The following is a 127,060-nucleotide window of genomic DNA, read 5'->3' on the forward strand; positions in this document are numbered from 1 at the left end:
GGAAAGGAGAGAGAGAGAGAGAGAGAGAGAGAGAGAGAGAGAGAGAGAGAGAGAGAGAGTAGGCACTAAAGGTAGCTTTAATTGAGAGCTGGAAACTCCATTATTTGAAGTTAAGATATTAATTGGAAGTGAGTGAAGAAAAAGGAAAATAAAATCAAAGGTCATTGAAGATTTGATATCTGTGGAAGTGCCTAGAAAATAATATTTTAATTATAGAATCATGGAATGTCAGGGCAAGGAGGAACCTTAGTGATTATCTAGTCCAGGTAAAGCCAAGGGAGAAAGTCTAATTGAGAAAGGAGGTTAAAACTATTGAGAAAATGAAGAGGTTGCTACTTGCTAAACTTAGCCTCACAACAAATCTGTGTCACTGTCAAAAGGTATGCTGATGCCTAGTTGAACACCTTTTCCATACTACATTCTGACTCACCTTACTTATTTAGCTTCCAAATGAGTTCTTGTCTTCTCATCTCTTCGGGTCCATGGCTATGGTCTAACCAAATCAGTCACAAAGCCACCAAGCTTTTATTAATGCCAACTCTGTGCTAGGCACAGGGATATAAAGAAAGACAGAAACAGTCCCTGCACTGAAGGAGCTCACAATCTAGTGGGAAGAAATGACACTCAAACAACTATGTATAAACAAGATATAGGCATGATAAACTGGAGATAATCTCTGAGGGCACAGATGCATTTTCTAAGGCAGGAGTAAGCTAAGCATCTGATGGCAGTGGTGTTACTCTGACCAAATTCAATCATTCCATTCATTCATTCATTCATTCAGCATTTCTTGAGTGCATACTTTGTTTTCATTTTTAAACCCTTCTGCCTTAGGATCAATAATGTGTAAAGCAAAAGAGCACTAAGGGCTAGGCAATGGAGGTTAAGTAACTTGCCCAAGGTCTCACAGCTAGGAATTGTCTCAGGTCAGATTTGAACCCAGTACCCCTCTCCCCCCCAATTCCTGGCCTGGTTTTCTATCCATTGAGCCACTGAGCTTATAACACACACTGGCCATGGGACTCTGAGCATTTCATTTAACTTCTCACTACTCTGGGCAATGTTCTTAGTAGATACCAAGAAGCTCACCTGCCCTGGTAGAGGGAGTTTCTACATCTGGGAGTTACCTATATCCTTGAAATCAGATATATTCCCTATCCCTAGATAATGACCATAGGCATTACTATAAAAATGTGGCTTTGTTAGATTATCATTCTATTATTCTGCAGATCTATTATGCTTCATAAGAAGGAGGACATCATGAATTCAGTACTGATGGGAAATCCAAAGGACCTGGTCTCATATTCCCACTCTGGTACTTACTAGGTGATCACAGACTAGTCACACAACTTCTCTCAATCTCATGCATCTCTTTAAAGCTACATCCTATTTGGAGATTTTTACAAGATCTCTTGGATGCATTGATTTTAATGTATGTGCAAATATATACTGCAAATTTGCAAATGCAATATTTTGCAGAATGATAAGTTGAAGATAGATCGCAAAGAACTTTAAAAGCCTAACACAGGAATTAAATCCCTAATCAGCAGCCAAAGAAGTTTCTTGGACCAACATGTAAGAGAGGTATTGTTCAGCACATCCCTAAGTAAAGATACTTGAAGGGAATGGAAAGCTTGTCATATGAGGAGGAGTTGAAGACTCTGAGAGTACTTATCCTGAAGAAGAGAAGGCTTGGAGACCAGAGATGGAGCTTTTTAAGACTATTTAAAAGATGGTTAATGGGGAAAGAGATTTAACTCGGCTTGTGTAGCTTCAGAGGAGAAATCTGGACCCCTGTAAGAAAGGAAGATTTTGGCTAGGGATGAGAAAGAATTGACCAACAATTAAAACTATTTGAAAATGGCAGGGATTGCCTCATGAACTAATGAGGTCCGTATCCCTAGAAGTTTCTGAGCAAAGTTCTGAATGACCATAGCCTAGAGCTGTGATGGCAAACCTTCTAGGGACTGAATGCCCAAACTACACCCTCACACCTCATGTGAGCCACCCTCTTACCCCAGACAGGGGAGAGAAGAAGCACTCTCATTGGACTGCTGGGCAGAGAGGTGGAGGATATGAACATTTTCCTCAGGCATGGTGGAAAGGGGAAAGAGAGCAGCCTCCTCTAGCATGCATAGGTTTGCCAAGCCATTCCTGCATCTATTCCTGCATTGGGTGGAAGGTAGGACTAGATGACTTTTAAGGTGCCTTCCAAAGATAAGATTTTAAGCCAGCTTATTTCTGTATGTTGATTAGTTAATTGATTTCTTGTTTCCCATATAGAAATCATTGCTTCAACAAACCTTATAGTACTGCTTGAAGATGAAGTATTTGCTGATTTTTTCAACACGTTTCTCTCTCTCCCAGTAAGTATCTGCTGAGTCCAATATCTGAATCCAAATTCCTGAAGGCTTATAGTATTCAATCTCATTGTGTTGTGTGGTGGTGGTGCTGTTTATACAGCAGAAAGAGCTCTGGTCCTGAAATCTGGAAGACCAGATTTCAAATCTAGCCTCAGATACTTACTAACTAAGTGTCCTTGGGCAAGTCATTTGCTTTATGTCTGTTGCAGCTTCTTTATCTCTAATAAAGGATAATAACAAACCTACCTTGCAGGGTTTTTAAGAGAATCAAATAAGTTACAAATTATAAAAAGAGGGGTTAGGATAGTAGCTGGAACATAATAAGCATTACGTATTTGCTAACCATTATTATTGTGTTGTATTGTATTATATCATGTTGCATCATTTGATATGATGTTGTATTAGTTCATGTATCATATTTCTAATATTTGGGAATAATGGAAAACAAACCAACGTATTTTCATCAGTTTGGTTTAATAGCTCAGGGAAAAATTGAACTTAGTTCTTTTTTACATAGTGATATATAGAGCACTAAACCTGGAGTCAGGAAAACAAGTTCCAATATAGCCTCAGACACTGAAGACATTAGCTGATGCTAGCCTGGAATGTTACTCAGCCTTATTTAGCCTCAATTCTCCAATTCTCCCATCATAAAAATGGGGATAATAAACAGTCTCTGTATCCTAAAGCTGATGTGAGAATCAAATAATAATATGTGAAAAGCATTATACAACCTTAAAAGACTATGTAGAAACCAGCTATTATTAAAATCACTCACCTCCAACATTAAAACATGATCTGAATTAAACCAGGACCAAACCATTGCATTATATTTCAAATGTCTGGTCATATTTTAACTCTGGTTCCATTTAAACTGTAGTGGAAGGGGAAGGCAAAGAGAGGAAAAGTTTGTGTCTGGTGATACAGACATGGAAGGATGAGTGTTGTGTAATAAATGTCAGTAGGGAAAAGGCACAGATTTAGGATTTCACTGATTACCAAAACTCTCAGATGAGGAAAATCCCTTGGTTGCAAGTTAGCATAATTTTGGCAACTGATAGTTGCCTAGCTCACTGCAAGGTTCAGTACTTTTTCAGGATCACACAACCCATAAGCATCAAAGGTGAGTTGTGTCCAGGTAATAAATGGTGTATTTAAAATCACTTAGAAATTTATATTTGCATGGCACTCAATCAACTTTTAAAGATGAAAATAAAAGTATCTTGAGTTTCTAAAAGAGGAATATCATAAAAGACTTTACTATTACCAGTAATATTACTATTACTATTAGCAATAGTAATAATTAACATTATTACTAATAATAACAAAGATGTCTATAGGGCATCTAGATGGCACAGTGCTCTATCCATTGTGGGAAAGCCCATAAGGATAGTAGGAAATGGAGCTCCAATTACACTCTAAGGCACAAGAGGCTGGCAGTGTGGCTCAGGGGCAGAGAGTACAAGATGTCAAAGGAAGGTAATATAAGGAAAAGGATAGGGAAGGGGAGCGGGCAAACAGCATCATATGTGTAGCCACTGATTAAAGACCAGAGCACTAGGCAGCCCAGACCCAATGGAGAACAGACAAGAGAAACAGGAATTTGAGGTCTTGTTTTTATAGGAGTTTTTTTTTTGTGGGGGGAGGTGGAGAATAGACTAATTCTTAATTGTATCACCGCAGGGTTAGCTCATTAAAATATCCAAATGATCTTATGCTCTGTAAAAGTTTAAATTTAGTGAAGTTATTGGTAAGACTTCAAAGTTAACACTTCTGTGTCATCTCAAAGTTTTCACCACCTTTTTGATATTCAGCTGGTCTGGGACGGTGGAGGTCTGGAATTTGTCTGGGATTTATATCTCTTGGGACCAGAAGCCCTTGACAGCAACATGCCTAGATGTCTTCTGCTATTGCAGCACATAGTCCCAGGATGTGGCTTTTGGTTAATATATGATACAATTTGTAAATTATGCTCCTTTGATCTTTGGGACAGTTTGTGTGTGACTTACAGGTTCTTCTTTGCTCTCTAATTTCCTGCTCTTGTCCCTGTGTACTGGCTATTTCTAAATTTTCCATCCTGACTTGAAAATGAAGGAGGCGGTCAGGGGGACAAGAACAAGACACAATTTTAACACGTTTCCTTTCTTCTCTTTTATGTTTCCTTCTTTCCCAGATCCTTCATTCTCTCTTCTCATTCTTTACACTCTACTCCATCCCTTTTCTATTTTCTGCCTCTACTGTCTTTCACAACCCTACAAAACAGATGGTTGGGCCCATTTACTATGATGAATCACTCAACTGTTTGAAAGGCTGGGGAAATAGCTGAAAAAATATTTAATGTTCATTAAAGACTTATTACACACAGGAACTATTTTAGGAACTGAGAATACAATTGGTGAAAAACAACCCAAGTCTTTGACCTCTAGGAGGATATCCTATCTGTTTCTTTTTTAAATGCTCATCTTCTTCCTTGAGACCAAGGCTATATATTGCCTATAGCTAAGAGCTTGGCAATGGGGGTTAAGTGACTTGCTCAGGATCACACAGCCAGGAAGTTTCTGAGACCAGATTTAAACCCAGGACCTCCCATTTCTAGGCCCGGCTCTCTATCCACTGAAACACCTAGCTGTCCCCTACCTTATCTGTTTTAAGTGTACAAGTCTTATCTCCATTTCACCAGAGGAAGAGAATTAAGAAAAATTCAAAGCAATTGGACATTGACATGGTCAATTCTAAGGGTAGGTTCAAACATGCCCAAGGCTTCCCATTACCCCAAAGATCAAATATATACTCATCTTTGGGGCATATAAAGCTTTTCATAGCTGGACCCCTTCCTACCTTTCCAGCCTTACACTTTACTTCCCTTGGTGCATCATGAGATCCAGCTTCCTCCTGAATGAGACTGTCTCCACCCCTTGGCACTAGCTCTCTCCCATATCTAGAATGTCCTACTGCCTCCCATCTACCTCTTCGTTCCCCTAGTTTCCTTTAAGACTCAGACCCAAATCCCACCTTTTTCAGGAATCCTTTCTTGGTCTCACCTGCTGCTACTGGCTTTCCCTCTCAAATTACCTTCCATTTGCTCTGTACACATTTTGTACACATCTAATCCTTTACACGTTGCCTCCCCCCATCAAAACTGCATCTCTTTATGTCCCCAGTGCTTAGCACAGTGGTGCCTAGCAAATAAAAACGTTTAATAAGTGCTTGATTGACTGACTGAGTGACTGGTTGACTTGACATAGACACAGGCTGGATAAGCCTGCAAGGAAAAAGGATTATTAGTTAAAAACATATGCTTGCATGCACACACACACACACACACACACACACACACACACACACACACACGGGACTGGTCAATTTGGGACATGTATCTACAAGGTTACATTGCATCAGTGCTCAATATTATTAAGTTGGGAGAGTCCTCTGAAACAGTTGAGCACGGCCCCAAGGAACACTGATCTACAGAGAGTACATCTTATCCACATGGGTGAGAAACTCCATTCCACTGGCTGGATTCTTCTCTTTCTTTTGCAGGTCTTTGGTCAAATGCCCATTTACATAGTTCACGATTTAGAGTGGACCCTCTGGCCAGAGTTGCCATGTACTTTGGTAAGTCAAGCTCTAGCCTTCGTTATATACAATAGACATATGGCGGGTAGAGTGAAGGGGCAAAATGAAGTGTGACTGGAGAAAGGGGGAAAGGCTTAGGATCAAAACCTGAGGCTAGTTGAAGGCAAATGAGGAGCAGGACAACCAGTATTGAGTCAGGCAAATAATTCTCCTAATATGTGTAGAGAGGCTGCTCACCATTAGGCTGCCTTCCCCTTGTTGAATGAATTTTAAAAAGTCTTTACTAAGAGCATACTTACTACTTGAAGGCATCGGGCTAACATTTGTTCATAAAATACAAAAATCAAGAGCCCGTTTTCTCAGAAGGCTCTTACATTCAAATAGGGAAAGACAATCCTTTGGGGGAGCTCAGGGGGTGGGCTATGGAGAGGAATTGGACAGGAAGATCATAGAATCAGTGAGCGGAATCAGAGAAATTAGTTAGAGAAATTAGAAATGTCCTTTCCAGGAATGGCAGAGTCGATGTGATAACTGCACCTAGGTCAAGAGGAGGAAGGAAGGGGGCTGGGCTAGGGCTCTAAGGAGTTCTTTGGCCATAGCAATCTGTGGCATGAATAAAGATGAAAAATGACTCTTGGTTCCATACAGTCCCTTTCTTCTTATGCAGCAATAGTGGGAGGGGGAAAGGGAAGAAAAGTAGACAGATGTGACCTTGTTTGAGAAGAAAGAGATTGGAGGGGGGTACAGGGCAGGGGTTGTGTTCTGCCTAGTTGGAGAGGTCATAGATCTGTGGAAATACCAAGGTATGCATTTTTGCTTTATAGGAATGAAATCACAATGGATGTGGAGTCCAAAGACTAGGTATAAATCAAGCTCTATTGCTTACTACATGAGAGGAGATAGTAAGGGAAAGAACAGTGGCTTTGGAATCCAAGAACCTGGTTTCAAATCCCCACTCTACCACTTCTTACCTGTTGGACTTTTGGCAAATCACTTAAACTCTCCAGGCCTTGGGTCTTTATCCATAAAATGAAGATGTATTTGATCACCTCTAAAGTTCCACCCAATTATAAATCTATGATCCTATTATGTCTCTGGAACTTACCTCATTTGTAAAATGAAGACATTAGACAACCAATCCCTAGGATTCTTTCAAGAGCTGAATCCTATAATTCTGTGATTAAAGAAAAAACCCACATACATTACTTTCCCTTCTATGTTCTAGTCTACAGAACCAGGGTAGGCTATCTATGAATGAGTGCCACTGAAACTAATATGTGGTCATTCCATCATGGGTTACCAGAGCCCCCTCTTTCTCTCTCACTCACCCTTTCTCTCTCCCCTCCCTTCTTTCTCTCTCTCTGTCTCTCCTTCCCTCTTTCTCGATTTCATCCTATCCTTCTTTCTTTCCCCTCTCTCCTTCTTCTCTGTCTCTGTTTCTGTCTCTTTGTTTCTCCCTTCCTCCCCTTTCTATTTCATCCCTCTTTCTTTCCCCTTCCATCCCTCTTCTTTTTCTCTCCTCCTCTTTCCTCCCTCTCATTCTTCTGCCCTGGTAAAATCCTCCCCATGGCACCCAGGAGGTGGCATGTAGGCCCTCAAAGACTGTCCTAACTCTTGTTCTCAAAATTATTTCTTTCCAGTGTCCTAAGCCTTCAGAGTCTATGTGCAAGATTACAAAGGTGTCTTATTGGTTTCTATTCTATGAAGTTTTGTAGTTTGGGATGAGAACTATGAAAGAATTACTACTATGCAATAGAAAGAGAACTTGAGGTTTGAAGTCATAAAACTTGAATGCTGTTTTGTTTTGTTTTTTGGTTTTTCTTAAAACCTTACCTTCTGACTTAGTATCAATTCTAAGACACAAGTGGCAAAGGGGTAGGCAATCAGGGTTAAGTGACTTGTCCAGGGTCATACAGCTAGGTCTCCAGGCCTGACTCTCAATCCACTGAACCATCTAGCTGCCCCCGCTCCCCCACAAGAACTTAATAAATTTTCATTCATTTTGTTAGACAGCCTACTCATGATAAGTGTACCTGTACTAAACTAGGAGGAGAATTATCATCCTGTCACTTTGATGGTTGCCCTATAATTTGCCTCCAATTTTGTTCCCAGTTCCAGCACATAGTGGGCAGTTAGTAAGTCAGTCAACAATCATTTATTAAACACCAACTCTGTACCAGACACTTTGAAAAGCCAAGCCCTGTGCTAAGTATGGGCACATAAATATTTGATTCATTGGTTGTTCAGTCACAATCTCTCTGAGCCTCTGTCATTACATTTGTTAAGTAACTATAATGAAAGTTCTGCCAACAAACCCAAAAGGTTATATTTCAGAAATTGCTGTGTAAGCCTAAACATATTCTATGAACACTTCAGTACTTTTGTGTCTAGCTAAATGCCAGCATTTGTATAGTACTTTAAGGTATGCAAAGTGCTTTGTCTATTTAATTTCATTTGAATCTATGATATCATTAATATAGATACTCCTTCCACAAAAGCAGCTTACAAATCCACCATCCAATATCATCCTTTTCCATGTCCTATGCCTTTGTTCATATCCTCCATGGAGGATACTCAACCTGTTGGATTTAGGAGAAGTCTTTAAACATTCAAAGAGTTTTGAAAAAGAACAGCTCTTAGGTGCCTATTTGTCCCTTTGCCCTTGCTAGTGACCCACCTGCTGCCTTTTTCAATTATACATTTCCTGCATGTCTTTGCCAATTTTTGCATGAAATTTATCTTGGTAAATGCTTGTTAATGCAGCAGAATGGCATAATGGACTGGCTTCTGATTCCAGAAGACTATGAAAGAGAATTCTTTACTCTATTGTCTATCTTGAGTTAACACTAACTTAAGTACCCCTACTTAGTACCTCACTAGACTGAAGACAGGATTAACTGTCCTTTGTCTACTTTTAAATTGAATCAACAAAAGATTGAACACCCTACTTAGTACTAGGTGAGAAGCTAGCAAGGTACTTAGAAAATTCACACCCTTAGCTGTGAATGTTTTTTGATGAGAACTTGACCTTCAGAAGGTGAGAAGTCAATCCCACAGACACTGCCCCCTGGGTAGTGCTAGACAGTGATTGACCCCTGTGAAGAGGGGCAGTGACAAGAAGTCACCATAAAAGCAAGCCCCAAACTCCCTCAGAGCAGATCATCTTTGAGAAGATAGTCTGAAGAGATTGTCTTCTGGAGATAGTCTTCTGACTGGAGAAAGTCTTCGAAGGAGCTTCACTAGAGACTGTGGCTTGGATCGTGGGCTTGGAGCTTGGCTTCAACTTGGACTCTGACTCCTAGACTACACTTTACTGGGTTAGTGAAAGGCTGACTCCTTTCCTATTTCCTAAGAGACTAGCTTCCATCTTGGAGGAGGCTGTGTGGTTACTCACTACCAGCCTTCCTGGTTGAGAGCTAATTAATCTCTGCCTGGATTAAGCAGACCCAGAGTAAACATTTAAGTTGACAGGATAGATAACCTCTCTAACCTCTTCACATTTCTCTACTTTATTGTTTCCCTTCCATTTTGTAAATAAACTTCTGACTCGAGACATAATAAATATTGGCAACCACATAATTTCATAAAATTATTTGTCCTACCATTAAATTTAACCCTTACAAGACCCAGGTTCAAGCGATATACTCTGACATATAGACAAATCACCTAACCTTATAATGGTCCAAGTAACTCTTTCTTAAGACTATAAATTACAGAACAGTTGCTAATCTACACTGGTAGAGGGTATTTCCTCATTGGGAATTCCCTATTCCAGTGAAATCATAGGTCTCGTCTCAAATATGCTATAGCCAATTTCTGCCCACTTCATGTTTCTCTACTGTCTTTTTTTTCAACTCTTACTTCCTCTAAAAGAGCAGTGAGGGCCAGGAAATGGAGGTTAAGTGATTTGCCCAGGGTCACACAGCTAGAAATGTTTGAGACCATCTATTGTCTTTTGAATCACTTCAATTTTGATTCTTCAAAGGTCTGAGCATCCCAGGAGTCACAGCCAAATAGGAAAATAATGGTGTTAAGATTATGGGTTGGTTTTTTTCTGTTGACTCAGTTTGGGATCATAGAATATCTATTGTTTCCCCAAATGCAATCCAGCCCAATTGTCTTCATTTTTATTTTAATTAGGAGAGGTAGGAGGTGTCCACATCGGTATGAAACGGATTCTAAGCATGCATATAAGTAATTCTGTTAAAACAATTATTTAGAATTGTCTATGGGGCACTGAGAGATTGTGTTGCACAGCTAGAATGGGTCAATCAATAGATTGGTCAATCAGCAAGCACTTATTAGGCACCCACTATACTAGGCACTAGGCACTACAAACACAAAGAATAAAACAATCTCTACTCCAAAAGAGCTTTCATTATAAAGAAAAATTTCTTTAAATTCCTGCCTATAATCTACAACAGAAAAACTGTAAGAGTTAGGCAACTGGAATAAAGTGATTTGCCCAAGGTCACACAACTAGGACATGTCTGATCCCAGATTTGAACCTGAGTTCTCCCAACTCCTGGCCTGACTCTTTATCCATTGTGTTACCTAATCGCCCCTAAGAGCTTTCATTCCAATGGAGGAAGTCACAATCTTGAACCCAGAACTTCTTTGTTCCCTGCCATCTACTCCACTGATGCATCTGCCCAGATCTATGCATATCTATCATAATATAATTGAATCATTCTTATTATTTGCTGAGTAAATGAGAAAACTAGAGGATACTAAAATAGGGCTTCCCAGGGTCCATTCTTCATTCTTAATATAATCCAGCTTTCTTTTTGTCAGCCTCCACCCTAGTCCATATATAGTTTCCCTTCTTTGAACCCTGCATTCAATACCCACTGTGCCTCTGTCCTCAGATGTTAGTGGGATCAAGTTTGGTCAGGAGGAGGGAGAGGGGGTGCTTGTCATTCGCATTCTGTGATGGGTGGGAAAGATTCCCCAATGATTATAATTTAATCCTCTATTCCTGTCCTTGAATTCAAGGTTGCCAAATACAAAGGCTTGTTGACGTGGTTGGAGAAATACAGGTTACCTTATTTCTGCAAGACCAACTTATGCCACCATTACATGCTCTGTAAGGAACTCCTCAATTTCATCAAATCCTCAGAGGGCGGTGAGCACAATTCAATTTCAGTTCGACTGAACAACTTCTAAAAAATTATTCTGTGCAGAAAGCACCATGCAAGGTGGAGGGAGAAATACATAGTCTGCCCAACACAACATTTCTTCCCTCATGGTACTTACAGTCTCATAGGTGTGTAAGATACAAACACAAATAATTTAATAACCAATATCTGGCTTAGGGAATGAGAAGGATACAAAAAGTATTTAATGGGGGCAAAAGGGTGCAGGTTACTAGAAACCAGAAAGAAAGAAAGATTAAGAAACCATAAAGATTTATGGGGAAGATGGCATTTAAGAGAAACTGTTAAAGAATGGGCAGGAATTCAGCAGGCAAAAGAGTTGGAGGGAAGACATTCTAGTCCTTGACAACCACATGAACAAAGATGGAAAAGCAAAGGGGCATGTTTAGGGAGTGGCACATTTTGGTTTGGCTCCGTAGGGTAGGGCCAAACAATGGAGGGCACTGAATGCCAGAAAAAGAGAACTGAACTTTAATTGGCAGGCCTTTAAGAGGTTTTTGGAAGCCCTTAGAGATCAGCTTCCAAGAAATGAGTAGAAGGATGGGAGTAAGATACCCAAGAGGAAAAGAGTCTAGTCTGTTTTATGACAGATACCAAAGGAGATAATGGCCAACACTAAGAATACAATGAGAGGCCACAAAGACTCTCAACAAGAATATCATGATTAAGAGTCTTTGTTAAGGCTCCACACATTCACTTTGCTATAAAGGTGCCTTTGGAGAAGTTGGCCCATGAAAGTACCCCCTGGTCTTCATGAGAGCAGATCAGGATTAAGGTCTTCTTGGGGCAATGGACTTAAGAGACCCCAGAAATGGCTTCCTGAATCAGCCAAACTAGGGTTTAAAGTGTCTTTGGAGAAGCTGTTCCATAGACAGGGGGCCAAACAGTCTGATTTTCATACCATTGAGCTAATGGATCACAGGAATGGGGATTCAGATCAACACTAGGGCATGCAAAACCAGTCTAAATCACAATGTGTTAACCCCTTTGATACATGTACATCCAGGTGGAATCGAATGAAAATCGGCATCAAAGGTGACCTTGAACGGGAAAAATGGTCAGTCAGCAAAGGACAGCATATGGAGGAGGAAAGGGATAATTCCAGCCATTTATTTCAAGGATTTCATGGGATGATTATATTTAAGTACATGAGCCTCTCCCAAGGCAGTTGCCCCCAATGCCTGGGTATTCCAGAAATGACTGTTTCCAGCATCTGAACGTATGGCTTTGGTTTTCTAGGCACAGTGGTCTAATGGACTGAGATGACTGGCCATAGCTAGGAGGAGATTGACTATTTGCAAACCTGCAAGAGAGTAAGGGACAGCTAGATGGTGCAGTGGGTTAGAGTGCCAGTCCTGAAGTCAGGAAGATTCATCTTCCAGAGTTCAAATCCGGCCTCAGATACTATGATACTATCTGTATGATCCTGGGCAAGTCACTGATCCCTGTTTGCCTCAGTTTCCTCATCTGTAGAATGGAGAGGAAATGGCAAAACACTCTAGTATCTCTGTCAAGAAAACTCTAAATGAGGTCACGAAGAGTCAAACATGACAAACAAATGAACAAAAGGGAGTAGGGGAAAACCCTCTCATTGTCAGCTTTTTCTGGCAGCCAAAATGATGAGATGGAAGTCAGCAGATCAGTGGCTGCTCTACAAATGTGTTGGAGGTGTCCGGGGAATGTGGCGCTTCTGTGCCTACCTCAGTGGTACAGCAGGTAGGTTTCCGCAATTATTCCTATGACCAGCTTCCTTCTTTCTCCCTTCCCTCCCCTCTCTTCTTTTCTACTGAGTCACAGTGGAGATTTTTCTAGGATACAAAATGAGGGTATTGGGCCTCTTTCAATCCAGATTTGAGAAAATGAAGACACAGTAAGTCCACTTCGTATACTGATGGGTGGGAGTTTGGATTCATGTAAGCCTATGAGGAAAACTTCCTGAAAAGGGATACTATATAGGATGAGGACAAAAAACAGGTCTCTGCTTATTCTATGCCTGAAACTCCATGAAGTGGTTACTAGACAGCTACACCCACCCTGGGCCCTTTCCAGGATAGGATGGCAGTGCTTAAGACCTCCGATTGCCCACTCATCTGTTGGTGGCACAGAGTCTTGCATCCCAGACTGCTGGTTTGGATTTAGTCCACTCTTGGCCATGACCATGGTTTGAACACAAAATCAGAGAAGAGAGGCTTTTTCTCTCCCCACTCCCACATCTCTTGTGATTGGGTCCTGAGGAGTACGAAAGGGAAGAGTGGACAAACTCGGTCCTGAATTTCCTCCATAGAGTAATCGCTGTCTCCTGTCCTCTCCTTCTCTGCAAATGGGCTCTTCTGCTGGCTGCTCTGGTATGCCATTCAGGACTGCCTTTCCCATCAGCACTCTGAGGAGAGGCAGAAAGACAGTGGGTGGATAGAGGTCCGAACTCAGAGACAGGAAGAACTTGGTTCAAGTCCTGTCTCTGACACAGAGCTGTGACTTGGGTAAGTCGCAGAACCACTTTGAGCCTCAGTTTCCTCATCCCCTTCTCCTAGCATGATTGTCCCCCGTGGGGGCTGCATCTCACTGCCACCATGACTGGAGACCCACATCACACCTCTTAGAGAAGATGTTTAGGAGCAGCAAGGATGTGGGATCCTGAATCCCAAGTGAGCTCCTCCCCTCACCAACTGAATTTGCCTCAGGAACCATAATTCCTTTTTGTGGCTGCATACCCTAGTTTTCCTTCCAGTTGGTAGGACTTTTGTGGAGAACATAACTTCAAGACATTTTTCCCGATAGAATTCCAGGTGGTGTGGCAGGGGGTTCAGGAAGACATTTCAGTCCTTCACAACATACTAGGATGGGGGCTGCCACCTCTTCCTAAGCATAGGGTCTGCTCTGCTCTCACTTGGCCCTCTATTCTGCAGGGGAGGAGCTTGTGGAATTCTGGATAATTGCGGAGAGAATCCTCGAAATTGATGAGACCAATGATAAGCTGAAGGACACTTACCTGTCCCTCCTCCTGGTGTTGAAGGCCACTTATTTGCAGGAAGGATCTACTGTGCTAATTCTTTGCAACATGAACCTCAGTAAGAATCTAGGTGTCACCATAAGTGGGGAAACCACAGAGGAATCGGTGGAATCTGTTTTTTCAATTGTCCACCCCATCACTTCTTGTTATTGATAGTTACTCTAAGCTGTCCAGTTAAGAACTTTGTTGATTGTTCGCTTTTTAAAGTCTTCTTCCTCTGCGTGATGGAAATCCCGTGGAACCCAAACAGGGAGGAGGGTCTGAGAGAAGGCACCTCCACTTAGGCTGGTACTTTGCCTTAGCCTGAGAGATGAGCTACTTTTGTCCAGAGTGGAGTAGCTAGCTAGGAGGATCCAACCCCCACTCAACTCCTCCCCTGGAAGTTCCTCCCCGGAGGTCTCCCCTGGAACCAGAGTGGTATCAGTGTTTTGCTTGAAAGGAATTCCCAGACTCAGACATATTCAATTGTAAATACATTAAAGGAGCATTCCAAAACCTAATAGCAGCTTCTGCAGTTGGGACTTCCTATTCCTCTGACAATCCCATTGACGTAGATGAATGAAAACTCATTAGAGACTGGAAAGTCCTCCCTGTGGTCATCTAGTCTTTTCAATAGCTAAGGATACCCCTCATTCAAAAAGACCTCAAGACCCAGAATCTTCATAATCTTCAATATTTCCTTAGATTTCCCCCCCCCTTATTTATATAAATCCATTTAATAGTTCTGGGTGAGAGTCTACACCAGCATTACTACATCAGGCAAGGGTAACATGTTTTCCTCTCCACTCTATATCTGAGTCAGAACACTGGGCATGGCCACCACCATTACTCTCCAGAGACCAGAACTCTAGTCACAGTCTCCACTACTGGTTCACTGGTTCAGTTTCCCCATCAGTTAAATGAGGATAATGGGGTTAAAGTTTGGATCCCCCTTTTCCTCCCAGGGTGGTTGTAAGGAACAAATAAGATAACATGTTGTAAAGCACTTGGAGTAGCAAAATGATCAAATGTTTACATTTTTTATTCTATTTTCAATTATTCATTCATTTTGCCCCTCTCCTGTTCCTCCCTCACCCCCATTGAAAAATAAAGTCTCATTCTACCTTCACCCTCTGTTTCTCTATGTCCAGAGACACTGCTAAAACTCTCTGTGTGGCATCCCAAACAGTCCACTACCAGAAGGGAGATCCTGAGTCACATGCAGAAAGTAGCTCTGTTCAAAATCCAGAGCTACTGGCTCCCAAATTTCTACCTGCATTGTAAGATCAATATGGCCAAGCAGGAAATGTGCCAGGCTCTGCTACAAGAATATGAGGATCGCCTCGGTAAGGAAGAAGTGGAAAAAATCCCCACCTTCCCAAAAGTCCTCCCCCTTGATATGAATGTCAGGAGACTCTATATGACTTCAAAGCCATACTGTAGCAAAAAAACCAAGAAGAAGATGTGGCAATTCATTGAACAGGGCACATGGACTATTGAGCCTGAACTGCCCATAATACATACTCTGAATCCCCAAAAGAAGATATTGCACGACAAAAGCTTTCAAGACTTATCTGATGGCTTCCCTCCTCCACAAAAACTCATTGTGCGGATGGGCTCCCTGAAACCGTTGCATTTTCAAGACAAACTATCAGAGCTAAGGTCAAAGGACAGCCTCAGTTCCCTATCCTTTCACTCCAAGGTAGAGGGCACCAAAACTTATGTGCCCTTCACCCTAGAAGGAGTCTATGAGAAGAAATACACAGCCAAACTGCGTACAACCACCCCTGTCATCAACCAGCCCTCCTTGATATCCCTGAAGAAGGTGATTCGAAAAAGTTTTTCCTTTGAATATCTCCACTGGGCTTTGACTGCTGATGCCTGTGCAGGGAACCCTTTTGCAGATTTTCTTAAGAGCAAACATTACAAGGTGGAAAACCGCCTCCTAAATCTCTGGAAGGACCTGGACAACTTCCTGACCATTTCCATCAGTGCTAAGAGAGGTGGTAATCTGCTATTTCGGCACACGCTTGGAAATCGTATCTGTGAACTTTACCTGAATGAAGAAAATGGTCCCATCCTGCCACTCAAACCTCAAACCATCCAGAATCTGAGAGAGCTGTTGCCTTCTGGGGAGGTGATCCCCTGGATCCCCAAAGCACAGAAGGAAATATGCAAGGTAGGCTAGGCTAGGATGCCCAGAGCTGGGGGAGTGTTTGACCCCTCGGGAGGACAAGAGCCTCATTCGCTGTGTAGATTCTGACCACACTGACTTAATAGTAATTCCTTGTAACTGTGGAGGAGGGTGGTATGAGGCTGAATGTACTTTCTAAAGCAAACCAGGTGGATTGAATCTTCCAGGTCATTGGACAGCAAATCACTCTTATTCTCTTCCCTCTGAAAGCACATAAATGAAAGTTCACCAAGAGTCTACCTAACAGTTGTTATTTGCTGTCTACACCTAGTATAGTCACATTCTCATCAACTGGGTCTGTCGTGGGGTCTTCATCAGGCATTCCTCTCATCTGAGAAAGTCTAAGAAAGACATTCCACCACCTCTGACAGAAAGCTGTGGCATTTTGAATAAGGGGTTTACTATCATACTACACCATACTTAAGCTCTCCAATTCTAAGATCTCTAACAGGGCTCTTAGGATCAGAGAGCAGGTAGGAAGACAAAGGAAGAGGGTAATAACAGGATGAGCCTGACAGGAAATTGATTGATCCACTATAAACTGATCTCAGGCTCCATACTAACTTTTTTTTTCACAAGAAAGGTAAGCTGTGGTGTGATGAAATCCACAATTTTGGACTTTATTAGAGGATATGGCGTCAAATCTGAGCTAGTAGCCTCAGACTAATATTGAAGAAGCCTGGGGGCCAAATCAAAGGCTAAGTTAAAATTCCCAACTCCCTGTTTAATTCAATAAGCCACATTAAAGGCATTGTGCTAGGTGCTGTGTGAGACACATCATGAATAATGATGTGATCTCTAAAAGGACATCTAACAAAAAAAACATGAGACACACAAACGTTCACAATACATGATAGAACATAAGAGAAATACAAAAATAGCAGGGAGGGATCTGAGTGTTCAAAGATAATGTATGTCAAGTGCTTTGTAAGTTGTCACACACAATACAAATATCTTTATTATTGTTATTATCCTGGAGGAACTTAAACCCTAGAGGGACAGAGAGTGCAACCCTTGTTTTACTACATCATATTTTGTGCTTGGATTGTAGATTCTTGCTTCCCTGTTTGATGACTTTCTTGATTTGGATGACCACTGGTTTCTCATCTTTGTGGTAGGAGGGACTAAGGGGGTTAGCATTGGGTGGAGGGACTAAGGGATTCGTGTGAGTGGGTGCAAGGGAGAATAGCTGCTGTCACAGACTGTTTATCTGACAACATAGAATTCTATATGTGATTTTCAGCAAAAGGGATTGAGATACTCACTTATGCTTCAGGGATGAATAACAGGTCATGGTGTCCAGCATAAAAGGAATTAAAGTACTCTTTCTTTAAAATAATTCCCATCCATATGCCCAGCCCCGGCTTTTTTCCTCCACAGACTTGCAGACCAGGAAGATTTCACTTCTTATAGGAATTGGGTCCAATGGCAAGGTGGAGGTAGAGAGAACTTATATATAAAGGGGGATTCTTCTTCTCAATTTTGACACAAATTGTAATGGAGGGATGAACCAGAAAGAAACTGCCTCTGGTTTGATCTCTTGTGCTTGTGGCAAACTCACCCTTTTTCTGTTAGTCTCAAATCAGTTCCTGTGAAACCAAGAGGAAGAAATCAAAAGAAACTTTGGACAACCTGGAATATGTTCTATTGTGTAAGAGGATACAGGAATCCCTGGGGATGTGCCAGGCCTTGTCCACCTTGGAAGACATGGAAACACTCCAGGACACGCACTGGCAAATGATAGCTAAACAAGATCTGAAAAAAGGAGGATCCCTCCATTTGGAACTCAAGCCTTCAGTATACAGGGAAGGTAAAATTGTTAGTCTCTGTGATTGGGAGCCATAGTCAGGTGAGAAAGATGGAGTCATGCCACAATATTGGAATCATCTGAGACCCTTTGTGAACCAAAACATTAATGTGATTTCTAGATCAGATCAGACATAAATGGGCCTTATGGCAAAATTCTCAAACTCTCTTTTCTATGGCCCTTAGCCTTGTATTGATAATTATCTCTAGGTTCCTGAGAAGCAAAGCCTTGATTTCCAGAAGGGCTCTGGACTCTATCCCTTAATTCTAAGTTGCATGTGTGGTCCCTATGGGCAGACATCCCATTCCAATTTGAAATCATGTTTAAATGAAATACCTGTATATATGCAGATATGTATGTATTATATATATTTTAATGGAAAATTTTCACCAGGCCAATATCAGTTAGCCTTTGAACTCATTATTGGTAAGCAATCTGTCCCCCAAATCCTCTCCTCCTCTAACAGACTCAAGGAGAATGAATTTTGAACAGCTCCGTAAGAAGTACCCAAAGCTGGCCATAGAGATCATGAGTGAAGATTTTAAGAAATATTGTGAGAGTAAACCTATAACTATAGGTGAGTACCTAAACTCCAGGAAACAAGGCTTAAATAGGAGGAAGAGAGTACCAAGCTCAAAGAACATCAGCTTGATGATGGTACAGCTATGTTTTATTTATTTCAAAGGGACATTCGTTGAAGGCAGGGCCTTTGAGGGAAGATACCATCTCTTCTCTATTTTGACCTAGAGTAGATATCACAGACATGAGATTTTCTATGTATCTCAATATTCTTGATTAATTGAGAATTATGATTATAATAAATTAGCAATCAAAGCTATTGACCAAGAAGCCCTTTATCCATCTTCATCTTGAAGTTAGGGTTGCTAGGCTTCCTTTTCCCTATGCAAATTGGAATAAAGAACATGATAGAAGTGGTCCAAAATAGAATTGTTTCCTGTATTACTTGTTTCCATGTTCCTCTGTGACTACAGGTAGCTCTCCTTTCCATTGGAGATTTCTTGTTCTTTGGTGATGGTTCCATGGCTCTCCCCTAGTCTCTCACTCCTCTCATCATCACTTCTCCTTATTCTCCTTTGGACAAAACCTAATTTAGGCAAATTCATCAACCATTCTTGCATGAATATAGGTATTCTCAAGTTCTAAAATCTTATAACATTTGTCATTTCCCATTAGCTGTGCCTGTGGAACCAGAAAAGAAGGTCCAACCTGAAATACAAGTTGCACAATCCTTATCCTTCCTCAGGAAGGGAAGCACTATTTTAAGGAAACCTTCACTAAGACCCAGGTAAGACATGGAGTTTGCTACATACACTGAATCTCACCAGGCCTGACTTCTCTTGACTCCAGTTCTGAATGATCCTTCTGTGATCTGATAGCAACAGTGTGTTTGATACCAATCCTTGCACTGAGAGTTGACGCTTCCTTTTATTTTTCTCAGCTAGTTACCTTTGCATGTGTTAATGGTGTCATCATTCTTCTAATCCACTCAAAGTCTCAGAATCATTCCTGATTCTTCCCCCCTTTCACTTGCCTCTGCTTCTTGCTTTCACAGTGTCTGTCATGTCCCTTCCAATATTTTCACACTAATTCAGGCCCTTGTTATTCCTCATCTGGAGAATTGCAATAGTCTTCCAACTAGTCTCCTTTCCTGAAGTTTCTTTTCCCTTGAATCCATCAGGGAAGCATAGAATCAGGAGTAGATGTTGAAGAACACAAAGTAGAAGCAATGTGATCTAAGAGATCCCCGTAATCCTTTGTTTAAAGATGGCCTCCTCCAGTAATGGGGAACTGACAACTTTTATGGCAATCAATTCCATTTTTGAAACATATCAATTCTTAAGAAGGTCCAGGAGACAAATCATCAGATCATCATGACCAGGGCAGAGAAAAGAAGAATTCTAATATCATCCATGTTTGTCTTTGTGTCCTCAGAGCCCATCATGGTGCTTGACATGTGGAGAATGTTGAATAAGGGCTTGCCAAATGGATTAATTCATTCATTCTAGGCACTATATAGTTGTAGCATGACATATAGAGCTCTAAGGTTTGTGAAATAGGTTATTTATACTATCTTATTTGACCCTCACAATATCTCTGTGAGGCAAGTACTGCAGAGGTTTATCTCCATTTTGTGTTGAGAAAACAGACTCAAGTTAAATGTCATGGTCATGCTATTTGTAAATGGTAGAAGGAGAAATTTGTATCCAAGGATCAAATGAGATAGTAATTGCAAATCATTTAACATAGTGTCTAGTACTTATTAAGTGCTATATAAATGTTAACTATTATTATCAGTAGAAGTAGAAGTAGCCAGGAGTAGTGGTGGTATTGGAAGTAGTAGTCATGGTTAAAATCTGACATATTAAGATTTCAGAGAAACTTGGGAAGACTTGTATGAACTGATGCAGACCAAAGAACATAAATGTAGTAAAAACAATGACCACAATGACCACAAAGATGTAAAGGAAAAACAATAATGAATGGCTTCAAAACTCTGATCAATGTAATGATTGGTCATGATTTCAGAGAAGTAACAGTGAGATACATTTCCCATCTCTCTCTAGGGAAGTTTTAGACTAGGTATGTTACGAGTTACATTTCATCAGACATGTTTATTTTCCATTACTGTCATTCTTTGTAACAATTTGGAAGTGACAATGTTATAAAAAAGGTTCACTAAACCTTTCAAAAAAACATTGTTCCACTTAACACTGATTAACTGATCAAATGCTTAGCATTTTATCATTTCACCAGTCTGAATGCTCTTTAGCAGCACTTTCAACCAGCTGACAATTTTCCCTCTCTTTTATCCATGAAGCTATAATGAAAGACTTTGTCAAAATGCCATGTTTGAAATCCAGGTAGATTATACTATATCAATGTTATTTCACTCACCCAGTGATTTAATAAGTTCATTTAAAAAGAAGAAATTGGGCAGTGATATACTGGTAAATATTTAACAACTAGCTCTCTATGGCTAATACATTATTTGAGCTTAATCTACATTTATTATCATTTTCCCCATCACTTAAGACAATAAGTCAACCTCTGGTTGATTATTGTTGTTTAGTCATTCAGTCCTGACTCTTCAGGACTCCATGGACCATAACTGTCTATGGAGTTTTCCTGGTAATGATACTGGGATGGTTTGTCATTTCCTTCTCCATTGGATCTAGTGGATCTTTTAGTCAGGCGATCAGAGGTTAAGTGACTTGCCCAAGGTAACACAGTTTAGGAAGTGTCTGAGGATGGATTTGAACTCAGTTCTTCCTGAGTTCCAATTGGTAGGACTTGCTGATTTCTGAAGTGTAAATGCTCATGCTGAAATTTTAACAATTAGCTTCCATATGGGGCTGGTTCAAGCACAACCTTAAAGTTGGGTTAATCTGGTATGCCTTTTTTTCTGGTATACCTTCTTGGCAAAAGTATTTTGTTTATAGTTACTCCTTTCCTTTCTGATTGTTCACAAACTCTATTAATCTATTGTTTTTTGTTGTTGAGAGAGATTAATACAAAGGCTTACGGTTTTAAAATCTGCTTTCTATTTGTAAAAAAAAATTAAACCTTTTCTCACCTCTGGTCCCATAGGACCTCTCTCCTCCTCCATGTTTTCCAAAAGATTTCAGATAGCACATCATTTCAGAGGTGGTGTGGTAAAATGGGAAGTCTTGGACTTGGCATCAGCTCAAGAACTAGGTCTTGAATCCTGTCTCTGACCATCTACGAGCTGTTGACCATGTAGCCAAACATTTAACCCTTCTGAGCATCAGTTTCTTTCTCTATAAAAAAGAAAGGGAAATAATACCTATAGTAATTAGATTCCATTCAATAAATATTAAGTACCTACTATATGCCAGGCACTGACCTAAGGGCTAAGGATACACAGTACACCTTTCTAGTGGAATTGTTGTGAAAATCAAGTGAGATGATATAGGTGATGAAGTCGTTTTCGAAACCTAAGGCACTTTATAAATGCAACCTATTATTTAGGTGCTCTAGAATTGAATTCATCTGGTCCAGGTGAACTAGCTTAGGGAAGTTAAGCATTCCTATATTATCTCCTCACTCATCTTCAGTTTCAATTTTCTCATTCACTTGTTTTATCTTTTCCGAATTAAAGATCATTCTTCTTTACAGAAGATAACAATAATTTCCACTATAGCACCTGAAGGATTTCAAACTACTTACCTCACCACAAGTCTATGAAATAGGCACTCTTATTCTTGTCCCCATTCGACAGGGAAGAAAACTGGCACTCTATAAAGTTGAATGACTTTTCTGGTACCCCCAAACCAACAAGCATTTGTTAAACTCTTACTGTGTGCCAGGCACTGTGCTAAGCTCTGGGGATACAAAGGAAGGTAGAGCTAGGATCCCTGCTCTAAAGGAGCTCACATTCTAAAAAGGGAATCATATAAATGACTATGTTTACCCAAGATCTATACGGGGTAAATGATAGGTCATCTTAGAGGAAAGGCACATCACAGCTGAGAATAAAAGACAGGTCTCATGATGCTAGGTCCAGTGCTCTTTCAAGGAGTTCCTAAATCTAACTGAAACAGAAGATGGGCAAGTCTGCTTTTTCAAGGTCATCCATCATCATTGTGTCTTTTGCTTTATCTGTGGCCTGAAATGATCAGTCCCAAGACATACTGGCAACCTTGCTCCTTTATTGACTCATCAGTGGAGGGAGGAACATCCACACATGAGGTCAGCAAAGCTTTGCCCCATTGTTGACAGAACAATCTGAGAACTGCCACCATAGAGACCCCAGAATGGTGGTTGGAACAATCACCTGTCTCCAGCTGTTACCAATCATTTCATGGTGGTAATGATAGGGGAAAGCAGGGCAGTGAGCATCAGGAATTTGTTCCAGAAGCACACTCAAGGGACATAGCAAATTAGGACAAAATCCCAGAAGCCTCTACTCCTTGTGTTTGGGGATTTCTTATCCTTCTCCATTGTGAGTTTGTGGAATTCTCTGGTGTTTCTTCCCGAAAGATTTGCAGCCTAGGGAAATAGTGCTTTCTGTGTGTGAACTAAGAAAGTGGGAATTACTGGTAGGAGCCCTGTTTGTCTTTGGTAGGGATAGGGGGGTGGGTGGGGATAGTGTAACTCAGAGGCATAGGTCCATAAAGTCTTAGTCTGTTGATTCAGCTTGTGCCCAACTCAGTTCACAGAAAGAGGAGGAGACAAGCACTTATTATCTACTGCAGCCAGGCAGTGGGCTATGTAGCTGCTTTACAAACATTAACTCATTTGATGTTCACAACAACCCTGGGAAATAGGAGCTATTGTTATCCCAATTTCACAGGTTAGAAAACTGTTGTAGCCAGAGACCAAGTGACTAGCCCAGGGTCACATAGCTAGTAACTATTTGAATTGAAATGTGACCTACCTAAAGGTCTTCCTAACTCCAGGCTCAGAACTCTCCATTGTACCACCTTGCTGCCATTGGGAAACTACTTCTTTAAAAAAAGGAGGAAATGGTCTTTCACAGGCTCTGAACACTGAGGCTGTTCCTCCTTTGTTCTCCATTACAACATAGCTTCCCCCACCCCCATAAGTCCTTTCTGTTGTCCTTAGGACTTTTCAAACACCTTAGCCCATTAGGTGCTTTAGCTCTCCCTAACACTATTCTTTTTTTGTTTGTTCTGAACCTAGTCCTGAGTTATATGTCTTCACTTCTGTGTTTCATCTTGTGTCTTTAGAATCTATATTAGCTGCCAACCCCTACTAGCAAACTTAATAAATAATATAAAGTCTAAGTTCTGGTGATATCTCATTTACACCTGAGCATTTAAACTATTAAGTTCATTGGTTTATCAGTCACTCTCTGTGTGTTTTATATTGAAGTTTGAAGCAAAGAATTTAATCTCTATTCTCTTCTTTTTTTTTGTTTTGTTTTGTTGTTGTTTTTTTTTTAACCCTTGTACTTCGGTGTATTGTCTCATAGGTGGAAGATTGGTAAGGGTGGGCAATGGGGGTCAAGTGACTTGCCCAGGGTCACACAGCTGGGAAGTGGCTGAGGCCGGGTTTGAACCTAGGACCTCCTGTCTCTAGGCCTGACTCTCACTCCACTGAGCTACCCAGCTGCCCCCTCTATTCTCTTCTTGAGAGAGAGAAAGTATGTAAGGGAGAATGTATGTGTGTGTGGTGTGTGTGTGTGTGTGTGTGTGTGTGTGTGTGTGTGTGTGTGTGTGACAGAGAGAGAGAGAGAGAGAGAGAGAGAACTGTCCTTTTTCATGGTATCTAATCAGGTTTAGAAGTTGTATATGAGCCATTTCTCCTTGTCCATGACATTACCATTTTAAAACATATATTGATCTAATCAAGTCTCCAAGGAAATACTTTCATTTTTCTGGACTTCATCAGATTTAGTTATGCAATTATAAATGAGGATCATAGATTGATATTTGGGAGAATTTTAGAGATCATCTAGGCCAATTTGATTATTTCTGAGATGAGGAAGTTGAGGGCCAGAGAGCATAAGGGACTTCCTAAGGTCAAAAAGTAGAGAAGCCAAGATTCAAACTCAGGTCCTTTGACTTCTAAATCTTGTGTTCTTTCCACCCTATGATTTCATTGTCAAACATTCTTCATTTTAATGCCTTAAATCATAGTCCAGAAAAACCAAATCCCATTCAAGGACATCATCTTAGTTCACTTTAAATATCTTCCTTTCTCTTCCAAAGTCCTCACTTTCATTTCTGTGGATAATCTTCCCAAAATGTTTCTATTGTACAAGAAATCTTTCTAAACCTTCAGTGGTTTCCTATCTGTCTACAAAATAAAGTCCAAACTTCCTAGTCTGGAGCACAGTTCCCAATAATCTGGATTTAGTCATATCTCTCCAACCCAATCTAATACTTCTCTTCCCTAGTCTCATTGATTTATTCACTGTTCTCCAAATGAGCATTGCATTTCTGCTTCTATATTTGTTTTTCTCCTTGCCTGCAAGGCCTTTCTTTCTATTCAGCTTATCTAAATTACACCTATACTGCCTTGGCCAGACCACACTTAGAGTCCTGGATTCAATTATTTTTGCCAAGTTCTAGGAAGCAAACTGACAAATTTGTATACCTCCAGAAAATGGTGATCCATGATATTCAAAGATTAATTGAAGGAAGTAGGGATGTGTATCCTGTAGAAAAGTTAACAAGGTAAACTGTCACATGAAAAATTGTTCTGCAGAAATAGTAGTAATCAGTGAAAATTGCAAGAGGTCTATTTTAAGAGAAAACTTCCTAACAATTAGCACAGTTTGAAAGCGGTGTGAACATTAGGATGTAGTGCATTTTTCCATCATTGGAGTTCTTTTAGTGGAATCCAGATGATCATACATTGAAGCTACTATGAGTGGATTCTTTTTCTAAAGTGGATTGGGCTAGATGGCTTGTGAGGGCCTTCTACAGTTGTAATATTCCATGTTATCAATTCTTCAAGACCCAGTTCAAGTCTTAATTCCTCCATGAAACTTTCTTTGATTGCCCTAATGTTCTGTGATTTCTTCCTCCTCCAAACTCTTCTGGAACTATCTGTACTCATTCATTTGGTGCTTTGTAGATACTACATTATATTTTTAATTAGAAATCATTTTATGCTTATTTCCTGGTCTCCCCTTCAGATAAGAACATGCATACACACACACACACACACACACACACACACACACACACAAAGTGGCCCAAAGCTTTATATGTGTATATATACTTTCCTTGGAGACTGGAAAAACTAGACTGTAGTCCTGCATCTGGCAAATGCTAGCTATGTGACTCTGGGCAAAACTCAACTTCTCTGTGTCATAGACAACTCTTGAAGACAACATGTTACCAATGAAGTTGCTATGGTATATTGGTAAAGGAAGTTTCTACATCAGGAGTCCCCTAAATTGATTAAGCCAGAGATCTAGCCCAAAAAAGAAAATCACACACAACAGCATAGTGTACTATGCTTTCCTGCAGAAGCTGCTCAATAAATGTCTGTTATTGATGGTAGTGATGACAGACATCATACTCTACATCTGTATTCTAGGTTCCCTTTCTCTTGTGATGTCAAGTCTCACAAAAACTAGTCCCAGTCCATCTGAATTGGTTTATTCACCAAATATTTTCTTCTTCTCTTGTAATGCAATTGATTCCTGAGATTCATTCATGTCTACTTCCTTTTCCCCCATTTTAGACACTACTTTTCTTACTCCCAACCCTAATTCTAGCTTCACTTCCCTTCATATTTTTTCTTATTTTTTTCTTATTTTCTTATGAGACATTCAGAGAATCAGAGAATAGTGGAGCTGGAAGGACCTTTTTAAAAAAAGGCCATCTAGCTCTATCCTTTGCCATTTGAACTTCTTATAATCCTTGTTGGTCCACTTTCACCCTTTCCTGCATTCATCAGATAACAAATATAGACTCTTCTCCTTCAAGATTGCCAATTGTTGGGACAGCTGGGTAGCTCAGTGGATTGAGAGCCAGGACTAGAGATGGAAGGAAGGTCCTAGATTCAAATCTAGCCTGAGACACTGCCTAGCCATGTTACCCTGGGCAAGTCTCTTAACCTCCATTGCCTAGTCCTTACCACTCTTCTGCCTTGGAACTTGGAACCAATACATAGTATTGATTCTAAGAAAGAAAGTAAGGGTTTTAAAAAAAGTTTGTCAATTGTTTTAGGAGGGGGAGGTTGTAGTTACAGAATAAAAGGGAAATTTTTCTTGAAAACTTACCACCAGTACTCTTCTCCCTCCCTGAGGTTCCTAATTGATTAAACAATCTTGAGAAAGATGCACAAACTCTATTTTTTCCATGTAGAAAACTATAATTTGTGTTTGCTCTTCCTTGATAATCTTAATTTGTTGCCTAAAGATCCCTCAAGCCTTCCATTACTGTCCCTACCTCACTCTCCCACTAATAAAAGGATCATATAATTTAGAACTAAAAGGGACCTTAGACATTAACTCTTTATTTGCATGGGGAGGGAAAAAGAAACTTTAGAAATTTATGTAACTTGTCAAAAGTTACACTGATGGTAAATGACCCAGGCAGGAGCTGAATTTTGGTTCTCTGACTCCAAATCCAGTGTTCTATCTGTTATGCCATGAAAACCTATGCCCCCATTGAAAAAATTATTATATCTTCCATAACTGCTTTCTTCTTGTCTTACAGGAATATAATGGAAGTCATCCATCACCCTGTCCACTTAGAGTTCTTCAAGGAGTTCCTTAGAATAAACAGAGCTGAGAATCTGCTGAATTTCATAGTGGCTATGCAGAGGGTCTGCAGTGAAACCAATGAAAAAGTACAGAGAACTCTTGCTGACACCATATTCAAGAATTTCTTCCGTAACAAATCTATTGTTGGTATGAAATCCCAAACCAGCTCCCAACTCATAAGCCTCTCTCCAAATTTCCTAGAGTATAGGGATCTGCCAATATATTTTATTTTTGAATTCTGCAAGAGGGGCTTATGATCCAAGTTATATATCTCTTAAAGTCTATAAGGAAGTCCAGGAAAGGAAAATGCCTGTTGATCACAGATATAAACTATCACCATGTATCACTGGGTTTATGGGAAGGGGTTAGGGTATTGAGAGATGCAATTTGAGAGGGGCATCAGATAGGGAGAAGAAGCAAGTGGTAAAAAGTCATCAAATGTCAAGCAAAGGAACTTTAGCTTAATATGGTGGCTCTCTTAAACATAATCCAAGGGTTTTAGGGACAGGCTCAGAGAGCTTTTTGGCCAGTTGCAACTTCAGCTACCTCTGAATTTCTTTATCCTAAAAGACTCAACCATATAAGAAAACTGATCCCTTTTACTGAGAAGTGCTGAGAATACGAGACACTATACAAGTAGAGGGAATGCAGACTCAATACACAGCTGTTCTAGCCATCTTCCCACCAGTTAACATATTAAAATACTCAGAGATATGCTGACATCAGGGAAGTTTCCTAGATAGCCCAGATAATCCAACCATATCCTTCCTGAACCCACTTCACAAAAAAATGAAATTTTCCAAAAAGAGAATAATCCACAAAAAGCAGCCACTGCTCTTCTTTCTCTTTAACTATGCCAATGGTAGCATAATATTGTAGATCAGCTACAACAATCATGCCTTCCCTAACTATGGTACTGCTGCTGCTGCTGGTTCTGCTACTCTTCTTAATCATGGTATTCTTTCCTATGATCTCCTTCCCTCACATATATCAAAATTTTGTGAAGTACAACCAGGAAAAATGGCATGGACTTCATCAACTACTTCCCATGTGAGATCCTCCAGGCTGTAACAGTGATAATTTTAAAAACTCTACCTCAAACCCCACCTCCACTTTACTAGTCACTCTCCAGTTTTCCTTGAATAGGAATTGGCCCTTTGCAGCAGTTCATTCACTCCTTGGCTTTTAGTTTCTTAACTATAAAATGGAGGGGTTGGACAAGATGGCCTCTGAGTCCCCTCAAGCTCAGAATCCTTTATCCTATGACATCCTCTGCTTCTGACAGCAGTTCAGAATCTTCCCAAACTTTCTCTAAATCTCTCAATTCCATCAGTATACAAAATAGTTGTTTATCTTGCCTTGGAATTTCAGAAAAACATGCCTGTTTGAGGCATAAAATGTGCAACATTTTCAGGATTAAATGTAGTTCTGGCTGATCACAAGGTTCAGTGACCAAGAAATAGTAAATATCCCTGACTCCCCTGATCCAGGTGAATAGAACCCAAGGGAACCTAGATATCAGAATATGATCCAGTAGGATCTATTCTTTGAAATCTTTCAATGGAATGTTTGTACTTTGTCAGACTTCCTTATTGACACTTCTGTTGTCATGCTGGACCTAATGTTTGCTGAGACTTAGATACTCTATAGAGGGTTGCTTTTCTGATTCACAGGGACTGGTATTTGTTGAGCTTGCTAAGTACATTGTGAGGTGGAGTGGTGAATAATTGGGGAATAATCTTGATTTGTAATGTCATCTCTGCAATATTGCATTTCTGCTATCGAAGCACCTTTTCCTAATACAAATGAACAACTCATCTATAACATATCATCTTAGAAAGATGCTTGGAATTCTGAGAGGCTGAGAGATTTGCCCATGGTCCAGAGCATGATAGAGGAAGTTTCCAGGTCCCTACTGTGAAGATAGGATTAACTCTCCCCTTGTCTATTTTTAGCTAAACAAATCAAGCACTTAAAGTACCCCTACTTGACAGTAAGTAAGAGAGTTCACAAGTTACTTACTGGGGTAAGCTCATACTTCCAAAGGTCACTGCCTGCCCCACCCCCCTTGGGCAGTGCTAGTCAAATTGAAAGATTATGATTGGTTCCTGTAAAGTGGGGGAGTGACAGGAAGTGATGTCAAAAAACTGCTTTAAAAAGGCCAGCTTGAGGATTCAGTCATTTACTCTGCCTTCGTGAGCCAGACTGGAGGAGGAGACTTTTTCCCTGGATCCTGCATTGGCTTGCTGGGTGAGTAGCTGGCTTTCCTTTCCTGCCTTCTGGAGATATTGGTTCCAGAGATTCATTCCTGTCCTGGCTTGGAGAAGATCTTTCCCCTGGATCCTGCATCTGCTTGAGGTAGTAGGTGGTGAGTGGAGTGATTCCTTCCTTGGTTCTTCAATGAGAAGACCCTCTCTGCTTATTGGTACTTTGGTGGGACACTCCCTTCAGTGTGAGTTCTGATGAGATTCTTGGTGGTCTTAGCCTCATGTGCATTGAAGGTTCTCAGCAGATTCTTCAGCATCTTCTGGCTCTTCTGATTTTGGCTTCCTAATTAGGATTTTGGAGTCCGATGAGATTCATTTTCCAATTTACATTTGCAGTCTGGAGTCATTAGGATTAAACTTAGGGTATTTGTAACCAGGCACTTATTTCTGTCACTTTATCTACATTTTTCCACTTTCACTCTTTCCACCTTTTGGTAAATAAAGCTGCTAAGTCATTTTGACTTAAAGCTATAATATTTTAAAATCAGCAACCATAATATTACTTTAGAACTTTCATATTCACATAAAAACCTAAATTGAAACTCTTACACCACAATGATGAAGTCAGAGATCTAGTCCAAAAAGGAAATCCTCTAGTATGTGTCAGAGATGGGACTTAAATTGAAATATTTCTGAATCTTCACTCACTACACATACATGAATCAAATCCAAAATCAGAGGCATCATGTGAACCTCTTTCTCTTCAGGTTCTAGACTTCAAAATAAAGCTTTTAGGGTGTTTCTTTTTTTTAAATTTATTTTAAACCCTTACTTTCTCTTTAGAATCAGTACTGTGTATTGGTTCCAGGACAGAAGAGAGGTAAAGATTAGACCAATGATGGCAAATCTTTTAGACGGGCATCCTCAGGCTCGTGTGGAGAGGGGGAGGGGAGCAGCCCAGCCCAGTGTCCCTCTGGCTTTCTACTAATGACTCTGGTTAACTCTGTACTGGGGGCAACATAATGTGTGCCCACAGAAAGGGCTCCGAGTATTCCCTCTGGCACACATGCTACCACAAGGCGAGGCAATAGGGTTTAGTGACTTGCCCAGAGTCATACAGCTAAAAAGTATATGAAGCCAGATTTGAACCTAAGGACCTTCAATCTTTAGGCCTGGTTCTTAATCCTCTGAGCCACCTAGTTGTCCCTCTTTTAGTATGTTTCTGGTTCTAGGCACATGAATTTCCCAGAGGGAAAAAGTCCTTGGAATAAATTCCATCTAAATGATATCTCCAAGTCTCCAAAATTACCCTGGAGAACTAGCCTTTCTTAGTCCATAATAATATAATTTCTTTCTGAAAAAGTCAACTAAGGAATAATATTTGACTGAGAAGCATATGTTCTTAGTCTCTGACCCATACTACTTTCCCAACAAATGTTGAATCTAAGGTTGCTCTAGTAGGTGTCCTCTGAGTCGCCTGCTTTCATTTGTTCTCAAAAGAAAGAGAAAGTAGGAAAGTTGGTTTTGGATATCAAGGAAAGAGCATAATCATGAAGTCTGTCTTCAGCGGAAGAAATGGCTTCTATGGCTTCTCCTTTTCCACAACTCTCTTTGGCATTCATATTAGTCTTTGGTATTCTGGAAGAAATGTCTATGAAAAGTTTTACATTCCTAGGAAACATTCTAGCACCTTTACTCCTGTTGGCCAATCTTGTGTTTCTTCGGCTTGTTAATAACTTCATTCCAAATCCCCTAGACAAAGCACAAATCTCAGCAACACTATCTGGCTGGTGGAAAGTACATTATGGTTCAACTAAGTGAGCATGTCTTGAATCTGTGTAATGTTTTTGATCATAACAAAGAAATATCAAAATTTTGTCACTCATCATATTTACCAAGATCTGCCACGTGCTCATAAATCAAATTTTGCAAGGTTGAAAGGCACATTACCTACCCTGAAAGGCAAAAACAGATAGATCCCTAATATCTGAACCATGTCCAAAATTCTGTCTTCCACCCCTCCCTAATAATAACCCTAATTCTAAGAAGGTTATAATTGCTTCCTGAAAGGTAGCAGAGCAGGAAGGGCAGTGTAATAAAAAGAGCTTTGAATTTAGAGGCAGAGAACTTAAATTCAAATCCTAGTTCTGAATGAATGAAAGAAGCATTTATCAAGTACTTACTATGTGCAAAAGCATTGTACTAAGTGTTGGGAATACAAATGGAAAACTAACACAGACTGCTTGCAAAGAGCTCATGTTTTAATTGGAGAGAAAACACATATGGAAACTTTCAAGCTTCATGTCAGATGGAAACGTCCAATGGGTTTTAAAGGGTGAGACAGCAAAGATAATAGCAATGATTCTTTTTAATGTCATTTCTGTTAATAAAATCATATCAATTCCTAATGTTGAACTATTCAACAATTCTGAGAACTTTCATTATGGAGACTTTTTCCCTAGATTTTCAATAGAAATTAATATAATACTAAAAGGAGCAGTTATCAGAAACAAATTCACAGAGGCTTTTCCCTCTGATGATAGCTGTGGGCACTGAGCTGGAAAAATTTCTTTTCTAAAGGTTCTTGGGTTCAGTTTGGGGCTGTTTTCCTTTGAGGTTAGAGGAGAAATGACGGTGGTTGAACTGATGGCCTCGTGGTGCTTTATTACTTCAGCTAGGTTGGGTGACCTGCACTCTGAGTGGTGGTTGATAATTGGTGGGAATGTTGTTTTGTCATTGAGTCATTTCTAAATCTTCATGACCCGATGGACGAGATCATTCCAATGTTGTCCAGGTGGTTTTCTTAGCAAAGATACTGTAGTACTTTGCCATTTCCTTCTCTTGTAGACGAATGCAAACAAAGGTTAAATGACCTTTCCAGAGTCACACACAGCTAGTAGATGTCTGATGTTGGATTTGAACTCAGTTCTTCCTGACTCCAGGCCCAATGTTCTACCAACTGAGCAATCTCACTGTCTCGGTGGGTAGAAATTGGTAGCCCCTTCTTCATAAAAGCTGATAACCCTGTAATGATGACTGTGAAGGCTGAACCAGAAGTAAAACAGATGGTTTGGGAGTGGGAGTTGATGCCACTTTCAGGGTTCTTATGTTCATTTACCTAGTGGTGGCAAGTTGATCAGCAATTATTAGGTTCAATAGGACTTTCTCTCTATTTAACATTCCCTCTTCATTTCTGGTTAGTTTATTTTTCTCAGAAATTTCCTCAGAAATTCTTTCCTATGAGGAGGTTCTTTTGTACAGTTGAGTGTTCAGGTATATGATAATAGAAGGAAAAAGACCTTAGACCTCTACTCATTCCACAATTGCACAGATTTCAAACTCTCCTACCCCCTCATTGTTTTTTTCTTCGTGCCCCCAATTCCTTTCTGAGCATTCTTCTTCCCACTTGGTCACTTAACTGAATTGATGTGCAATTCTGGCCAGGTTTATAGGTACCAAATACCTCACTAATCATCTTTTAGTTTCTCATTCAACATTTTGTTATTTCTATTAATATTGCCTCTCCTCAGCTCCCAGACACATCAAACTTCATCATTATAGGCTTCTAGTAGTCAACTGCTTTGTTGTATTCCTAACATATTACTCAAATATGGATACTGAACTCCTCCCCACTAAGAACTCTCCATTATAGCATCTATAAACTGCCAACAGTCTCCTCTCTTCCATGAGGGAAATAGATAATGACTCCTTCTAATTTTGATATTCATTAAAGCTGGAAACTATGGCATGACCTCTATAGAACTTAGGTCTCTCTTCCCCCAAGAGGGAGCAAACCCAAGGAGTACTGTGCCAAGCAAAGAGTACCTCTTTCCCAGATCAGAAGGCAAACCTGAGAGATACAATGCCTATAAAATTAAGAATGCTCTTTATTAAGTAAAGACCAACATGCACATGTAGAGCAAATTAGCCTAATGCCAAAAAGCTCAAGTTATGAGTGAGCAAAGAAGTTGCATTTATAATTCTAACAATGAGAAACAGGAAAAAGGGCTGGAAGAGGCTGATCCAGGGAGGGATTGGGACATGATATGGACAGAGAATTCCCAGAATCGGGGTGGTACTGGGGAGTGGTGATGGATTGCCACATACAAGGAGATACCAATAAGAACAAAGATTCTTCAGTACACATTTTGGAGTATAACATTTTCTTTAGCATGATAAGCAAATGGTGAGATAAGTTCTCAGGCTTTGGAATACAATAAAGCACAGAGCCTGCACCAGGAGGTGTCTATCAAAATTATGATGACAGTAAACAGTTCAGAAGACCAGGATAGAGAATATGCTGAACAAAACATTTTTGTGGGACTCATAAATGCAAAGACACTTAGTTATCTCATCCCAGAAACCATGAGAACTTGTACGGAATGAGCTACTAGCTAATGGGACCCAAGTCCAGCCAAGTATCATAAGACTGCAAAAATTGATTTCCATGCTTCAGCCAGGTTGTTCTAGGGCAGGGTTGACAAACCTTTTCCCAATTAGAGTGCCCAGAGGGCAAATTCAAGCTGTCTGTGAGCCCCTGCATCAATGAAGAGAGTTGAGGGAAAAAGCACTTGCTTTGGGCTGCTAGACAGGTGGGGTTGGGGCATGCAAAAATGTCCTCTGGATTCTAGGAAGAGGGGGAACAGCAGCTCCCTGAGTGCCAGCTGTGCACCTGTGCCACAGCTTCGCCAACAAGGTTCTAGGACAATCAATTTTTCCAAGTCACTAGGGATCCTAAGTAATTGGAGTCAGTCTCATACATCATCTACATAGTTGGATAATTTATGAAAATTAAGATAATTAGCATATTCATTTTCAAAAAACTTCCTGTGCCTTACCTGCCATGAATGCCTGAGCTTAATGTTTAGGTGTAGTTCTCACTGATCAAGGAGGTTATCAGGCTCAGACAAGATTGGGGCTGCAGCTGCTTATGTTATTTACTGGAAGAGCCAAGGTGACATAAAAGGGCTAGTTCATGTGACACCAGTACTCTCATCAACATTGCCTGGTGGGCAATCTGTGCCTGGTCCTACAGAACCATAAGAGGAAAAAGAGGCCGTCCATGGTTCAGAAGTACAGAGTCTTAGTCTTAGTCAGAGAGAGGCTCTGGAATGTCTCAGAATTATCTTAGCATCATCAATTTACCTATATAGAGAAAATGCTTCCCTCCTCCTCCCCAACCAGGGGAAATTCCAAGTATAACCACAGCACACAAAATACCTAAGGAGAAGAGGGAATGCAAATGTAACACACTGCTCCTTCAACTGTTCTCTTGCATACTAATAGAAACATACAAAGACATGTTTACGCTATATAATACAACTACGTATTTTATAAGGCTAGGAAATCTAGATTGTTCTGAACCTGAGCTCTTTAAATACTTGACTATGCCAAAGAGAAGCATGGTTTTAATGAGCATAATTTCCCATAGTTAGTGATTACTTCTCAAAATCCTTAAATATCTATACAAACCTCATAGTCATGGTGCTGAGAGTAGCCCCTATTAGGGGAACAACTTCTTGAAAGTGAGTAGGTAGAGATGTTTGTGGTGTGATGCACTAAGAATCTTACTGATTTAAAATATCCCCCATCAATCTGTCATAATGACTGAAATTCTACCACCTTATCACAATTAGTAGCTTTTGTGCTATGAATGCAATCTCCCCTGCAAGTAAAACTAATTCCCAAATTAGCTATGTCCAAAAAAACCTATGCCTCAGTCTACATTCTGAGTTCATTATCTCTCTTTATTATCTGGGGTTGAGTCACATGTTTCATCATGAATCCTTTGGAACTGATCAAAGTTGTATGTCTTTACAATATTGCTCTTTTTGTATAAACCATTGTCTTGGTTCAACTCATTTAATTCTATGTCAGTTCATACAACTTTTCCCAGGTTTCTCTGAAACAACTGATACATGCAAGTCTTCCTAAGTTTCACTGAAGTCCTCTCCATCATTTCTTTTTTTTGAAACCCTTACCTTCCATCTCGGAGTCAATACTGTGTATTGGCTCCAAGGCAGAAGAGTGGTAAGGGTAGGCAATGGGGGGGTCAAGTGACTTGCCCAGGTTCACACAGCTGGGAAATGTCTGAGGCCAGATTTGAATCTAGGACCTGCCATCTCTAGGCTTGGCTCTCAATCCACTGATCTACCCAGCTACCCCTTCCATCATTTCTTAAAGCAAAATGGGATTCCATTGCACTGCATACCATAACTTGTTCAGCCATTCCCCAATCAATAAGCATCATCTCAAATTCTAGTTCTTTGCCACCACGAAAGAGCTGCTATAAATATTGTGTACAGGTGGCTCCTTTCTTTCTTTGATCTATTTGGTGGTATAGACACAGCAGAGATATTGAGGGACCAAAGGTTATGAAGTTTAATAGCTTTAAGAGCATAGCTCCAAATTGCTTTCCAGAGTGGCTGGTTCAATTCATAGTTGCAAGAGTGCATTAATGTACCTGTTTTCTCATAGCTCCCACAGCTTTTGTTGTTTTCTTCCTTTGTTTAACTTTGCCAATCCGATAAGTGTGTCCACTTAACTTTAGAGGGCAACCAGGGCCACACAACTCATTAGGCTTTGAGGGCATTACTAGATTATAGCAAAATATAATGATTAATGTTCACGATGATAATTCTGAGTCCTATACACCTGAGTAGAGCTGAAGCTAAATTCTGTATGGCATAGTCTATTTCAAGTAATTGGAGAAAATTATAATCTATTTCTAGAAAAATTTCTATCTAGAAAGCTTATTAAGATAGCCTCATATTTTTAGTAGCTTCATATTGTCAATATCTAGCATACTGTTGTACATAGTAAGTGCTTATATGTATTGAGTAATTAAACATATGAATATATAGTGCTCAGAGTGGTGAACCATATGGAAAATATGGCTATCTAGAAAAATGTATTCTAGATAATTCAAATTATATTCAATATAAGTGCTAAGTAGTTAGTTGTTTTTGTCCAAACAAGAGATATAGCCTGATATATATCCTTTGCACGATAACATATGTCTCTGAGTTGAAGGAATAATTGGAACAAAGAGGACATATGTTTATCTAGTCAGATGGGTGGGAAGAAGAGAGGAAAAGAGGAAAAGCACATACTTCCAAAAAGATAGATGTCTTGATTATAGAAGAGAGGGAAATTTAGCCTATATTGGAAGATTGGATAAAGATGTGTGAGGAAGTTTGCCAACATGAGATTGTACAAGGCTAAGCACAAAGTAGGAGTTTCTGTATTGACTGATGGAATGAAAGGCAACCAGCTATGGCACTATGTTCTGTATCCTGGGCACTGACTGGCTCAGTGTTTATAAGAGAGTGGGAAAGGTTACTAAGAGTGTGGAAAAGGTCTATAGAAGAGTGGGAAGGGTTGATAAAGCCCTAAAATCAATATAAATAATAAAATAAATATAATGCCACTACTTCATGGATTTTCCCCTATGGAGGGGGTCTTTGGATCATAACTCCTGTGATAGGTAAGGGATCACTGTACCTGGTGTCCATATGTAGTGTGATTTTCTTTTCTATAATAACGTTTCATTCATAAATACAAAGTAAGACATTCTTAACATTAAATAAAATAGCAATAAAGTACATTGTACATTATTATAGAGTACTAAATAGTAGCCCTCTTTACTCATGAGGGATACATTCCAAGACCTCCAGTGGATACTTAAAACCATGGACAGTTCCCACTTTTACTTTTTAACACCTGTGTTAACTGTATATAATACTATGCTCTGTCTCATCCTACTCCTGTCCCTCAGCTCAGCTTAGCTCTGCTCCATGGCTTTCAAACCCACCCCAAAAGACTCCCTTAAAAACCCTCCAACTGAAAGCAGAAGAAATGAAATGGGGACACCCCTTCTATAGTCAGATCAAGGGTGAACATCCAGCAAAGAAAGAGGAGACTGTTGACCCATTCCATCCACCTTGTGTGTCTATCTTCCATCTGTTCTTTCAAGTCCCAGCCTCCATATTTCCTTCATCTATGTGCCCTCCCCCTCCTCATTCAGCATCAGCCTCTTCCTGTTCCCCTCCTTTCCTGGAATGACTGAAGATAACTGAAACCACAGAACACAAAACAGAGAATGGGGGAGGAAGGGACGAGAAGAGTCCAGCTATCAGAAAGACCAAGTTGCTTAGCTTTTCAGTGTCTCCAGCATGTAAGATATCATAAGTTACAGAAAAATTTCTGATCTCCATCTATGAAGTGCTTTTCCTTACATTGTTGAAATCTTGGGCCCTGAATTTCCCATACCTTTCTTCCCCTCAAAAGGAAAAAAAAATCGAGTGAATGTTGAAGGGATTCAGAAAAAAGGATTCGTTGGATCTGGGTGGAAGGTGAAGGTCAAGGAAAGGAAGTCTTGCATGAGAAAGCAAACTACAGCATTTAGCCATGAAGAATGTGCTTTTCTCTCTTTCTCCTTTTGTTCTTTACAGAGGATATGCTACAATGTACTGCCCCTCTCCTCAGAGAAATTTCTCATATGCGTCGTGTTCCTTTGACATTATTAGTCCAGGCCCAGAACCATATCCTAAGATGCCTAGAAGATAGATGGTAAGTAACATGGGCTGAAGGGATGAGTTTATATAATACTTGTTAGCTTCATGAAGTCAAAAGGTCATAGAAACCTATTCCCATTACCGAGTTATTTCCCATTGTCTTTGACTCTTGGAGGACAGGTCAAAAATTTCCCAGATCCTTCTTTGATCATTTATCTTGGTGCCAGTCTCTTTTCTCAGAGGATTAAAGTGGCCACAGAATATGCATCTCAGATATTAGGTTTCTATACACATTTTCACAGGTCACTCATTACAGATCTTGAGATAGTTTAGCAAAGATAATAGAACAATCCAGAGCAAAGAGAGAGGGCATGTCCTGACAAATGAATAGGTGAGTTGATTGATATGCGCACACATATATGTACATGTGTACATATATACCCACATTTGAATATGCTCATGCTCTGAATAAAGCTGTTTCAAGACAAAAAAGAAGTGAGAAGACCCAGACAGAAAAGACACATCTGAATTAATTAATCCACATTTATTAAGCACTTTATCAGGCAACAGTGCTAAGAGCTAGGAATACAAAATTTAAGAGCAAGATAATTCCTGCCTTCAAGAAACTTCCATTCTAAAAAGAAGTTGGTTAGAGAGAGATGTTTTGGTGTCAGGGAAGGAGCAGACAATTGACATGTTCTTTTAGTAGTGCTAAGGAAACCAAATCCTAAGCAGAACACCTAAATAGGAATGTAAAGGGAAAATAGTGATCAAAAGCCACCTTATTTGCACTGTCTCCCCACATTAAGCCTCCTTTGTGAGTCCTCTCCTTGCACTGGTTTGCTTTATGTCAGTAATATTGCAAAGGGGAGACAGCATAGAGCCATGAAGACATGGATAAAATAGATGGAATATGATGGGGTGTGGGGAGGGAAACCACAGAGGAAGAACCAGGGAATCAGAAAAGACTTCATGTAGAAGAAGGTCCATGAGCTGAGACTTGAAGGAAGCTAGAGGCTAAGAGGCAAAGGGGAAGAAGTAGTGCATTCTGTGCATGGGAGTCAGCTCTTACAAAGGCTTTAAAGTGGACATGGAAGTGCTATGCATAAGGAACAGTAAAGAGGCCAGGTTGCCTGGACCATTATGTATGAAGGGCAATAGTGTATAATAAATTTGGAAATATGATCTGGGGTCAAATTGTGAAGGGCTTTTAAAAGCCCCCAAAGGCGGTTTGATTACAAAAAAGCAAGGTCTTCTGGTTAGTCCTCTCTTGGATCCACACAGGCTGTCCAAGAATGACAGGTCTCAAGGCTTCAGGCACTACCTATTGGCTCATGGAAGCTGGCTCTTCTCCTATGCCATTCTCCCAGATATTCTTCAATCAAGAGTAAAACAAGAAAGCAGAGATGAAGAAATGCAAGGCTTAGAGGGACAAGATAGCTATTAAATACACCTGAAGCCAAGGCTGCCTCACCAATCAGGAGTTACTCTAACAACTTTGGAGCCTGGAGCCCCTGGTTTGTGTCTGACAAGTCTATTTTTCCAAATCTGTTTAATATCCTCTGTCCCTTGCTGGTAGGTTCAAAATTTATCAAGAGATGTTCCCACCTCGTTTTCAAATTCCAACTATGGAAACTTTGGATACACGACACAAAATTAAAAAAGGAGCAAAAGCAGTCCTCCACTTACATATCAAGAAGGTCAGTGAGCAAGATATAAAACTGGGCCTTGTCTCAACCTTGGTGTCCAGCTATTGTCTAGAAGCTCATAGATTGTCATCTCTGAAGGACCACAGAGCCAGAGCCCTAAAGAAATCAGTGAGCTCAATGACAGGCTCCTTTCCCTTGTCCTTCTTCTTTCCCCACTGCCTAGCTGTGTAATCTTGGACAAGTCATTTTACTTCTGAAGGACTCAGCTCTTACTATCTGTAAAATGAGGGTGTGAGTTGGGAGGGTGAGAAAAGTGATGATCTCTAACGTCCAGATCAAACATTCTGTTTAGTTTCTCTGTTGCCTTTCCTTCCCACAATCTGCTCCCATTCTCACAGCCTAATAGATCCCATGGCAGACCACCTTTGCTCACAGTACTTCTATCTCTCTCTCCACAGAAAAAGGGATGGGTTCACTTTAGGGCCATTTTTAGGAGCATCTGCAAATTTCTAAGGGAAATGAAGAAACCACTTGGCCGGCACCAATTTGAGGAATTTCTAAGGAAGGAAATGAAAAGTAAAGAAAGTAAGTACCACTGCCCTTCAGAAACCCTTTTCTTTTGCCGTGGTGACCACTAGGCTCCACTTAGAGGACTACAAGACTCTGCAGAGTGTAGGATCAGTCTTCTTTTAAGTGTCACAAAGTTTGAAGATTGGAAGGACCTTAGAGATCATCAGCACTGGCGAAGACTTGGTGCCCATGCAGAGCCAACACTCAGGGAGCTACTCTGTTCCCCCTCTTCTCAGTGCCCAAGAACATTTTTTGCATGCCCTTGCCTCTCTTTCCAGCTGTCCAAAGCAAGCACTTCCTCCCTTAACTCTCTCCAGTAATGGGGTGGGGGGCTCACAGTAAGCTTGAATTTGTCCTCTGGGCACTCAAACTTGGAAAAGTTTGCCAGTGCTGGAGCTCCTTCACTTTATAGGTGAGGAAGCCAAAGTCTAGAGACATTAAGTGCCTTGCCCAGGGTCAAGCAGGTAATAAGAGGCAGAGGATCTCCAGAGTCTGTGAATGATCTTTCCATTATAGCACCAACCCTGTGACTTCTTAGGAAATAAGAGGTACCCTAGTCCTTTCAGGGGAGAAAGCTGAAGGACCATACCAAATCTACCTAAATTTTCACCTGTGCCACTCTATAGGCACAGTTTAGGGTATGTGACAAGAAGGTTCTCTGCATTGTTCTCTAAGTTAAGACATCCCAGTGGAAGGAAGAACAAATTAGGGAATTTTAGGAGCTTTTTCTTTCCTAGGCTTCCAAACAGCAGAATTCCTTTTCTTCCCCAGCATCCTCTGGAAGCCAGTTCTGAGTCTCTCCTGGAGAAGTCAGTATTCTGCAGCAATGTTCAGCTTTTTTGAGCTTCACTAGAGGTTCTGAAAGCCTTCTCCCGTGGCTTCTGGAAAGGAGCAAAATCATAAGCCTCCAAAGCCACAAAACATCTCTTCAGGTGCCTGTAGTAGCCTACCATTGACTGCTCCTTTTAAATCTGTAAAACTATTCATTTCTTCCAGATTCCATTACTTCATTCATCAAGCAATACAATATTTATGTGCCATAATGCAAAAATGGCAAAAATGCTATAGACAAAATGAAACAGCCCCTGCCCTCAAGGGCCTTATGCTCTACTGTGTAGATTTTAAAATTTATATCCAATACTCCAAGTATGATATTTAATAAGATTTATTATTTAACTTGAAGCAAAAGGAAACTAAAAAGGCTAGAGAAACAGGGAGAGGGCTCACCCAAGCAACTCACGTGAAAGAGAGTCCGAGAGAGGAATTACCCAAAACTTATATACGATCATGTAAAAGATGCATGTAAACTGAAAGGAAAGGGGAATTTGGGGGTGAGGGAAGAATTCTGGGAGATGAAGTCTAAAGAATACAAAATTTCCACTTACACAACTGTGGGAGCAAGTACCACATACACAGTTAAGTAAATACAAGTAGTTGTGGTTCAGAAAGGGCTCTAGACTAAGAATATGGAAAGTTACAAATTCAAATCTTGCCTTCTTCTTACTACAGGAAAATCATATAAAATTCTCTGAGCCTCAGTTTTTCTAACTGGAAAATGGAGACAATAATTCTTAAAGTAACTACTCCACAAGGCCCTTGTAGGGAAAGGGAGATGTGTGGAAAGTACTATGTAATCCTTAAAGCACTAGAAAAATGTCAGCTCTTATTGAGGAGAGGATTCAAACTCTGATCTTCCTGACTTGAAGTCCAGTGCTCTATCCACTAGACCACCTAGCTGCCAGAAAGTCAAATGTCTTATGTCCAGGCTGGATGGTTTTCTCTTAACTTTAGTGTAAGTATTAGCACAGCTAATTTTATTTTTTTTTTAAGTTTTATTGATGCTTTGGGTGTGAGTTTTAAAATCAGACATTTTCCAGTGGGTCCCTAGGAATCATCCCTGTCACACAGAAAACAGTTAAACAAAATCAATACAGCGATTTTGTGTAACAACACATACCATCTTCATCATCCTCTATCTTAATCTCTACTGAGAGAGGAGAGGTGTAATGTGTTTTATCATCTATCCTCTTGACCTGTCACATCCCGATCATTGTCTTTAAACTGAATTTAGCTACGACTGTTTTTATTTACATTATTATAGTCATTGTGTCAGAGGCAGTGTGGCCTAGCAAGCAAGAATGCTGGACTTTTAATCAGGAAGATATGAGTTCAAATTCAGACTTTGTTACTCACTGGCTATGTGACCATGGATAAATCACTTAACCTTTCTAAGTTTCAGTTTGCTCATCTATAAAATGGAAATAACTGTCAGGGACTGAGGTCTCATGACCTGAAAAGGCAAAGGTCTGTTGACCCCTGATGTCAGGTGAGGTCCAGGGTCTGACTAAGGCTGAGATCCCTCAGCTTCCACATTTCCCACCAACACAATAACTGATTCCCTCAGTTTCCACATTTCCCAACAAAGTTGTTGATAGAGGTTATAATCTTTTCCCAGGCTTCTTCCCCACACCTTTTCTCCCCAGACAGAAAAATATGTTTTATCAGCACCTGCTTCTCCCCTTTCTCAGTTCCTGTTATATCCCCAGTTACCCCACCATCAGTTCCTTGCTCAAGACTCATCTCTCAAGGCTTACCTTGTTTTGAGAAAGTTGCTTGAATTTTCATGAGAAAAATTCCTTGTGGTTTCTGCCTTTATAAGCTCGTGTATTCACTCAATAAACTGCACTTAGTTGCCACCAGCAATCAAGGCCCTTCTGACCCCTAACTTTAACTTGACTCTTTTTTCCCCATCCCTTATCCTGGAGTACTCTTGGGCCCATTCAACCCCTCCTTTGGGGCTTTTACAAATAACAATATAGGATCCTTGCCTTGAAATTGTTGTGAGGGTCCAATGAGATAATGCATGTAAAACATTTTGCAGACTTTAAATCAATGCCAGTCATTATTATTTTTCTCAAGTACATTCTCATGGCTCCAGCTTCAGCCAAAATATTCAAAATTTGTATACAATCTGAGGAGAGAGAAGCTGTGGGTCAGGGAGTAGGTACATAATTCATCCAAAGCCTTGTCCTGGGCTGACTTTGTGGCTTGCTCTTTGTGTCCAAAAGGTTAATTTCTGAGTCTAAGAGAATGGCTATCTAATAACCCCAAGATCTAGGTCCTCTAGATCAGTGGCGTCAAACTCAGATAGAAACAGGGACCACCAAACTATCTATCAGGATCTTCATGAGCCACATATTGACTTTAAAAAGCATATATTAACCACAGAGGTTTTATGGTATTTTTATTTATTGTTAAATGTTTTCTGATTACATTTTAATCTGGCTCAGCCCTGACCCAGAAGGACTGTGGATCACATCATGTTGAATATTTCTGTTTTGTAGTAGTTTCTCTCTTGATTTTAGATGCTCACTAAGGGCTTCAGGCTCATGAAAGTCAAATAAATGCTCAACTCTATTCTCTGTCTCTGTCTCTGTCTGTGTGTGTGTATGTGTGTCTCTCTCTCAGACGCAGCTGCATCCAAAATCACAAGTGCAAATCCAGTCACACCTGTCAACCCAAACTTAAACCCAAATGCTCCTCCTGTCTCCCCAAAGCCTCCCACCGACCTTGAATATGAAGATTTTACATATACAAAGCGCAGGTTGTTTGGCCATAAAACAATCATCGTCAATTTCCTGGTCAATGACTTAGGTTATTTTATTGAAATACAGAAGTAAGTTGACAACCACTCTGTTCTTCTTGCCCTCCTTTTCTACTGTCCATCTTTCCTCTTGGCCAGGATTTGCCCATGGTGCCCAAGCAAAATGGATTGGCTTTTCTATATGGTAGAATTTGAGGAGGAGGCAAGGGGAAATCAGTTAGCCTCCTGCCTAAAAAAAAAAAACACATCCCCCCAATGCTCATCATGATTTCTGACGTTTTTACCAATAGAGATTTATTCTTTGAAACTTCAAGGCTTTTCACCCTTCAAAAGTTTTCTACTAAAATGAAAAAAACCTTAGAAGTTATTAGTATAACTTAGTATACTAATATTAGTATACTATAAAATTAGTATAAATAACTCCCTTGAGTCGTTATTTAAAAGTTCTTGATTTTTTGTACAATTGATTTAGCTTCTTGTATATTTGAGTGATTAGACCTTTATCTGAGTTTTTTGTTATAAAGATTTTTTTCCCAATTTCTTGTTTCCCTTCTAATTTTGGTAGCATTGGTTTTGTCTATACAAAAACTTTTTAGTTTAATGTAGTCAAAATTATTTATTTTACATTTTGTGATTTTTTTCTAATTCTTGCTTAGTTTTAAAATCTTTCCCTTCCCATAGATCTGACAAGTATTTTAGGAATATTCCTTTTAGGAGTGACAAAATATGCCTATTGCTAGCCACAGGGCACAACGCATAAACTGAATTTGGAGTCAAGAAGACATGGGTTTGAATATTGCTTCAAAAATGTACTAGCAGTGTGATCTTGAGCTTATCTCAGTTTCCTCATTTATAAGATGAGAATGATAGCTGTGTCTATCTCAGGGTACTTGTGAAGATGAAATGAGATAATAGATTAAAGTACTATGTAAACCTTAATGTGAAATGGTTGTTATCATCATATCATTATTATTTTGTTATCAATCATAGATGATTACAGTTGTAATTTGAGACCATCTAGTCCAATCTTCTAGGGCAGTGATGGGCAAACCACGGCCTGCAGGCCAGATGAGGCCCCCTAAAATGTTCTATCAGCCATGAGACATTATTCTTAATCTGACGAATATAATGAGTAGGATACAATACAATAAAACTTCAAAAGAGTTGCCTTAGAAACAGACTGACAGATGAGCATTTCTTTTCCTTTGGGCCCCCTCTTTAAAAAGTTTGCCCATCACTGGTCTAGGGCACAGAGTAAAAGGAAATGGGAAGCTTCTCCAGTATTTTTGCCAATAAAACCCCAAATAGGGTCATGAAGAGTTGGACATGCCTAAAAATTGACTGAGCAATAAGTCCAACCTTCTCCTGTTATCTGAAGAGACAGAAGTCCACAGAGATAAATTTACTTGGTCAAAGTCATACAGCTAATAAATGAGAAAGCTTGAATTTAAGTAGAGATATCTAATTCCAAGTGCACTGTTCTTTCTTCCATACCTTGATGCAAGAGACTACCTGTCCAAACCTTGAAAAATTCAATACACAATTAAGCCACCACTATGTTTACATCATAGGACATGACAGCTTATAATCGACCTTCTGATTCAAATCCTTTATCCAAGGAAGAGGGATGGGAAGTTTCTACCAAACCAAAAAGTACCTCTTCCACCTGTTCATGGTTGTGTGAAATTCATTGAACGGGGGAGTCCTTTCATTCCACTATTATAAAATATAGAATGAAAATACCCCCAGGAGGGGTAAAATTTTTACTTAAAAATTAATTCATCACAAGTTAGAAATAAATACCTGATGAATGGCAGATCTTTTCATGGGAAGGGATTTTTGTATGGAAGGAAACAAGAAAGCAAGAGGATCCAGAGCTTTTAGAAGGAATTGTGGGGATAAAACTTCCCCCCAAAAGGGAAGATTTGGACTCCTGACAATGAACTGTACTGATTTCCCAATTTTGCTGAGAATCAGTCCAAAGGAGAGAGTCCTTTAGGCTAAGGAAAAGTGCTTGTGTCTGGTGTCTTCTGTCTCCAATGATCTGACTTTTTCCTTCTCGGTATCCCACTCAACACTGTCTCAGATACAATAACATGGTCGCTTCAGCCTTGGTACTGCAAGTTAATAAGGTCTTCAATGAAAATGATGTTGCACTCTTGAAAGCCAAAGGATATATTATCTACAAGCTTTTCCTTTCATCTGAGATTCCTCCCAAACTTCGGGTAAGAGGGGGGGATCTAAGCTCAACTCTAGACTTACTTCTAGGAGTTTGTCCTGCTAGTGTGCCCCCTCAGAAACTACCAAGGTCAACTTATATATTAAATAATAAACTCCTTGGATTGATTGGCTTCCTATCTTAGTCTAGCCTGACACCCAAACTTCCACTGATGGCAGAAAAGAAGGGCAGGACTCTTTAGGGGAAAAAATGTCACTTTCTTCCTTAGAGATGGGCGAGGAACTTTGACCTACCCCCATAGTGACAAAAATTTTCTTTTCTTTGGGTAGGTGAATATTACTGAAACCATGAAAGAAGTCATCCACAATGCAATTACGGACGGACGCATGGATCGCACTGTCTTCCATAATTCTGTCATGACTATTTTCCCTATTCTTATGCACTTTTGGAAAAAGTAAGTATCATCTTTAGTACCATAAAGCTAGAATTAAACTTAATTTAACTCCCTTATTTTTAGTGATGGAAAGACTGAGGACCAAAGAGGAAAAGAGACTTGCCTAAGGTCACAAGGCAAGTCAGAGGCGGAGTCAAGATAGAAATTAATCTCCTGAAGCTTATTCCAATAGATTTTTTTTTTCTTTTCTCTGTCTCTTAGGATGGTTACGAAGTCAGGGAATCTCACTTGTCTTTTCCAGATAGCCATTGTATCCCTCTCTAGTTCCCCTTTTCAGATGTTCCTATTTAACATTTAAGAAATTTCTTTACCTTTCATTTCAATCCCTTTATGTCTGTCATTGGCTTATTCTAAACACTGACAAATGAGCGGCCAATAATAATAATAAAAAAATAATAAAGTAGATAACATGGTCTGATGATCATGACCCTAAAATATAAGTAAAGAGATGTGATTTTTTTTTGGCTTCCATTTGAATGAATGAAAAAAAAACACTCATTAAGAACTTAGGATGTGTCAAATGCTATGCTAATTTTTGCTGGGGATACAAAAAGGAAAACTGACTTCTCTCAAGGATTTCGGTCTCTAAATGAGAAAGACAATACACAAAAGAAAGTGCAACTGCAGGGCACAACAAGATTCAAGGATCCTTAAGCTTCAATGGTGACAAGAAATAGAGACAGAGAAGAAGGTCAGATAGTAAGGTCTAAAGGAAAGAAGGAAACAAGCATTAATTAAGTGACTATTGTATGTCACGCAGTGTCCTAAGCATTTTACAAATATTATCTCACTTGATCCTCACAATAACTGTGAGAAGGTAGGCTGTTATTATCACGTCCATTTTGCTGTTGAGGAAACTGAGACAGAAAGAAATTAAGTGATTTGCCCAGAGTCACAAGGCTAGTAAATGGCAAGCCAGATTTCAACGTAAGTCTTCCCAAATCCAGGGCCAGCACTCTGTTTACTATGCTATCTAGCTAAAGGACCTTAAGACACAATGGCTACTCAAAGAATAAGGCTTGATGGTCCTCCATTTCACTGGAAGGAATACAGTTGGTGACTTCCTCTCATCCAACCCCTGTGAACAGTCAACCTAGATTGGGAAGGAAGGAAAACAATATATTTGTTGGAACAAATTAAGATCCCTAAATTACATTTTCTTCTGCTATTTGATGAGGATAGCAATATTTTTTTCAGAATTATCAAGACTTCTAAAAAAAGATTGTTTACCACTTGCCATTCTTCTTTTAAAGAACTCATTCATTGATATCTTGTTTGAGATACTGCACTCTTGCTTTTACATTTTTACCTAAAGCATAATAAATCCTTCTCCAGTCCCTCATTTTAGCCCTCTAAATTTTTGTTGCAAATGTACTCTTTGCGGAAACATATCAGTGGATTCTCCTTTCTAATACATTGTTACCCTCCTCTGTTTTATGGGTGGACTCATACTGTTCCCATTCATTATTATGATTGTTAATTATTTACCTGATTCATCCCTTCTTAGCTTTTCTCCTCTGTTCCACCCCATTCCTTTACAAAGAAGTGGGTAAAGAAAGAAAAAACTGATCACTATTAGTAATCTGTAATTGGTCTATTGCTACTCTTTTGCCTCCTCTCTCTTCAGGCTTAAACCCTGATCTCTGGTTCTAAAACTTCCTTTTTAATCATCTTTTATGGCCAGTCCTTAAAGTTAAATGTATTTTGTTTGTGACTATTTCTTGTCTGAATCTACTCTCCCTCTTAATATTTTCCTTTGCCTCTCTATCCCTTACAGAGTTAAATTGGTACTTCTATGCCAAACTCTGCATGTATTTAACACAGTCTGTTTCAGATAATAATGAACGGATGCCTACTCTCTTCCCCCACCCAATCCTTATTTTGTTTGTATGTTCTTCTTCCTTTGCTCTTCCCACTTATGTGATATAGTAATATTTTTTCTTTATTTCTTCTCTGGTGTATTTTTTTTCCTTTCATTTTCTTTTCTCTCTTAAAACCAGCTATAAAGAAAACACCAAATCCAGGTTCTTTGTTTTGATGCCATTAGGATTCTTACAGGACTTTTCTCTCACATTAGAATGTAAGCATCATTATTTAGTATTCAATCATCACCTTTCCAGATTTCTCTTGACTCCTGTGTTTTTATTTCAAAGTTTCTACAGAATGTTTGAAAATATTACAAAATTGTATTAAAATATTTTCCATTGCAGTATTATACACAGTAAATTATTCTTGGGTATAAGCCATTATCTTCCACCTTTTGGAGTACTATGTTTTGTGTGATTCTGACTTGTAGTTTCTTAATAGTTGAACTTTCTTTTTGGATGCTACCAATATTTTTTTTTCCATAGGCATGGAAGCTCTGGATTTTGACTCTGATATTCCTATATACTTTCAATTTGGGGTTTCTTCTAGGAGATGAGCAAAGGATCCTCTTGATTTTTTTACTTGAAATATGTTCCTCAGTTTCTTGTTTGCTCATGGATCAAATGACATGAAATATGTAAAGTATCTTAGAAAATTAAAGAGCTATTTAAATTCTATCTTTACTATTAGCTATTATTATCATGGTTTATAGGGAATCTAGTGATTACTATTGACTTGTTTAACAGGTCAATTGTTTTTTGTTTTTTGTGTTTTTTTATTTTAAACCCTTAACTTCTGTGTATTGACTTATAGGTGGAAGAGTGGTTAAAGGGTAGGCAATGGAGGTCAAGTGACTTGCCCAGGGTCACACAGCTGGGAAGTGTCTGAGGCCGGATTTGAACCTAGGACCTCCCGTCTCTAAGCCTGGCTCTCAATCCACTGAGCTACCCAGCTGCCCAGAGGTCAATTGTTTTTGATAGTAAATAATTTACATTTTCTTTTTTTTCTGATATTTTTACTTTTTAATAATAATATATCTGTATTATTACATAATAATAGCTATAATTTACATAATGCTTTAAGGTTCACAGGGTGCTTACATATGCTTATTTCAAACATTTTCTCTTGCCTTATGGAATCATTGGAGTTCCTTTTGATTCATTATGTTTTTTGATGTCTCTACTTCAGTACTTTTGATGTTTCTACTGCTTTCAATACTTTTGAATTCTCTACTACTTTAGTACTCCACTTTTTATTCAAAAACTTTTCTTCTACTTTCATTTTTTTTCTTTCTGAGCTTTCATGTCTAATTTCATCTTTCATTTCTTGCTTCATTTTCTGCCTACTTTTGCAGACTTTGTAGCCAAGCCATTTTTTCCCCTCTGAGGTTCAGCTTATAGTTGTGGAATTATTCTCTTTTTCTAGGTTTATCTCTTAAGTTTCTCTTAACTCATAATATTTTTTTTGGTATTTTTTCTTTTTATAGATATTTTCAGCTTCATTTCTTGTTTTGGAATTCTGTACATAGGCCAGTCCACTCCAGATTGGGTAGGCTCTGCTTGGTTCTTCAATTATTGATGCAACTTCAATTTGGGTGGGGTGATTTTAGACTCTGCTCACTGACTTAATTCCTAAATTCTGTCTGAGTCTCCTGGTAGTATCCTGCAGCTTCTGGCTTAAGGAAATTAAATTGGTTATTATTTCATAATCAGTTCTATGCTATAATGGATCCATTTCCATATTGTTGCTCCATTTTAAATTAATTATTTGAGTCACATTTGTTTAAAAGTTTAGACTTCTGCTGAATTTAAAGTTATAATTAAAGAGAAAAACTCTCTAGTTCTTGGGGAAATTCCAGGACATCTCTTTGCTATCTTTAAAGTCCTACACGCTGACCTGGTGTATTTTCCATAAGCTATATTGTCTAGCATTGACTGCTCTTATACAATTAAGGAAGGTCTTAGCTCCCTCTTATGAGCCAGGGAAATCTGCTATCTTTGGTCCACTAACAATGTCCTCAGGATGCTGATGGATTCAATAAATCCATCAAGAATTCTTTAATGACAGAGAGGAGTGGTTGCTAGCTCTATGTGGGTGCTTAGCCCACTTCCATTGATATAACCAATCATATTGTCCCCACCTCCATGATACTGTTAGCCCTGTAACCAATCACATTGTTTTCCTGACCTTCTGCATTCTGTTCTTTGTTTTACGTTTATAAAAGGGGCCAGGGGAGGGGAGGGGAAGCTGGGGCAGCTAGGTGGTACAGTGGATGGGCTATCAGACCTGGAGTTGGGAGGACCTGGGTTCCAAATCTGTCCTCAGACACTCTCTAGCTGAGTGACTCTGGGCAAGTCACTTAAGCTTATTTGCCTAATCCTTGCCCCCCTTCTGTCTTAGACTTGCCACTGAGACAGGTAGTAAGGTTGTTTTTGTTTTTTGTTTTTTAAAAAGGAGCTGTGATTTCTCCTTTGGATCATTGGCCTAACTAAGGTAGTGCCTTGACACCCACTTTGTTAATAGCTTCAAACCCTGCTAATAAACTAATAAAACTTGGAACTTGGAACCTCCGTTTAACTCTTATTCAATCCTACCAAGCTTAAGCTGTACTGTTCCTTCTCAATTCTAAATTGGCTGTTGTTGGTTCCATCATTTGCTGTATCCTTGACAAGCCCCAGTTGGATGTTAGAAATGATGCTGGCATCATGCCTCCTACACAGTTTCCCAGGAACTAGTGAACCAGATAGTGTCTCTGTCTTCTGCCATCGCTCCCAAGACTCCTAGAATTGCCATGACAAGGCCATGCCTCATCTTTCTTCTCAATGAGCTAGGAAGGCTAATTTTTTCTCTGCTTCTGTTCTGACAGGCCAGAGTTGAGACCTGATGCCTCTCCTTTCCCCAGCTCTTCCAGCTTCTGACTGGTACTTGAGTTTGGCTTTCCCAGGTACAACCCTTCTTTCCACCATTGATGGCTCCCCCATGAGGCTTCTCCTTCTGCTGTTTCTAGTGTCTTGCCATCTTTTTGTGTAATTTGAACCTGAATGGAGGAATTTGCTTCTGATTCTTATTAGTTTTATTACTAATCTTTCTTGGGTCTTTTTTGGATCTGTGTTGGGATTTATGTGAAACACCTGAGCTTTTCAGTGACCTTCCCTTTTGCAATCTTTTAACTGGAAGTCTTTCTGTGTTCTTTTGAAAGATAAATGGAATAGTTTCCTTGAAAACTGTATATGCATATTTATAAACTTTTAATGATTATTATGAACATAATTGAGCTTGCCAAGTGTTTATGTCTTCTCAAAAGAAAGGCATTAGAAAATTTCCTCAGTTTGCCATATATGTCTTTGGGGGGAAAGGTTAGCAGCTACATGTGAAAGTAACAGTAATTGTGCATATTTTCTTTTCATTTTCTACCTTGTATAGTTCAAACCTCCCAATAACTTTGTGGCATTTCTGCTACACTGCAAAGTTGACAAATCACTTTCTACATCACAACACACAGAGCTCAAGTACTAGGATAGCAATTTTATAAGTGATGTTACTGACTCAGGTTCACACAGCTTGTAAAAGAAAGAGCTAATATTTAAACTCTTGGTCTCCTGAGTTTAAGACCAGAGCTCTGAGTCTCAAAATTTTCCAAATGGAAGAGATCTCAGTTGCCATATAGCATAATTCATGCACAAAGGAATTCTCAGTCTAATATTCCAAACAAGTAGTCATTGGACCTCTATTTGATGCCCCCTAATGAGGAGAGAACAATTAGATTTCCAGGAAGCCTATTCTACTTTGGGACAATTCTCATTGTTAAAAAAGGGTTTGGGTTTTTGTTTTTTGTTTTTTGTTTTTTTATTTGGTTTTGCAATCATCGAGCCTACATTTAGCTCTTTGCACATTTCAAACAGTATAGTGTTTTAAAAAATACTTACCTTCCATCTTAGAATCAATTCTAAGTTTCAGTTCCAAGGCAAAAGAATGGTAAAGGCTAGAAAATTGGAATTAAGTGACTTCTTCAGGGTCACCCAGCCTAGGAAGTGTCTGAGATAAAATTTGAACCTAGGATTTCTTGTCTCTAGGCCTGGCTCTCTATCCACTGAGCCACCTAACTGTCCCTACTAGTGTTTTGAAGATTCTAAATATAGTTCTAGTTTGGGCTTTTTTATAGGAACAATAGAGAAATTAATGAGATTTCTTTTTTTTTCTGAGAATACTTATTTGAAAAATCTATTTACTATTAATAAGTGAGAAACAGAGCAATAGTGGTATATAGTAGATGTTGGAAACTCAATATAAAGGGAAAAGGGAGAAAATAAAGAAACTTGGGGGATTTAAGAATATCTATAGAATTAGCTGGAAGAAAAGAGCAGCTTTCAAAACTTTCCCTAGTCTGAAGTATGAGACATATTTGGAGATAGAGATCAGTTCTAGATCTATGGGTTCATCAGTGAAGGAATACATATAGGTCAGCAACTCTTACTTAGCAACACCTTTATAAGTGGAATAGAATTAATTGGGGCAATTAGAGATTAAATGACTTGCTCATGATCACATGACCATTATTTATTAGTGGCATGACTGAATTTAGGTCTTTTTTATGCTAGGAAAATATTCCATATTTTCAGGGCAATGCTTATGGAGTCTATCAGTATGGTTTAAGCCCCAAAACAGTTTGTGGAAAATTAGTTTGGAAAATAATTATAATGCTAGCTCCATTGAGAATGCTTACTTACATATTTACAATATGACACATGCCTTAGTTAGGATTTAACTAGGTTTCCATTTAGGTGTGTCTTTTGCTGGTCCCTGAACTGGTTTCTATTTTTATTGAGTATGATTTCATAAAGGATATGCTTTAAAAATATTCTGCCTTTTTATGTTTTTTTCCAATTCATAAACATGGGCCATCTTTAATTTTGGTAACAAGCTATATGTGCTATGTGGGGAAAAATAACATGTATAGTCTTTGACAATTCCATTAAGAAGGTGCTATAAGTCTTTTGGCCTTAAGTTCTCCAATATTTTGTTCAATTCTACAATTTTCCTTTTCTGTTTTTCCTTTCTCTTTGATTTGTCTGACAGAGAGACTCTACAATTTCCTACTATTATTGAATAACTACTTCTATGATCTCTCTACTAAATATAACTCATTAAAAAGAAAACAATAGGGGGCAGCTGGGTAGCTCAGTGGATTGAGAGCCAGACCTAGAGACAGGAGGTCCTAGGTTCAAATTTGACCTCAGACATTCCCAGCTGTGTGACCCTGGGCAAGTCACTTCACCCCCATTGCCTACCCTTACCACTCTTCTGCCTTGGAGCCAATACACAGTACTGACTCCAAGATGGAAGGTAAGGGTTTAAAAAAAAAAAAAAGAAAAAAGAAAACAATAAAAATCTGATAGTTGCTAATTAGTGTCTATCAAAATGACTAACAAAAAAATTAAGACTTACCAGCTTTTAAGAAATTACATATTTTGGTGCAAAAGATAAAAATAAACTTAAACATCCACCCACTAAATTTCAGCTCTTACCTGTCACTGTTTAACTCTAGTTCAATTGATCAAAGCAAAACAGAAACTTACCTGGAACTTTCTTGAGTAACGTACATTGTTCAAACATATATTGGTTCATGGCAGCTCTCAGTTTGCTCTTTTATACATGTCTTTGGAGCTATTCGGTCCTAAACCAAAAATTCCCTTCAGATGAACCCACAACTTTTACTTAGCTACTTACTATTAATTAGAGGTGGATTTCTTGTCCTATTACCACCACCCACTCTCTTTCTCTGTGCTTACTCCTAATGGTTGTTTCCATTCTGTAATCAGAAGCAATTTTTCCCACAGGTACTGTTTATCTAAAGTCAAGCAGCTCTACTTGTCTTCTGTAAGAAAGAAGAAGCGTATATCTCCTGCCATTGCATCTCCTAAACCGCCTCAGTGGAGTGGGGGTAAGCTCGGATTGTGGTTCTTGATTCTTCAGCAGCAATCAGCACAGAATCTGCAAGAGAAAAAATCCTGGGACTAATTAAGATGGTTTGGCAGAAGGGAATGAGTCTCAGTGTAGGAGTTGGTTCACTGTCTCTAAATGATCTGCATATAATGCATTTGAGGTGTCAAGAAAGTATCAGAGAGATTTGATATTTTTTAACCTTGCATGGCCCTCAGAGGCAGGGTATCAGACTTCATTCATCATTACATCTTTGTTGTATAAGATATAAGTAGATGAAGCAGTCAGTCTTCTCCAATTTGAGGAGTGCTTTGTCCAAAAAAAGACCGTCAGATAAAGTACTTATTGAAGGCTCATTTCTTTGGGTCAATGAGCTCTTTAAAAAAAAATAGGGGAGGGGGGCAGCTGGGTAGCTCAGTGGATTGAGAGCCAGGCCTAGAGATGGGAGGTCCTAGGTTCAAATCTGGCCTCAGACACTTCCCAGCTGTGTGACCCTGGGCAAGTCACTTGACCCCCATCGCCTACCCTTACCACTCTTCTGCCTTAGAGCCAATACACAGTATTGACTCTAAGACAGAAGGTAAGGGTTTAAAAAAAAATAGGGGAGTTAGGGGGCAGTTAGGTGGCTCAGTAGTTTGAGAGCTTGGCCTAGAAACAAAAGGTCCTGGGTTCAAAACTGACCTCTCAGATACTTGTTATCTATGTAATCCTGGGTAAATTACTTAATCCCCATTGTCTAGCCTTTACCACTTTTCTCCTTTGAAATTAAAAATAGGAAATGTTGCTCATGGCAGTAGACATTACTAATAACTTATCTAAAATTGTCATTTTTGTCATTTAAAGATACAATTTAAAAGTTTATGGCATTAAAAATGCAGATACCCCTGTAAATGTTAACATTCATTTGGTTATACATCATTCCCACTTCAGAGTAAATTAGCTTAATCAGATACTTTTTCCTTAACAGTTAGCTAAAATCAGTTAGGAAATGGGAAGGTTTCTTTTTAGTTTTCTGGGTTTTTTTTGAGAGTAGAAAGACCTGCATTCAAGTCCCACCTCTGATATACTAGCTCTGTGACAGAGAAATCATTTAATCTCTCAATATATTTAGACAACTTGCATACAAAATGACTGCTCAATAGCATTTATAAAGGGAGCATCCTAAATAGAAAAGTCCTCCACTTCAATGAAATAATAGGTCTAAACCACTTTTTAAAAAGAGTTTAATGTTTATTTGTTTTGTTTGGCTTTCATTTCCCTCCTTCATTTCTCCATTTATAGGGGACTATTCCATCTTGAGATTTTCTCTGTGCAAGGGTATTGAGTGGCTGCTGCCCCAGCCCCGGGAAGAAGTAGTACATCTGAGTCCAGTTCTGTTATGTAAGTCTGTTGATGTCAAGTTGATTTGGCCGAATGAGCTGGCTAATAGCCCTTACACGAGAGCCGATCTCAGGCCTTTGGAGGGAAGAGAGATCAGATTTATTCTCCTTGGCCCCAGAGAGCAGAACTGGAAGAAATGGATGCAAATTGCAGAGGCAGATTTTGACTCTTATAAGGAAAATGTTCTGTCATCCTCCTTTCCCTGGATCAAAGTCCCTTTTCCCTGTATTCCCCCACCTTTCTAATTCCATGTTCTTTTCTCAAGTCTCTTACTATCTGACAATTCTGCCTCTTGAAAGAGCAAAAAAATGTCATAGCAGACAAATGTCTGGAGATGGACTTTCTGACCTTAAAGTCAGTCTTCAATGCCTGATATCAATACCTGAGACCCAGTACTCAGGCCATATTGAATCAATATAAGTTACTTCAAACCCCTCAGAGAGATGAATCAGCATTAAAGCCAGTAGATGGTATTCTTTAGCTGGTTCAATTTTAAGATATCCCAACTCCCTAGCTGTGAGAGCAGGTGAACTGATTCACTGTCCAAGAAAGCTTAGTACAGGAAAGCAGCCAAGAGAAAGCACTGGAAAGTTATACTGAGAATCAAGAACATCTCGAGATATGGCCCCAGGTAGATATAACTATCCCAGCTCCATCAGCATTAAGATTTTTATGTCTAAGGATAGCCAAGAATCCTAGAATAAGTCTTTCTCTTAGCGCTAGAGACTTCCTATATGTTAGATCAATAATGGCAAACCTTTTAGAGATGGAGTGCCAGGCCCCACCCCGACCCCACCCTTAGACTGAGTGCCCTGCCGGTCCCCCACCAGAGACTGAGTGCCACACCATGCCCCTTCCCCAGAGACTAAGCACAATACCCCACCCCCTAACCCCAGACAGAGGAAGAAGGAAGCATTCTCATTAGGCTGCTGGGCAAAGGGATGGGTGATGTGAAAAAAATGTCATCAGGCATGGTGTAGAGGTGGGGAGGAGGGAGCAGCTCCACCCAAGTCCCTCTGCCTTTCTAGTAAGGAACTGGGTGGTGAGAAGGAGTACAGCAATGTGCCCATAGAGATCACTCTGCATTCTATCTTTGGCACCTTTGCCATAGATTCACCATGACTGCATTAAATGTTTGGTCCCTATTTTCTACCTGTCCATGGTCTTTAGGTTGGAACAAGCAGAAGGTAATATACCTATGCCAAGATATGGGACCAGCTGTATACAATCCCCTATGACCCATGGCATCTAGAATTTTTAACTGCAGCATACAGGATGTAAAACTTGTGGCAGCCAATGGCCTTGCCTCCACCCCCAGGAGACAAGGTGTCCCATCTTAGTGTAGTAGACATGATTTTTAAAAATGTCTCTTCTGCTCTGGATCATGTGGAGATAGAATTAACTCTCCCTTTGTCTGTTTTTATCAAGAATTTAAAATACCCCTACTTAACACATGAGTGAGAAAATCTACACGGGAGAAACCTTATAAATGCAAGCAACGTGGAAAGACATTCAATCAGAGTTCCAATCTTGCTATACATCAAAGAATCCACACTAGTGAAAAACCTTATGAATGCAAACAATGTGGAAACCTCACCCAGCCCACACACAAGAAAGGATTGACAAATTGATAGCTCTTTCTTGATTCTATAGGTGGTATACCGTACATGGGCATTCTTAGTTGGTAGAGCAATTTGGTTAATTCTGATAATGAATTTGGCATGCTAACTAGTTACATGACCCCCAAGTAGTTGGTGTCCCAACTTCTTTCATTCAGCCACCCTAGATTAAGCAATAACAGATCTGGGATGCCCTTAGATGTCTGAGGCTGCAAGTCCACTACACTGACTGCCTCAGTGTGTGCCTACCCTATGCTAGTAGGCATGGGTAACCCCATTCATTGAACCCCATTCATGATGGGAATCAGGGATTGCAATTATTCCCCATGAATGAGGAATTCCCAGTAAGTGGGAGTCATAAGCTTGTGCTGATTAAGTCCCTGTCCTTTATGGATTCTCTGGTGTAGAGCAAGAATGAAACTCCATTTGAATGTCTTTCCACATTGCTTGCACTCATAAGGTTTCTCCCCAGTGTGGATTTTCTAATGTACAGCAGGTTTGGAACTCATTTTGAATTCCCTTTCCACATTGCTTACATTTATAAGGTTTCTTTCCTGTGTGAATTCTCTCACTTAAGTGTTAAGTTAGGGGTATTTTAAGTTCTTGATTTGATAACTAAAAATAGACAAAGGGAGAGCTAATTTTGTCTTCACAATCCCCCCTGTGATTCTACTGGGAGATGAGCATGTTGAAATCCCCCATATTTACATGCCTAGTCTCCCCTATGAATCATTTCACATAACTAGCTTACACCTCTAAAGATCTAGCTAAAGGTACATAAAATATTGCATTTTCAAAGAGGAAATTACAGTAGTTGGAGATAAAAGGGAAATAAAAGATAGAGAGCAAAAACAATGATTAGTAGGCGCATTTACAAATGCCAATTAGGGGGCAATCCCCTTTGTGTATATAAGAGTTTACATTCAAAACAAATATGTTCAACCCCCTTCAGTTTGGTTGACTACATCCCAAAGTTCATTCTGGATCTTCTGATGCAATGTAAGCTTCTTTATGGCACCTTCTCCAAACAGTCCGTTTTCTTGATTTTGCAGAGTTAGTGAGCTTCTTTTCCTGAAATTTTTCTCAAAAAATTTTAAATCTTGGATTTTACAAAAATTATACAATCACTTCCACCTACCAAAAGTTGCCAAAACAGCTTACCCATTTCTTCAAAGAATCATCTGTATCTATAGTCTCCTTTCATTCATGGACCAACTACACTTATGAATTAATGAGCTCACATTGCTTCCCACTGCCAAGTTTTGCTATGAAACCACTCACACATCTATAATAATAATAATAATCTCTCCTATAAAAATTAGGAATTCTCCCCTTGAGGTTTCCCCACCTTCATATTCCATTTTGCATCCTCTGTAGGAATGATGACTTGGGGACTTTAGGGAGACCTCCAATGTATTATTCAAACAGTTAGGACCTCTTGCAAATGAACCTCAAAAGGAGGCTACTAGATCATGTAATTTTTTTCCTACTTGGAACTTTCACTCTAACTAGCCATCTGGGAATAAAAGAATTTAACACTGGCTTCTTCCAGGTCCCCCAGATAGAAAACAATCATGGTCTTTTAATTGTGACTACTCATTTGCTCCATATTAGCATATATCCCATGAGTCCTTCCTATGTCAAGCATATTTAGATCTCAGCCTTCATCCATTAACCTCTCAGATACCACTATTTGGGTTAATAGATGGGAAAAGGAGTTCATTATTAGAATCTCAGTGCTGTAGAGTTATCTATGGTACCTTGTGGTTGGGGAGGTTATCAGAGCAAATGAACCTACCTGACACATATATCAACTAGGCACATATATATATATATATCCATGGTGGTGAAAGTTTCTGCCATGAGACACACCAAACTCCAGACCTAGGAATCCTAGGAGAAAAGATTTGCATAATGACAACCAAAAGCTCTGTTCCTTTAATTATTAGGAAAGAGAATGACTGCTAAATGCCAGTTGTAAAAGTGAAATTTGGGAGATGCCATCTAAAAGTATATATATATGTATTTTCTATGGACATGTGGAAATTATCAAACTACATTTCCCATGGTCCAACGGGTTTCCGTTTCCTGTTCTTTGGGCATGGAGACACCTACGTCACCACGCAGAGGTCAGTTTAAATCTCCTGGGTTAGGAGGGAGTCGCCCTCTTTTTAGCTAGCAGGCACGAGAAGAGACGGGAGGTAACAATAATGGCTGGGGCGGCAGTTTTAAATTCTTACGAGCGTGTGGTCTAATGACTTTATCTATCAGCATGGCTTTAATTAAAATACTAATTTATATAAATATAGCAGCCTTCATTATTTTTTATCTTAATACAGTCCACCATAAAATGCAGACATACCAAAAGAAAGGCTGAGCAGTCAATTGTCATTCACATTGACAATCTATAACTACTATAATTGCTTTTCTGACCCTTAAATTACTCTCTATGCATTCTACCTGTTCTGAATTCCTGTTTCTTGTTTTTGCGGTCTTCCTTGGCATGAAAACTCTCCCTTCATTTCTCTGTTTGGACTCAAGATTCACATATTTACAACCATTTTGTTTGCCTCTACTCTGGGTCTTGACATCTTCCTCTGTTTCTCAAGAGATAAAGAGCTATCATTGACTGCTAATAACTTGCTCCAAAACTTTTACCTGGGTCATGATGATTAATTGGATGGAGTGGGCATCATCCAACAAGACAACTGTAACAACATAGAATCCCAGGAGTTGTAAAGGAGACCAGAATTCACTAGCCCAACACATATTAGAAGCAAAAATCTCCACTATAATTTCCTTGGCAAGTGATCATCCTAACCCCTGCTTTGAACATTTTTGATATGCCCTCTTCACTAGCCTCACCACTTTCACCTAGTGCATGGTGGTATTGAATGCCAGCAACAAGAATGTCTTCCACCATTTTGACCATGGTAAATACCTATTAAAAACTTTCCAATTGATGTTCTTGTCTTCCCCACATTATACTTAAGATTTTATCCTTTTTTTCTGCTACTGGGGACCTCCTTTCCAAATTCTTCCTCATTCACCAGTGCACCAACCATCACTCCTAATCCTATAAATTTCATCTGTGTGATTCTCTGCCCTGTCTCATCTGTTCTCTTGGGTGTATATTTTCCTTAATGTATAGAACTCTTCTCCCTCTACCCAAAGGTTATGTCTCTCTACTTTTTAATAATCTATCTAGAATCACATCTTCTTTAATAAGACATAAGGTAGAGTGAATTCTTAATATGTCCACACATCAGCCTTTGTTTTGGGGGTTTGTACAGCTTTTGATCTTTCTGGCTAAACTTATTAATTCTAAAAAGACAATGAATTGGTCTTCCCTACTTCAACAGAGATTATATCTCATGATTGTGAGTGCTCCTTCTAATAGTGCAAGGTCACAAACTTATGTCCACACACTCATCCTGTGTGTGACTCTTGATATCTTATCTTCCCAGACATTCCTCCTGAAAGGTTTTCTTCAGTGTGCTAGGGGCCTTACTCTAGGTCTCTTGACATTGTGTGGAAATTAATAATCTTTTCCCCTTATTCCTTCTACTTAACTAGCTGACTTCTTTTTCTATCTCTTTGATGATATCTTTGACGCAGCTTTTTGGATATCTGTGAAGTCAAAACAATCTGGTAAAATTGTAATTAGGGAAGCCATACAAACTAGGAGCTAGAATATATGAGACAGAAGATTTTTTGACCAAGGAGTGAGATGAAATCTTAGCTCAATGATCAAGGCTACTGTCTTACCCTATGAGTCTATTGTTAGTAGTTTCTAGTGTTGTATGCACTAGAAATTGAAGGATGTATTGGGGCTCTAGTATTTCCCCATATGCCTGCAGATCCAGAGTGGGATAGAAGGTTTCTTGTTTTGCTATTCATAATCTGTGCCTCAGCTTCTCTTGCCTCCCTTCTCTCTGTCTCTCTGTTTCTGTCTCTGTCTGTCTATCTCTGTCTGCCTGTCTGTCTGTCTGTCTCTCTCTCCTCCCTCTCCCCCTTTCTCTTACTTCCCACCCACCCCTCCGAACTCTTTCCTTCAGTGTTCTCTCTCATTTAGCTGTCTGCTTATACATATGCAAGATCATATGAGTTCCCCCTCAGGGATTGCTAAGCCTACATGGCATAGTATATATAACAATTTTCATCATAGGTAGGTAATTGCCATCACTCCAATACCTTTTGGGTGACCTAAAATATTGATTTATTCAGAGATTATTGTGCTCTGTATTTGTCAACTAAATATCAATACTGGAACAATATTTGTGATAAAAGATATGTTTTTGGTTCAGGGAGAAGTTTGGCATCACTGAAAATGCTATAGAATTTCCCAAATGCAGTCCAATTTGCTCTCTTCCTTCTCAATTCTTGGCCTAATTTATTTATCCAATTACAGTTCCTGTCTTAGGTATATTTTACTTCTGAACTAGTTCAATGAGCTTTGTCTTTATTCCATATTATAGTTTGGACCATGAAGGGAGTCTTTATCCACTTCATTTTTCCTGTGTGGAGGGTTAAATCAAATTCGTTGACCATTACATGAATCTCATTTAAGATTCTGCAGTATTCCAGGGTTTAATACAATTAGCACAATGAGATGTCCACAAACTGGAGGTTCTGCAGAACTTCACTATCTAGGAAATCTCTCTTGCATAGCAAGTCAGTAACGAATGGTCTCCATTAACAATGGCAAACATTGGTGAGTCATATCTCTCCCTATTTAATACATTGATATTAAAAATTAGAAGATTATAGAACAGTCATCTCCATAATTACATCTAGCAAAAAACTTCAAATAATTTGAATTTATTCAAGGGAGAGAGGCTTCATTGGAGTAGAGCCTTGTAAGCTCTACTGTGTTAATCAAAAGATTGAAAAATCCACTAAGATTTTTTTAAAATCATCTAATAAGCCAACTGGAATCTAATGTTCTCTGCATCTTTCATTCAGCTGAGTAACTCTAAAGTTATGATCTACTAATAATATAGTTATGGTCTACTAGTAAACACCTGCCTCTTTCTATCTCATGTTTTTTTGTCAAGGGAACCTTTAAAATATGGATAAATCATTCTTGATTATTTTGTATAGATGAGAAAGCAGGAATGAGTTTTGATGGTAGTTGATTTACTCTTTGACATCTTTTTCAATAGGAATTATATTTGAAATCCTCCCCCACATTATTATCTTACAGATATTCCAAAATTTGATCCTCAGTGCCCTCAGAATTGTGTCACTTCCAACAAGTTCCCTCCCCTATATATATATGTGTGTGTGTGTGTGTGTGTGTGTGTGTGTGTGTGTGTGTTTTACTACTGCCATCGATGAAGCAAATGATTTGTCATGGAAAGACTGAAGAGGGTTTTTTGTTCCATTTTCACTCATTTTTATCTTCCTTCAATTTTATCTTTTGTATCCCCAGTATTCTCAAATAGGCAAGTTAATTGATCCATCACTTTAAGAATTCCTTCCACAAGAACAGATTACAACCCATCTATCTATGCCTGCCATCTATTCTTACCCACATCCTCCCATTTCTCAGGTGGTATCCCTTCTTCCAGCATCCTAGAGACTTTACCATTTTCATCTAATATTGCAAGGGCACCAAGTGGAGCATGTTGGCTCTCCATCTGAAATCCTGATATATGGAGCTAATTGCATAATCTTTGATCATTCTTTTATTTGAGTTCTTTGAAGTTCCTCATTGGCTATCTCTTGCCACCTGCTCTTGGGATGATCTAGTTGAATTTGCTGTCATTCCAACATTTCTACAATCTCATTTTTCTCTTCCCAAATTGTCACTGTTTTGTGAGGATTTGTCTTTGTTTTGTAGGTTTAGCTGATGTTTCTATATCTCTTTAAGATCTGAAAACTGCTTAATGCAGATTGTTTTGATTCTCACAACAAAAATTTGAGGTATGGGTACTATTATCTTCATTGGATATATGAGAACCCCGAGGCTGAGAGAGGCTAAATGACTAAACTCTGGTTTTCCTGCCTCTAGTTCCACCACAACAGAAAAGTTGCAATGGCTGAAGAATTCATCACTTAGTGGCTAGCCTACTGGTAATAAGCTTTTCCATGCCCTAATGGGTCATACCTGAATGGGCTGGTCTTTATATATATTTGAATATGATATACAACTTGTATAGGCAGTCTATACTAACAAATATTAGATAAGTGAATAAATGAGCATTTTCTTCTTTAAAATGGGGATGATTTTATAGTATGGGTACTACCTAACATACAGGGTTGCTACAAGAAAAGCACTTTACACATCTCAAAGTGAGTTATTATAAGTAGTATTATTCATTTAGTTAATCAGGCATTGGATGGGAGGAAAGAGGAGAATGAACTAAGATAAGCCTTAGTCAAGCCTAATCTGAGGAAGCAATGCCTGATGGGAAGGAAGAAGCCTGAAAAAGTCTAAGCAACCTTATTTCTGCAGTTCACTTTGGTCAACAAGACAATTGTCTGAATTTTAGAGCAGAAGGGGTTTTAGAGATCAACTAGTCTAACTCTCCCATTTTACAGTGAGGGAGACTCAGCAAGATTAAGTGACTTGTCCAAGGTCACACAGACACTTAGCTGCAAAGCCGGAGCTGGAACTCAAAGTTCCTATCTCCATCTTTAATACTCTTTGCATGATGCCATGTTGTTGCAGGAACAGCTGAGTTTTCAGTAATCCCATCCATCGTCAGGAAACCATTATCACTGGGAAGAGATGCTGCCATCCCTGGAGGAGACAGAACTAGTCCAGTTTCCCCTAATCTGTTCTGGTTTGATGATACACCATCTGGGTATTGAGGAAAGCTCACTTGGATTGAATGGAGCCCATGAGGCAAACTGGGTCCTCTGCCACTACCTTCCAACTCCATATTCCCAGGGCCTAGTCGCTGCTGCTCGATCTCACATGCACACCCTTGCCACTTGCAGGGAGATTCTGACATGTGAGCCGGTCACTTCTCTGGAGTGATTGTGCTGACAAAGACCCTTCCCTTCCCATACCTTGACACCCTCACTAATCACTACCTCCTCTCCCTGTGCTCTGATGGGAACTTCTCTTTATATTTGCCTTTAGCTTCAAGTAGCACCTTATCCCAGAAGAAAAAGGGGACCCTCCAATCAGGGTAGGCAAGACTTAGGGGATCCTCTTTGTCTCTGAACTGAAGATCGTGGCTGGGGATAGGGAAGCCTTCTCTTATCCCAGAAAGGGGCTTCATTTCCCCGGGACCCTGGTTGCACAGCAGAAACTCTACTCTTCATGTATCAAATAGAAGACTAAGCCTGCCTTTATTCATTCCACCCCCACCCTCTTCTACCTTGTAAATGAAATGGGATACCCAGGGAGCTGGGAGTCACCTCCAGAGACAGGGCTGATTATGAAAAGAAAGGGACCCCCTCAGTGGTAGTCCTCAACCTGATTTACCAACACTGAGTAGTTCTCACTGGGACTACTCCATATCAGGCTCTGAAAAACCCAGGCCAAGAGTCAGAGCCCTTCTGTGGGGGGAGAACCCCAAATGTCCTCAGTCTCTATATGAACCTAATACTCCTCATCCTCTCACTCTCAGAGAGTCTGGAAAGGAAGAAGAGCACCATTCAGTCAAGAGTGAAAAAGATGACAAGAACAAGAAGTTTTTGTTGCCTTTGGAAATTCAGGTCAGTCTCTGCTGACCCAGAGGGCAAAACCCAGCTCAGCACTGCCCCAAGAGTCTTGAGCCTAAGAATTGGTTGGGGTTGGGGGAGAAGTCCCATCCTTTAAGAACTGCTGCTGTGTGCTGAGGAGGCTTGGGGCTATTGAGCTCTGGATAGCTATTAGTTGGTCCTGGCACCTGAGAAGTAGAACATCTTTGGGAACTCTGCCTGCTGGAGGGGCAAGGTAGGTAGGGCTTGAGCCTCCTGGAGGGGAGGGGATTTCAAAATTTGAGACCCATTGGTCTCTAGGTGTGATGCTGCTTTGTTTTCTGTCCCTTATGACAACAACCACCAAGCCTAGAATACTTCCAGGCTTGGTGCCTCACCACTGCTGTTAACTATCTATTCTTCTGTCTTCTTTCAGGCAAAAACTCAATGACATCTCTAAAAAGTCAAGACACCAGTCACATCATACATCTGACAGTCAGACCAGCCCTCAGAAGGCACCTAACACTGATGGAAGTTTTACAGGTGAGAACTGAGATGCTTTGGCATTGACCCCTGGCATCAGCAAGAACAGGCATTGGGCACCAGCCTGGAAATGGCATGGATGAGCTGCTCTGAGTGCCAGTGGAGAGATATACCTGCATAGCACTCTGGGCAACAGATCTGCTGCTATATTTGAGCCTAGGCTGACTCCCAGAACTGGTCATTTCCACACTCAGTCATCGTTTCTAAGAGTATTCTACTTGAATCAGGCAGGATGGCTTCTAATCTTGGCTCAGCCACTATATAGCTAGCTATATGATTTGAGGCAAGGTAACTTCATCCTTCACAGCCTGTTTCTGCATCTATGAAATGGAAATAATATCTAGCTCAGAGTACTTGTACCAAATAAGACAGTAACTGGCAAGGTACTTTGAAAAATACAAAGTGTGTCTGCTTCACAGTTTATTCAAGTACAAGGTAGTGTTATTACTATGAATCCATCGATCCCTTCTTCCTCAGATCTAGTTTTTCTTTATTTTGTTTTAGTTAAGATGTGCTTTAGTTAGTCATTTTTCAGACATGCCCTTAAAGCCGAGTCCCACTGTCTGCCTGTAATTTTTCAGCAAAATAACGGGCAGGTGAACTCAGAATAATTTCATTCTTGGCTCTAGAGAAATAAGGAGGAAATGTATCTTTTTCAGTAGTCTTGTGGGGGGGACTACAGGTGTGGAATACTGCATATACTATCAGACAAGGTTACTGTCACTTCAATTTAGTTAAAATTTTTTCTTCGTTACATGAAAAGAATTGCTGCAAGGAGAAGGGGCAGGGGCGGAGAGTGGGGAGTGTCATACTGGGAAAAATTCTTCTGATATAAAAAATATATAGATACAAGGAAAAGAGGGGCAGAGTCTCAAGAGTTGAGTTCACACTTGAAATGCCTAGGATGGCTCATTGTCCCCTTGGAATCTAGGAGGGAAGAAAGTTAGCATGGGAAGGCAAATCACAGAGTTCCATTGATGGGGCACCCATTAGCTACATGTTACAGTAAAAAAAAGAGCTCTGGGTTTAGACTCGGAGAATCTGACTCTGCCAGTTTATATCTGGTACCCTTGGACATGAGTTTATCTGTAAAACAAGAAGGTTGAACTAGAAAAAACCTCCAAAATAGATTCTGATGCTAAATTGATTTTTTTTGTTAGTGTTTTATTTCTACCTAAAGAGTAACCCATAGTCATTTATCTATGCACTTTCATAACATTGAATGACATTATAGAAAGAGGCCATAGTTGATTATGGTGGGATGGACCAGGCAAAGGATGGCCAGAATCTGCTTAATAGATGGGTCTAATGGTATAAGATCAGATGCTTAAGAGATGACCATGCAGTAGGAAAAGGAAGAAATCTAAATGTCAGGGCAGCATGAAAAATAATCAGTAGAGACCCTGACATCAAGACTAGAACTCAGAACTCTCTCATTTAGAGGTTCCTCGTTTAGGGTGCATAAGCTTTTTAAAAAAATATTTTGATAAATGTATTTCAATATATTTTATTTTCTTTGTAATCCTGTGTATTTCAATTTATGCATTTTAAAGTATTTTAAGATAGGCTTTACTAGACTTCCAAAGGGGACCTTGACACACACAAAAAGGTTAAGAATCCCTGGGAGACCTGGAGGACTAGGAGTCAGAGCCAATCCCAGAAAAACTCTGGTATATGCATTTAATTTTTTTTTAATTTTATTTTTGTCACACAAAACACACACTTTCATATTGTTTATCGCTGTTGTAAGAAAGTCATACATAACCAAAACCCCAAAATAAAACCATACATATACTGATGTGAAAAATGACTAATAGTTCTTTCTCTGGAGGTGGACAGTCATCCCAGTCATAAGTCTTTCAGGATAGTCCAGGAGACCACTGCATTACTGAAAGTAAACAAGTTTTTCACAGTTGATCATCATATAATATTACTGTTATTGCATTCTGCTTATTTTGCTCTGCATCAGTTTCTGCAGATCTTTCCAGCTTTTTCTAAAATTATCTTGCTTATCATTTCTTATAGCACAACAGAATTCCATCACCAATATGTGCCACAATTTATTCAACCATTCCCCAATTGATGGACCATCCCCTCAATTTCTAATTCTTTGCCACTACAAAAAGGTGAAATGCAATGCATTTCAGAGAGTAGATAAAACAAGTTACTGGGCCTAGGACATAAAATAGGGGCTTGGTGGCAAGTGAACAAAACAAGAATCCAACTATTACTGCCATGTGAGAATATAAGGTCAGAGAAGGGCCCTCAGCAAGGCTAATTTGAGTTGGCATCTATGAGCATCTCATTCTCCTTGCCTAGGTCTAGTAGGGTAAAACCTACAGCAGAAATTAAGCTTCTCTCTGTTCCTGCCCCACCACACACCCTTATATCTCCTTCCTTCGGGTAAGAGAAGTAGGAAGAATCCCATCCTTACTATTAGAAAAAAATGGTTTTTGCCATCACCCCAAATTTTTAAGATTTTCTTCTTAACAAAACTAATCAAGATCATCAGGTCTTTGATATGAGTGATTCAAATGGGCCTCCCTGCTTTAATCATTGAACAAATGAACCTTTAATAGTGGTTGCACCATTAAGATGTCCTGATCCAAAACTGAGGTCGTTAAGAGTCCTAATCCAGTGTTGGATCATGATACAGAGATGACCTTGGGTTTCCCAAAGCTATGTCAATAGAAGGCAGGCTCTATTCAACTTTAAACAAGGGTCCAAGCATGGACCTAACAACAAATTATCCAAGACTAGCTTTACTAAAACCAAAAAGACTCATCAACAGAAGGCTTGGAAATTATATGATTTATTTTTTCCCAAGGAGACCAATGAAATAGTCAAAAATATACAATCATCTCAATCCTATCAAGTTTTTGCTTGTTCTTACTCCTAGAGCAATCGCATTGCCCATAATTTGGCTTTTTGCTATAAGTGAACCTTAAACACTTAAATATAAAGATAAAATTGCTATAAGTGAACCTTAAACACTTAAATATAAAGATAAACAGTCCACAGCTTTTCCCTGGAGTGGATGGAAATGGGTTCATCTTATGCTAAAAGACGAGAAATATTATTCTATGAGTCACTGGATCATCTTGCCTGGCATATCGCCTATGATGAGCTATGAGTAAAGAGGCTTCTGTGAAGAGCAAATACTCTTTATGCAACAACATTCATTGGAAAAGATGAAATGAAAAAGTCTATATGAAGATTTGACAAGATACTCTTAAGTAAGTTAACAATGCACCTTGATATATCCATTAATTTCAACGAGAACATGAGCCTAGGATTTGGAAAATATAGTTCTTGATCAAGAAGTGAAAGAAGCCCAAACTGGACAGTTTGTGCCCACCAGAGGTATTTGGTAGTATCATGAAGAGTGTGTCATGAAAAATCTGAAAAAAGTAGAATATCTTACTAATAGTGAATGTCAACAAATGCTTCTATTCTCAGATGACACCATTGTTTTATATCAAACTCTTTGTAGAATGCTCAGAAATATGAAATGGATTGTCCTCCTGTCACCAAAAAAAATGGGTGAAAAATTCAAATTTTTTAGGTTATGACATACCATAAATAGTTCAAATTATTAGTCCATCAATAACATCTACATATGTGTCTATATATGTACGTAACTGGGACCAGCACTGCTAACGAATAGTGAACCAATTCCCAAATTGTGTAGGAGGAAATGAGAATCCATCACACTTTGGAAACTCTGCAGAATTTTCAGTGATTCCAAATGGTCTTGACCAAACTTTTGGTCTGCCTTTCAGTAGAGTGACCTAGTGACCCAGATTGGGAGGCAGAGTCCGTCACAGAAATGTGGATTCCTTAGAGGCGAAGGGCACCTCAGAAGTCATCTGCACCAACTCATAGAACCCCATATCTGCAACATACCCAACAAATGTTCAACCAACAAAACTTGCTTGAAGTTCACCAGAGAGGGAGAATCCTCCGTCTATAGAGATAACTCACTCTACACATTTAGTTCTAACTGTTAGAAAAGTTTTTTTTAATTTTCCATTAATATCAAACCTAAATTTGACTCTTCTTTTCACTTCCAAATTATTACTCTCATTTCTCTTCACTGAAGCCAATCAGAACAAACCTGCGCCTTCTTCTATGTGAGAATCCTTCAAATACTTGAAGACAACTTTCATGTCTCTCCTGAGTCTTCCATTCTCCAGGTTCGGCATCCCCATTTCTTTCATTTTGACATGAACTCAAGGCCCTTTATCCTAGTTGTCCTTTTCTGGATAGTTTTATCATTGTTCTCTCTAAAATGTGGATTCCAGTGCTTTACATGGCATTCTGCAGGTGATCTCTGACAAGTCAGAGCACAGTGGGATTATCTCCATATTCCTGGATACTATGTCTCTCAAAGCAGCCTAACACTGCATTACTTTTCTTGGATGACATAACTTATTATTTACTCATATAATTCACTAAAACCCTCTACACTTCTTCCATCTTACACTTTCCACATTGGTTTTTTTTTTAACACAAGGGTAAAATTTTATATCAACATTAAACTTTAACTTCATTCAATTTCTTTTTGAATCCTGACTGATTATATATATATATATATATGTATACATAATATATATATTTATATATGCCATCCCAATTATGTTATCTAGGGAAAAAAATCAATGGTAAAATTGTTAAATATGGCAGACTAAGAAAAAATTCCAAAGGCACACTTCTAAAGACTTCCTTTCAAAGAGGCATCAACCCTCATCCACCATCTTTGTTCTGTCCTTTCTGGTCCACTTTCAGCTGTCTTCAGAATAAAAAACAGAATCAAAATAGGATTCTTGATTGAGAATTGAGATTGAGAAATCTCTCTTTTCTCTGTCATTAGCTATTACATCATCCATGCCAAGATGTCATCCTAGCTCTTCTTCCAGCTTCCTGCTTTCCTAAGAATAGTTTGGGTTTTCTTTTTAAATCCTTTCTGTCCTTGGCTTTTCCCGACCATCTCAGCTTATTCTGGCCTTTAGTGCTGCTGAAACTATTCTTAGAGGATCATTCCATAATTTTGTATTCACACTCTGTTACTTGCCTTTGTTTCCATCTTCTGTACATCTTTAAAAAATTTTAAGTTGATTCCATGCATCCACATCAGTTTAGACAATTCCCATTTTATTCTCCAATCATAATAGTTTCTCTTCATGTCTTTATAATTTCATTCTCAAAGGTTTAAAATTCAGGAGCAGCTAGATGATTTCCCTTCGGTTTCCAGTCTTTGCCACCACAAAAAACTGCTATCAATATTTTAGAACATATACTTTCTTTTCCTTCTTCCTTGATCACCTTAGGAAATAAACCTAATAGTGGTATTTACTGGATCACAAGGTATACACAGTTTTATAACACTTTGAGTATAATTCCAGATTGCTCTCCAAAATGATTGGATCAATTCACATTTCCTCCAACAATGTGTTAGTGTCCCTATTTTTTCCACATCTCCTCCAACATTTGTCATTTTGCCCTTTCCTGATAGATGTGAGATGATATCTGAGTTGTTTTGATTTGCACTTCTCTAATCATTAATGATTTAGAACATTTCCCTCTCCATTTTTAGTCCATAGAATCTTATGCTGCTTACTACTTATTTATGCTGCTTCTGAAATCTGTCCTCTGAAATTCTAGGATGCACACCAACCAATGTTAGACCTTCCTTTACTTTTCTATCATAAATTTTAAGATGAAATGGCCATTTCTAGTCATTTCTACTTTATTAGCCTTTTCCTCCTTATTGGAAGGAACCACATCCAGGACAGCATTTTCATTTATTGGTTCCTCTTCTTTTTGGAAAAATGAAATTATAATTAAGGCAATCCATAAGAAATTAGTAGCAAGTGTTCAGATGTTTCCCATCATTACTTTATCATGCGTCTGCAGCAAGTTTTTTACCTTTTCTCTGAAACTATTTCATCTTTATGTGTCCAGGTGGTCTATAATATATTCTATTAATGATATTACTTCTTTTTCCTCATTTTGTCAACCCAAATGCTCTCTACCAGGTTTCTCTACCAGTTCCTACTTTCCCTACATGGGTCTATTTTTTTTCATATATACTCAGACCACCTCCCATATTTTTTTTTTCCAATCTTGTTTCTTTGAGTAAGGAAAATCCTTCCAAGAGCTATAATCTAGTCATGAGTTTTTCCCACCAAGTCGCAGTGATAATCCATAATGTCAAATTGTCTTCTTTCTTTTATGATCTCTACTTCATCTTGCTTTTTACTCCTTCTTTGTACATTTGTTCATAAATGTTTAATGCCATGAGTTTTATTATTGATCCTTTGATTTTTTTCTCCCATGAACTTTTTAGATGTCTCTGTTGCTATTCTTCCTGGATTGTCATTGCATTCTGTGGCATCTAGCTTCTTAGTTATATGGAGAAAGGCAGCTTTTCCTCTTCCCCTTTCTTTCCATTTTTAAAATCTTTCTGTTTAGATTTGTAAGACTGCAAACAAATATATCCTTACCATCCACATATTCCATTCCTGTCCAGGTACTGGACATTACTATTTTGTAACCTAAATATAAAAATATAAATCTGAAACTGTTAACTGCTACAAAACCTTTTTTCCCTTCTATACTATAATTATCATGAGTTATAAATTACAAGAAACCAAAAAGGTAACATAAAGATGAATGGTGGATATAATTAGGATGCAGCATATTACCAATGATGACTTACATGTAAAAAGTAGAACCAAAAAATCATTAAAGATATGTATGACCAGAAAAAAATAATGAACAAATCATATATCAAGAAGGAAAGATAATAAATAGACATCCTCCTGAGTGCCATATTGGTATTCCCAACATGTTAAAAGAAGCAAAGAAAGGTTTCTAATGCCATTACATGGATCTCCTATGGAAGATTTGTGGAAAAGATTTGCACGAGATGAGAAGATATGTGATGTGAACTTCCTTCATGGAGGGAAGTACTTAGATTGATGAAATCCTGAATCCATCAAGTTACCAAAAAAATTTGAACAGAAAATCCAGAGGCCATACAATCCATATTCTCTCTGCCATCTTCCCACCACCATCTTTCCCTAAGAGGTCCCCAAATCGAGATTTATATGTTCTACTTCAGTTTCAGATTTGACCCCAAGTTTCCAGAAGACATACTACCACTCTAGTCCCTCTTTCCCAGGCCCATTTTCATGAAATGACTATTAAACACTAGGATCTGAATGTTAATGAAATTTTCTTTCAGAGCCCTGACACTGTTCAACTCCACAAACATTACCCTATGTCTGAGGCATATTGTTAGACTTCGGAAGATGAACATAGTATATCCACAAATATCATAAAATTAGAATCTGATAAATTTAGCAAAGAAACAGTGTTAAACGAAGACTAAGGAGGGTCTTTCTGCTTAGAGGAATCATAGATGGCTTCATGAGTAACATAGCATTTGGCATTTGAAGTTTTTTGAAGGGTAAGTGGGATGTTAATAATTAGACATGGGGAGGGGGTAGAGTATAGAGCACAGAAGTGGGAAAAACTCAGGGCCTCTTTAGGGGACAATGAGTCATCCAGGTCAGTTAGTGTGCAGCATGGCTGGTTAAGGATTTGGGCTAAATTAGGTTAGAAAGGTGGACAGGCACCAAATTCTAGAAAGTCTTAGAATCTCAGAGTCTCTGAGTCAGAAGGGATCTCATTATGGAGACAAAGTTTTGAATTTTATGCACTTTACTCATTCTGAGGGTTAAAGAAAGAAAAACAGAAGTGAGAGAAGAGACTTTTATTCTCTAGGGCTATTTTTTATACAGTGACTTGTAGTAACATGAAGAACCTCCTCTCTCCACAGACTTTGATGATGATGATGCTTCTTATTCAATATATGCATCCCTTTCTGGAGATGGGAGGAAGAAGACTAAACTTCCAGCACCAGTGAGAAACTTAGGATGAATAATAGGAAAAATAAAGTTTTATGTAAACAGCTACTGGGCTTTGTATCTTTAAAAGGGAGGAGAAAACAAAATATTGTCAGTGCTCACTTGGAAAGCTCCTAATAGTATTTCTCTTCCAATGGGAAGAGTTTCACATACATACACACACACACAAATAGAAATACATTATACCACACATGGGCTCGTGGACTAGAGAATAAAATACTAGATAGTCCCCAGTGTATAAACCCTGAATCCAGGGACTTTGAAGCATTCCGAACACCCTCTCCCAGAGAGCAATGGTCCATTCCTCAACCTGTTTGGATCCCAAAGAACAGACCTGCTGCCTTTTATGCAGATATATGTAAAAGCTTGGTGTGCTCAGAGCTCTCTCCTTTCCTTCATATCACACTCATAATGATACCAATTATTAGGAAAATTGAAATTGCTGCCACCAATCAACAGGAATACACGGAATAGTTGAGGTGTGTACTTAGAAACCCAAGTGGAAACTTGAATACATTTTTCCTCAACAGAAACAGTGTAAGAAGCAGCATCAAAGTTGAAATGGAACTTTTAGGCATAGTGGTATAGGAAAAATACAAGTGGTATAATAAAAAATATTCGTGATATCATTTTTTAAAAACCTTAGCCTTGGAGCCAGGAAGCCCTGAGTTGAAGTTCTGAATTTGCCACCTACTGCCTGTGTAACCATGAGCAAATCACTTAAACTCTCAGGATCTGCAGTGCCTTCAAAGTCACAGAAAAACTGTCATTATCGGCTAAGAAGATCTGTATTCATGGGAGTTTTCACACAAAGACCTCTGAACCTTGTTGAAATGTGGCACAAGAGAAAACATCCCTCCTTCCTTCTAAATAACCAGCTCACCAGTGGACAGCAAAGTAAACCTTGTGTCAAAAACTCATGCAAGACAGCTTGGGGAATTTTCTCTCTCCCTTGCTCCTTGCCTCTACCCAGGAGATCAGAGATGATGTAATCTTGAAATGGATTCCCAACTTAAAATCATGGAGTCAGTAAGTATTTATTAGGCACCTAATACGTGCCAAGCACCAAACTAAGCGCCGAGGATGCAAAGAAAGTCCCTGTCTTTGGGGAAGTCGCAATCTAATGGGGGAGACAACGTGAAAACAACTCCGTACAGACAAGATGCCTCCGAAAGCAGTTTAACTGAAACAACACTGCCAAAAGAACTCTTAAAAAAATTAACAGAAACCCTCCAATGAGTTGTCATCTCACAAAAATCTACACAAATTCTGGATTTCTGTTGTAGTTCCTCACGGTTCCCAGCAGGCGTCACCAGATATTGCTCTCTAGGACAGCTCCTCACATGGGGATGTCTGAGCTATGAACCTCTCTGGACCAGACCAAGAGGCAAAACGCCTGTTTCTTCAAATACAGACATCCTTACCACCATGGGAAGCCTGAAGACTTTTCCTTGACTGTTGAAAGGCAGTTCAAAAGCACAACACTTGGGATGCTACACCCAATTAGAAATTTCCTCTCACTTCTACCATCCCTCTTTACCAGTCAATCAGTTGATAAATATTTATTCAGTGCCTACTAGGTGGCAGGCACTGTGCTAAGCCCTGGGGATACAAAAAAAAGACAAAGGACAGCCCCATTTTTGCCAATCTCAGGACACACAAAATCTTACCTACCCAGGGAAGCACAATCCCTCTCATTTCTCAATTTCTCCTCCATGACACCCATATTCCAGAGTTGGGACTGGCTTCTCGAGATTCAGATATTTTTGCTCCCTTTGACTCAGGAGGGGTATCTTCCCACCAGGGAAAATGTTCTCCACTTGTTTAAAACCTAACAGAGCACCCTAATTTCTTCCTAATTCTCAAACCATTATCCTGGTTGGTTGGCAGCCCACAGCTATCAGCAGTCTCTGATAGTAATCAGTTCTGCCTAATATAGAGGCTGTGCTTCTGGATAGAGACTCTAAAGGGCCCATGGATTGATTTCAAGGGTCTGTGAACATGGATGGGGAAAGGTTACATCTTTTATTGTCTTTATTTATTATTTATTATCATTTTTTCCTTATTTAAATATTTATTTAAACAAATATTTAAATGAAATTTAGCATTTTCTTCAATTATGAATTTTTAAAAAATATTATTCTGAAAGGGTCCATAGGCTTCATCAGATTACCAAATGAGTCCATGACATAAAGAAGGTTAAGAACCCCTTTAATGCTCTCAAGGAAACACTTCATCATGGAAAGGGACAGGTGAAGAAAAAGAGAAGAGTGCCCCTTTACTGGTATCCCTAAATTCCTCTAAGAACCTGTTGTATGATGTATTAATTTATCTAAACTCTTCTTGAGCATATTGGTATTTTCAGTATATGTGACTTCTTAGAGGTACATATGCTCTCTATATAATTTTCTATAATATGTTCTATAAGCTATTACCCACTAAATGAAATAAGATTACCTTTTGTTGTCCCACTTCTAAGAACTTTCCCCCCCGCCTCAATATTCTAAGATTTCACAAATTACTCAATACTATCCCTTTCACAGTTTTATGTAAGGAATTCACATGACCAGAGAATATATGTGAGAAATGTCATCTATGCAAAGAACATATAGCTAGAGCAACACAATCTCTTAGCCAACTCTCAGCAAGAATTTCTGTCTCAGACTGTTATTTGCTGCCTCCTCTCAGTCAATGATGCTGTTTGTCATTACTTAGTGCCATCATATTGGGAGCTATCCTACAAAATGCTAATGCCTTCTGCTGTACTATACTCCATTGTACTGCCATCTGTTGACTGTCCTTGCATAACCAATAATTAAATTTACATCTGGCTCCAAAACAAATACTCTCACCATTATGCCACCAGTAAGAGGCATTGTTATAGACTAAGCATAGTGGGCTTTCATCATCATTTAACAAGGTCCTTCACGATGTTTTTCTGGACAAAAATGGAGAGATGTATGCTCAATAATAGTATATTTAGGTAGATCTAGAAGTAGTTAGATCAGGGCTTAGCCCATTGGACAAATCTAGATCACCGCTAGTTTTGTGCATGACCAATAAGCTAAGAATAGTTCTTACACTTCAAAATAAAGTCTTATTATATTTTAAAGTGTTAGAAATATTCTTAGCTGATAGGCTATCCAGAAACAGATGAATGGTGGGAAGAATTTGCCCCTTGGACTGCAGTTTGCCAACCTCTGGTTTAGAGGGATAGATTCAAAGGATACTTTCTAATGAACGTGCCAACATGGACAAAGTCTTCTATTACAGTATCCCAGAGACATATCCTTGGCTCTGTTCTGTTCACAATTTTGACTGAATATTTGGATGAAAGGAAAGATAACATGCTTCTCAAATTTGGCAATGACCCAAAGCTGGCATAAGTACCTAACTGAATGAAGGACAAAATTAGGACTCAGAATTATCTAACACTTTAGGGAAATGATTCAATTCAATAAGAAGAAAAACATGAATAAGTGTAAGACCTCAGAGTCGTAGAATCTCAGAGTAAGAATGGAATTTCAGTAGTCATCTAATCCAGATTCTCCCTGTACAGTAATCTCCACTATTCATCCAGCTTCTGCTTAAAAATATATGTCGAGGAGGAACTTATACCAACTCCTTCATTCAATTTAGAAAGTAACTATAAAAATACAATATGGTAAAGTTAAGCAACAATTCAAGTAAAAAAGACATGAAGTTTCTACAGCCCTACAAGTTCAATGGGTAATATCTTAGATAGAGGCAAAGATAATAGATAATAATAACTTGGGAAAAGGCATAGATGTCATGGTCATTCAACTTGCAGATGATACAAAACTTATAGGAAGAGAGAGAGAGGGAGAAAGAGAGGGAGAGAAGGAGAGAGAGAAAGAGAGAAAGAGGGAGAAAGAGAAAGGGAGAGAGAGAGGAAGAAAGAGAGAGAGAGGAAGAGAGGGGGAGAAAGAGAGAGAAAGAAGGAGAGAGAAAGAAGGAGAGAGAAAGAGGGAGAGAGAAAGAGAGGGAGAGAGAAAAATAAAGGGCAAGAGAGAGGGAAAGGGAGAGAGAAAGAGGGAGAGAGAGAAAGAAGATACTAGATGATAAGAGTCAGGATTCAAAAAGATTTTGATACGCTAGAACATTAGACAAAATATAATAGGATGAAATTTGATAGGAGAAAATTTAATATATTCTACAAATTAAAAATAAACTTTAGAAATACATGATTGAGAGACATGGCTAGATACCAGCTAATATTCTTGGACAAGGATTGATACTTCTGAGAAGAAAATTGGAATTCCTAGGGGCTGGAAACTACTGACCATAAGAAACACAAGTTAGGAACAGGCAGAAAAGATAAGCAAACTTTATTGAGAAAAAAATATTAAAAAGTGGTCAGGAAAAATGAAAACGAGGCAGGTCTTCTGGGATCCTTGGTACAATTAGGTACTAAAACTGGGAAAAATCAAATCCATAGGTTTTCATAGAGTTTTTTATTAGAATCAAGCAAAACCAGGTATTGGGGGGTGCAGGAGGGGAGTTCAGACTGGGAATTAGTTGAAGGGAGGAGGTTGAGAAACATCTGAGGACCTGGCAGCTAGTTGATACTCAAATTCTCCTCCGGTAGGAAAAGAGTTTTTGGTAGTTATCAGGACTTACTTTGAGGGAGGATACAGGGGGTGTTAGTCTCTTCATTTGACTACCTTATAGGTAGTTTCATTGAATCACAGAATGGTAGAGCTTTAAGTAACCTTAGAAATAATTTAGTATGAGGATTCTTAACCTTGTTTGTGTCATGGACTCCTTTGACAATCTGATGAAACCTACTGAATTCCTCTGAATAACGTTTTCTAGTATCTAAAGGGAACTGATCATATTGGAATACAGTTAACATTTCTTTATGAGTTCAGAGTCCCATTTAAGAACCCCTGGGTCAGCTACCTTGCTTGTTTTGCAAATGGAATACTGGACTTCATCAAAGGAGGTCACTTAAGAAAGGTCTGATAAGGAGTATTTGCAGGAGTATTTCAGCTTCCTAACAATACTACCTATTTTTCATTCTCATTGCTCATCTGTTATTGTTTTATGTCCCAATCTAGAATAGAGCTCAAAGCAAGTGCTTAATTAATGTTAATTGAATTTAATTAAATTAATGTACCACTCACACACAAACTAAAATCCAGGGTCTGTATACCTTCCAGTAAAAGAAAATGTGGTTCAGTTAGCAATACAAACCTGGCTTGGAGTAAAAGAGATTCATCTTCCTGAGTTCAAATCTAGCCTCAGAAACTAGCTATGTGACCCTGGTCAAGTCACTTAACCCTGTTTGCCTCAGGTTTCTCATCTGAAAAATGAGTAGAGAAGGAAATTGCAAGCCACTCTAGTATCTTTGCCAAGAAAACCCCAAATAGTGTTATAAAGAGTGGGACATGACTGAAAACAACTAACAATGACAAAATAAAGATGGATTTTTCCCCCATCCAATCTCATGGATCCTATGAAATCTATCCACAGATCCTTTGAAGACTCATGGGCCCCAAGTTAAGAACTCCTGATCTATAGAGATGGTTCAGTGCAAAACCTCCACCATCAATAGAAATGTTAAAATCAGTATAAGATCATAGGTGATCAAAGAGTGAATCCCAGGCTGGGATTGCTGGCATCCCTGGGGAAAATGCTTGCATTGGTCCTTCCATTTGCCCCAATGTTCTATGTGTAAGGAAGAGAAAGGCCTCTGGAAATGTTCCATCAGGGTATAACAGCATTCCAAGGTCATACTCCATGTAAGCTTATTCATAAAGCATAAGTCCTAGTTACACTGTTGGGAAGAGCATTTTCAAAGCAAAGTAGATCGTTCCATTCATTTTAACAATTATTCAGAGTGATTTTTATACAATGAATATTTTATGAGGTTCTATAGGCCTACGTTGACCCAAGAGATCTCCATAACTATCCTCTTCATGCTACCCTGATGACTCACACTCACAGATTTGGCCCCTTGGAGGACAGCTTCCCTAGATTCAAAGCATTCTGTAGGTAAGCACCCCAAAAATGTCAGCTTGTGAGTCCCCATCAGTGCATTCATGTTTACTAGTCAGTCATTCAATACTAGTAGATCAAAGCAAAGGCACTCGATGCTGCATCCAAGCTGGCATTTTCACTGTTCCTTATACATACATATTCCCTCTCCCAAACTTTTGCACAAACCAATCCTGTATACCTGGAATACTCTCCTTCACTTTTTGCATTTAAAAAATACAAACCTCTTTTCAAGGCTCAGTCCAAGTGCCACATCCTTCAGAAGCCTGTCCTCATTCCCTCAATTTCTAGTGATTGCTTTCCCCAAAATCATTGTGTGTCCATTTTGCATATGACCTGTATTTAATCTGTGGACATGCTATTCCCACTGCTGCCATCAGAATGTAAGCTCCCTGAGGGCAGAGATTGTCTTGCTTTTGTCTCTGTATCTCCAGCACCAAGGATTGTGCCTGGCACAAAGAAGGTGCCTAATAATTGCTCAGTGATTAATTTAATGGGTCATAAACATTATAATGAAGCAAGAAAGTTGGTCTTCATATCACTGCAGAGAGAGCTGGGATCTAGAGTATTGAGTGCTAAAAAAGGCATGTTGGAGTGATACGGAGAGAGTGTCAAGGGTACTCATATGTAAGATTATAGATTTAAAGCTAAAAAAGACATTGGAGTCTACTGAGTCTGTACTCTTCATTTTACAGAAGGGAAACTGAAGTTTACCCAGAGATTTGCCCAGTGTCACACAAGAAATGTTTGAGACAAAATTTGAACTCCTATTCTAAATCCAGCACTCTACCCATTGTATTACCTACCTGCTTCTAATATTGTAAAACTATGTTTTTGACCATTCCAAGACTTTAATGTTAATTCATCATTAATTCAACATCTCTGAAAGCAGATCAAATGAGACAATATTTATAAAGCACTTTGAAAACCTTTATATGCAATATAAATGTTAGTTATTATTATTGTCAGAAGTTTAGAGCCCTAAGGGTCCTCATAGGCATCTAATCTAGTCTCATTTTACAAATGGGGAAACCAAGCCCCAGTGCTCTAGAGCACACAGTCCCTGGTAGCTGTCTTCTGACTTCAAAGCAAGTGTTCTTTCTCCTGAATTATACTTCAAGAGTCATTGCATGATCCAGGACAATTCAGAGGGACTTACAAGAAAGAACACTATTCACATCCAGAGAAAGAATTGTGGGAGTAGAAACACAGAAGAAAAACAACTGCTTGATCACATGGGTCGAAGGGGATATGATTGGGGATGTAGACTCTAAACAATCATCCTAATGCAAATATTAATAATATGGAAATAGGTCTTGATCGACGACACATGTAAAACCCAGTGGAATTGCTCATTGGCTATAGGAGGGGGGTGGGAGGAGATGAGGGAAAAAACATGAATCATGTAACCATGGGAAAAATCTTCTTAATTAATTAATTAGAATTTTTCAACCTCCCAAAATTTTGAATTTTAAAAATTTAAGAAAAAAGAGTCATTGCATATTCATATTTTAATGTTTTTGTTTCATTTCTTCTAGGAATTCTGGAAGTATTTTGTGACAAAGCTGAGTTTTTGTTGAAAGCTTTGTTTGTATATGCTGTAGGATTATTTTCCTCTTTTCTGCTTGGGTCTTGGATGTCCCTGTCACTATGGTAGCATGTTATAGTTAGGTTCTTTTTGTTGTTGTTATTTGCACATTTTCCCAACTGATTTCTTGGTATAAAACTTTATGTTAGAGTTGACCTTTCTGCTCACCTCTGGGGGAGATATAGAGCAGCAGGCGCTGCTGTCCCAAGCTTTATACTTTTCTACCCTGTTGTTTTCACAGCTAGTTCTGGGAGGCTGTACATTTTTGATGATTCCAAGGTAGTGCGACCCAGGGAGAGATATGGTCCCTGCTCTCTTGTTCTGTGTTCTGGTCCTTACCTAGGAAGAGTTCCTATACCCTTATGACAAACATTCCTCTACAACCTGGAACTGCTATCTTGAACTAGGAAATGAGTAAAAGAGTAGCAAATAGTGTTCAGAATCTGCGCAGAAGTCTCCTATAATCTCTTTCTGACCAGGTGTCCAATACCCTTCCCATATCTGAGTGGTAAGAACTCCCAGTCCCGCTGCTTGCTGCTGCTGTCATAGCTGCTACCCACAACTGGTATTGCTGTGCTTTGCTCCAGACTAGCACCTAACCCAGTGACATAGATCTTTCCTCCCAATCTCACAAGTTGTCCTGAATTGGAAAATTGTCTCACCCTAACCTTTCACTAGTCTAGAATTTGATGTGATGCTTTATTTTAAAGATGCTTGGAGAAGAATGTTAGAAGAGATGGGCTAAAATGCTCCCTCAACTTTATGATCTTGGCTGAGCCTCTAAATCTCTTATTTTACAAATGAGAAAACTGAAACCAAGGAACATTCAATGCCTTAATCAAAGTGATATGTAGACTTATATGTATGTAACAAATATAAAGTCTGAATCTATAGCCTCCTTGAACCCACATTGCACTGGACCACATTGCCCATTACAATTTTACCCAGAGAAAATAAAGAATAAAATAGAAAAATCTTTGTTGAAGAGAAAAACCTGTTCAAAGGAAACTGAAACACACATACACACACACTCACACGCAGTGAGAGAGAGAAAGAGAGAGAGAAAGAGAGAGAGAGCAAATAACCTGACAAAGGTAAAAAAAATGGCAGAATACAATTTGAGCACAATTCTTCCAAATTAATTGTCTTTTCTACATCATTCTAATTTCCCTTTTTAAGGGAACAGCTACCTCTCTGAAGTCTACTCCTTTTCTACCTAGCCTTCAATATCTCCCAGATTTCTCTTGCCTACTCAGGATTCTGGATCTAGCATCCGTTGGCTAGGCTTGCCTTGGTTTTTCTGGTGACTTGACATGACAGAAGAGAGAGAGGAAGTCACAGTTAGGCAATTCAAACTAGTAAATGGAAGTTGGTAAAGTTCTAGTTTGACAATTAAAGCTAGCAAAGGGAAGAGAATGTATTCTTGTTAGAAGACAGGATGTTTCCTAAGGCTTCCTGAATGCTAGAAGGAATAAAGTTTTGATACCAATTCAAAAATTCCTTGTAGTTTGAGTAAGTGCCCAAGATGCTTCTACGATCTGGAGGATTAAGAGGAAGCCAATGAACTTACTTTCTGCAATTAGTTTAACAGGGAAAATTGCAGTAAACTGAGTGCTATTATTTGAAGCTTAGTCAAAGAGGTACTTAAATGTATTTATTATATTTCTTTTAAAATTGCTCCAAATTGTGTTTGGACTTGATTTTATTATGCAAAGGCTACGTAGTACTTATCTAATACTTATTTTTAAAGGATGGAAGTGAAAATTGGGTTAGATTATTACAAATCATCTCACTGCCTATTTTTTATTCATAATTGGAACAAGTCGAAATATACTGTTATGAGGGGAAGCTAGATGGCTCAGTAGATTGAGATCCAGCCCTAGAGACAGGAAATCCTGGGTTCAAATTTTGTCTCAGATACTTCCTAGTTGTGTGACCCTAGAAAAATCACTTGACACCCCCCCACCATTGCCTAGCCCTTTCCACTCTTCTGCCTTAGAACCAATACTCAGTATTGATTCTAAAATGGAAGGTAAGGTTTTTAAAAATATACTCTTATGCCACCTTAAGCAGGCACCATTATCTATACTTAATGGCAGCTGCCCAAATTTCAGACCTGTTCCATATTCTGGTCTTTACCCTGAAGGGTTTCTGCTCCCTTATCATTGCAAGCACTCCTCAATGCCCTGGAATGGTGACTAGAAAGTAAGGTCTCTATTCCTTCTCCACTCTGGAAGTCTCTGAATTGCAGGAAATTCGGTCCTATTACAATAAAAACACCTCAAAAAAAAAGCAAGTGTCTTTTATAAAATAATCACTTCCATGATATCTGCCATTTCTAGAACATATTGAGGGAGAGAAGGGAAGTAGATTTTAAATATTTGGTCATTTCCATTTCAAATTCCAAATCTGATCATTACAAAACTCATGTATGTTTCAGGAAAACATGGTCTCAATATGAAATTCATATCTCTTATCATAGTTAAGGCAAAGTTGGTTTTTAAATTTTATCTTATTTTTTCTAATTGTATGCAAATTATTCCTAAAAATAGTTTTAAACATTTTTTTCTTACTTTTGAGTTCGAAATTCTCTCCCTTCCTCCCTCCTGTTGTCCGTTGCTGAGAAGGCAAGCAATCTGATCTAGGCTATAAATGTCCCATAAGACTCTCCTGGGCCTGAAGTCAGGAAGACCAGAGCCCAAATCTGACCTCAGATATCCACTAGTTGTGTGATCCTGGACAAGTCACTTAACCTCTATTTACCTTAATTTTTTGGAGAAGGAGGAAATAGCAAACCACTCCAGTATCTTTGCCAAGAAAACATCACAGACAGCACAGGTATGCCACAATCCATAGGGTCACAAAGAATTGAACAGAACTTAATGATTCAGCAACAACAAAATAGTGAGATCAAAGTTCAAGACCTAGGAGTGGTTGAAAATTTTATAAGCTTTATAAAACCAGAAATGTCTGAAATCATATTTACAAACATATAAAGTGTGTGAGTCATTGCAAAGATTGCTTTCATCAGTTAACAATACAACATATGCTTTAACGTAGTGCATTACAGGATGACTGTATCTGCAAATGAGTCAATGTTAAAAAATTAAACTCAAATTAAATTTAAGGACAGACTGACTGTCTTTAAAGACAGAAAGGTCATTTTTAGTCCCCAATAACTCAAGTCAGACTTTACAGGTCCCTAACTTCTCCTATGGATATAAATGGATAGAATGTTCTAAAATTGATCTTCTGGTTGTTGTTGTTGTAATTCAGTCATTTCAGTTGGGTTCTACTCTTTGTGACTCCATTTGCAATTTTCTTGTCAAAGATAAGAAGTAGTGTGCCATTTTCTTCTCTCCTCATGACCCCATTTTGGATTTTCTTAGTAAAGATTTTGGAGTGTTTTGCCATTTCCTTCTCCAGTTCATTTTACAAATGAGGAAACTGAGGCCAACAGGATCAAGTGACTTGTCCAGGATCACACAAAGCCAGATTTGGAATCAGGAAGATGAGTCTTCCTGGCTTCAGATTCAGTACTCTATCCTAGCATGGCCGAATAGCAAGTTTGCTTCATTTCTAAACAACTTACAATGGCAATTTCTCTATAAGTACTGACTAACCTATTTCTAAAAACTTTCATTTTTACTCTTTATTAACTATTGCTGCTATATTGTTAATACTTGTACAGAAATAACTACCCATGCCATTTCTATAAATATAACATTATAACATCGATTGTTCTGGCTCCATTATCCCAAAAAGCAAGGAAAAGGGTCAGACCAGTGAATACTATTTCCCATTTCCTTTGAGATCTAGTCTCTTTTTCTATTCTCTTTCATAATGTGAAAACTTACTGTAGTCCAAACTGCTAAATATGGTTAGTGAGTAATTGTTGTTGCAGGCTTATGGGACATGGATTGTTACAAGAACCTGTTGTGATTTGTGAATTTTTTCTTTTTTTTCCTAGAATTTTTTCACAGTTTTTTGATACTCTATATTTCACTCAGAGGTTAATTTTATTTTTATTTTTTTAATTTCTTTGAATTCTTTGATATTTTTGATAATTGATTCATACGCCTTATGACTTGACCATGTATCCCTATGTGATTCTTATATACATCCCTGTATTCTCCTCAGGGAAGAATGTGTTATTATCCTCCTCAGGGGAATCTATGTTATTGTTGTGTATTTTTATTTTGAATTTGAGTTTAATTTAAAACAAGAGACTGCCTCCCAGAATCCAGAAGGTTAATTTTTTGGAGAAGGCACCACGAAGATGCCTGCAGAGACCTCACACTGCTCTAGGAGTTCCTGAATAAATTGAATGTGCAGAATTGAACTTTGGGGGGTTGAATACATTTGCTTAAATGTACTTTATTATACCAAAGGGGACTGCCCCTTAATTGGTTTTGTTATTGATTCCTTTTTGTTTCTGTATCCCCCAGTTGTTGTATTTTCCCTGTGTAAATATTGTACATACCTTAGTTAATTATGTTTTAAATAATCCACTGGGGAGACTGGTCTCCCAAAGGATCACAGGGGGGTATGTACAGGCCACACCTGAGCTACATTCCCAGCATCCTTTTAAGTTTCGTCCTCTTTTGGCATACAGGAGCTTGGGAGATAAATTTGGCTGAGAACCACGCTGCAGGGCTCTTTTTTGGGAGCTTGTGCTTTGCTTTGGTAAAGTGCTGCAGGTGTAAGTTTTTGGCTCTCTTTGCTTTGCTCATTTTAAAAAAAGAATCTTTTTCCGTTTCTTTTCATCCTCTTTTTGTTTATTATTAAATTACATGTATTTTTTAACTCTTTTTTTTTAAACCCTTGTACTTCGGTGTATTGTCTCATAGGTGGAAGATTGGTAAGGGTGGGCAATGGGGGTCAAGTGACTTGCCCAGGGTTACACAGCTGGGAAGTGGCTGAGGCCAGGTTTGAACCTAGGACCTCCTGTCTCTAGGCCTGACTCTCACTCCACTGAGCTACCCAGCTGCCCCTTACATGTATTTTTTAAGACACTAGAAGTATTTATTCATTTTTACTCCTACATACTTAGAGCATGGCAGCAATATCAAGCCCTCATAGCTTGAGAACAATTTCTCATCTGACTCAGATTTGAACTTTGGTCTTTCTGACTCCAGGCCAAGGGCTCTATTCACTGAGTCACCTCACTGTTCTCACCTTTAACATTTGATTTTCTCCAAGATCTGTTGTCTAACTGCCAAGCCCTTTCAGGAAGGGAATCTTCTGACATCTCCATTCTGATTTAATAAGTGAAGTAATGAGGCAGCTTTCCTGTAACTGAACTCAGGCAGAAATGATATAGCTGCTAGACATTATATCTCTAGTTGTCACTATCCATTTATTTCTTTTTTTCACTTTAAAATTTTTTCCAGATTATATCTAGATACAATTTTAATAATTATTTTCTGACATTTCTCAATCCATGTTCTCTCCTGTCCTCTCTCCCATACCTCCCCATCCCCAGGATGGCAGTTATATAATCTAGAATACATATGTGTTATCATATAATACATATTTCTATGTTCTTCATGTTGCAAAAGAAGATAAGTTTCACTTATACTAGAGAAAACACATAGAGGGAATAAAATGAAGGATAGTATGCCTCAAGCTACATTTACATTACATCAGTTCCTTCTATGGCAGTAGAAATTCATTTTAAGCCAACCCATAGAGTTGTCTTAGATCACTGCATTGCTAATAATAGTTTTGTCACTCATAGTTGATCATCATTATTGCTTTTACCACGTACAGCATTCTCCTGGTTCTGCTCACTTCACTTTGTTTTATTTAATATAAGTCCTTACAGGGTTTTGGTGGCAAATCATCCTGTTCATCATTTCTTGGGGTTCAATAGTATTCCATTGCAATCCTATACCACATCTTGTTCAATCATTTTCTATTTGATGGACATCTCTTCAGTTCTCGGTTCTTTGTCACTATCCTCTTTATCAAAAACTTGTCTGAAAATGTGGTCTTTAATGAAAAGGCAACCCCCTCCCATAACAATGATGTATGCATGTAAGAAGTAAACATGATGAATAAGAGGAACCGGTAATAAATATGTCAGTTGCAGATGGATTCCAAGCCTTCTGGTCTGGATACTCATAGAACGTAGGTTGAGTTTAGCCTTCTACACTTCCTAGTGCCATATTTTGACTAAAATCAATGGTGTGTAAAATGACACTCCTTCAGTTTTTCCCTCCACTGGAAACTACCAGCAACTGGGTCAATATTTAGGAAACCCTCAGAGCAATAGTGAGGAAATATTATCTCATAACCCCTCAATCCAGGAAACACTCCTTTTTGTCTAATATAGGAGTATTAATAGTCACTGGGAAGCTTCCACCCTCTCTAGGCTCTACCATACCTAGCTCATGCTCTTTCCAACTGTCTTTGAGAATTCCAATCATCTACGGACGCTTTTCTCCCAAGCTTCTCTCAAGGTCATCCTGGGCTTTTAAAAAAAATATGATGTCAAATAGATTTTCCCAAGTCAAAATGAGTCTCTATAAAGGCATCCAACATTTGCTCTTTAATGTTTTCTCTCTCTTTCATAACGGCCAATGTTTTTTGTAATTTCTTCATAGAAGATTGTGGTTTAAAAGTGGGTTTAATCTTTGGCTGACATAGCCTGAAGTCTAGGAAGGAGAACATAAATACAAGAGGATAGGTGGGGCAGCAGCTCCAGGCTCAGCCTATAACAGTTTTCAAAACAGCATTGATATTTTTCTCTTGTCCTATGATAGGAGTAGAGGAGCCATTTATTATCTCTTACATGCAGATGTCATTTAGCTGTTAGGCTAGTGTACTTTCTAGCACAGGGCATGCTACCTAATATAATAAGAGCACTGAGTTTGAATTCAGGAAAAATCTGAATTGAAAGTTGAAAAAATATGGATTTTAATCCATAGAACTAAAGGAAGTGGAAGGGAATATGCATTTATATAGTACCTACAATGCAGAAGGTACCATAATAAGAACTTTACAAATATCATCTCTTTGATTCTTACAAAAACCCTTAGATGTAGGTAGTAATTATTATTTATTTTTATATATGGGGAAACTGAGGTAGAGGTTAAATGACTTGCCCAGAATCTCACAGCTGATAACATGTTATTAGCCAGATTTTAATTCAAGTCTTCTTGATTCCAGACCTCCCCTTCTATCCACTGCACCATCTAGCTCCCCACTTCTTAGGTTAAAGTAAGGAAAGTATCTATATGGGAAGATAGATGGTTCATTGGATTAAGAGCCAGGGAGGTTCTGGGTTCAATTCTGATCTCAGACACTTCCCAGCTGGGTGACCCCAGGCAAGTCACTTAATCTCAATTGCCTAGCCCTTACCTCTCTTCTACCTTGGAACCAATATGTAATATTGACTCTAAGATGGGAGATAAGGGTTTTTTAAAAAGTATGTGTAACTCTTAGTCATGTGGATAATTGCTGTTGTTAATCATTATTGTTGGGGGGCAGAAAGGGGATTACCAGCAGTCCAGTTCCCCTTAGGGGCAGGACAATTGAGCAAAAACGGAGTGAGAAGAGCCAGAGACCCAGTAGGTTTGCAGTGGCTGATCTGAAGTGCCATCTGCTGATTTTAATTTTTATATCATTTTTCTCAAGATTACATCAATGTTGGCATGAATTCCATTCCCACCATACATTTTATGTTTGGAGACAATGTGTCAGGTGTGTTTGACGTATCTCTTGGGCTACAGTGGTGAGAACATACAGGCCTTTTCATGGGAGACAATTTCTTCATATTTCATTCATTGTTCTTTTATATTAAATTACTGTACCAAATCGGATCTGGAAAGCGGGGGGGAGAACTTGGAGACTGTTCTGGCCTGTTCTTGCAGGTACCTGTGTATGGGAATCTGAGTTAGAGATTTAAAATTTTTAACATTAACTCACTATATGCTGGTTTGTTGTGAAGTGACTTCTAGGGCAAGTTTCTGTATTGTGGGGGTTTATTTTGGGATATTGAGTAGTCTATGACTGTGGTTATTCTTGCCTTCAAGATATAAAGGTGAATGATTTCAGATCACCTAGATTCAGGTTATTTGGAACAGAGAATAAGCGCTTTTCTCTGATGGAATTTAAAAGAGCAAACACACTGCCCATGCCCCTGGAGGGATTTTAAATACTAAGTCCCTAGTGAGGGGAACATAATTATAAACCAAGATCTGATTATTCAGGAAATCTCTGTAAGGGATAGGGGGAGGATATTTCTCTCTTCTCTCCCCATCAGTAATGGTATCTTGGGAGCATCTTGCCCCAAGGGAGCATCTTGCCCAGAGGGAACTCCTTTGATCCAGACTTCAGTGGTACTAGAAAATTTGGGGCATGGAGGGAGAAAACGCACACATTCTTGATAGTTCTAAATAGGGGAGACACTGGCTTCAAGAAGTGTGAATCCTGGCAGCAGAAAACAAAGTTGGGCTGTGGAGAGGAGTAGACCCTAGAAATCCAGCTGAGAATTCCATTCAAAGCGATGATATACCTAATATTGCAAGTATGAAGATTTCAAAAAAAGATAAAGGACTGTCTATACCAAGAGTTGTGAATTGCACATTTGTAGAAGAGTATGCCTCAAGTTTATGGGCAATAGTGTTTTTTGCTTTCCATCTTAATGAATGCCTTTGCCAAAAAGTTAATTGTGTCTACTGACTGATGGCTAAAGGGAAGCATACTGATGGGGGAAGGGAGGGGTTACTGATTTATGGTAATAGAAGTCACAAGCCACTAAGTACCCAAGATGAGATAGTTACCTCTTTGGGGACCCAACCTTGAGTAAGTATAAGCACCATTCCCAAAGAGGATATTACATAAGGGGACCAATAAGAACTAAGTTCTTCCCATTGTGGTTATAAAGTTCTCCAGTCTGCAAATAAACAACTGAGGTGGATCTCTGAGCCAACAACTATTTTTTTTTAAATAAAAAAATTATTTATTAAAGGGACTTGGTCCCCTCCAACAAATAAGATCCCAGAGCTTCCTCATGGCCCGAGATCCCCACCTTCTCCAGAGTACAACTTTATTTCCCTTCAGTTTCCAGTTCCATCCTTGTATGCTTGGTTAGTCCAGGCACCAGCACATTATCTCACTGGTGGACTCCAAACTCATGGTATGCCCCTTGGTCACATTGCTACCAAACAATAAAGTGGACATATAGTAAACTAGCCCATCTACACCCCATCCTCATGACACCCATTTTTAGCAAAGGGTCCTGGGCACCCCTTGTAATGGATCCTAAACTGATATGATTTGGTATTAGGTCAAGCCTCCTGTCCAAAGCTGTCTGGCATGAGTCATGAAAAGGAAGTGATATAGGTGGAGGGGCTCTTACTGTATTCCAGGACTTTTCCCTGAAACTTGTGACATCTGGGTGGAGGTTCCCTTCAAGCTATTCTGACAAATTAAAGTTTAACAGAAAGTTTATCATGAGAGGAATCCTTTCAACTATGACCTACAACCAGTAGCTTTTGATGATTGTCTATTAATAATAAGTAATTACTCTCCCAATGGAATTACATTAAACTAGGTAATATTGATTAGAACTAATCATAGGTATAAATTAATTGATTCAAGATGGGCAGGGGTCTACTAAAATAGGGTAGAGATCAAATTATTTCTCACACTATCACTCCCTTTCCCCAGGGATGCAGACTGTCAACAGACATTGAATAAAATAAAATAAACCTGGAAAAGCCCACATCACAATGGCTATTACTTGGCTATAGATCAATCTCAGTCTGTTTTCCGAAGCCCCAAGGCATGTCAAAATGTTCCCTTGACTACCCAGAGATGGGAATTTGAGCCTTGCTGGACCAGAATGCTCTCTCCAGCTTTTAGCAAGAGGGTATAATAGGAAGGACTTGGACTCCCCAAATCCAAAGATTTGGAATTGGATGAGAATTCTCCATTCATGGTTCTGACACTTAATGGTTATATAACTCTGGGTAAATAACTTAAACTTTTTAAACCTATTACCTCATCTTTAAAATGGGGGACATAGGAATATTTCCTCCCCAGGACTGTTGTGAGGAAACTATCCTGTAAAACTTAAACACTAATACTTAAAAGGATTTTATGATTTCTTCAGTGTAGGTAATACACTCAATCTGCTTACCATCCCTCTTTTTCTCAGTATACAGTCTTCATGAGTATCAACAATAACAAAAATCATCCCATGCTGACCAGGCTTCTGGTGATCACTCTAAAAAGATGAAAAACTTGGCTTGACAGTTCCTTAGTTGACAGATGCTTCTAGCTGGCCTCATGTCCTGTACTTAGAACCTTTCCAACGTGGAAGGATTCATTGGATTTCCCCCCCTCTTTTATTTTTTTACATAGCCTTTGGGAACCCAGTTATCTCCATACCACAATGCCATATTGAAGTGGGACTTTAATGAAGTGTTATTCATTTTCCTCAAAGGAAAAAGCCAGATTCCTTAGCTTGACTTTGATGGTGATAGGACTAGAGCTCCTTTCCCTTTTCCCTAATGCCCCCACTCCATTCTCCTAAATCAGGAATTTGTTGCTGTTGAGTCATTTCAGTCACACCCAACTCTTTATGACCCCATTTGGAGTTTTCTTGACAAAGGTACTAGAGTGGTTTACATTTCGTTCTCCAATTCATTTTACAGATGAGGAAACTGAAGCAAACAGGGTTAAGTGAATTATTCCAGGTCATACAGGTATGTGTCTAAGGCCAAAATTATGCATAGACCAACATCTCACACCATACACAAAAATAAAGTCACTATAAATACTTGACATAGAAATAAAAGGGGAATGTTGAAGGGGATGTTTACCATTAATATGGTCTATTATTTTTGCACTTTTCACAATATTTAACCAACCCTGTATCACTAGGGTAAAAATAATCTGGTCATAATGTATAATCTTTTTGATATACTGTTTTGTTTCATTGCTAATATTTTAATCAGTATTCATTAAATATATTAGCCTATTGTTTTCTTTCTTTTTTCCTGGTTTATATAGCACAGCTATATTTGTTATCATTTTTGTTGGTACAGAATTGGGCAAAATAGTTACTAATAATTCCCTTTGCATCTTATTCATTGGTTGCAAATATTTTTTTTATTTTGGAGTAATTTTGCTTTCCTATATGTTTTTCATAAAATTAGCTAATACTTTATCTATTTTCTTAGCTTTTACTCCAAAAAATCCAGTTTTTACTTATCATAAATTCAATGGGTTGTTGTTGTTGGTCTTTGGCAGGGAAAAAGAAGCAGGTAATGCTGCCTCTTCTATGATTTTCAGAATTTATATTTTTGTGTGTAGTTGGGGTTGTTTATTTAATTAGTTTTAGTTTTAGTTACATGCCCAAATAATTCTTTCATTCTTCCTCCATTTTGTTGGAGGGGGGAAAAGGTTCAAAGATAGAAATTATCTCTTAATGACAGTTTTGGCTGTCACATCACAAAAATCTTCATAGGTTGTTTTATTGTATTGTTTTCTATAATACAATTATCCACATATTCTTTAGGGCCATGTTTAGGCACATTTCCATTTAAGTTTGGATATTCAAATATCCTGTGTTGATTATAATTTTGATTGTGTCATAACCAGTAAAGGAAGTATTTAAGATTTCTGCTAAGGTTATTGTGAAATGACATTTGTAGGGAGTGGCATTTTCAGGTGTGCATAAAGATCAATATTTGTAAGATTGTCTACATTTAAATGAGAAGATCTAACTCCCTAACAAAACCTCTTTCCTTTTAATATTCTTAGGTGATTCATCACTTTTATACATTTTACATATATTATATTTGTATATATTTATGTATATTATATTTATACTTTTATACATTTCACAAATAACTTTGCTTTATTATCTATCTACATGCTTTATCCTCCCTTCTAAGATGTCAACTACTTAAGAGTTTTTTTTTTGTTGTCTTCAAAGTACCTAAAATAAGGCTTTACAAATAGAAGACTCTCATTAAGCATTTGTTTAATTAAATAGGATTCATCCAATGAGCTGCATGAGAAAAATGACTTAAACAAAATATCCTCAAGTCAGAAGTCATGTTGGCTTGGTGTCAACTACCCAGGCAAAGAACTGTCGGCCCTGGGGAAATGTTTCCTGTAATTTATGGCTTGCAATATCTGGTAAACATAGATCACTAGATCAGGAAAAGTCTTCTGAAAATATTTGGAAGGTTCCCCAATTTTTGACTTCATCCTGAAATGAAAAATAATAATATGTTCAATGTGCTTGCTCTAGAGCAGTGGTTCCCAAACTTTTTTGGCCTACCTTCCCCTTTCCAGAAAAAATATTACTTAGTGCCCCTGGAAATTAATTTTTTTTACATTTTAATAGCAATTAATAGGAAAGATAAATGCACCTGTGGCCATCACTGCCCCCCTGGATCGCTACAGCACCCACCAGGGGGCAGTGGCACCCACTTTGGGAATCACTGCTCTAGAGTGTTTTGTCCTCCATTTCCCTTTGACATTTACAAGTCTGACAATTCAATTATTCCTCCTCAAGAAAAACTTTAATTTGTGACACATAAACTTTCTAGTTCTTTTCTTACTTCTCTGATTCTCCCAGCAATGTAGGACTATAGCTAGGACTCTCCTTGTTTTATAAATAAGAAAAGGGAAACAAACAAGTTCAAATAACTTGCTGATGGTCACACACTTAGCAAGTGATGGAGATAGGATTCAAGTTCAGATTTCTCCTAACTGCAAGTCCCAACTCCACTGCAACACTGGAATTGGGGCTTTCTCATTCAGAAAGCCTGATGTGAGGATTGGATTGATAGGAACACAGATTTAGAGCTGGAAGGAACTTGGAGGTCTTATCATCCTACCATGATTTGATGGATGAGGAAACTGATGTCTAAGGAGATGAAGTCACTTTTCTAAGCTTTCTTTGAGGCATCTGGGCACAGGCCACAGGGTACAGAATGCTGACCCTGGAGTCAGGAAGATGAGTTCAAATCTTCCTCAGACATTTACTAGCTGCAGGACCCTGGGCAAATCACTTGAGCTCTGTCTTCCTCCATTTCTTTAACTGTAAAATGGGGGTAATCATAGCACCTCCCTCTCAAGGTTGTTGTGAAGACTGTTTGAGATAATTTGTAAATTGCCTGGCACATAGTTAGTGCTTAATAAATACTTGTTTCCTTCTTTTCAGGAGCACTAAGATAGTAACAGAGTTAAGATTCAAACCCAGGTCGTAGAAATCCAGATTTAGTGCTTTTCCCATGATACTTCTTAGGGAGTGTGCCTTAAGTCATTGAAATGCCTGATGAGGGATATTTTTTTAAAATCATTGAAGGATCACTTAGAGATCAGAGAATAATCTTTGGAAGCAATAAGAAGAGCTTCCTAAAAGCTGGGAGTCCCATGCCCAAAGATAAGAAATTAGCTCATCTTTTGATTCATCTTTAGATATCCTCTTCTTTATCCTTCTCAGCATTTAAAAATATTGTCAAAGGGGCTATAATATTATTAAAACTTTATCAATATAAGCATATGAACAAGATTTCCCAACAGTCTTGAGCTCTGGTAGCTTAAAACTATGCCTAATAGGGAAAGGGTTTATTTCCCCCTCACTGACATTCACAATTCCAATTTGACCTGAATTCTAGTTATACAATTCATAAATGGTCTGGAAGGAAAATGGAGTAAATTTAGCTTTTGTGAAAGGGAAAATTTTCCTAACAATTTGTCATATTGAGAGTCAGAAATGGTTTATCTTGGGAAATAGCAAATTCTTCCTCCCTAGAGAACATTACACAAAGGCAGGCTGACCACTTGTCAGAGAAGTTGTAGAAATTATACTAGTTTGGGACTACATGGACTCCAAGTCTATTTCAACTCTGATGGTCTATGAGATGAGCACTATGACTATATGTATTGAAGCATTTCTTCAAGAAGAAAATTGAAAATTAATGTATAATTTGATGAAACTTATTGCTTCCTCCAAGGATTCAGGTATTAAGAGAACACTCACCATTTATTCTTTCTTTCTTCAATGTGTTCACCTATATTCCGGATAAATTTCAGCAAGTCTCCAACCGTATTTTTGTAGAATAATCTCTCCTCCTTATAAAATGAATTCATTTTTGTCATGACAGATTTATCAATCTGAAAAAAAATGAACCATAGTAAAGTGAGATCTGCCCATCTTCAAGGCAAGGAGCCATTAAGTCAGAATAACCGTATTTGAGTTCTGGGTCTGTATTATTATTGGCCATGTATCACCTTGAGGAAGTCATTTCAGTTCTGTGATCTATGGATTCTTCATTTGTAAAAACCAGAATAGTAATACTTTTGCTCCCTGAGATACTGGGTTCTTGTATAGACAAAATGAAATCTTCTAATATCCAATAAATCCAATACATCCAGAAAGTAAAAGTGCCTTATTGAGGCATTCTAGAAAAGCAACAAATAAAACGATTACATAAAAAGTAGCTATTATGAGGATTCTTTTTCTAACTTTGACCCTTCTCCAAGTTCTCCTGATTGCCTGATGCTAGAAAAAAATGATGCTTACAAAAACTACACCCCCAAAGAGAACTAATAAGGCAAAATAGACCTTTCGAAGTGCATATGATTTTACTATGTGTGTGTTTCCAAATACATGGAGAAAACAAACTACTCTTTTCTGGGACTCCATTTTCTCAAACATAAATTGATAGAGTTTGACAAAATGATCTCTTCCAACTCTTCCAACCTCAGGCCATGAAGATACACACAAGGTCATGGCAGGAAGAAGGTATGAGTAGGTCACTGAGGCCAGCTAGATGTAGTAAATACTCTCCCATTACAGTCAAATGGAAGGCAGATTACGAAGACTATGTCTTGACCTCCAAAAATCTTGGGAAAATCTCTACTTTTGCCTCCTCCTTATCTCATTTCTACCACATATTTAAGATAGAGATTATAGTAAAATATTTCTGATAGTATTTCCAACTTGGAAATGAATCCAGTGCATATATATAGAGTAATACCATACATGAAAGAATAGAAAGAATACCATACATGAAGCCAGAAAACAAGTTCAAGTCTTCTTACTACACATAGAATCACATTATATACCATATATCAAGATAAAATCAAAAGATGAAAACCATAAACAAATCAGGGGAATACAAAATAGCATACCTGTCAGATCTATTGATAAGGGGAGAATTTCTGACCAAACAAGACATAGAGAACATGTAAAATAGATAACTTTGACTATATTAAATTTAAAAAAGGTTTGCACGAACAAAACCAATGCAAGCAATATTAAAAGGAAAATGATAGACTGAGGGAAAATTTTTATAACAAGTGTCTCTGTCAAAGGCTATATTTCTCATGTGTATAGAGAACTGTCAAATTTGTTAGAATATATCATTCCCCGAATGATGTTACAATTTAAAATTATCTTGCCCAGACTGATTTTTGGGTAAGAATATAAGTTTATTGATTGTATCAAGTGTATTGATTAGGCTAACATCATAACCAATAAAGTAATATAGGTCTTCATGCCTCTCTCATGACCAGGTGCAATCCAAGCTGAGACAGAGCTTTATAAATGGATTTTTAGGAGCTCATTATTCAGTCCCTCCCTTGATCATATCAAGAGATCTTTAATTGGTGATAGTTAATTAAGCTGTAGTCCATCAATGTATTCACCCCTCCCCATCTCCACAGTATATGACAACCCCACCCCTCCCCAAGTCATATACTTGGGAAAAGAATCTTTGTCCCTTTCATGATATTAACCAAATATTGTTAAAAAGGAAAATATTCCTTGGGATTCCCAAGGACAAAAAAATGCAAAAGTAGCAGACTGGATGGTGTCTCTGATCGAGATTCCAGGCACAGAAATACACCATAATTGTTCCTAATATATAGGAATTAATACAGTATATGAAAATTTAATTTTCGCAGATAAATGATAAAAGGATATAAACAGGCATTTCTCAAATGAAAAAATTAAAATCATCTTTAGCTATATTAAAAAAAAGCTTCAAATCACTATTAATTAGAGAAATACAAATTAAAACAACTCTGAAGTACCACCTCATACCTATTAGTTTGGCTAACATGTCAAAAAAGGGAAATGATAAATGCTGGAGGGAATGTGGGAAAATTGGGACCCTAACATACTATAAATTCTGGAGAACAGTTGCCCAAAGGGCCATAAAACTACGTATACTATGTATACCAGATCAAGATGCTTATCATCTGCAAGAGGGGGGAGGGAGAGAGACAAGATGAGTCTTATAATTTCAGGAAACATATGTTGAAAATTGTTATTCCATGTATTTGGAAAAATAAAATATCTTTGAATAAAGGGGAAAAAATTACGTATACCCTTTTGAACCAGCAATACCACTCCTAAGTCTTTAACTCAAAGAGATCAAAGATAAAGGTGACCTACTTTGTACAAATATATTCATAGTCCATGTATAGCCTATATCATATGACCTGCCATCTTGGGGAGGAGGGAGAAGAGAAAGGGAAGGAAAGAACATGGATTATGAAATGTCAGGAAATAGTTATTAAAACTGTAACACTGGGAGCAGCTAGGTGTTTTAGTGGATGGAAAGCCAGATGAGAAGTCCTGGGTTCAAATCTGACCTCAGACACTTCCTAGCTATGTGACCTTGGTTAAGTCCCTTAATTCCAATTGTTTAATCTTTACCTATCTTCTGCCTTGAAAGCTATACTTATTATCAATTCTAAGGCAGAAGGTAAGATTTTAAAAAAGGAACTGAAGATTCAAAAAATCACAGAAATAATAGATAATTTCACAAAAGTTAATGATGAGATAATATGTAAAAACTTCTAGAATGCAGTCAAAGGATTCCAGAGAAAAGAATGTTAACACTAAACAGTTTCATCAATTAAAGTGGGTGGGTGAATAGATCAATGAATGGGTATGCAACTAAAAAAGAAAAACAAATAAAAAAGCCAACACAAAACGGGCACTCTGAAATCAAAGTAAAGATAAAAAAAGAAAACATTTTAAAGCATCAAATTGATAGGCATAAGTAAGAGTTGGGGGGGTGTTTCACTAATAAAATTGTTGTTATTCAATTCAACTCTTTGTGACCCTATTTGAGATTTTCTAGGCAGAGATACTACAATGGTTTGCCATTTTCTTCTCCAGTGGCAAATAGAGGTTAAGTGACTTGCCCAGGGTCACATAAAGCTAAAACGTTTCTGAGGCTAGATTTGAACTCAGGTCTGCCTGACTCCAAGCCTAGCTCTCTATCCACTGAGTCATCTAGCTGCCCCACTTGCTGCTTTAGAGACCCTTAACTAAAGACCTAGGTTATCTTGACCCAGTAATATCTGAAGATTGATGCAAGGAGTTTTCCTCACAACTATACAACCCAAGCAACTGTAAATCTTATCTAGAAAACGTCCTAGTAACAGTCAATCAGTTATTGTTTCACTGTTCCTTTGACCCAAAACAGACACTTGAGGGGAGTGGGACATCTCTCTTACTGATTTCAAGGAATTGTGCCTGTTCATTCTCTGCCCCACAACTTGGAAAGTCCCTAATCTTTCCTCCAATAAGAAATCAGATGCCCTAATATTATAACCTGGTTAATTGCTTTCTTTTAATTTAATTTAATCTTATTTGAGGAAAATCTTTACTCTTCACTTCTTCCTCTTAGAATCCTTAAATTTCTCCAAAGTCATCTTTAATCTTGGACTTCTCCTGATCCCTCCCAGTTCCTACTGTCTCTTCCACCCAAACTGCTTCATGTTTGGTATTTATTTATGTGTACACACATTGTTCTCCAGGAGAATGTAAGATTATTGAGGGCAAAGGCAGTTTCATCTTTGTTCTTATAATCCTAGCACCTAGCACAATGGATGACACACAAATGTTTGTCAATCAATTGATCATCCATTTCCCAATTTCCTCTGTGGTCCCAAGTCTCTTTCATGTGGCAGCCCTTTAAATACTTGCAGACCTGTTGGATTACTCAGTGCAGAAGCTGATGTATAAAACAAGCAAGTAAAACACTTAGAAGCTACTTGTCAGGGACCAGTAACAACTTGGTTGGCAGAGTCTCTCGTTCCCAGTTAAGTCTATGGGGCAATATTGATCTTACCGCAGCTGTCCAGTTTTGAAACTTGTTGGTAGAGTTGAGTTCTCTGAGGAGTTTACTGTCCTTTTCTCGTACTTTGATGTCAGATTCATTCCCCACATCTCGAAGAAACCTGAAACGACTGAAAGAGAGCATAATTACAATAGTTCCCTGGCCCTTCCTCCTTTTTTTCCATCAAAGTGTAAATGTTTGTGATTCATTCATTCAGTTCAATTCATTCAATCATTTATGACCTGGACTTTCACTTACGTTTTGCAGCTCCAGAAGAAAGGATGAAAGACTATCTCACTTAGCTGACTCTGGAATTCTTCCCCAGGGCAGAGAAGACTCTTCACAAGATCTTCAATTTCATCATTTGGACAATCATCTATGACTTCGTCATCACTTTGGGTCTGGATTTCTACAAAGGGGACATTCCCCATCCGCACCACATACAGGACCAGCCTCCCAAGAGCCTAGACAGAATCAATAATTTCATCAGCTTATATTTAATGAACTAGGCCTACTCTCTGCAAGGTATTCTAAGAGATGTGAGAGATGCAAAGGTGAGGAAAACCCAGCCTTTACCTTCCTGGCAAACACAATCTAGTTGGAGAAATAAGGCAGGCATTTATGTATAAAAAGACAATTGGTTGGCTGTCCTTTGAACTTGAAGAGGCCCAAAAAGACATCACTATGTCAGGGTCAATGTAGAGTATGTTGGACTGTGGCTGATCAGGCCAACCTCAGAAGACTCTACCTCAGGTCAGGCACAACTAGTCCATAAGGACATCTGGGATGGAAATGTCTCTAAAGTTGTGCATCTCACATTTTTTTTGAGCTACGCCCCCTACTTCCAGGTGAGGGATTGGTCTATATAAAGACCAATCGCACACCTAAAAGGGAACTTTGAGAAGATTCAGAGTAGTAGGAAGTTAGTTGATTTCAGCTGGGGAGAAACCGGTTTTTCTTACTTTAATAAAGTTAATAATACAAAAAGCGTTTTTCCTTATTTTAATCATTTCACCATCAGTACAATAGTTGACTTTGATGTAAGTCCAGCTACAGAGGTATATGGTCGTTGGCTTCAGCACTGATTGATGATATAGACTATTGAGAAAACTATGGAAATGTATAGCCCATCTCTCCAGAATCAGGTCCTTCTCAGTGATCAGTGTCATTGATATTCACTATATTTGGCCCCCTGAGTAGCCTTCAGGGCATCATAGAAGCACATAAAACTGAATTTCATCTACCTTCTTACTGAGTCAAGAACCTAGACCAGAGTTCCATTTCAGAAGCCTAATACTAGTCCTAGAAAGGTGCAGGAAGAGATATCCAGATGAGGCAAAGACAGGAAGGCCATTCTCAATAAGCCATGACAGAGAAATACATGATTTCCCCTTCTTTCATCTCCTTTCAGGTTGTTTCTAATAGTGCTTTCTCTCCAAGAAGGGTATTGTATTAGCCTAAAAGATTGACAAGAAACTCTGAATAGAAGAGGACTCTATTCCAGACACTGGAAAATAGACCAAGCGGGACAAGCCTGGCTCTTTAAAGCCAAACTGTCCAGGAGCTAATCAAAAAGACCTGATTAGCTTCTGGATAAAAGGGACTCAAATGCATCAGTTGGGCGGTAAGATGGTGCAGTGGGAAGAGTACCAGGCCTGAAATTAGGAAGACTCACCTTACTGAGTTCAAATCTGACCTCAGATATTCACTAGTTATATGACCCTGATAAGTCACTTAACCCTGTTTGCCTCAGTTTCCTCATATGTAAAATGAGATGAAGAATGCAAATCACTCCAGTATCTTTGCCAAGAAAATCCCAAATGGGGTCATGAAGGGTTGTACAAGACTGAAACAAACTGAACAAATACATATATCAGTTATACATTTTGCCTGGATTCACCCATGGAAATATCTTCTGCAGAGAGACTTCCACCCAACCCATATGCCAAAGGGCTATCTGTATCTCTGCCTAGACTCTAGTACTCTTCCCTATTCTATTTCTTCTGGGATTTTTTCAGTTGTGATCCCTATCTGTACCAACCATAGCCATATAACCTGGTAACTCAGACCAATCTCACCCTTCCACCCCCAAGCAACATCCAGAAGGTTTCCAAGCCCTTTCTGAACACCAGCTAGCTGACCCAAAATCACGGTCCACCTCAACAAAAATTGGGTCCAAATAATGCGGTCAGTAAAGGGAAGAAATAGTGATACTTCTGCTCCAATGGATGAAAGAGAACTTTAACCACAAGCATCCCAGTGCTATAGCAGAACCCACCATTCTGAAAGCATCTGGAATTTCATAAATATAAGGACTGTGAGAGCTGGAGGAACTGTCTTCAGATACTGAAAGGCTGAAAGAAAGACACTTTGTTTTACTTGGCCCAGGAAGGCAGATGGGGAGATTTGGGGTTTGATAATCAGGTCATTGTCATGCCTCCCAATTGGTCTTCCTGCCTCCCATCTCTCCCCTCTGCACTCCATCTTCCACAGAGCCATCAAAAAGAGTTTCCTAAAACATAGGTCTGTCTCCCCATTCATTAAAATCTGATAGGTCCCTATACAAACTCTCCTGTTGTGCATGTGAAGCCCTTTACCACCTTGCTCCAACCTTCCTGTTTACAGATTTATACATCACTCTCCATCATGCACTCTAAGGTCCAGTCCACTCACTATTTCTCACATTTGATGCTCCAAACCTGCCTAAGGTGTCCCCCAAGCATGGAATGTACTTCCTCCTCATCCTTCTCCCTTTCAGGATCCATATCTGCCTTCGAAACTCAGCTTATATATATATGTACATATGTATATAATGAAATAATATAATTATTCTGATGTAATAATTAATCTATATTAATATAAACTCCTTGAGGGCAGAGAATATTTAATTTTATCTTTGTATCTCATACACCCAACACCTCTTCTAGTATATAGGATACCCCTAAAAACGCTTGTTAATTGTTTGATAGACTTAATTGACTGATATAAAGGAGAATTCCATAACACCTAGAGCTAAACAAAAGTAGAACAGACTGCCTTGAGAATATATTTTCTTTCACTGGAAGACTTTCTGACCATCTCTGTGCCATATTTTCTACAGCTCCAGATTTCTTTTCATTTTCTCCCTCCTTCCTCTCCTCCTTCTCTTTAATCTCCCTCCTCTATCTCTTCTGATCTTTCCCCTTCCTCATCCTCCTCCTTCTCATTCCTCATCCTTCCCCTCTTCTTCCTTCTCCTCTTCTCTATCCTAGAACTCTGGTTCCTGCCTCTGTGTTGGTTTCCTCTCACTTTATTTAGTCCTGATGTCAAGACCTGCAAAAGCTTACTCTCAGTTTTGCATTTAGCTACCTGTTGTCTTTCTTCATTAGAATGTAAACTGCTTGAGGGCAGGGGCTCCTTGATTTGCATCCCCAGTAACTATACATAATAAGTGCTTAATAAATCCTTTCCAAACATTCAAGCAAAGGCTAGATGACCATGCACCAAAGACATTCTTGAGGAGATTCCTGCTTACCAGCAGGTGAGGACAAAATAACTTCTGAGATACCACTCAACTCAGAGGTTTTATGTAACTGTGATCTTAGAGGTCATCTAGTCCAATTTTGTCATATTACAGTTGAGGAAACTGAGGCCCAGGCATTTTCAGCAACTTGTATTGGGGGAGAAGGGAAATAGAAGGGAATAAGCATTTGTTAAGCATGTAGTATTGGCACTATGCTAAGCACTGTACAACTATTATTTCATTTGTGCTAGGGTCTCAGAAATAATAAGCATTAGAGGAAAAACTCAAATCCATTCTTATGACTCCAGATTCTAGGCTTTTTCTACTACACTGAGCTGACAGAAACACAGTTACATAGCCAGTTCTGTTGTGGTTTTTTTCCAGAAAAAAAAAAGAATTTTCTTTGTTCTTTACATTTTTCTTTCTTTACAACTTTCTCAGCTGTTATGGATACACAAAACTCAGGAAAATTGCTCCACTATTTAAAGAGGTTCTTACACACACAAAAATAAATTCTGATGTAAATCAACAGACCAAGTTCACAATATATTCATTTTCACATTATTGCTAATCACAGGTGAACGATGCTCTCAAGGAAGATCAGCTAAAGTTCAAGTTAGCTGTACTGGAGACAAAAACCAATTTCCTACTGCACAACGAGCAAGTGCAAAAATATCATCAAATTGTCTTTGATCTTCACAATTTTTTTCAATTTAGTAAACATGAAAGAATAAAATTTTTCTTTTGCTCCTTTCAATGCATTTAGATCAGGGAAGAAATGCAAAATCAGAATCACAGAATTTTAGAGTTAGGAAAGGCATCAGCAGCCATCTGATCCAACTCACCCATGGAAGGATATAATATACTAAACAAATGGCAGGGATATATGGCACTTAGAAATGAACACCAGACATACTTGAGATGTGATTTGATCAGGACACAGTCCAAAGGGACTGTGAATGGATGGATGGATGGATGGGTGGATGGATAGATGGATGGCAAGATATAGAGATAGATATATTGATTTTTAAGAAGCATTTATTAAGTATATTCTCAAGGCACAGTAGCAAAGACGATAGTAATTCTTTTTAATAAGTTTCCATAATAAAGCCTGATTTATTTCAGATTTAGAACCCTTTGACAGTATGAAAGATTGTGGCACCAAGAACCTTCTTTTCTGGGTCTTCAAGAACAATGATCTTAATTGTTCTTTTATGGCTTCCTTTAAATCCCAATTAAAATCCTGCCTACTACAGGAAGACTTCTCAAACCCCTTTAAGTTCCAATGCTTTCCCTCTGGTAATTATTTTCTACTTATCTTGTATGTAGCTTTATATATTTTTTATTTATTCATATGTCTCCCCCATTGGATTGTAAGTTTCTTGAGAGCAGAGGCTGTCTTTTGCCCTTTTTTGTGTTCTCAGCACTTAGTACAATGCCTGGCACAAAGTAGATACTTAAGAAATGTTTACTGATTGATTCATTGGTGTGATTTCAAGGCCCTTCATTATTGTGGTGGCCCTGTTCTATATGCTCTCCAGCTCATCAATGTCCTTTTTAATGTACTTATCAGTGAGCTAATCCTCCCCGGCTTGATAGGAAACCAAGATATTAAAAGAAAGTTGAAGTGGAGAAGAAGGCAGGAAATACAGAACAAGAGTGTTTAGAAAAAAGAAGAGAAGTAAATGTGATTCAGCAAAAGGGAAATATACCTTTAGGTCATCCTTAATTTTCTGCTGAGCTTCATCCAATTTTTCGCTCTTATCAAAATCTGCCAAACACACTTTACCTGTAGAATCTGACAGAGAAAGAGACAAGAAATTGCTAAGTAGAATGAAAACCCCTCATCCTTGCATGGATTGACAACAAATTCATATGATCGTGCATCCTAATATGCTATTTTTCTTCTCTGAAAAAGATATTAATCATATCTTTCACTTATCAAATATTTTGTCCTTTCCAAAGCACTTTCACATATATAACTGCCTAACCTTCCCACAACAGGGCAGCTCCTTTGTCTTTTTAGTGGTGGGCACAGATTTGCAGTAATGCATCCATATGCTCCTTCATATGACCAGTAACACATATTAAAAAGATACTAGGTGCTCCTGAAAAGCTAAATTCATCTGATTCAGATGAATTACATCCAGGGTTCTGTAAGAGATGAAGAGTATAATTGCTGAGCCCATTGTCAATGATCTTTGAAAGTCCATAGAGAGAGGCTGAAGTTCTGCAACATAGGAAAAGGGCAAATCATGTTCCTGTTTTTAAAAAAGGAAAGAAGATAGGATCTTCAAAATATAGAATAGGAGGCTTAATTGCTATTCTTGGCAAAAAGTCCAAGGTATAAAGAGATTGTCTATAAATCTTTCAAAGGGGAAGAAGTGATCCATAAGAGCTAGCATAATTAGGGGAAAACATTAAGCTGGTGAATATATCTTAGGGCTTTGAAAAAGTTTTAGACATTCCAAAAATTATTAAACAAAAACAGCGTTACTTCGGAATTTGGGTACATTTATTCTAATCCAATAAGCATTTACTTAGGAAAGATTTTTCATGTGCATGGGACCAAAGGTCATGCTTTGGAAAATGAAGAGATGAGGGGATGTCCATCAAATGGGGAATGGCTGAATATATGGTAAATGTATGATATGATATGAGAGTCTTTCTAAGGCAAGATCCTTCCCCCATCATGTTCTTTTCCTCTTTTTCTCCTGTAGTGACATCAGCATAAGCAGCATCATTATTCACATTATCTAGTACTTTAGGATTTAGAGATCAAGTTAGTGAGGTGTGGGTATTTTCTCCATTTTATAGATATATCAAAAAAAAAGCTAAGGCTCAGAAATATAATGTGGCTTGCCCTTGGGTATATAATGAGTCCAATTCCAAAAGCATTTTTCTAAACTCTTACCTTTTGTCTTAGAATCAATACCATGTATTGGTTCCAAGGCAGAAGAGCAGTAAGGGCTAGACAATGGGGGTTAAGTGACTTGCCCAGGGTCACACAGCTAGGAAATGTCTGAGGTCACATTTGAACCCAGGACCTCTCATCTCTAGGCCTGGCTCTCAATCCACTGAGTCACCTAACTTCCCCACTAAAAGCATTTCTAAGTGTAAGATATTGTGCCAGATACTAGAATAGGGGATTCTAACTTGGGGATTTGCAAAAAAGATTTCAGAGTATATATGAACTTAAATGGTGAAAAAAAAATGAACCTTTATTTCCACTAACCTCTAACTAAAATTTAGCATTCCCTTCAATTCTCAAAAAAATATAATTAATATATTAAAATATATATGATATGTAACATAACATATTATAATTGTATATTTAATATAGATATATAATTTTACATTTTAATTAATTGATTAAAGAATTTTAATACAAAATATGATTCTGAGACAGCAACCACAGGATTTATCAGATTGCCAGAGAGGTCTATTATACACACACACACACACACACACACACAAAGAGATTTCCAGATCCAGAAATACAAAGACATTGTGAATAACCAAACATCCCAATGGACCATCTGATTCATACCATTGGGACAAAAAGGTTCATATTTCTATATGTAACCTGTGGACCAACCCCCTCCCAAGTTCTGCGCTCACATAGACCAGGTCAAATCTTGGGAGCTCACTGAAAAGGATCCATTTTTTTTTAGCTCCTTGCCTGAGTAGAGATTTGAGGAAGTAGTCTACTTGGACAAATCTTATTTAATCAATGCAGCAAAGGTCTCTTTGGTGATGCCAGTAAAGACGGTATAAACCTGAAAATCTAGGAAGGAGTTTTCTCTCTTTTCTTGGAATTAGGGCTTTTGGGGGGTGAGTACTTTCCCAACTATGGGACTGAGTCACCAGCTCATGTAATCTGCTCTTTAGGACTAATTCGACAGATCTCTGGTCTATAATTCCCTTCTATTTCATTTTTACACGTATATCTGTGTATGTATGCTTGTTTTAGTCTAAACTTCCCATGCAAAGAAGTTCTCTGAAAAACTATCATACTCAATTTAGCCTAAAATTTCCCCAAAGTAAGCAGTGAATATTTAAAGCATGTCTGTACAATACTTATACAGCTCTGTTTTCAAGGGTAAATCTCCATGTGATGTTTTGAGTGCCATCTACCAAGATCCCCAGGTTTAGAAGACTTGTTCTGAAGGGGAATTTTGGGAGGAACTTGCAATGAATTATTAATTAAATCTACTTTTTTTACAAATTAATTTAAATTATTAATTTGATTATTTATTATTTATTTACTACATATTAATTGTTATTATAATATATGCTTATATATTATATTTATATATTAGTTATATAAATAAATTAACTACATTTAAATTACTAATTAAATCTACTTCTAAGAACACTGTAGAGTTAGCCTACGTTCCCTTGGCAATCACTCAACACTTCTGGGAGAAAGAATCCTAAGATAGGAGAAAGGAAACTGGTCCAGGAAAAAGAATTTGCTACAGCTAATCTTCACAGTGAATAATCCCTATATATATCAAAAACTGACTGAAGGTCTTTGGTAGTGGAATGGTATGTTGTAAAGAAAGCTAAGTGATCTCATTTTTGAAACTCCTTAAACCTCAAAGGCTAGGCTGGGAACTCACCTATCAAGATATTCTCTGGGTGCAGGTCTTGGTGGGCATAGTGGCTTCCATGTAGTTCTTGTACTGCCTTAAACAAAGACATGAGAATGTTTTTGGTGAAGTCTTCATCCATCAAGGCTGCTTCTCTTTGGCCAGCCAGATGTTCCTTCAGAGTATTCTCACAAAGAGAAAAGCACAAATATAAGCAGCCCTTGTCACTCTCTCTCCCATGAAACATCACCAAGTTGCTATTCTTCTGACACTGCTGGATGCAAGCAATTTCCTGCTCAGCCCGTTTACTGTATTCTCGGAATCGCTTCACAGCTACTTCTTTCCCATCATAAAACCCCAGATATACCCCACCTTCAGAAGTTTCTGCAATCTTGTACTCTTTATCAATGAAAATTTTGAGTCTGCCAATCATGGGACGGTACATTTCATGAAGCTTCTTCAGGGGGACTTTCCATCGTTGACTGTTGGGTTCCCAGGACTCATCAGGGCAACAGAAATTCTCATGGGCTCCATAGTCTTGAAGAAGCCTTTTCATTTTCGGGTTGTACTTCCTCTCAGCTATATTAATGAGTTCTTCACAGTCTGCTTTGGCTCCACTTTCACACAGCAATTTGGCAATGTCAAAGTGATTCTTTTCAACAGCAAGCAGCAGAGCTGTGTTGCCATCACTGTCTGTCTCATTGATATCAATGCCATCTTGTTTTAGCAGCATCTTTACTAACTCATCATCTTCCTTCTCTACTGCCAGGATTAAAGGTGTTTTCCCTTTCTCTCCCCTCACATTGACATCAGCTCCATGAGCTAGCAGGATGGATACGATACACTTCACATTTTCAATCTTAGGATTCAGTAAACTGTGGAACAAAGCATTCCTGCCCATGTTGTCGCAAACATTCACATCTGCCCCCATCTTTTCAAGAAGGATTTTCAATGCATCGACATGACCATTTTGGGCTGCATCCATGAGGGCTGTGGTCCCCCCTTTGCCCAATTTCTTTTGTTCCTCACTAGTTTGTCGTCCTAAATTCACATTCGCCCCATTTTTATATAGGAATTCTAAAGCCTCCACCTTACCATAACAGGCAGCTTCCATAAATGCTGTGAACCCATGGATATCATGTTCGTTGACATCTGCTCCCTTAGAAAGAAAAAGTCTCAGGAGCTTCACATCACCCATAATTCCAGCTACAATGAAGGGAGTGGCACCATTGTCCTTCCTGATATGAGGATCAGCTCCTTTATCTAGTAAAAGCTGAACAATCTCCTCTTTGCCTTCTTTCACAGCATTATGCAGTGGAGTCCATCCCCCCTTTGCCCTGACATTGATATCAGCTCCTTCTTCTAACAGTTGTAGGACCAAACCTCTATCACCTTTCTGAACAGCTTGAATCAAAGGAGGACATCCTTCCTTGGGGGTAAAGGGGGCTGTGGATTTCTCATGGGATTTGCTGTTACTGGCTGCCATGAAGGTGGATGTCGGATGACAATGCTGTATCTTGCTATTCTCTTTGCCCCTCTTAGGAGGAAAAATTAAAAAAAGGAGAAGAAAAAAAGCAAGGCAAAAAAGAAAATCCATTTCCTTTGGACTTCATTAAAAGGTGAAACTTTGAGAATTGGGAAGGTGAGTATTGTCTTGCTAACGAACAACATTCTTTGGGTCTTTTGTTTTCGTCATCTGTTAAAAAATAATTTTGTCAGTTAATCACAAAAACCGCATTAAAAAAAAAAGTTTTTTTCTGCCCAGTCTCTATAATGCTGGCAGTTCTATACCAACCACCACCACCCCGTCTTCATCCTTCCTCAAGAAGTTCAGCATCTAGGGTCATCTAGATTGCTCAATAGATTGAGAGTCAAGCTGGGAGGTCCTAGTTTCAACTCTGGCCTCAGACACTTCCTAGTTATATGACTCTGAGCAAATCATTTAATGTCCATTGCCTAGCCCTTAGTGATCTTCTGTTGGACCAATATACAGTACTGTTAGTACTGTTGGGTTTTTTGGTTTCTTTTTTTTTTAAGGAAAAAAAGAAAAAGAATTTCAGCACCTGGCTGACCTTATACCACAGACCTTCAGCACCCAAGCTAAGGCTCTCTCAAACTCCCTAATCTGCACCTGAGGAATATCTTGATCAGTAGGAGAGTCTCCAACCCAGACATTGGGGTTTAGGGAGTTAAAAAAAAATGAGATCACTTATTTGTATTTATAACAGACCTTCATACACGCAGCAACAACAACAACAACAACAACAACAACAAAAAACTACAGTCAATTTTTGCTAACCTGCATTTCCACAATCTTTTTAAATGCCACAACTTCCACTCTGGCCACACCTAAGTAAAGATGGTATCACACTGGATTTCACTATTACCCAGACAAGTTCCACTTCCCTAATTTAAAACTGATAATCTTTTGACTGACCATAATCTCTTCTCATTCTCTCTCTCCCCACGCCTCACCCCTTCGAACCCATTCTTCACCTTCATTAAGGTCTCTAATTTCTCTGCACCCTGGGCTTTGTCAAGTCATTTCTCCTGCCCTGACTTTACTTCTTTCTTTCTCTAATTTTGATACCGGAATTAGTCAGTTCAGCCCTACGCTGTCTTCTGCCTCGCTTCTCCTCCCACATCCATCCAATTACTGCTCCTCCCTTAGCAGACCAGAGCCCCGGATTATGCCTATTCTCTTACGGCTATTGGCTATTCTGTCACTGAGAAAATCCTACAGCTGTACCAATTGGGTACATTATTAAATTATAATAATAATGACATTTATCGAATAGCAACCATGTGCCAAGTACGGAGCTAAGCACTTTACAAACACTCTATTATCTCATTCGATCCTCTTTAATTTCACCTGGAGATTCCCTCTCTTTCTTTAAAGTAAGGCTCAGACACCACCTTCTTTCTCCATTGAACCTGTTCTGATCCCATCAACTGTTAGTGTTCTTCCTATCCAACTACCTTGAATTTAACAGCTTTGCATTTATGCGTATTGTTCCTCTTTATATTGTCACATACTTCTGTATGTTCTTATCGTCTTCCCGTTGGAACGAGCTCCTTAGAAAAGTCCTGCCCTGGCTCTGTCTTTCGTGATCGAACTCACAGAGCCAAATGCTTCTAGATTCCCCATTCCAGAGCTGGGAATAAGAAGGGTCAGGATGTAAATGAAGAAACAGGGAAAGAAGAAAAGGAGGCTAAGAGATCCAGCAGGTGGGGGCAGGGGGGAGAAGGGAAAGGGGGAGAAGAAGAAATGAGGAAGGAAATGTTTACCCGAGCTGTTACTTGCTTTTAGTTTCATTTCTCTCCAGGAAATAGTTCCTTGGCTGGAAAAGCAGTACCTGGTCAAAAGAATCCTACTAATGATTTTAACAGCAGATTAACAAAGACCCGAGCTCATCCCCAGCCTGGTTTTGACCCCCCGGGGGGTCTCTCAGCCTCGTTCCAGGGCAGGCAGGCGATTGCCCATCGGAAAAACCCTTAAAAAGGCTATTTCACGATTTGTCAGCTCATATTCTCCCCACACCTACCTTCGGATCCCTTAATTCTGGCTCCGATCTTCCTGCCAGCATCTCTCTGGCATATTAACTCCCAGACCCGCGGGCAGCATTTGTTTACAACTCCACTCCTAGAAAGCTGAATGTTTTCACGCAAAACTGCGAGCTTTAAAGGCTCCTGGGTTTTACTCTGTGTAACGTCATTAAGTGAGGGTGGGGCAAAGAGAGAAAGATAGAAATGAGAATGGGAGAAAGGGAAATCATAAAAACTGTCTCAGGACTTAGCATACCGGGACTTGCCCAGATGTGTTGGGAGTTTAATCTGAGTTCAAGGTCCAGGGAAAGCTTCCGGGCGGGGGAGGAGGCGGGGAAGGTAGGAAGAATGCTTTGCAAATCAATAATACTTTACAAATCAATAATAACTAACATATGCCTTAAGCCTTCCTCTGGCCAGAATTTAGCAAGTGGGAGACCTGTGGCTTTTCACAATGTAACTCTTTTCAGTTCGTTTTTTTTTTTATGGTTGTCCTTTGTTTTTGTTTTCTCTAATCAGTTTTTAAAAATTTCCCAGATTACATATCGCTGCAATTTTCTTTTTAAAAATGTATTGATTTAATATTACTTTTCCCCAGATATCTCAGACTCTCAGTCCCATCCCCACACCATAGAAAATATCACTGTACAAAAAGAAATGTATATATAGATTGTATCTTTCGTATTTTCTATTTTTCAATTCATTCTCAATTACATAAGAAGGGGAGTTCTTTGATGGCTTCTTCAATTTCTTTTTCTGATATGGGATTATTTGGGTATTCTATTTCTTCTGCTGTTAATCTAGGCAATTTATATTTTTGTAAATATTCAACCATATCTCCTAGATTGTTATATTTATTGCCATATGATTGGGCAAAATAGTTTTTAATGATTGCCTCAATTCCCCTTCATTAGAGGTGAGGTCTCCCTTTTCATCTTTGATACTGTCAATTTGGTTTTCTTCTTTCCTTTTTTTATTAGATTGACCAGTACTTTGTCTATTTTATCTGTTTTTTCAAAATACCAGATTCTAGTCTTATTTATTAATTTAATAGTTCTTTTACTTTCAATTTTATTAATTTCTCCCTTGATTTTTAGTATTTCTAATTTAGTTTTCATCTGGGGATTTTTAATTTGCTCGCTTTCTAATTTTTTAAGTTGCATGCCCAATTCATTAATCTCTGCCTTCCCTAATTTGTTAATATATGCACTCAAGGATATAAATTTCCCCCTGAGTACTGCCTTGGCTGCATCCCACAGTTTGGTAGGATGTCTCATCAGTGTCATTCTCTTCAATGAAATTGTTGATTGTTTCTATGATTTCTTCTTTGACTAGCAGGTTTTGGAGAATCATATTATTTAATTTCCAATTAGTTTTTGATTTGCCTGTCCAGGTGCCCTTACTAACTATTATTTTTATTGCATTATGATCTGAGAAGGTTACATTTATTATTTCTGCTCTTTTGCATTTGCTTGCAATGTTTCTATGCCCTATTACACGGTCAATCTTTGTGAATGTAACATGAGCAGCTGAAAAGAAGGTGTAATCCTTTTTGTCCCTATTTATTTTTCTCCACATATCTATTAAATCTAATTTTTCTAGGACTTCATTCATCTCTCTTACCTCTTTCTTATTTATTTTTTAGTTTGATTTATCTAGATCTGAAAGAGGAATATTTAGATCTCCCACTAGTATAGTTTTACTATCTATTTCCTTCTTGAGATCTGCCAGTTTCTCCTTTACAAATCTGGTTGCTATGCCATTTGGTGCATACATATTGAGCAATGTTATTTCCTCATTGTCTATACTGCCTTTAATCAGGATGTAATGACCTTCCCTGCCTTTTTAAATCATATCTACTTTTACTTTGGCTTTCTCAGAAATCATAATTGCCACTCCTGCCTTCCATTATATTGAAACTCTGGGAGCAAAGAGTCTCACCCTTGATTGATGGGTGAGGACCATTGGATCTTGGAATGTTCCCAGGGGCCGTGAGGACAGGGGAGAAAGTGGCTGGCCCAGGGGGGTATAAATTCCCTGGCAGCCCTGTCTTTTGGTTCCTTTCCTTCCCTTGGATTTGACATCTGTGGATCCTGGTCTTTGGGGATTGGTGACTTGCTTGGATCAACCTTGCAAGATCCTCCTGTCTTGTACCTGACTAACATTGTCAACCTGTACCCAGACCATCACTCTTCTGATTCTACTGCCCCAATATATTAGGAAATCAAATCATCTGTAGTTATCTAGGTATCCCAGGTCCAGGAGGGATCCGGGAGGTGGGCAGGAGAAGAAGAAAAGGGTGGATAAGGGGTGGTATCTGAAGGCTGTATAGGCATAATATCAAGCAGAAAGAAGAAGAAGCTGAAAGACATCAAGCAGCAGCTTGCTTGCTCTGGTTTGGCTGTGGCCAGGCTGTCCAGGCTGTGGATTCTAGCTATCCAGAATCAATCACCTGCCTACAGTTCAGAGGGTTTATTATTATTATTATCAAATTAGTTAGGGTTTCCCAATTCCTCTATCCATTTCCCAATACCCCATCTTTCCTAAATACAGATAAAGCCTTTCAAGTACCTTCCTGGAGTGGTTATTTCATAGCTTCTCTAGGAAGGGAGATACACAGTCAGATAAACTGTTACCAAGCTAATAGAGCCCAATATCCTTATCAATCAGCACCAGGTGGGACCTAAAGGGATACCATCCATTGATCTGAAGGATCCTGCCTGGGCACTGTTATAAAGGAGGGAGGTGTCACATCATCTAGATATATGGCAAGCTTTAGTTGATCTTGCCCTAGCCACCTATCTGGACTCCACTGCTGTCATACAATTACCAGTGGTAGTATCCAGTATAGTTAGATTACCCTCCCTCTCCATCTCTATGCATCCATACATCTTTTTATTTTTATAACACTTCTTTTTCTCTTTTGAGGCCCAAAGGATTTTACTAAAGCCCTTTACCTTAAACCTGTGTATGTCCACCTGCCTCATATGTATTTCTACAATTTGTTCAGCCATTCGCTAATTGATGGGCATCCCCGTAATTTCCAGCCCTCTCCTCCACAAAGAGAGCTGCTATTAATATCTTGGAACATTTAGGTTCTTTTCCTTTTCCCCTTATCTCTTTAAGAAACTGACCCAGTTGGTATTGTATACAGGTATGCACAGTTTTATAACCCTTTGGGCATAATTCCAAATTGCTCTCCAAAATTGGTTGGATCAGTTCACAGTTCTACCAACACTGTATTCATATCCTCATTTTTCCACATGCCCTCCAACATTTGTCATTTTGCCCTTTTATCAATTTTAGTTAATCTGATAGGTGTGAGATAATGTCTCAGAATTAAATGGAAGAATACTTATAAAAAATATAAACTGTGGAGGAAAAATAATGTCTAAACAAACCTATTTAAAAAAAAAGAAATTGAACAAGCCATAAATGAATTTCCTAAAAAAAAAAATCAGAACCAGATGAATTTACAATTGAATTCTATACTGAGCATTTAAAGAATGTCCCACTGATTCTGATTTTAACTTTAGTTTTTAAATTTTAAATTTAATTTAACAAAGAACGACTAATTCTAATATTAAATAAATTATTTAAAATATTAGGAACAGGGGATACTAAATTCCTTTTAAAAAACAAATGTGATGTTGATACATATAACAGGAAGGACAAAAAAAAGAAATAAAATTATACACCAATTTCATTAATGAACCTGGGTACAAAAATCCTTATTAAAAAGCTATCTAAATATATGTATAACCCAGTGGAATTGCTTGTCATCTCTTGGAGGGGAGGGAAAAGGGGGTAAGAAGACAAAAATAATCATGTAACTATGGGGAAAATTTTTTAAATTAAAAAATAAAAGTGAATTTTCCCCCAAAGGAAAAAATAAATGTGTAATAAATTACAATAAACATTTTTCTTATTTCTTAAAAAAAAAAAACTTCCTAGGAGACTACAACAAAATATCACAAAGATTCTATATTGAGATTAAATAAAATTTAAACCAGGAATGTGGAAATGGTTTAATTTAAGAATTATATTAACAAAACCAATTAAAACCATACGATTTTATCAATTGATGCAAAAAAAGGCTTTGATCAAATACAATATTCATTCCTATTTTTAAAAAATTGGAAGGGGGTAGCTGGGTTGCTCGTGGATTGAGCTGGGCCTAGAGACAAGAGGTCCTAGGCTCAAATCTGGTCTCAGACCCTAGACAAGTCACTTAATTCCCATTGCCCAGCTCTTACATCTCTTCTGCCTTGGAACCAATACACAGTATTGATTCTAAGGTGGAAGGTAAGGGTTTAAAAACACACACACATTGGAAAATGGACTTTTTCTTAAAATGATACAAAGCATCTACGTAAAACTATCAGGAAGTATTATTGGTTCTTTTTTTTTTAAAACCCTTGTACTTTGGTGTATTGTCTCATAGGTGGAAGATTGGTAAGGGTGGGCAATGGGGGTCAAGTGACTTGCCCAGAGTCACACAGCTGGGAAGTGGCTGAGGCCAGGTTTGAACCTGGGACCTCCTGTCTCTAGGCCTGACTCTCACTCCACTGAGCTACCCAGCTGCCCCAGGAAGTATTATTTGTAATGGGCATATGGTAGAAGCCTTCCCAAAAAGATCAGGAGTGAATGAAGGATGCCCATTATCACCAATGTCATTTTATATAATATTAGAAATGCTAGCAATAGTAATAAGAAAAGAAAAAGAAACTGAAGGAATCAAAATGGGCAAAGAGGTAATGAACCTATCTCTTTTTTCAGATATATGATGGCATATGTGGAAAATCCTAGAGGTAATTTTAGCACAGTAACAAGATATAAAATAAATCCACGTAAATCATCAGCATTTTTACATATCACCAACAAAGTCCTGCAAGAAGATATACTCCACTTAAAATAACCACAGATAGAAGAAAATACATGAGAGTATATTTTCCAAAGCAAACCCAGAAACTATATGAATGTATAAGGTAATTTTAAAACTTTTTACACGAATAAAGGCAGATTTAAAGCATTGGAGAAATATTCATTGTTCATGAGGGCAGAGCCAATGTAATTAAAATTGCAATCCTCCCTAAATTAATCTATTTATTCAATGTTTTCCCAACTAAATTACTGAAAAATTGTCATATCAAACTAGAAAAAGTAATAACAAAATTCATTTGGAAGAACAAAAGGTCAAGAATATCAAATGAGTTAATAAAAATATATAAAGGAAGGAAGACTAGTAGTACCAGATTTTAAACTGTATTATAAAGTAGTAATTATCAAAACTGTCTGGTACTAGCTAAAAAATAGAAAGGTAGATCAATGGAACAAAGTAGTCATGCAACAAACAGTAATAAAAGATTGTATTTACCTTGTATTTGATAAAAGTATAGCTCCAAGTTTGGGGGATAAGAACTCATTATTTTGTAAAAATTGCTGGAACAATTAGAAAATAGTTTGACAGAGACTAGGCATAGACCAATATTTGCACCATTAACTAAAATAAGGTCAAAATGGATACATGACCTAGATAACCTAGATATAAAAGGAAATATCAAAAGCAAATTAGAACAAGAAACATAAAGTCTATCAGATTTATGGAAAGGAGAAAAATTTATGAGTAAGCAAGAAATGGAGAGCATTGTAATATAGCAAATGGATAATTTTGATTACATTAAATTCAAAAGTTTCTGTACAAATAAAACTAATGTAGCCTAGATGAGAAGGAAAGCAAAAAATAGAGGGGAAAATTTTATAGATGGTCTTTAAGACTGAGGGTTTTTTCCTAAACTACATAGAGAACTTTGTAAAATTTATAAGAATAAGAGCCATCCCTCAGTTGATAAATGACAAAAGATATGAACAGATAGTTTTTGGTCTTTTCTTTAGGAAAGCTTGGAAATCTTCTATTTTGTTAAATGGCCATACTTTCCCCCTGAAGTATATAATCAGTTTTGATGGGTAGGTGATTCTTGGTTGTAGACTCAATTCTCTTGCCTTTCTGAATATCATATTCCAAGCCTTGTGGTCCTTTAGGGTGGAGGCTTCCAGATCCTTTGTAATCCTGACTAGGGCTCCTTGGTATCTGAATTGCCTCTTTCTGGTCGCTTGCAATATTTTTATCTTGGCTTTGAAGCTCTTGAATTTGGCAATTACATTCCTGGAGACTGTCTTTTAAGGATTTAAAAAATGTAGAGGGTGATCTATGGACTCTTTCGATGTCTATTTTGCCCTCTTGTTCAAGAATATCAGGGCAGTTTTCTTGGATAATTTCTTGTAATATGATGTCAAGGTTTCTATTTTTTCCCCAAGTTTTCAGGTAGACCACTGATTGTCAAATTGTCTCTCCTAGATCTGTTTTCTGGATCATTTATCTTTTCAATGAGATATTTCATGTTTCCTTCTATTTTGTCATTATTTTGACTTTGCTTTATTCATTATTGCTGTCTTGTGGGATCATTAGCTTCTACTTGTCCAACTCTAGTCTTTAAAGACTGGTTTTCGGCTATGATCTTTTGACTTTCCTTTTCGGTTTGGTCTATCCTGCTTTTCATGGCTTCCAGCAGGTCAATTCTGGTCTCCAATTTGCTTATTACTTCATGTGATTGCTGTGCTTCTTTTTCCAAGTGGGAAATTCTGTCTTTTAAACTGTTATTTTCTTTTTGAATTACTTTCATTTCTATTTCCCACTTTTATTCTATCATTCTTACTTGGTTCTTGAACTCCTTTTTTGAGTTCTTTGAGAGCTTATGACCAATTTCCATTTTTTTTGGAAAGTTTAGATGTGTTTGCTTGTTTGTCATTCTCTGCTGTTGCTTCTATACTCTGCTCTTTTTCTACATAGAAGTTATCCATTGTCAAAGGCTTTTTCTGTTGCATCTTATTTCTTTTGGTACTTGTGGATTGTAGTTCCTGAGTGTTGGTGGCATTGCTGTGTTAGTTTTTTTCCCTGTATTATCTTTGCTTCCCAGACAGAAGTCTCAGTAAAGAGGGCAGACAACTCTCTATGAAGCATATTACAAAGAGTTCCCCCCCCCCAGGCTATTTTTCTAATCTCCACTGAGTCTGTTGTGGGCAGCTTGTCTCTGCCCTATCTCGGCACCCAGGCTACATGCTCCTCAGCCTTGGGTCCTAAGTCTTGCTGCCAAGGTCTTGCACTGCCCTCAGGGGTAAGTCTGTGGTACCCTCAGCCAGCCCTTGAGAATTTAGAGATTGCCCCAACCTGTGCTCTGACTCTGGCATGGTAGGTGGTATGGGGGAGAGATGATTAGCTTGTACTTTGATAGGTGTAATTTTACCCCCTAATAGCGTGGAAATGCCCAAATCCTACCTCCCTTCAAGGCTGTGCTCCATAGCTGAGTCCCTTCACTTGCCTGATTTTGATTTTTGTCCTTTTGTGATGCTTTGTTGTGATTGGTAGTAGGGAGAGTCATAAAGTTCATTCTGCTCTGCCACCATCTTAGCCCAAAAGTTCTGAACAGATAGTTTAGGGATAAAGAAATTAAAGCCATATATAGAAAGATGAAAAATGTTCTAAATCATTACTGATTAGAGAAATGCAAACCAAAACAATTGTAAGATATCTCACACCTGCTATTTTCAAATATTGCTCTCTGACATTTTGCTATTTTTCTTCTTTGTCTCTTTCTCCGTTCCTCCTCTCCCCCTTCCCCAAGACAGCAGGTAATGATATAGGTTGTACCTGTGTTTTTATACAATACATATTTCCATGTTCATCATGCTATGAAGAAGACACATATTACTTACACTAGAGAAAAAATCATGAGGGAAATAACGTGAAGAATGGGATGCTTCCATCTGCATTCAGTCGTTTCCTTTTATAGCAGTAGAGAACATTTTTCATCATGAATCTCTTGGAATTGTCCTGGATCCTTGCATTGCTGATAGTTAAGTTATTCACAGTTGATCATCATACATTATTGCTGTTACTATGTACAGTGTTCTCTTGGTTCTGCTTACTTCGTTTTGTATCACTTCATATAAGTCCAGGTTTTTTTGTGATCATCTTGTTTGTCATTTCTTATGGTGTAACAGTATCTATTATGATCATATATCACAACTTGTTCAACCATTTCCCAATTGATGGGCATCCCTTCAGTTTCCAAAATGTACCTGATTCTCAGACCTTGTCTTCATTGCCCCAAACCCTTTTTTTCTGAGTAAGTAAAACAATAATAAAGGACAGCTTAGTGGCACAGTGAATAGAGAGCCAGGGCTGAAGTTAGGAGGATCTGAATTCAAATCTATCCTCAGACACTCCCCAGCTATGTGACCCTGGGCAACTCACTTAACCCCCTTTGCTCTTCTGTTTTAGAAATATCAACAGAACAGAGAGTAAAGCTATAATAATAATAATGGCTTACAATTGTATAGAGCTTTGAGATTTACACAATACTTATTTGACCTCACTACCACCCTGTGATACAGATATCATTATTAGCCTCTTTTTCCAAATGAGACTCAGATAAGTCAAGGAACTCCCCATAAGATCACAGATAGTAAATTCCTAAAGCAAGATTTGAATCCATGCCTTTCTGAGTAAATAAATCCATAAACAGAGTCATTGACTACATTCCAATTTCACAAGTTTTCAATATATCCATCTGGCACTGGTCCACGTATTGGAAAGTGAGATGATTATGGCAGAGATCAGGGCAAGTCCATGACAATACTCTGATTGCCAAGGTAAATACCATAAACAGTGCCCATTACATATTCCATTGTGGGGAAGTTGGTAGATGGAAATCTCAGGAAGACCACTAGATCTTGGGACACAAAGCTAAAAGGAAGGAAAGACCCTTGGGAAAACTGTTGCTGGGGATTCTGCAAGGACTAAGGAGAGAGAAGGGCAGGGCCAGCCTGGGATGGAGCCCACTTAGGATGCAGAAGGCTTTTGCCTCCTAGAACATGCCAATGTTTTCATGTCTAAGAGCTAACTCTTCTATTTTAAGACTGGCCAGGTGGATAACCAACATCCAGGCTGCCTGGAACACTCCTTCTCATGGGTCCCCATGACTTAATATTGGGTGAACATAATAACTAATCAAACCTTAGTCCTCTACAACTATCCCTAAGACCCTGACTAACCAGATTTCTAACTATCATCAAGACATCTATATGAGGAGAAAAAAACAAACTAACATCCCAACAGGGTCCTGGGTAGAGGAACCCTTGATTGCATGACAGTCCTATGACAAACTTTCCTCCTCTGAAAATACAGAAATTCAGAGCTGAACCTAGGCTTCCTAGACAAAACCTTCATTCCTCTGCTATTCATTCCTCTTCCTTCATCCCCTACTCCCTCATCTTCAGCCACCTCATTAGCCCTATCTCTCCTGGATTCCTCTGCTCCCTGTCCTTCCTTTGCCCTCTGGAATGCCTATTCTATAATTAATGAACAATTATTTGTATCAGAGGACTTCCTCTCAAACTCCCATCTCCTCTGAGTCACTGAAACCTACATTCCTCCTTTCTCCTCCTCCTCAAATTCTAACCATCTTCTCCAGAAAAAAAACAGGTTTTACTTGGGTCCTCCAATATTTTGGAACAAGAGGAAAAGCAAACATATATTTCTTTCTCCTCAGTGCCACTTCTAAAGCTTCTCCCTACTTCAGTCATTTTCCTCTTAAGAAGTTCACAATCCATTTTTAGTCATTTATTCATGCCCAGGTGGCAGTTATCTACCCACTGCCAAGTAATTCTCCAGCCTTTCTCAAGGCTCAAAGAGAATGGTATCTACTTCACAACCTTCTTCTTTACCACAGTCCCTGTCCTTATGCTAAGAGATTTCAGTGCACATGTGATATTCACTCAAATATATAATTTATCAGCCTCTTCAATTCCCATGACATTCACCTTGACTGAAACTTGGCTACACATAAATATGGTCATATTCTTGACTGCCTGCTGAGAGCCCTCAAGTTCATGATGGATAACAAAGTCACACATGAACCCTGAGATTCTGAAAAGCAGATCAAAGGAAGATGGATTTCTCACTCAGTTTCCCCTGGGTGATTCTTCTCTTACTAACACCCCTCATTATAGGAATTATTATGATCAATATCTCTATTTAACCCCAGGAATATATAGAGGAACATCATAGGCTATTACTAGAACCCTCACAAGCCTCCTACAGACTCTTAGGAAATTCCCACCTTTACATGTAGTAATACAGAAATTCCCCTAAAAGTCACTTCATAACAAACCAGCAAATAGTGAGTTCATGTTTAAGATTTTAAACTCCAACAAACTACACCTGAACTTTCCATTTCAATACACAGAAGCTTATGTAATGAGAAACCAGAAACAATAAGCCTCCCCACCGATCTTTGATACAATAGATGAAAAATGGAGAAATGGTCTTCAAAGGCCAGTATCTCCCCGAACTGTGCTCTCCACCCCATAGCCAAAGAGACAAGTAAACATACCTTTGGAATGAAAAGTTGTTAGCAACAAAGTTAAAGTATGACTTAATACATTGTCTTCAAGAAAAAAATGTATGTTGAAAATTAATTTCCATGCCAACATTATGTGTGATCTCAAAGCATATAAAAAAGTGTATAAAAATAAACTTTATTCAAGGCAGAACAGCAGTATTCATGATGACTGCCTGGTTGAAATTCAGACTATCTCTCATTCGTCTTAACACGCCAACACTGTCACATCACCTCTAGCCCCTGGACCTGGGGGAGCTGGCCTCCCCCAACTGCCATCATCTCAATGGTCCAAAGCTTAAAAATTCCTTTATTCTGAACACTTTTTATCCTTCCATATTTCCCTGTGTCGCATCTCTCCAAAATCTATTTTTCATACTCATCACAACCTCTGGTAGTTCCATTACTCCTGTATTTCAAATTCTTTATTTCCCTTCATTGTATTCTTGACCCTATTGCCAATCAGTTCGAATTTATACTACCTTCATCTCCTTGAATTCTTTGTCCCCTTAGCCTATTGGTCATCATTTCCATGCTCCAACCTAAGTTGTCCTCACCATTTGTTGTTCAGTCATGATCAGGTGACCCTATGGATTCTGTCCATGGGAGTTTTCTTGGCAAAGATATTAAATTGGTTTGCCATTTCCTTCTCCACTGTATCCTCATTTTAAATATGGGGAACTGAGGTAAATAGGGGTAAAGTGGCTTGGTCTACAGCCATAATCATTCTGGTCATCCACATTCAGTTTTAGGACCACTCTCTATTCTTTCCTCCTCCTCACCCTACATATATGGTCAGTTACTCTTTTGTCAACTCATTCTCTACAACATAATTCCAATCCATTCATAGCATAAGAATGTTGGGGTTGGAGTCAGAAACCCTAGTTTCGAATCTATCTTCAGATGTTTACCACCTCTATGACCTTGGGCAAGTTATTTAGCCTCCACTCAGTTTCCTTATTTGAAATAATTAGATTAAATGACCTCTGAGGTTCTTTTCAGGTTTACATCTCTGATCCTGTGATTTTCTCACCAGTCACACCACAACATCCATAGTTCAGACTCGTCTGCCCTCCCCTCTGCTTCTTGCTGCAATTATGCTGCCATAATTGATGCAGACTTGGTACCTCTAGTCTCTCACCTATATAATACATTCCACACAGAGCTGCCGTACAGATATTCCTAAACTATAGGTCTCCCCATATCAACCACCCATCTGTTCAAGAAACTTTAGCAGCTCCCCTTTGCCTCCAGTGTAAAATACAAGCCCCTTTGTTGACAATTAAATCCTTGAAAACTGGGGACCAGATCTATATTTCCAGGGTTTTTGCCTCTGTACTTTGCACACATTGTCTCTCAAAACTGGGGTGCTCTCCTTCTTAACCTACATTTCTTGAAGTTTTGAGATCTATATTCAAGACTCAGCTGAAATGCTACCCCCTACTTGAAACCTTTCCTAATCCCCCTGATTGTTAGGATTTTCTTTCCTCAAAATACCTTATATTTACTTTCCCTATGTTTAAATATCTGCTTACATGTTTATATGTTGTCTTCAGATATTTACTAATCTAATGAGATATTATTTTCCCCAGGAGAATGTGTATTCTTTGAGGACATCGATTATTCTCATTTCCAAGTTTCTGTTTCCAGAACCTTGCAAAAACTCTAGCCCAACCCACGGTAGGTATTTAATAAATTCTTGTTGATTTAAATAAAATGGTCTCATATCCCTTATTAAACTCTAAAATGTAGGTCAGGAAGTTAGCAGGGGCAGCTAGATAGTGCAATGAATAGAGTCCCAGACCCAGAGTCAGGAAATCCTAAATTCAAATCTAGCCTCAGACAAATACTAGCTATGTGACCCTGGTAAAGTCACTAGACTTCTGTCTTCCTCCCATTTCCCCTTCGGTTAAATGGGGATAATAATAGCCCCTAACCCCTGAGGTTATTGTGAGAATCAAATGAGATGATACAGGTAAAATGCTTTGCAAACCTTAAAGAACTACATTATCATTATTATTATAAGCCAGCAGCCACAAAAGAGAGGAGGAAGGTAGCTTACATTCAAGGCTTATTAGGTAGGTCACTTAACCTCATTTGCCTCTCCCTTGCCCTTCTATCCTAGAGTTGTTACTAGGACAGAAAGTAAAGATTTTTTTTTTATTTTTAAAAGCTTTTTCTAGGGAGGTTCATGAAAGAATAGTCTTCATATGGCTAATGGAAGCCTAAAAGCTATGGCTATTCATTTAGTCTAGATCTCAAGCTGAGTTTCTACCAGTTATGAGAAGAACCCAGTTGTCTTTCTTCTCCCATCAACACATGAGTAAGGAAGTACCCAAAAAATCAATCCCCATTTTCCCAGAGAGCTTCCATCAATGAGATATATTGATCACTATTTCCTTTTTCCTCCCTCAATTTCCTAGGATTCTAGGGCAATGAGTGATTATTTTATCTATTGCCAAGAATTATGTTTGGAGATACTGAAGCATTATGATTGAAGGCACAAAGAAGGGAGAAAGGGGGAAAGGGAAAACTATGATAACCCAAGAATGACTTCTCTCTGTCTCAACTTTAGCTATAGTCAGAAAATTTTCCAGAGCCACATTGGTTCAGCCTTCTACACATTAGGTCACTGGGAATTTAAAGAAGGGGCTTCTGGAATAGAAGAATCAGAAATTAGAGAAATAATAATAGTATGTAAAATAATAAAAGTATAATAATAAATAATTATAAATAAATAAATAAAAGTAAATAAAAGTAAAATAATAAAATAATAAAAAAAAAAACTCATTCCGGGCCTAAGTTTGAAACTTAACTCTTTATTTTCCCAAATCAATATCTAGATTCTAAACGTACAGCAAAAAGTTTAACTTTCCCCCAGGACTAGGAAATGGATCAGTAAAGGAATACTAGGGGTGAGAAAAGACTTGAGAACAGCACATCCAAGATTACATCCCACTGAGTTAACATAACACAGAGACAAGTTAATATAGGACTTGAGAGAGCACTGACTTTTGTTTCTTTTTTTTTTTCAGTTATACATAGAAATAATTTTTCACAACTATTTTCTGACAGTTTAGGATTCATATTTTTTCTCTCCCTACCTCCTCCAACAAGATGGTAAATAGTCTGATAGAGATTATATCAGTGCTTTCATGCAAGTAGGATGTGGCCCCTGGGTTGGAGTCCTTGAAAGATTCTACAGCTATATTGTTTTGTTGTTGTTCGGTCATTTCAGTTGTGTATGACTATTTGTGACCCTATTTCAGACTTTCTTGGCAGAGACATTGGAGCAGTTTGACATTTCCTTTTCCAGCTCATTTTACAAATGAGGAAACTAAGGCAAAGACTTGTCCAGGGACATACAGCTTGCAAGTATCTGAGACTGGATTTGAACTCAATAGCTATACCATAAAATAAATGTGTATTACGCCCTTACTATGTGCAAGGCACTGTGTTAAGAACACAAAAAAAAAAATCTTTGCTCTCAAGGAGTTTATAATCTAATAAGGAAAAATACACAAAAGAAGCTGAAAAGGGGAGCAGAGGAGACATAGAGAAACTAGAGCCAGAGTAACCCTGCACAAGAGCTTGATAGAGATGGTGGTGAAGTCAAAACCAAGTAGAGCAGAGAATGATGGATAAAGAGATGGCTGATATTTTGAGCCTTCTTTAAAGGAAGGCTATGGGAGGATTTTTTACTCTGCCCTCTAGAGTTAAGCAGCTGAAGATATATGAGAGTAATAAAGCTGAAACAAAGTCCAAGAGTTTCCAGGTGACGAGTTTATTTGTGATAAAGTTCATCCTGAATAGGGCATAACTTGAAACCAAATAGAGTAGCTGATGGCAAATGAAGTCCATAAGGCAGAGCTCTTGCCAAGATACAGAAACAAAAGCTAAAATATTGAATGGGCAACAGCCTGTAAGCCAGTTGGACTGGGATTTAGAGAATGGTGAATGGGGAGTAATAAAAACCAGGTCTGGGAAGAGAGATAAGAGTACGATCAAGGAGAGAACTTTTGGTTGGGGTGTGAGGAAGAGTCAAAGAAGACTGAGTTTGTGAACCTGAGTTGGTGCCATCAACACAAACAGGAGAGTTAGAAGGAGGGCGGGATTCCAAGCAAAAAGATCCTGTTTCATTTGGGACCAGTTGAGTTTGAGATGTTGACTAAACATTCGGGTGGAGATGACTAGCAGCTCATTTGCTATCTAGACATAAATCAATTTGAGAGAATATGACTAAATAGATAGATGTAGACTTTATCTTCACATGCCATGCCTTAGTAACCAGTCCATACACTATAACAACCTGCCTTCCTCCATATCAGTTGCTCCAGCTAAAGCATCGCCACCATCCTACGGTACACATTGCCAGGTACCTAACAAATGGTAAATAAAGGATGAACCCAGTTGAATCTACAGCAGGAGTTCACCTCACCATTATTTTCTCAGTCTAGCTATATTTTACTCTCCCAGACTCTTTCCTGCTTGGACTCTGGTGAGTAGAATCTCTCTTGATAATGTAATAATTTAGCTAAGAATGAGGAAATTTGACTGTGTAATTGTAGATTGAAAGAAAGAATGAGGAAATGCAAAACAGAAATGAAATAATCAAGGACTGTGGAAAGAAAACGAAAATAGGGAAAGGGAAGAGATGTAGTTGAAAGGGTAAGAAGATCTGAACTGCTGGTAAAGCATTATGGCACTCATTATAAAGCAACGTAAGAGTCCCACATTTGTGTATTCAGATGGGCAGGAGTAGGAAGTCTGTAGAAAGTCGAAGGAATAACATCCTACGTGTACACAGGACTTTAAGGTGTACATTATCTCTTCTGATCTACTGAACAAGCTCCTATACCCTGCCTACTCCAAAGCAGAATTCACAGGACAAAGCATCACCATCTGCTTCCACAATGAACCCCAACGGGGGAACCTAGTCCTGTGCCTCCCTCAATGCAGTTCTCTCTAGATCTACTGATCCTCTACCTAGACTCACTCCTCTGGGGCAGGTAGGTTGCTCAGTAAATAGACATCCAGGCTTAGAGATGTGAGGACTTAAATTCAAATCTGAACCTTAGGCACTTCTTAGCTCTATGAACTTGGGCAAGAAAATCTCCATTGCCTAACCCTTACCACTCTTCTGTCTTGGGACCAATACACAGTATTGATTCTAACATGGAAAGTATGGATTGTTGTTTTTTAATGCTATTGAGATCTGAGTAGTTCAACAAAACCTGAAAAAGAAAAAGAGTTCAAAAGGGGAAACAAAAGGAAATGACATTTTATTCAATTTAACACATACATTTTAAGTCAAATTGAAAATAATTTAATTTATAATAACTATTTTGGTTATATATTTGAATGCTTATTTTGTTGGTGGTTATAAATTCAGAATCGGTTTAGAAAAAAATGAAAAATTAATGGGAGCTCTTGTTATGAACTCTTTCCTCCAATGGCTCTTCATCACCACCCTTCCACATACACACACACACACACACACACACACACACACACACACACACACACAATGAGCTTGACTGACATTGCTGCTTCTCTTTCTGTTACCTTGCCAAAACCAATTCAGACACTGGGTGGCTTCCCTTAGGAAATCTAAACTGTCCAGACACTTCCCAGCTGTGTGACCCTGGACAAGTCACTTGATCCCCATTGCCTAGCCCTTACCACTCTTCTGCCTTGAAAGCAATACACAGTATTGATTCCAAGACAGAAAGTAAGGGGAAAGAAAGAAAGAAAGAAAGAAAGAAAGAAAGAAAGAAAGAAAGAAAGAAAGAAAGAAAGAAAGAAAGAAAGAAAGAAAGAAA

The 127,060-nt window shown here is 38.6% G+C and overlaps 2 protein-coding genes across 2 annotated transcripts; one reads left to right on the plus strand and one right to left on the minus strand.

Annotated features, from left to right (window-relative positions):
- Nucleotides 1-2,276: 2,276 nt before the first annotated feature.
- RGSL1 (regulator of G protein signaling like 1) lies at nt 2,277-55,924 on the plus strand (the record flags this gene model as incomplete). Its single annotated transcript, XM_044674899.1, has 19 exons — nt 2,277-2,366; nt 5,904-5,978; nt 10,935-11,064; nt 12,707-12,811; nt 14,002-14,163; nt 15,236-16,263; nt 17,330-17,392; nt 17,854-18,088; nt 18,552-18,662; nt 19,280-19,391; nt 27,268-27,461; nt 37,975-38,092; nt 39,617-39,737; nt 40,145-40,271; nt 43,725-43,932; nt 45,947-46,085; nt 46,369-46,493; nt 54,197-54,300; nt 55,581-55,924. Coding segments are annotated over 19 exons (3,591 nt in total), but the record flags the coding sequence as incomplete, so codon positions are not given.
- Nucleotides 55,925-93,006: 37,082 nt separating this feature from the next.
- RNASEL (ribonuclease L) lies at nt 93,007-108,829 on the minus strand. The gene is made up of 6 exons (XM_044672781.1): nt 107,263-108,829; nt 104,350-104,435; nt 99,394-99,599; nt 99,148-99,265; nt 95,037-95,170; nt 93,007-93,254 (listed from the first exon to the last, which is right to left on the minus strand). The coding sequence occupies exons 1-6, from the start codon at nt 108,827-108,829 to the stop codon at nt 93,116-93,118; spliced, it is 2,250 nt and encodes a 749-aa protein (XP_044528716.1). The 3' UTR covers nt 93,007-93,115.
- Between the last annotated feature and the right edge of the window lie 18,231 nt (nt 108,830-127,060).

This window comes from Gracilinanus agilis, chromosome 4 (assembly GCF_016433145.1).
Source record: "Gracilinanus agilis isolate LMUSP501 chromosome 4, AgileGrace, whole genome shotgun sequence".
Taxonomy (NCBI): Eukaryota; Metazoa; Chordata; class Mammalia; order Didelphimorphia; family Didelphidae; genus Gracilinanus; species Gracilinanus agilis.

Excerpts from the sequence above, each read along its gene's own strand:
- RNASEL (XM_044672781.1), bottom strand. The coding sequence starts at position 108,829 with ATGGATTTTCTTTTTTGCCTTGCTTTTTTTCTTCTCCTTTTTTTAATT. Across the intron at positions 99,600-104,349 it reads AAATTAAGGATGACCTAAAG|GCTCTTGGGAGGCTGGTCCT; the intron begins GTATATTTCCCT and ends GATTCTGTCTAG. Across the intron at positions 95,171-99,147 it reads TTCAAAACTGGACAGCTGCG|ATTGATAAATCTGTCATGAC; the intron begins GTAAGATCAATA and ends ATTTTTTTTCAG.